Raw genomic sequence first — 103,009 nt, 5'->3', positions numbered from 1 at the left:
ATGTAATATACTTTAATTTGAAAAAAAAAAATTTGACCTCTGGACTTGTCTTCATGGTGAAAACGGACATCAAAGTTAAAGAAAAACGTACGATTTCCGTGAAAAAATTCTCGATTTTATATTTTACATTTTTTATATTATGTTGCTATAACTTTTTAAAAAATGCATGAAACAACTTTATTCTTTAATGATAAATACTTTATATATACTTCTTTCATTCGACATACTTTTTTTTAAAATCGGACCATTTCCCTTTATACAGGGGGGGTGCAAACCTTTTAAAATGCGTATAGAAAGTAGAACTTTTTCAACTTAACTTTTGAAAATGTTCCGGAAAGACTGACACTTTTATATATATCTTAAATTAAAGCTTATGTAATATACTTTAATTTGAAAAAAAAAAATTTGACCTCTGGACTTGTCTTCGTGGTGAAAACGGACATCAAAGTTAAAGAAAAACGTACGATTTCCGTGAAAAAAATCTCGATTTTATATGTTATATTATTTAATTTATATTTTATATAACTTTTGGAAAAATGTATGGATCAATATTATTATTTTTTTATAATAAATATTTATATACCCCTTTCATCTGGCACGCTTTTTTTGTAAATCGGATCATACCCCTTTAACAAGGGGGGTCAAAACTTTAAACATGCGTATTGTTACTACGATATTTTCAATTTAATTTTTGAAAGTATTCCGGAAATACTGACACTTTTAAATATATCTTAAATTAAAGCTTATGTAATATACTTTAATGTGAAAAAAAAAAATTTGACCTCTGGATTTGTCTTCATGGTAAAAATGACTACCGTATGCAAAAATATGCTATTTTTGTGTTAAAATTCTGGGTTTTGTATTTTATTTTATTTTAAAATACCTGACAAGGGGAGTACAGATTTTCATAAATATTATATAAATTAAAATTGATATAGTATAGATAGTTAAACTTATTTAAATATGTTTGTTTCTTTTAAGTCGAGAAAAATAACTTTGAAATTTGAACTAGCTTAAATAGCCAATTTTTCAACCGCCGGAAGCAACGTACGGTTGCCGAGTTGGTAAAATTTATGTTTTACACGCTTGGGGTACGAGGTTCCAACCCGCATATGGCAATGAATTTTTTGCATTTTTTCTTAATTCTTTTTAAGTTAGTATAAATTTTAACTCGTTTGATTTTTATCACATTTAGATTCAATAACTTCAATAAAGATCAAGGATCCCATCACTTTAGTCGCCCCTTGCAAGAAGAAATTTCTTATTCGTATTAAAATTATTTTACTATATTTTAAGTTTTCGCTTCGATGCAAAGCCGAGAAGATATTTTTTTGTGACTATCATTTATTTTCTCTGCTCTAACTTGACCTACTTTTTTCAACAATACGTCAAATTACTACAATTCGTATCTAGTTGAAGATATTACTCTCAAAAATTGAAAAAAAAATTCTAATTTATCAATTAAACAGTTAGTTATTACATCGTCTCCATAAAGACAATTAAAATCATTAATTTCTAATGTTTTCAAAATATTTATTAACGAATGAAGTTTGATATGATAGGTTTCAACTACAAAATTAAATCATTTTACTTTGTAATTTAATAATTTTATTACTCTGTTTGTGTGTGCTACTATTAGACTATAATATTCAAATTTTTTTCTAACGTGTTGCTATATAAATCATTTCTAAAAAAAATGATTGTTTTTTCTCCTGAATTAACAATTGATTTTTACAAATATAATCAAATTTTATAATAAACTCAATTGAGTAAATCTTTTTAACAACTTTGTTTTGATTGGTACATTTAGTTAAAGTAAATCATTAAAATTAATTAAGTTCTCAATATTTCAATTATAGAATCTTTTCAACAAACAACAAAAGTTCCTAGGAAATTATTACTATTACTTCTATTTAAGTTATCTATTACCATAAAAATGCAAAAAAATATTGAGCTTTTCTGATAAATTTACAATAAATAGTAATTATAAAACTTTCTGACTGCATATTGATCTTAACGATACAATTTTTTTAATTGTCATAAAATTTTCTATTTAATTATGTCAATGTCAAACTTACCAATTGAGCTAAAAGTTATGGTAAAATAAATTTTTTTTTTTTTTTATAAACATTTACAACAATCAACTTTAAACGATTAACAAAATTGGTTAAATATGTCATTTTCCTTATTTTTAACTTATTAATAATCAAATTAATATTAAATATTATATCAAATCAGTATTAATTTAAAACAATTTTTTTTGTTCTTAATTATTTTTTTTTATATGTAAAAACTATTTTTTAATAATATTAAAACTTAGAAGTTATAGAAAAAGTCTAATTGCACATTTTAAAACATCGCGAAAAGTTGATTTAGAATAGTATATTTTTGTTTCTGATGGAAGTTCCTTGTAGTCCAGTGTATAAAACTTATAACTTTGTTAATTGTTATAACTTTATCAAAAATGACCAAATCAGTATATTTTTTTTTATTTAGATGCATGTCTTTATCTATCATTTGGTTTTTTTTATAAATCTAACCCTTTACCTGCCCACAAGAGGGATTCAAAATATTAACTTTTTTTTTTTTAGTTAAAGTAAATCATTAAAATTAATTCAGTTCTGGATATTTCAATAGTAGAATCTTTTTAAATATCAAAAATTACTTAGAAATGATTACTATGATTTCTATTTAAGTGTTCTATTACGATAAAAATGCAAAAAATAATGAGTTTTTCTGATAAATTTACAATAAATAATAATTATAAAACTTTCTGACTGCATATTAATCTTAAAAATAACATTGTTTTAATTCTCATAAAATTTTCTATTTAATGATTCATTCTAGTCAACGAAGGAGTAATTTTGCAGAATAGCAGAAAAAATTCCCAACAAACTTTTTTTTTTTTTGTTTTAATTAGGCAATTGGTGGATTATTCCAAAAGCAACATCAACTCTTATTTCTTTAATTATATCATGATTAGTAGTTCTTTGATTTTAAAATATAATATTTGAATATATACTAATTATAATTATTAAATTTAGTATGAAATTGATATTTAATATTGTAATTTAAACGGAGAAATTATAAAAATAATAAAGAAGTTATATTTTGCTTTACTTTTACGTGTATAAAAATTTAAAGGGCTTGATACAATAATTTTCAATAAAAACTGTTTGTTACTATAAAAAAATGCACTGGACTACAAGGAACTTTCATCAGAAGCAAAAATATACTTTTCTAAATCAACTTTTCGCGTTGTTTTCAAATCTGCAAGTAGACTATTTCTATCACTTCTAATTTTTTATATTATTACTAATTATATATATAAAATAATAATTAAAAGAAAAAAAAATTTGTTTTCAAATTATTACTGATTTGATTTTTAATATGTTAAAAATAATCAGTCCAAATTTTCAATTTTAACCTATTTTTTTGGTTCTTTAAAGTTGATGAAAAATTTTTGATAAAGATTTATGAAAGTTTATAGTAAAATAAATTGAATATATTACCATAACTTTTAGCTCAATTACAAGTTTAAAATTGACATCTAGGCCAGTCAACAAAGGAAAAATTGCGGAAAAAATTTTGTTTTTTTAAAAGTTGAATTAAAATATGTATAATGACATACTAATAGTCCTCAAGATTGGAATTGAGCTTTTTTTTTAAATCCTCGCAAAAGTTCAAAAATATGAGCTTTCTTAATTTTCTCAAAAAAAAATATTTAACTTACAAAAAAAAGTTTCGCACAAAAGTTGTTTAAAAGACAATTATAAATAAAAATATAATCTTATATTTTTTCATTTAAACAAATATTTTTCGAGTTACATTACATTTAATATGAGTAATAAAATTTATATTCCATTTTTTTCATTTTACGGTTACTTTTTATCATGTTATACTTACATTAGACACAATGTTATAAATGCATATGTGTGTATGTGTGAGTTTATTTATTTATTGTATCATTAAAGTGTAGTGTATATTGAGATACAACCGATAGAGTAGGTAATTGATTTGACGCTATATTATTTAAACCCAACTAAACGCTAAATTGTACATTCCGAAATAACAATCATATTATGTCAATTGCCACCGGAATATCTGGTAATATTTTTCTTTTTCTTTGCCTTAATCCCAACTACTTGGGGTCGGGCACCCTTATCCTAAGATTCCACTTGACACGATCTCCCACATCTTCTACGCTCACATCAGCTGTCCTCAAATCGCATTCAATAGCATCCCTCCATCTCTTTTTTGGTCTTCCTCTATCTCTTCTTCCTTCAACATTCATTTCTATAACTGTTCTTACAGCTTTCGATTCTTCTTTCCTCATACCATGACTAAACAATCTAAGTCTATTTTCTGTCATCTTATCCACGATTGACGCAACACCTATACTTCCTCTTATATGCTCGTTCCTTATCCTATCTTCTCTAGTCACTCCACTCATCCAACTAAGCATTCTCATCTCTGCTACACTTATTCTCTGCTCTACTTTCTTATCAACCGCCCAACACTATTAACCATACATCATAGCTGGCCTCACAATTTCATACTAAATTTAAAAACTATAATTAGTATTTATTCATATATTATATTTTAAAATCAAAGAACTACTAATCAGGATATAATTAAAGAAATAAGAGTTCATGTTGCTTTTAAAATATTTCACCAATTTCTCTAAAGGAAACACTATCTACAGATTTGCATCGAAGCGTTTCTTATGATAGTGATTTTAATCACTGTCAGATATCATCTATACTTGTCCCCTCTATGCCTCGTCCACACTGTGCCTCGACCCCACTGTGCTACCGTTTTTTAAAATATAAAGCGTAATAGATAACTTAAATAAAAGTAATAGTAATAATTTCCTAGTAAATTTTGGTATTTGAAAAGATTCTACAATTGAAATATTCAGAACTCAATTAATTTTAATGATTTACTTTAACTAAATGAACCATTCAAAACAAAGTTGTTAAAAAGATTTACTCAATTGAGCGTATAATATAATTTTATTATAANAATCAAAACAAAGTTGTTAAAAAGATTTACTCAATTGAGCGTATAATATAATTTTATTATAATTGTAAAAATCCATTATTAATTCAGGAGAAACTAACAATCATTTTTTTTAGACATGATTTATACTTAAATAAAAACCATAGTAATCATTATTTCTAATTAACTTTTGGCGGTAAAAAAGATTTTACAATGGAAATATTCAGAATTTAATTAATTTTAATGATTATATATCTAAAAAAGTTGTTAATAAGATTTACACAATTGAGTTTATTATAAAATTTGATTATAATTGTAAAAATCCATCGTTAAATTCAGGTGAAACTAAAAATCATTTTTTTTTTAAATTTATGATTTATATAGCAACATGTTAAAAAAAAATTTGTAATATTATAGTCTAGTAGTAGCACACACAAATAGAGAAAAAAATTTTTAAATTACAAAGTAAAATGATTTATTATTGTAGTTGAAACCTATCATATCAAACTTCAGTCGTTAATAAATATTTTGAAAACATTAGAAATTAATGATTTTAATTGTCTTTATGGAGAACATGTAATAACTAACTGTTTAATTGATAAATTAGAATTTTTTTTTTCAATTTTTGAGGGTAATATCTTCAACTAGATACAAATTGTAGTCATTTGACGTATAGTTGAAAAAAGTAGTTCAAGTTAGAGCAGAGAAAATAAATGACAGTCACAAAAAAACATCTTCTCGGCTTTGCATCGAAGCTAAAACTTAAAATATAGTAAAATAATTTTAATACGAATAAGAAATTTCTTCTTGCATGGGGCGACTAGAGTGATGGGATCCTTGATTTTTATTGAAGTTATTGAATCTAAATGAGATAAAAATCAAACGAGTTAAAAATTTATACTAACTTAAATAGAATTAAGAAAAAATGCAAAAAATTCATTGCCAAACGCGGGTTGGAACATCGTACCCCAAGCGTGTAAAACATAAGTGTTACCAACTCGGCAACCGTATGTCGCAACCTTCTGTTAAAAAATTGGCTATTTAAGCTAGTTCAAATTTCAAAGTTATTGTTCTCGACTTAAAAGAAACAAACAAATTTAAATAAGTTTAACTCTCTATGCTATATCAATTTTAATTTATATAATATTTATGAAAATCTGTACACCCCTTGTCAGGTATTTTAAAATAAAATAAAATACAAAACCCAGAATTTTAACACAAAAATAGCAACTTTTTGAATACGGTAGTCATTTTTACCATGAAGACAAATCCAGAGGTCAATTTTTTTTTTTTCAAATTAAAGTATATTACATTAGCTTTAATTTAAGATATATATAAAATTATCAGTCTTTCCGGAACATTTTCAAAAGTTAATTTTTTGTAAAAAAGTTACCATTTTGAAACCCTTCCTTTGGGCTGTTAAAGGGTCAAATATTCATAAAAATATATAAAATTATAGGTAAATATCTAAGGTATACCTAAAAAAAAAAATTATATTGATTCGGTCATTTTAAAAAAAGTTATGGCAATTTTACGTAAAAAAAAATGAAAAAAAAATCAAATCAGTAATAATTTGAAAACAATTTTTTTTTCTTTTAATTATTTTTTATATGTAATTAGTAATAATATAAAAAAATAGAACTGATAGATAAAGTCTAATTGCAGATTTGAAAACAACGCGAAAATTTGATTTAGATTAGTATATTTTTGCTTCTGATGAAAGTTCCTTGAAGTCCAGTGCATTCATTTATAGTAACAAACAGTTTTTATTGATGATTATTGTATCAAGCCCTTTAAATTTTTATACACGTAAAAGTAAAGCAAAATATAACTTCTTTATTATTTTTATAATTTTTCCGTTTAAATTACAATATTAAATTATTAAATATCAATTTCATACTAAATTTAAAAACTATAATTAGTATTTATTCATATATTATATTTTAAAATCAAAGAACTACTAATCAGGGTATAATTAAAGAAATAAGAGCTGATGTTGCTTTTGGAATAATCCACCAATCTCTTAAAATTAAACACTATCTACAGATTTGCATCAAAGCGTTTCTTATGATAGTGATTTTAATAACTGTCAGATATCATCTATAATTGTCCCATCTATGCCTCGTCCATACTGTGTCGCGACCCACTGTACTACCGTTTTTTTTTATAGTGATTTTAATCACTATCAGATATTATTATACTGGATCCAACTATGCCACATCACCACTGTACCGCGACCCCCCTGTGCTGGGTTTTTTTTTATAATATCTCCGTAAAAATCACAATATTATTGAATATCAATTTCATACTAAATTTAATTACTATAATTATTATGTATCATATATTATAATTAAAATCGGGATAAAATTAAGGGAATAAGATTTATGGTTCCTTTTGAAATAATTTACCAATCTCTTAAAATTAAACACTATCTACAGATTTGCATCAAAGCGTTTCTTATGATAGTGATTTTAATAACTGTCAGATATCATCTATAATTGTCCCATCTATGCCTCGTCCATACTGTGTCGCGACCCACTGTACTACCGTTTTTTATTTATTTATCAATCATGAAGTGTTATAAATAATGTTTATTCCTCTTGCCTTATAGTGGTGTAAACTTTATTTTTTCAAATGGTAACACACATTATTAACTTTGTTAATTTAATAGATTATGATTTAATTAACAAAATAACTAATTCTTTAACAATTTTTAAACCAATATTTTAGAAGTTATTAATATTTTTAGATACAAATAGGAGGAGGGTTGAGGCCGATAGATTTCTAGTGATAATAATAGCAGAACCCATGCCTCACCTAAAGTCGTTATTCTAAATTTTTAAAACCTGTCTCATATTTGAACCCCTGATATATAAATTTCTGTGGGTTCTTTATAACAACAATAAGTAATTTGAGGAAAAGGGTTTCATAATAATTATAATCCTCATAATTTAAAAAATTCAACTTGGAAGTATCAATCCTACACACCAGAGGATGTTTAATAAGTTGGGATTTTAATGTCTATAAGCCCTCATCGTTTTGATACGATTACATTTGCATGTGCCCATATCTTTGTCTCCCATAACATCATTGTACCGTTTAATAGACATATGTATATATAATTAACAGTGACATACAACAATACTAACAGGAGGGCGGACAGCACACATAAACACTTTTGCAATTCACGGCCAATGTGCCATAATAAAATATCCCTATCGACAGTTGACCTTTTACCATCATCGCGACCACTACTCTAGTCTGATAATTAACTTAACTTTTCTACCACGTATATAGTGTGTGTGTGTGTCGCCGTCAGCTTCCTGTTGGATTATATCATCTCTAGATGTCCAGCAGGTTGTATTATCTATTTAATATTTCAATCACTTAATAAATATTTATTTATATCGTTGTTAACCAAGAGTGTTATATATATATTGTAGTGCGATCCTTGGTAGTTTCTCAAATGGAATATAAATTAAATAGGAAACTTCAGTACCTAGAGGTAGATATAGCCTAGCCAGCTATCCCCTGTTGGCCCCTTAGAATACTGTTGACGGGCATTTAGGCTCAACCCCTAAATAGCGACGTAACAGTTTAAAAACATTTGAAACAATTACTGGGTAGTAGGCTGACACTGATGAAGTTATGATAATTTATATTCAGTCATTTGGTGGTGCATATTGAAAATTCCTAATTGAATAATTGGATTGATTATAGAATATCTAATATCATTGTTCCATTGTTTTTATATTTTTAAAATAACTACTAAAATAGTTCTCAAATTATTTTATTATTCTTTCTAGTTTCAATCCAATTCCTTTACAAATATTTCTTCAATATTTAAAAATAAATTTTTAGTAATAATAATTTACATACTATACTTTTTAAATTTAATTATTTCACTGATAATTTAAATTTAAAACTATTGTAATAATAACATAATGATTTGAGGTAATACTTAATTTAATTAATTAAATATTAATGTTTTCTTTTATACAAAAATTACATAGTTTAGACCACAACAGTGGATTTTCGTCTTTTTTCCGTGTCTTTAAACAATGAGCTCATTTTTATAAAAACGTTTTCAAAATTAAAATTACTTGTTTTACCTAACACATTTAAGTATATTCCAATAACGATCAACAATCCAGCCCATACATACCTAAAATAGGTTAATATAAGTGTATGAATTAATAAAAATAATAATGGTAATCGATACTCACTGAATAGTAAATGGTTTTGAAAATAACATAAAGGACACAACAATTGTTACTGCTTTGCGACAAGTAGTTACAGTTACAGCAACTAGTGCCCCACATGTTCTGATAAGTGCAAGAACAGCTTGAACACCAAAAAATCCAGATAGAGAGAAAAAGAATATGTATATGTATATCACAGGATTCTACTGAAAACAAATATATATATTGGAAGATAATTTTAATATATGTATATAATTTTATGCTATTTTAGTAACTTAAAATAAATTAATTTATTAGATTATTATAAAAATAATTTAGGCATAAAAAGTATAAATATTATATTAATGTCAGAATTTAAATTTAGGGCTTTTTTGAAACAATATAACATCTTAAATAATAATAGTTTCTTTTTGATAAAGTAAAAAATATTAATAAACACTATAAGATCCTTAAAAATTGATTTTATAATAGTAACTTTTTAGTTACTATTATAGTTACTTCATTTTAAAAGAAAGGAACTATATTGCTACAAATTTAGTTCTAATAAATTTTAATCACAATGATGACTCATGCTTGTTTCTTTCCCACATAAGACTGGCACTAGTAGGTTCAAATAAATTATTAAAAATGTGTAAGACTCCTAATTTTTTTACCCTTTTAATAATTTTATTAATAAGCAGGTTTAATATTTTAGAGTTATTTTTTTAATGACAACATAAACTATGTAGCTATTTAATACTTGGAACATATTAATAACCTCAATGCAAAATTTTGTTCCTTCATTAAGTTCTCCACTTAAAATCAATATTAGAAATAAATATAGAAATCCTATAAAATATGAATACAATACAATTTCTGCATTAGTAGCATTATGTTTTTTCATCATTTTTTCTTGAAAGTTTCCAATAAGTGCATCACAAAACAATGCCAAACTTATTAAAATGACACCTACAAAATTATATAAGAATTATAAAAAATTTTTTTTTGCAAACAAAGTTAAAATACTGTAAAAATATTACAATGTACCTAAAAAGTTGAAATGAGGAGAAATTTTATTGTCTGCTAAAGTAAAAAGAATTAAGCCAATACACATGCTTAAAGCTGCTACAGTGTCAATAATTTTATACACTTTTTTCTGAATTAGTACACCACCAATCATTACTGGTATTAATTTACAACATTTAAATATAACTTGAGTAGGATAATTCAAGTAACCAAGTGAAGCATTAGAAAATCCCATTGAACCTAATAATATTACACCTAATAAAAGGTATAATTTAATAGGTATTCTAAAAAATAAAAATAGAATATTACTTTAGCACATATTTTAAACTTATTGTATAAAAACAATCATCATCAATAAGCAGAATTCAAAAAATTTAAATATTCAAGTATAATAATTAGTATTATTCTGAGTTTAAATTTTAATACAAATATAAACTCAAATATAAACATAAAGGAAACAAATGTATACAATGATTTTCAACTATTTAAATACTTTGTAAAAATGGTTAACTTTTTTTTTTGAATACATCAAATATTTTTTATTAAGTTAATTTTATAGTTTGACACTTTGGAGTTTTAGTAAAAGAAAAAAAAACCTTTTTTAAACTAAACCATGTTGTTACTCAAATGGCATGAATTTGATTATACAAGAAAAAATAATACATTTTTGGATAAAAGCTTACATTAACATAATTATGGAAATCAAAATATATTGTTGTTTTTGGCATAAAAAACTTTCAATGTATAAAAAATGGTAGACAAAGTTTTTTAATTTTAAAAAAATATTCTATTTAATGATTTACATTTCAATTTTATACATAGAAGATTTTTCATTTTATGCAACAATGTGTTATTTTGAACAATGGCCATAAGATAAAAATGAATTTAAGTTATAAATATAGTTATAGAATTAGTAAAGCTTATATTATTATATAAAACCAAATTTGTTTTTAATAAAAAAATTTTAGTTGGTATATTTTACAATTATTATTAGTTAAAACTAATAATAGTTCAATATTAAATTTGTTTACCTTCTTTGAATTTTATTAAATTTACTTTCTATGTATCCGAAAATAGAATAATTTAAAAATTGAACAAGAGTTAAATACCATCCAAATGGTTTGAACCCTTTAACTGCAAATATTGATTCCTGAAAATATATAAAACAAATTGTTTTGTTATATATACTTAAAAATATAAATCAAAGTTACTTACTTGTAGATATCCATATGGTATGAAGAAAATAAATACTACAAACGAACAAATTAAAAATTGCCATAATTCAGATAAATGGCCTATATTAACCCATAGCAATTTCCTTGGGGGTTCTTCTTTTTTTAGAGAAAAATAAGAATTATCTTGATAATTTGATTCATTTATGAAAATTTTAGTTTCCATTCAAACTACAAATTTTGTTTACTTTTTAAATATTTTGAAATTGGTGCTACTCAACAAAAAGTATTTATTCAAGTTTAATTTTAACAAATCAATTAAAGTGAAACTAAATTTACTTTTATTTTATATTAAAAAATAAATAATAATTTTAGATTATGACATGTTATAGTTTTTAATAATAAATTAATTGACTAAAAAATGTAGATAAAAGATGATGTCAGAAAAATTGAAAAACATTTAGACGTTAGGGAGAAAATTATAATGATAATAATATGATAAGTGTATGATATACAGAATGGATTTGGATACTGATAAAAATATACATAGCAAGCAGTGTTGCCAGACCAAAAAAAACTTAATTCCCTCTTAAACTTGTAAAATTTCCCGGTTTTTAAAAAAAATTCCCTCCTTAAATTTTTTATTTCAAATAAATGTAAATTCAATTTTCTTTTATTTCTTGTATATTGACTATTGTAAGTTGACCATTATAATATGAAATCCTTAAATAATATTGGTTTTATCAATTGTTATTCCCATAATTAATAATATTTAAAAACAAAATATGTTATAGAATTCATAAACATATCGTTTCAAAATACATTTTTCAAATAAATCGCTACTTTTTGCATATTATACCATTGTAGCCTCTTTGAATGTAAATATTCAAAATAATAAAAATTTAAAAATAGTTAGATTGAAGACCACAGTCCTCACTCCTCTTAATTATATAAAATAAGGAATATTATTGTTTTTATTTACCTGGCAAGCAGAACAACGAGCTTTGAAAATATTTTTAGGAATACATTCCAACCATCCCTTAAATTTAGAGCAATTAAGCCAATTATTATTAAAACATTTTGGTCCTTTAATTTTTTTTTTGGTGGAGTACTATTAAATACATCATTTTCTTCAAAATTATCCATGGTTAAAATAATGGAAAATGTTAAGTATAAAACATCTATGAAAATAATAATAACTTATAACTTAAAAATTAAAACTAGTTGTGACTTAAGAATAAAACATTAATAAGTTTTTTTTTGCTGATAGACAATAGAGATCATATCAGGTACTGCAACATTGATAGGTAAAATCGATTTATTCCTAATGTTCATAATTGTTTCAACGGTTGTAGATAGGATCCAAGGACCGATTGTGATATTCTTAGATAGTATTATCAATAGGATTTGTTAACATAAAAATTAATTTATCTATGCAAAAATAAAAATTGATCATTTTTTTGTGAAAAATAACATGTATACTTTTAAATAATTTTTTTTATAAAAGTAAAAATATCGATTAATAACTGAAGTTCCTAAGTTTCCTTTTTTAGTACAATTTTAAAATTTCTTCCCTTTTTCCCTCCAATTGATTACGGTCCCATATTTTCCCTCTAAACGGGAAATTTTCCTCTATCTGGCAACACTGATAGCAAGAGCGTACAGAAATGCACCGTCGATTATTATGTGGCGCGATTGTTCGATTTGATAATCACACGTTAACTTTGATAATTAATCAGTGTTATTTATTATCAATAATTTTTAACCTTGTTGATTAAAATTAAGTTGCATTAAGTTTTTTATTATGAATGATAAAGATGCTAAAATTAATTAAATTCTAGTTATAATTATTTTTTGCTACTTTCTTTTATAATATATTTTTATACAAAAATTAATTCTGAGCTTGATTGTAATGCTGTAGTTCCAACATCTATGTTTTAATCATTTTTTAATATGTTAGATTCATATGTATCAAGTTCAATATTAAATAACATTATGAAGTGTTTGTTGATGTTAATTCAATTATTTGTCTGTTGTTTACAATTACATATATGTGATTACATTTAACGGATTTTATTTGATAATCTGGATATGTACATTAGTAAAAATATGTATATATAACACTCAAGAATTTTTTTATATTTTACTATGTATCTTTGATGTTTTCACTTTTAATATTTTATTCATTAGTATTATAATGATTTATGTTTAGATTTAGAGATGTATTTGAGAAGTAAATTTACTCTTAGTATGTTTTACAATTCTTTCAATTTTTTTGTCTCTTGTAAAGTATTTTAAGATTATGATAATTATATCTAAACTTTCTACCTTACAATCATTTAAGTAGTGATATTTAATTGTTTTATGTCAAACCCAGAATATATAGAGTACAAGTTTGACAGAAGAGAACACAAAGTAAGTGAAATGAGGAGATCAGTGACAATAGATGAGAATGTGATAAGAGAGATGAAAAGTTTTAAGTATTTAGAATCGTTTGTGCAAATTTGTGATTTCAACGAAAATATAAGATAAAGAATTAAGTGTGGATGGGTGAAGTAGAAAAAAGCATATGATTTTTTATGATGTAAGAGAATTACTTTGAGACTGAAAAGTAAGTTCTAATAGACTGTAATGAGATTAACTACAATGAAAGTTTCAGGGTATTGTACGGTTGATAAGAAAGTAGAGCAGAGCATGAGTGTATCAGATACGAGAATGCTTAGATGGATGTAGTGATTAGAGAAGGAATAAGGAACGAACATATAAGAGGGAGTATAGATGTAGCGTCAATTGTAGATAAGATAAGAGAAAATATACTTAGATGGTTTAGTCATGTTCTGAGATGAGAAGAATCGGAAGTTGTAAGAACAGTTATGGAAATGAATGTTGAATGAAGAAGAGGTAGAGGAAAATAAAAAAATAGATGAAGGAATGTTATTGAACGTGATATAAGGACTGCCGATGTGAGTGTAGATGATGTGGACGATTGTGTCAAGTGGAAGTTTAGCATAAGGGTGGCCAACACTAAGAAGTTGAGATTAAGGCGAAGAAAATGAATTCCTATAGATTTTCTATAAAAATAATATACTTTGCTATAATCCTTTGCTTAACTTAATTGCCATTTACATGACTAAAAAAATCCCCAAACTTTATTGTGTCTGGTTTTGTGTGTTTGTGAACGCATTATAGTAAAATTAATACTTTCTCAGCTTCGCATCAAAGCCAAAAATAAAGCTCATTAAATAGTATTCAGAAAATATTTTATTTTAAACACAAAAACTTTCTAAAAGCATAAAAAATTACATTTTTAAAGATAAAGAAAAATCATATTTTTAATCTAAAATAATTATTTAGTTTTATAAAACATTCTATGTGGAAACTGACATATGTAAAAATTGTGATCATTACAAACATTTAATACGATTATTTTTGTTACTTAATTAAAAATATTGAAATTATTTATGTTTAGTAAAAATTTACCATATTTTAACTATTAACTAGTTAATATTTAACTATATTAATTAGGACAGCCATTTTTAATAGCATAATTAACTATATTAGTATAACCATTTCTAGTAGCTTCAAAAATAGTACCGTTACTCCATGGACAATTATTTTCATGAGCATATTCTAAGCATACTAATTGATTATTTGCAGCTGCAAGTTTTGTTGTGCCTTCGTCCCACTTACTATAATTTTCATGAACATATTTTAAGCAGTTTAAATTGCCATGTGCGACAGCTCCACTCTTAGTTCCTTCATCCCATTTACACCTATTTTTATTTGCAAACATCAAACAGTTTAAAAAATTACTCGCAGCTGCTTCTCTTGTTATGCCTTCGTCCCACGGACACCCATTCATACTAGCATAAAATAGGCAGTTTAAATGTCCATTTGCTGCAGCTCCTCTCATGGTACCTTCAACCCAACCACATCCATGTTTATGGGCATATTTCAAACAATCTAACTTACCATGCAAAGCTGCTACAGCTATTGTATTCTCATCCCAAACACATCCATTTTCGTGAACGTATTTCAAACAATCGATACAACCACTTGCTGCAGCAGCTCTAGTTGTACCCTCATCCCAAACACATCCATTTTCGTGGACGTATTTCAAACAATCGATAGAGCCACTTGCTGCAGCAGCTCTAGTTGTACCCTCATTCCAATCACATCCATTTTCGTGGACGTATTTCAAACAATCGATACAACCACTTGCTGCAGCATCTCGAATTGATCCTACACCAAACATACATCCATTTTTGTGAATATATTTTATAATATCTAGATTACCCTTAACAATAGCAATTCTCATGATATTTTGATTCCATTTACAACCATTTTCACACACATATTTTAAGCATTCTAAATTACCACTAGAAGCAGCTGCTTCTGTTGTTTTTTCATCCCATGGACATTTATTTTCATGTGCATATTTTAAAATATTTAAATCACCTCTTTTGGCAGCCGCAGTAGTTGTACGTTTATCCCATCTACAGCCATTCTTATAAGCATATTGTAAGCATTCTAAATTACCACTAAAAGCAGCTGCTTCTGTTGTTTTTTCATCCCATGGACATTTGTTTTCATGTGCATATTTTAAAATATTTAAATGACCATTTATGGCAGACATAATAGTTGTTTTTTCATCCCACGGACATCCATTTTCATGTGCATATTTTAAAATATTTAAATGATTATTATAAGCAGCTATATGTGTTATGCTTTTATCCCACGGACATGCAATTTCATGTAAATATTTAAAAGTTTCTAGATTACCATTTTTTGCAGCCATACAAGTTAAAGTTCTATTGCACGGATATCCACTTTCAAGGACATATTTTATAATTTCTAGATCACTTTTATAAGATATCATATTAATTGTGTGTTCATTGAATTTGTATCCATTTTTGTGAACATATTTTAATATTTCTAGATTACTAATCATAATAGACATTTCTGCAATATCTAATACATTCCATTTACAGCCATTTTCATAAGCATATTTTAAGCATTCTAAATTACCTTTAAGAGCAGCTACAACTGTTGTATTTTCATCCCACGGACATTCATTTTCATGTGCATATTTTAAAATATTCAAATCACCTCTTTTAGCAGCCGCAATAGGTGTACGTTCATCCCATTTACAACCATTTTCATGAGCATACTTTAAGCATTCTAAATTACCACTAGAAGCAGCTGCTTCTGTTGTGCTTTCATTCCACGGACATCCAATATGATGAGCATATTTTAAACATTCTAAATATCCAAGATTAGCAAAAAATTTTGTTGTGGTTTCATCCAATTTATATCCATTTTCATCAGCATTTTTTAACAATTCCAAGTATTCATTTTCTTCAAATTTTCTCTCCGTACTTTCTATAAATTGGTATATTTGTTTGTCTTCCGAATTTGTATGTTGAATGGCTAAATTAACACAATTATTAATTAATTCTGCATTATTGAAACTTTATCTAAGTAACCTCAAAAAATAACTAATTAAGAGAGATTATTTGAAAATTTTTGCTTCTTTTAAAATCAGAAAAATAACTAAAAATTTTGAACTAGCTTAAATAGCCATTTTTATCTACTAACATAAAAACGTTTGCCGTGTCGGTAACACTTGTGTACTCCAAGGAATGCTTGGAGTATGACGTCAGGACCCTCTATGACAATGCATTTTTTTCTTAATTATTTTTAGTAAGAAAAAAATTTTAACTTATTTGTTTTTTATCGTATTTAGAATAAATAACTTCAGTACAAGGTTCCAACGCCCGTATATTAAGGAATTTTTACTACCTGCTACCTGTATTTACAATCCCTTGTGTATTATACCTATATATTAACTCAAAAATTTGAAACTTTAAATGTTTATATCTAATAAGCTAATAAAGTTATATTAAAAATTCAAATGCCATTTACTATTAAATTAAAAACTCAAACATTTTATTAAATTAAAAATATGTGTTACCATTTAAAAAAACAAAGTTGACCCCCTTCCAAGGCATAAGGGATGAACTTAAAAAGTATTACATAGTTAAAAATTCAGGAATAATGTGTAACTAAAGATAATGAAAAAAAAAAATGTTTAAATTATTATTATTCTGCAAGTAATTGAGTGGGTTATGATAAAAAAATCACCCTGTATATAAAAAATTCGCATCAAAGCTAAAAAATTGGCTATTAAAGCTAACTCAAATTTAAAAATTACTTTTTGGAATTTAAAAAAGTAAAAAAAATTTAATAAGTTTAATTTTTTATATCTTATGAACTTTATTCAATGTCAATTAAATTATATAATATTCACGAAAGTCAATATATTTTCCTAATAAGATATTTTAAAATAAAATAAAATACAAAACCTAGAATTTTAATAGAAAAATAGCATATCTTTAAATACGGTAGCCATTTGCGTATAGAAGATAGGTCGTCGGGAAAAATTTTTTTTTTCATTTTCTAGTGAGAGCTGAGAAAAAGTAGTGACAGACACACACAAAAAAAAAAACGCATCATAGTAAAATTAATACCTTCTCAGCTTCGCATCGAAGCTAATAGACAAACGAAAATAAAATGATAGTAAACTTTAAAGAACTTTAAAAAAGAATTTACCTTCGTTAAATGCCAAACACGATATTACAAATAAAAAAGATATTTGCCATTTCTACAATTAAATAAAATAATCTTTTAGATTTTAATCAAGCTTAATGCACGTAAATCAAGAATACTCATGTAAAGTGTACATACCTTCATTTTTGAAGTGTTAAATTTTTATAATTAATGACAATTTGTCGATTACTTTGTTATATAAATATAAAATCACTGACATAATAAATATTATTTTTATATTTTTAAATTTAATAAGAACATTTTAAGTAAATATTAAAGTTTACCTTTCAAAAAATTGTATTTTTAGTTAACCTGTTACATTATTAAATATACAAAAGTCGAAAACAATAGTTAAATCGGCATTGGCAGGAACACTAATTTTATTTAATAAAAAAAGGAAAATTATTTATACTATTTATAAAAATTATTTCTTTTCTATTTTATCATGTTAAAAATTAAATTAAACTATGCTTTAGTGATGTATTAATAATAAAACTATTTTTTTAAATTACCCTATATTATTCATAACATAAGCATACATAATAAGTTGTCGGAGAAAATAAAGATTTTTCAACGGTAACCGTTGCGTCTTTACCCACGCGTCAAATTCGACCTTACTGCCCTCTGCCGGCATAACGGGTCAAATGGGCTTGTTCTTGCCGCATATCAACTTGTGTTGCTCCAACGCTTGATGACCTCTAAGAATATGCTTTTTAGGCTGATCATCAAAGCTGGTGAAGCAACGTTTGCAAGTGTATATGCGACCTAGGTGTTTGGTTTTTTGGCTGCGCACAAGCCTTGAAAAATCGGAAATGTACGCGTAATGTGATTTTTCAGAGTCACCGATGTACAACAGGTCAAAATTATTCTGTTGCTCTAGGTCGGCAACTCTTAGAGGATACACCAACCACTTCATCTTAACGTCGTCTCGTTCCAAGCCGTACACGTTGATAGACACGTTAGGGTTTCGTCGCTCAAATATTTTAATTTGGGACATGGGTGTGGGGAACGACAACCCCGTAAAATCATACCTGTGTTCCTCATTAAAATATTTTTGATTAACACGTGTATTATTATTAACCCCAACGTGCCTTGCCAAAATGGACAACTTGAAACAAGACTGATCGATATTCTGTGGATTGATGATTGCTTTTCTATTATTAATTTCAGGCGAAATCGGAATATATGATGAGTCGGCGAGGGGCGTATACTTGTATACGCTGAGCATAAGACCGTCGATATGCGATAGAGAAAAGCCACTACCCCTCCCCGAGTACGCGTCTTCCTCGGCAAACATAACCTCAAAATCTTCATCGACCGCACACCCGATATCCGTATCGGATAGCAACGCCCTAGCCCGTGTCTTGAAGGCACGGTCTTCGGACGGTGCTTCTGATCGAGGTATATGGTATGAGGCCTCCAATTTGAGATTATACTTGATCGGACGGTTACCTACAATTTCAGCGAGTCTGGCCACCAGCCAGGTTTAACGGCGCGCAGAAAATCTCGATAGCTCGCCAAATTTTCCACGTTCTTCCGGTAAAACCAAACGGCTCCCCGCTCTAATGCGGAATCGATCTCGGTGAAATCACGGATATCCGTCAATTGCATACGTAACCTTTTCGACCTAACCGCGCTATTGTTGGCCCTACTACGCTTAGCCGCCTGACATGATGAAACAGATGTCACGGAAGTAGCTTTAATCAAAAATGAAATAAATTATTTATTTATTGGAAAAAAATAAATAAATAAATAAAGATAGTAGGGGTGGTAAAATTAAAGAGATATTAAAATGTTTATAATTCTAAAAAATCTACATACCTGGTACAGAAGACGTTTGCTTGTTCATGATTTTTTATTTGCGCGTGTAAAATATTAAAATAATAAATTTATAATTTTCAAATAATCAACTGTGCGTTAACGTCAATTAAACTCGTATGTGACAGGATACAGAGCGTTTAACCGGTTATATAGTAAAAAAATTAAATGCGTAGGCGTGAAAAAAGACAACGTTGCCATTTTTCTCATAAAATGCATACGACAGTGACCATTAATATATGGTAACATCTTTGGAAATATGCTGACCTAAGCGTCTGGTAACCAACGATAAAATACTATGTAAAAAATAAATGCAAACGACAATGATCATTACTGTACGGTGACCTCTTTGATGTTTGAAATATGCTGACGTAGCGTCGGTAGGCAATGATAAAAATACTTAGAAAAAGATAACTTTGATAAAAAGCAGACATCAATTATAAAATATAGACGGTAATGTGGGTTATAATATGGCGGTACCTTTGATGTTTGAAATATGCTTAGCTATGCGTCTAGTAGCCTATGATAAATTTTTTAGAAATTATTTATTATTTACAATCTATAGACGTGCGGCAAGTTTGTTTACGTCGGGTTTCATTCGCACCCCTCCCATTAGGTTAGTTTAAGTTAAGTTTCATTACCCCTTCGCTCATTAGGACTTGTTGAGGAGATCCTCCTACCCCCGACATATGTTAGTTTTCATTGGGTTTCAACCATTATGCGCACCTCATACCAAATTCGGTTTACCCACTTAGGTGTTATCACCGAAGTATTGTTACCAACGATTGTATGTAGGACGTTCTCAACGGTGACAATTACTTAATTGTAACCACCGATAACGACCAGAAGCGTATTTATGTATTTACCGCTTATAGGCCTGTAGAAAATTGCCGCCCTTAATTATGATAAAATAAAATTTAATTAGGTAGGTATGCAAAACAAATTGAATTTATATTTTAAATACAAAATCATAATTATTAAAATTGGAAAAAAAGGAATAACAAAATATTGGTATCGGAATATTTTAAATTTATTACATAATAAATTGCTGATTTCCTATTAGACGATCGGTTTACGTCGACATTTGGTTCTTGCAAATGTGTCTATTAAATCTTCACAATTCAATTCGCTTAGCATTTCATTCTCTATCGAAAATAATGCTAAATTATTCAACTTGTCATCAGTTTGGGTGGACCTTAAATAGTTTTTTACGCGTTTGAGGCATGAAAACGATCTCTCGGTAGTACAATTGGACACTGGTACACTCACAAAAATCCTTAATGCTGTGTCAATATTTGGAAATATTTCAATGTGTAAACTTTTTTCTCTTAAATACTGGCACAGTGTGATAGGAGTTAAATTATTTACGTCAATATCGATATCACTATTCAATAAATAAGATTGTAAATGTAAGCATTCTGACGAAAAAGTATTGTCTAAATCATTCGGGTACATTTTTTGCAATTTCTCAGCAAACTTAACTATTTCCAAAGAATTTAAAGATGTAATTTTTAGTAGTACTTCAAATATATCACAAAACGCTTTGAAGGCCTGTTGTCTTTTCTTAAGTTCATTTGTCATCTTATCAATAATTACGTAAAATGTTTCAACTCGAAATTTATCCCTACCAATTAACTCGGTTGGTTGCTCAGTTTTTTCATCGAAGTGTAATTTTTTTTTTTTTTGTCGAGATATACCAAAATTGTACTCGGTAGTCTTTGATATTTTTTTTGCTCTAGTTTCATATTCATCAAAATTATCTCGGGTTTTTTGAACTAGATTAATTAGTGATGTATAAATCTGAGAAACTTTATCATTTCCAATTTCAACACATTGTAATTGTTTATTAGATGCATTAAATCGTTCTAATATATGATTCCAAAAAATCATCATAAATGATGTTTCTAACTTTTGCATTTGATTATAAAGACCATTTGACTCATTTCGCGTAACACATTTTTCAAAAGTGTCATCCTTGATAGTGATCAATGCGTTAATAATTTCATCCCACGAATTATATAATGCTCGACATGCGTCTGCGCGAGCCGACCACCTGGTGTTTGATAAACTCTTAATTGTATTAGCATTACGTTTCATATTTAATTGCAAAATTGACCATCTCTGCGTTGATGCGGAAAAAAAATTATATAATTGTTGTATAAATCCAAAAAAAATTGATGCTTGTGGACAACTTTCTGCAGAAGATATGCCAACCAAATTTAACGAGTGAGCGCTACACGGTACGTAATAAACTAGTGGATTAATTTCTTTGATTCGAGCCTGAACTCCACTGTATTGACCTGACATATTACTAGCATTATCGTAGCTTTGCCCTCGACAGTCAGAAATGTCAATATCATGAGATTTTAAAGTATTAATAATGACATTAGTTAAATCTAAAGCTTTATGTCCTGGATTTGAAACAAAACATAAGAATCGTTCTACAGGAAGACCAGTTGCGAGGACATATCTCACCATAAATGATAATTTGTCGACGTGCGAAATATCTGGCGTCGAATCAATACTTATGGAAAAATATTTTGATATTTTTAATTCTCTAACAATATTATATTTTAATTTTTTCATCATTAACAAAATAAATTCGTCACATATAACGTGAGATAAATATGACGTAGAGCCACTGCCTTTACTTCCAAAACGAACTATATGATCGGCTAAAAACGGATCAAATTTTGCGATTAATTCGAGTGACATTAAGTAATTACCGTTGTGTACAGAACCAAAACACGAATCATGTCCTCGAAAAGGAAGACCACGAGAAGCTAACGATTTAATAGTTTCGACTACCCTTTTCAACACATTTCTCCAATATTCGATTTCTGTGTCTAATTGTTTAATCAATGAATTATCAATGCGCCCCAAGACATTACCTCTATGTTTTAAATTCATAATAGCATCTCGGTGCTCTTTACTATTTTCATGGTAGCTGAAACGGACAGTAGCATTTTTCCAATCATTGAACCCTTCAGTAACAAGTTGAGTTTCTAAAGATGTTTGAAATATCCGACAAGGCCCACAAAAAACTACTCCTAAACTTGGAGAATAAACTAACCATGAACGAACAATTGTTTCTCCATTAATTAATCGTCTATTAAACATAATTTTGGTCAAATATCTTGTTTTATCAGAATATATCCGTTTCGAGTTAATAAAGTCATTTGTCATATTTTGATTAAAACCATTTTTTGCAATATAGTCACGAAATTCGTCGTTAATAACCCATTTAGCTGGGTCTATCTCCAAAATGGTTTCATTTACTATCATATTAGTCAACTCATTTGACTCACAACTACCTTCTGGTTCAACATTATCCACTTCAATAGATTCACTAATTATTGTTGTTTCACTGTCACTAACCTGAAAATCTGTTTTCTTCATATTAATATCCATAATGTTACTACTATTACTACTACAAACACCAGAAGTAGAAGCTGGATTTTTAAAAAAATCAGTCAATTTTTGTGTTTTATTTAAAACATTTTGCAGTTTTTCACTTTTTAATTTGGCAATTTTTTTGTATTGGTCACCACTTAACCGTTTTCTATTCGAACTCATGCTCACAAAATAAAAAGAATATTTTCGAAAAAAACGACGACACAGCTGCAGCGGTACGCACTCAGCACTTTGCAGCACGGTCAGAACGCACAGGCGACAGTACGATAGACCACAGACTGAAATCACTTCTCATTTCTCAAGTAATAAGATAAAAGATCGGTCAAGAAATTTTTCGTAGAACCACTGCACTGAATGTTGATATTATTAGATTGTTAATATGTACTGTAGATAACTCACTGACCATTTTTTTGACGGCGACGGCGTGAATATTTCCGGTAGACAGCGATAAGAAACTTTAAAAATAAATAAATTCGAAATTTATTTGGAACCAATGTCATTGTTTTCAATACTTTAAGATACTTTTGTTGGCTGAATAAAAATAAGTTTCACCGAGTTAATATGCATGGCCATCATTATTGAAAAAAAAAATCCCATGAAAAATTTGCCGCTGTAGGCACATGCCTATAGTGCCTGCATATAAATACGCCACTGTTTGTAATAATGCAATTGTAAGAGTGGTAAAACAAATTGTTGTCTGATAATACGGGAGCCATCTCAATGGTAGATTTCGACCATAAGAATGACCACACACCGCATAAACAAACAATATATATAACAATTATTATTATATGCATTTGTGCTAGAATATTTTGATGGTTAGTCGTATTGAATAATGATGTAGATTTAAGGTATATTAAAATAAATTAAAATACAATACAAAGAATTTTAANAGGTATATTAAAATAAATTAAAATACAATACAAAGAATTTTAACACAATAATAGCATATTTTTGAATATGAAAAACCATTTTCACTATATCTCGAAAAATTTTTTTTCATAATTAAGTATATTACATAAGCTTTAATTTAAGATTAAATAAAAGTATTCCTATTTCCGGAACACTTTCAAAAATTAAGTTCTACCTTCTATATGCATTTTTAAGTCTTCAACCCTCCCTGTATTAAGAGAAATGGTCCAATTAAAATGAAAGGATGTCGAATGAAAGAGATGTATAAATATTATTCATCATAAAAAAAGTTTATTGATTTATACATTTTATCTTCGATTCGAAGCGGAGAAGGTATTAATTTTACTATGATGTGTTTTTTTTTTTTTTTTTTTTTCTGTCGGACGTTCCGAAGTCGAAAAATTCGTGATTGCGTTTAACAGCCCGAGTGACGCAGGGTATAAGGGACAACATCACCTCTGGCAACAGAGGTGTTCTTATTAAGCATACGGTTAACGCCCCAAGGGGCGTTATTATTTTAAGTTTTGTGTGAGTGTTTAGCACATCGGTGCACAGTATCGNTTTTTCACTTTTTTTTCTTAAAACTTCCATAACTTTTAGAAAAATTAACAAATCTACATAATTTTTTTTTTATACTAAAACTTTAGATATTTTCCTTTCATTTGATATCATTTTTTTGAAAATCTAACTCTTATTCTGCTCACTGGGCGGATTTAAAGTAGTAACATTTTTACAAAAAATAACTTTTCCAACTTAATTTTTGAAAATGTTCCGGAAATACTGCGTCCTTTAAACATATATCAAATTAAAGCTTATTTTATGTACTATAAAATGAAAAAAAAAAATTTGTCCCGACACTTTATCTTCTATGTGCAAATGGCTGTCGAAATTATAAAAAAAATGTAATATTTGCGATAAAAATCACCTTTTATAACGATGTTTTTTGTACTTAAAACTGCCATAACTTTTTCAAATATTAACTAATCAAAATAATATTTCTTTATATTGAAACCTTAGGTAATTTTCTTTCATTTGATATCATTTTTTTTTGAAAATCTAACACTTATTCTGCTCACAGGGGGGATTTAAAATAGCAACTTTTTTACAAAAACTAACTTTTTCAACTTAATTTTTGAAAATGTTCCGGAAATACTGCGTCCTTTAAACATATATCAAATTAAAGCTTATTTTATGTACTATAAAATGAAAAAAAAAAATTTGTCCCGACGACCTATCTTCTATGCGCAAATGGCTACCGTATTCAAAAATATGCAATTTTAACAAATTTTTTTTTTTAATTAAACACTATCTACAGATTTGCATCGAAGCGTTTTTTATGATAGTGATTTTAATCACTGTCAGATATCATCTATACTAGACCCAACTATGCCACGACCCCACTGTGCCGCCACCCCACTATGCTGGGTTTTTTTAAACTATATTTATTTTTCACTTTTTAGTTTCATGTTATGATAGTAGTTACTATCAATATCATGGTTGTAACGGGTAACGGGAAATCAGGGTTCGATTCCGGGAAGGGAGTCTGAGAAACGGCTCTCACATCCAAGGAAAGCAGCAGACGCGTAAATTACCCACTCCCGGAACATGGAGGTAGTGACGGAAAATGACGATACTGGATTCATCCTTTGTAATCGGAAAGAATGAGTTCTATATTTTTAAATAAGAATAAAGTGTGTTAATATATATTTTTAATAGTAATTAGAATATATATATATACATGTAAAGCGACTTAAGTACGTAAACGTATCATGCATTAGGTATAGCCGTGTTTTGTGGGCGGGCGGGTCGGACTAACGTTATACTTGAGGTATAAACGGCGGTAGGAATATATACGTAAGCCGTATGCACGCGGATGGTATTGGTCAGGCAAAATAAATTTTGTTTATATATATATATAATATTGATGACAAGCACGCATGTACGGGTACGATAACCAAAAATAAATTTATACAGGAATAGTGTTGCCGGCGTGTAATGAACGAGGCGTGGAGTGGGGTGAATACGTTATGACAGTCTAGTCTCAAGACCATAGACGACGGAATATGCGATACATACATACATACATACAGGTGAAACTAATATAAGCGTGTTAATAAATATAGTTTAAAAAACTAAAAAAACACGCTTTTAAAGCACGTCGAACTAAAAAGTTAAAAATAATTTTTAAAATAAGTTTAAAATAATTATGAACAAAAAATACTAGTATTATTGTGATAAAAGCGTCGGNTTCTTTAAACACATGTCAAATTAAAGCTTATGTTACATACCATAAATTAAAAAAAAAAATCTTGATCATGTAACTTTTGGAATTATCCACCAATTTTTTAAAAATAAACACAAATTTTGAACTTGTAAGGTTCATAGAATAGGATACCTACTAAGGAGGAGTGAAGGGAGCCCCCCACAAGCTTTTCATGGGAAACAAATTATGGAAAATGATACAAGTACCCAAAATTTTTGGCCCCTCCAATAAACATTTTCTGGATACATGCCTGATAATAAAATACAGATATTATGAATAATTACTAATTTATTGAACGAATATGTGTTAAAACTTTTTATTGTAGACTTAATAACCCTGTATATGGGTGTATATGTATTAATTTAATACTGCCATGTAAATATGAGATATATATGGATGTATTAAATGAGTTTTTTAATGACACAAATGTGTATATGTAAGCGTAAAACTTTATAAATTTTAGATATTAATTGTTTGTGAATATGTTAGTACCTAGAATATTATATTTTGTACATACTGTTTGAGATAATGTCTCAGTCAAAGATGATTGGAAATTGCATCTACTATGGTTTTTTAAATTTTTTATTTATACAGAACCAAATTATTTGAAATTAAATTATTTCATACATATTAAAAAAAATTACTTTTATTTTCGATAATACAGTGATAAATTATAATATATAATATACTTTACAGCTGACCGTGATGCTCGATAACATTTTTTTTCAGATCCACTGTAAAGAAGTTTCTCTACAAAAAAATTATATAAGTGGGAAGCGGTTAGGGAGCATGTATGAACATTTTTTAAACTTGAGTTTATTACACACATGTTATTTTTGTAAATTAATTTACAAAGCTATATAATACACATTTATTAAATAATTAGATAAAGAAATAAGCAACTACATATTATCGGCTACGTAGCGAAATTTCATTTTGATAAATTTTAAAAGTGTAAATAAAAAAGATTCCTATTTAGTATTTTTTGATGTAGAAACACTGTTTCATAATTGACTTTTAACATGAAAACTTTATGATATTCATAAAAATATCATAATTGCTATACAAATAATAAACACAATGAAAGATTATATTTATTTTCGCTCCTCCAAAAAACAAAAATTTGTTTTAAGTATTGTCATGTAGTCTATTATAAATTAATTACGGCTAAACAAATAAGACAATTACTTTGTAGAAACGGTGACAAATAACGATCAAATAAATAAAATAAATTACATAAGAATTTATTAGGTTATTCTACTTATTTATATATTATTAAAAATCAAAACAAAATAATATAATTATTAGAGCTGGATTGATATCAATCAGATTAAAACGATGCACAATTTTTTAATTTTAATGACAAGATCGGACGTCTTGTAAAATAGATCTCTAACTGACTCTCTAACAGTATAAATAAATTAAAGCAAAAATATAATTGAAATTCCATTCGAGATAAATGATGCTAATATGTTTACATTTACACCGAATGTCTTCAAATTTCAAAGATCTAATGACTTCATTTTAGGTACACTCTTTATTGTATGCCAGAAACCAAATTTTAAAAAAGCATCCATTACTGATATTTTTATGTTATGGAGATCTTTTTTGATATCCGCGGATATTTCCACAATAGGTTTTTTTTTTTCAACTTGCGTGTTGTACCATTCAATTACATTCGATGGATTTTGCTGTATTGGTCTACAGTTATTATTCATGAAATCTCGAACATTATTATATAATTCATCGAGTTTTTCGTCTATAAAATTGTCATTCTTGTTATTTGATGAAGCTAAATAATGTACTATGATAACGAATGCATCAATGTTATTTTCAAGTTCCATTTCAGTGTAATTTGAAAAAGAAGAAAATGCAGCCGGCCAATCTTCAATGAAATTTGTGAAAGAAGCAAATTCCATTATAAGTTGTTTTTTACAATTTCTTTTTTCTTCTGTATATTTTTTTTTACATTCTCCCCATAATATTCTTACAAAATCTGCATATCTTTCTAATTTCTTTGAGAGATTACAGCTCAATAACAAAAAAAACTGTCTGGCTTTATCGTTCTTATTCTCAGATGTAACAAAATCATTTGTTCCAAATCTATCAAACAATTGGTCCATGGTAATTTCTCCATTATTTCCGTCATAAATATGTAAACCGTCTCTAAATTCATTCCAATGTGAGTATTTTAAAAAGATATCTAATTCACAAACTTTATAATTAAAATTTGACATTAATATACACTTTTTAGTATGTAGGAAATCAAATTTCAACAAAAAATCTATAACATTTATTTTTATTTGATCAAGATAAGAATTGACTTTCAAAATTATTTCGTCGTTAGGCTTATCATCAAATTGCTTGTTATACTGTTCGATTATCACCGAAGGAGTTGGCTGTTTTGGTCTACAGTTACCATTCATAAAATCTCGAACATTATTATCTAATTCATTAAGTTTTTCATCTATATCAATGTCACTATGGTTGTTTGATGAAACTAAATAATATACTATGCTTACATAAGAATTAATGTTATTTTTAAGTTCCATATCAGTGTAATTTGAAAAAGAAGAAAATGCAGCCGGCCAATCTGCAATGAAATTTGTAAAAGCAGTAAATTCTCTCATTATATAATGCTTACATGCTTCTTTTCGGTCGAGATATTTTTTACATTCTGTCCATATTATTTTTACATAGTCTGTATATTCTCCTAATATCTTAAAAATATTGCAGCTTAGCAACAAATAAAACTGTCTGGCTTTATCATTCTTATTCTCAGATGTAACAAAATCTTTTGTTCCAAAACCATCAAACAATTGGTCCATGGTGATTTCTCCATGAATTTCATCAATAATATGCAAACTATTTTTTAAATTTGTCCAATACGGGTTTTTTAAAAAACCGTTTAATTTAGAAACTTTATCTTTGGAGTTTACCAAGTCAAAATTGAGAATAATGCAAATCAAACCAAATGAAAATAAATATTTCGTATACATTTTGAAATATAAAATATATTCACTGTGAAATAAAAATTACGTTGATTTTATTTTCAGTTAATAATGATTCAATTTATACAAAATATGTTATTTATATAAAAAATCGTTGACAGAAATTATTTTTAAATTATACTTTTCAGTTAATGTATTTTAAAATGTGATGTTTTATTACTTATAATTTAAATATGTTTTAATTTTTTATAGAATAATTTCATTATATTACTGTGATTCTATTATTATTTAACATTTTGTGCTTAATAATAAAAAAATTTCTTTAGAAAATTAGTGTCAAAAATATTCTTAAAATAAAATTTTAATTTAATATAATGAAGTATTTTAGAGTTCTTCAAATTATCGTAGACAGACAACGATGCTTCGTCGATCAGAATGTGTGGAATGTAAGGTTACTATACCAAGTACTTGATATAATATATTTTTTTATAAAAGCTTCATCCTAGTGAAGCTTTTATGCTTTTTATTCATTATGTGTATAATATTATTTGTAATAATGCAATTGTAAGAGTGGTAAAACAAATTGTTGTCAGATTATACGGGAGCCATCTTAATGGTAAATTTCGACCATACGAATCACCAATATTAACAAACAATATATATAATAATTATTATTATGTGTATTTGACTAGAATGTTTTAATAGTTAGTCGTATTGAATAATGATGTAGATTTAAATAATTAAAAATAAAAATTTTCACGAAATTAATGTATACATTAAACAGATAAACTGATTTACATTTGTAAGTTATTTAAAATTTATATTGAAAATAAAGGACTATAAGACTAAAGCTTTAAAACTATAGTTCCAAAAGAAATACAACTCGTAACAATTTCCATTTAAATAAAATAAAATGACATTATCAATTAATTTCAGAAAAAATATTTTAATTTTGTTTTAGTAACAATTTAAATAATCGTTAAATTAATAAAAAATTATTCGTTAATACACTTGCCGCTATATCATTAAAAAAATAAATAATGAAAGTTTCATCTCTAACGTATATACATATTACCCAAAGTATAACTAAAAATAAATATAAGAAGACATGTGTTTCTATTGGCAAATGGAGGCTAATATATACAATTGTTTATTTGACTTTTATGAATACCTATCATTTTATTTAAATAGTTACCATGATTTAAAAAACGTAAGATATATTTCTAAGTTAAATTGTATCATTAAAAATATAACATTTAGTTGNAAACGTAAGATATATTTCTAAGTTAAATTGTATCATTAAAAATATAACATTTTGTTGCATACAATTTTAGTGATACAAATATTAAATGAAATCCAATAAACATTTTAAATGCTACGATTCCCAGATCAAGGTTGTTACAGTATATTAAATAAATTTTNCTACGATTCCCAGATCAAGGTTGTTATAGTATATTAAATAAATTTAAAACAGTATTATAAAATTTTGAAATTTACATTGGTCTTATGGGTAATTTTAATGTTTTTAACTGTTCACTTATCTTTTAAACAGGTTTTTTTTTTTACAAATCTGTTTAATATTGTTATGTTTTTATTTCAAAAGACTTTTTTCATTAAAATACTTCTTACTGAATTAATGTTTTATAGTTGTCACAATTTTATTCAAAACAATAAAACAAAAAACCAGTACAGGAGGGTCGCGGCATAGTTGGATCAAGTATAATGATATCTGACAGTGATTAGTCACTAGACAAGTTGAAAAATTTAATTTTTTGTGAAAATATTGTCATTTTGAATCCCCCCCTGTCCCCCTGGGAACGAGGGAAAATGTTTTAATTTTTGAGGGTAATGTCTTCGACTAGATACGATTTATGATCTTTTGACGTATCATTGAAAGAAATCGGTTGGGTGAGAGCTGAGAAAAAGTGGTAACAGACACACAAAAAAAAAAACATATTATAGTAAAACCAATACCTTCTCAGCTCGTTGAATTCATTTTTTGATAAAATTGGCAATTTAAGCTGATTTAAATGTTAACATTAATTTTTTCGACCTATAAGAGAAAAATAATTGAGATTAAATTAACTTAATATTCTATATTAATTAGATTTATACAATATTCATAAAAATCTAAAAGGGATTTAAAATCCCTTTTAATGTATATTAAAATAAATTAAATACAATACCAAGATTTTTAACACAAAAATAGCATATTTTTGAATATGACAAACCATTTTCACTAAATCTCGAATTTCTTTTTTCATAATAACATATTTTTCATTAGCTTTAATTAGAATTAAATAAAAGTGTCAATTTTTAAGGAAAATTTTCAAAAATTAAGGTGAAACATTTTTGTTTTTATGCATAAGTTGCTATTTTGAATCCCCCGTGAACAGTTAAAGAATCAGATTTTCAAAAAATTTATATCAAATAAAGGAAAAAATCTAAGGTTTAAATATAAATAAGAATTTTTTTCATTTATTCATTTTTCAATAAAATATGGCATTTTTTAGGGAAAAAAAATGTATTACAGACAATATTGTACACGTGTGATCTCATTAAAACCAAATAGTCATTGATGAATTGAATCAAACAATAAATGTTTATCTGAGAGTGTCAAGTTATAATGGAAAATAGATTTCTTTAGTAACTATTATAAATAAAATTAGACATCGTCTATTAATATTGAATTCCTTAATTTAAATTATTTTTCAGTGCATATCGATAACATATCAAAAAAATGTAATTATTAGGTTTTTTTTTATGCTTAAGTTATTACTAAGATATATTTTTGTAAATTTTTTTTATACTTATAACACGTTTTCCTTAAAATTCTGTATAGTACACATTTATCAAATAATTACATTTTTTACAATTTTTTTTTCTGCATTATATTTTTTTTTAAATTCTCCCCATAATTGTCTTACAAACTCTGTATAATCTTTTAATTTCTTCGAAAAATTGCATCTCAGCAACAAATAAAATTGTCTTGTTTTATCATTCTTATTCTCAGATGTAACAAAATCTTTTGTTCCAAATCCATCAAACAATTGGTCCATGGTAATTTCTCCATTACTTCCGTCATAAATATGCAAACCGTCTCAACACACTTTGGTATGCAGGAAATCAAATTTCAACAAAAAATCTATAACATTAATTTTTATTTGATCAAGATTAGATTTGACTTTCAAAATCGTATCGATGATAGGCAAATTTCCAACTTGCCTGTTGTACCTCTAAATTCATTCCAATATGAGTTTTTTAAAAATATTTCTAATTCACAAACTTTATAATTAAAATTTGACTTTAATATACACTTTTTAGTATGTAGGAAATCAAATTTCAACAAAAAAGACATAACTAATATTTTTATTTGGTCAAGTTAAGGTTTGACTTTCCAAACTATTTCAACGTAAGATCTATTTCCAAATTGTCTGTTGTAGTGTTTGGTTATCATTGAAAGTGTTAGCTGTTTTGGTCTACAGTTACCATTCATGAAATCTCGAACAGTATTTTCTAATTCATCGAGTTTTTCATTTAAATCTTTNAATCTCGAACAGTATTTTCTAATTCATCGAGTTTTTCATTTAAATCTTTGTCACTATGTTTTTTTGATGAAGCTAAATAATATATTATGTCTACGTATGAATTAACGTTATTATTAAGTTCCATTTCAGTGTAATTTGAAAAAGAAGAAAATGCAGCCGGCCAATCTGCAACAGAGTAGATGAAAGCAGTAGATTCTCTTATTATAAAATGTTTGCAACCTTTTTTTCAGTCGGGATGTATTTTGCAATCAGATTTTCAGATGTAACAAAATCACTTTTAGTAATTCCTTTAATCAATTGGTCCAAGGTGATTTCTCCATGTCTTCTATCAATAATATGTAAATTTTGCCTTAATTTTAGCCAAATAGAGTTTTTTAAAAATAAGTTTAACTTAGAAACTTTATCTATGGAGTTTATAAAGTCAAAATTGAGAACAATGCAAATCAAACCAAATGAAAATAGATAATTATNGAAATTTTATCTATGGAGTTTACAAAGTCAAAATTGAGAACAATGCAAATCAAACCGAATGAAAATAGATAATTATTATACATTTTTAAGTATTAAATTTTATCGATGTGAAATACAAGTGACATTAATAATATTTTCATTTACGATTGCTTAAATATATACAAATTATGTTATTTACATAAACAATGTGGACAGAAATTATTTTTAAATTATACTTTAAATTAAATAAATTTAAATGTAATATTTTATTAATTATAACTTAAATATAGCTTTAATTTTTTTTTTAGAATAATCTCATTAATTTACTACGGTTTTTTATGATTAAATAATGAAAAAATGATAATCTATATAATAAATATTTTACACAAATTATTGTAGAAATATTTATTTAATCTTTTGTTGAACAGTATTCACATTTTTACTTTTAATTAATGTTCATACATAATCAGTCTTCATAGTATCTCTTCATTGTGGCGATATTCTAATTGATATTATGTTAAAATTATAGTATTGATGAATTCTCAGCGGTTCAAACAACAAAAGCACTAGTCCATCCAACCAAACCTCAAGCAAATTTTTCGCGAGATTCACTTAACGCATTAATACCTGTGTATATTTTTCCGTCACAATTGAAAAGTGAAATTTTAACAAAGTTTAAATTTGATTAATCGTAATTCCATTTAATTATAATAACTATCTGTTAACACAATTTTCCTTTATAATAGTTTTATTGGTTTCAAAAATTATCCTTAGCTTCTTATAGTATTTCTGAATTCGCTTATGTTATGGGCAAAAGTCTTGGATGTATGGCTATACAAAGTGGAAAAATTATATATCTCATGAAATGTAAACCAGTACAAGTTGAATTAGCAAAAAAAGAAACTTGCTCTCATGAATTACCTGTAATATTTCACAATGAATCATACTTTATGTACCAAAATCTCATATTTTATAAAAATTGTGTACTGAAATAACATGCAATAATCTTTACCTTCAGCTTATTTTTTAGATGGAGATTGGTTTGGACTAACTCCTCACTTAATCGAAATTAAGAGTCCACAAAATTTAAAACCAGAAATCAAAATCACTTGGACATATAAATCACCTGAACATCTTAAGTCTGATGGCATATATAATAGGGATACTATGCAAGCATTACAAAGACATTTAATGTTCACTCAGAAAATAAATGCAATTCAAAATAACATAATTCGTCTAGCTTAAGAATATGAAATTTGTGGACAACAATTAAAACTACACCACTTAATAGATCGAAACATATTAAGTACTGAGATAGAAAATAAATTATATCAAATGTGGGGGTGGTTCACTTACTTTGGTTCATTTACGTCAGGTTTATTATAAATTGTTTTTGTATTTAAAATAATATCAATAATCATTAATGCATGTATAAACATATCATTATTATATAATACATTTGGTTGGAGTGCAAGATTAATGGCAGGTATGTTTAATAATATTACTCATTATTTTATATATAAACATCATCAACAAAATTAATAATCAAAATTAGATTTAACAAAAATTAATTTATCTGATAAAAATGATACACCAGTAAAAGTTAAATCTTTTATTTATCCAGATTTACAACTAACCACTCATTAAAAATTTCAAATGACGAAGTCAATATTCCTATATATCAATACAAATATCCATGGTATTTCAATAAACCAATAATAACTCAGTATGACTCAGAAAAAATGTATGATTCCAACAAATTTTATATAAGGTGCCATGGAAGTACAATGTATATATTTCCAAAAAAAAATTAAAAATTGAAAGTATATCAACAAAAAGAAAAAAATTATAGTTAAAGAAATTATAAAAAAACAAAATAAATAATATAATTATTATATAACCCTATCATATTATATATAATAAATTAAAAATATTATTAATTATTATGAAATATAATATAGCTGTAATTATAACATAAGTTAAAAAAAATTATTATTCTCAATAAATGTAATGAATATGTAAAATTAAAATGTACTCATTTTTCAATGAAAGACATTTCTTTTTTCTTTTCAAAGAATAAATTTAATTGAAAAGAAATTAGTTTGGGAAAAATTTAATTAAGCTATTCACCTACATTACCATCTGATTCACTATCAACATTAAAAATTCCACCTATACCAAAAATAAATTTACAAGCCAATAGAAAATATGTTACAATACTATTGAAATTACGTATGAAATTATCATTTAAAAAAATAAAATACCATGAACTGTACAAATGCAAAGAGATTAACCAAATGGCAACAGAAAAAATGTGGAAGAAATTAGCACAACTACAAACAGAACAATTACCTATGGGCATAGATCTTCTGATGTATGAATCTAACTGTATGTATTATTTTGCAATCAAAGCCATTGATGAAAATGGAATAAGTTCGCCTTATGAACAAGCTCAAATTTATATAACAGATTAAAAAAAATTTTTTTTTTTATTATTATTTCAATTTTTCTATCACAAACATAACTTTTCTATACATTATTATTATATTATATTGTACACTTAACTTAATATCATAAATATATTTTTGATTTTTATAAATTATTGTATTAGGTTAAATATTAAATAACTTTATGTAATCTAAAATTGTATGTTGTGAGGTCACAACATCTAAAAAAATAGGGTAGGTGTTATAATAATAGTATTAACGTGACAGTATTATTGTTTATTAACAAAAAATATTGTAAACTTTTATCACAATTAAACAATATGTCAATAAAAATATTTGGAAACACTAATGATGTTGATCCGATAAGTAAATTTTAAAAAAGTATAAAAAACGTGTTAATGTGGTAAAAAGACAATTGCAGATAGAATCTCTCAGAGTCACTTTGTTCATCAACATCATCAGTGTGATGAGACACACTCTTAAAAAAAAAAAAATACGTTTTATTTAAAGGAAATCTATTCAAATGTAAGCAAAAATGCTGAACATAAAATTTTAATATAAAGAATAAAGTTTAAATAAGTACTTTTGGTAAAACTGGATCTATAACGAGCAGATTTTGTTTGAGCTGTTATTTTACGGTTAGCGATTGCTCTGGAATTCTGGTAAATTAAAATTTATACATAATTATATATGTGGTGATATTTCTTTCCTTTGGGATTGTATTAGTAAAAAAAAACCCTCGGAACACTGACCCCGATATCAAAATAACTCAGAAAAAAAATAAGGAATTAAACTTAAGAGCATAAGAGTCTCACTTATTTTAATATCTATATTCAAACCACACACTCATATCTTATATATTATTTTATATTTAATTTTTTTCTATTCTTTTAATAATTCCACTCTTTTTTAATTACAACAATTGATAAGGATAAATCGCTAATGAATCTTACCACCATTGGACCATCTGATTTCTCAGCTACTTTACTCATAATTTTATACCAAATATACGGAACTTTCTCTTTATAGTCAAAATTTCTTCATCTACATTTCTAATTCCAACAAGTTTCTTTGTTTAATTCGAGCTCATCGTCTCGAAGATTTTTCCGTTTTTTGAGAATTTATTCCGATACAATAATTTAAAATCTATCCCCCGCTATAAACAAGCCATTGGTTACTCATATTCGCCAACTCAACCGATAAAATACTAATATGTGTATTAAGATGATCATAATGAACTTATAGCTTGATTGAAACTTTTATACGCTGTGAAATTAGTCGGAAATACAAATGTAAAAAACGGCTATAGCAAGAGAGGTCTGTGTCATAATATCCTTAATGCTTTGCATTACGCATCTTACATTTATTAATGAAAAATTTATAATCTATATTTTATATTACTTGTAAACAAACAAAAAACTTACTGTCATAACATGTACACTGTTCAACACAATTTCTTATTATTTATATATATGTCAATTTATCAATTGTTAAATATACTATCTCAATATAATAATCATGTAATGTATAATTAAATACAATAAACTAAAAAGATCACTAAAAGCGCTGACAACAATATCCTTGGATTGGGGGTACTATCATTTACTATTAAAAGCACTGAAATCCTTTCAGACAAGAGAGAGAGTGACAAGAGTTCGCTTTCGCCGAATTCAAATAAGAAAACAATTGGTAGACACAAGCCTGTGTTGTTGTCGGCTATTTTTTTATGCGTCTTGATTATATACATTCGAAAAGAATTTGTTTTAATTATCTATTTTTGTGACGAAGTACGAATCCAACACTCATAAGTGTATATATACATATCGAATCATCTCTCACAGCAATTGGCTAGAAAAAAAGAAGTCAGTAAATTTATGTTATCCCAATTATTTAGAGTTAATAAGTTTGAGTAAAGGATGACAAAGCAATAGATCATTTTTTAAATTAATATCTTAAAGTGTTAATTTTGACTGGTTGGTTAAAATATTATACATAATCACGTTATGAGGTATTCGTGAACTGGCTCCGCTGTCTCGTTACCTCTTAGATAGGATATTAGAAACTAATTAGTCAAAAGTTTATTACCCCTAAATTAGAGGTACTGGGTTATTATTTTTATATCTACTTGTCTTTGTCTTTGAATCATACGACTCCGATAGAACCACAACATCAGGTTCTCACCATATACAAACCCAACCCCAAAATTTCTTTATTTTTATTTTATTATTTTTGTTATTTGAATTATAACATCTGTAAATGTGCTATAATATTATGATTAAAGTATCTGAAAAAATTCCATCGACATATGTTTTATCCTTTAATTTTTAACTCTCGTATTTGTAATAATAAACACATGAACTTCAAGTTAAAAATTTTAACGGAGATAACATAATTAATCCCCAATGCACTAAAATCTTTAATAGGCCATTGAACACGTGATACAAACATTAATAATAAATTATTATGCTTAATCAAATAACAAGTAAAATAATAAGTTATTTTTTATTCATTTAAAGTATCAGGACTTTACTTGTTCTAAATTCGTGAATACATATATTTTTGTTATTACCGTTGTAATATTTGATATTTTCTATTAATTCTTCGTCAAATAAATGTTGTAAATACACAGAATTTAGTCATTATTTAAAATATTTTTATTGTTGATTTTAGGTTGGTGTATTTTTTTATATTATTATATTACATATACTTCTTGGAAGAAAAGGCAAACTCTAATTTTAGATTTACTTGAATTTATGTTATAATTAAATTTGTGATAGATGATACTTTGATACTTTGTTTAAGTTTGCTGTTTTCTTTCATAGTTACTATTTTTAAAAACAGTTAAATTTAAATCTCATTATAGTAACCTAACATGACAAATTTATGTTTCACATAACATGATTATTTTTTATATTTTTTGTTACTTTTGTTTTATATTATTTTCTAATCTATATATTTATAAGCAAAAGTGCTTTTTAATCTTGTCTACTTGTATACTTTGGGTTTCAAAAAAAAAATTGTTGTTATCAATGTAATGATGACTTTGTTTAATTACATTAAATAGACAGATAGAACAAATAAAACAAATATTACTAAATTATACAGTTTATATATTTCAAGTAAAATTTTCTATGTTTTAGAGTATAGTACAAAGGCTGCATTCTAATATGTAATTATTAAAATAATCTAAAAGAAATATCTAATAATTACGTTAGAATAATGAATATTCTAATGTAATAATTAGATAGTTTTATAAACTAAATTTGGTCAACGGTGGACATACGTAATCAATGCTCATAACAGAAAGATGTAACAATTCTATTTAACTTGAATATGAGCATAGACTGAACGCGAATATTTAAAATAATACAAATGTTTATATCAATAGTTAAAATAATATTTCATCTGACCCTGTCATTGATTAACTAACTGTATCGATGCACAAACATCTAAAATTGATGTTTTTTTGAATTTTAATAAATTATGTATGTAACTTGTAGTTTTACCTCAATTATTATAATTTCAATATAAAAAGTTTTTAATTCAAAATTTGTTGTTTGTGTATATTGTATGAATCATCAATTTATAAATCGATTTAATGGTTTATTTAATAAATCATAAGTATATGTATTATATGAATTATATGTATTTATAAATTTTGTTTGAGACACTTTGAAGAGCCCCAAATTTGTGCAATTTTGTCGTGGAATTATTTAGGAACGTAAAAATATTATTTTTATTAGGGTCGAGATTAACCCCCTTAATTAACCAAAACTATAATCTCGGTAGCCACACATTACTAAGCTCTAGAATTAATAAAATTAATAAAGTTTCAATTAATAAAAATTTATGCTGGACAATGGTATGTTTGGAATAATTTAACAAAATTGTTTAAATGCATATAATGTGTGATCTAATCATAATAGACAAAAATAACTTTTCTATGTATAATATTTATTAATCGAGGTAAAACTTTTAATCAATAATTTTTATCATTTTATTTTTTTATAATATAAAAATACAATGAATTATAGAAGCTTAAACAAAATAATTCTAACAAGAATTGCATTTTTTCGAAGATTCAGCAAAAGCTTTTTCAAACAAAGGGGAACTTTTTTCTTCATCTTTTAGACCAAATGCACCCTAGTATTTAAAAACAAATTAAAAATTAATTAAATTCAAAGTAGATAAAATCAAAAAATATGTTCTACTTTACCTGATATTTGGAACGTTTTTTTATTAGCTTGGCTAGAGCTTGAAAAGCGTCTTCTACGTTTACATCCATTTTGCAAGATACTTCAAAGAATGGCATGTCGTAGCATTCCGCTATCTTAAAAAAAATAATGAAATTTATTACTGGACCTATACGTAAATACTAGATAAAGTAGTATAATTTAATTTACGCTTACTTTTTCTCCGTCTTGTTTGTCCACAGCTCTTAAAACATCGTTATCACATTTGTTACCCACTAAGACTTTGATCACGTCCGGCGAAGCGTTCTAGATACACAGTAGAAGTAGTAAGTGTAAATTAAATTTGTCATCGTTAAATGATTTATGAAATCACCTCTTGTATATTTTTTAGCCAATAAGTCAAATGATCGAATGAATCTAGGTTTGTAACATCATAAACTAGCAGTATACCCATTGCACCCCTGTAATAAGCTGTAGTCAGTGTACGAAATCGTTCCTGACCAGCCGTATCCCTGTAAAAAAAATATATATATTTAATTCGTTGTTACAGTTCTAGATACAAATACTTCAAGCATTCGAAATAGTTGACGTATATCAGTAAAAATGTTTAAATAATAGTTATTTTTATGCCTTATTATGCATCAACTACTCATTAATGTGTTAATCTATTGATTCATCATATGCTTTTTGAGTTTTAGATTAAATAATTTCAGCTTTTAAAAAATGTATACGTGTAAAATAAATAAAAATTAGCTTACAATTTTCTAATACTACTAAAGTAATCTAAATCCTATTAAAAAAATATTTCGAAATAATAATCATTCGAATTAGATTTGTTTTTATATAATTATTTACTTTAATTAATTTCAGATAATAATGAATTTAATAACATTTATTACAGTATAATTAATGTGTGTACTTTTGTTATGTTAAGATGTATGCTTATATGTTATAATTAAACCAGAACTTATGATTATTTACACTAAATACTATACTTACCATATTTGTAATTTAACTGGCTTATCGTCCAGCTGAATAATCTTTTGTTTGTAATCTACACCTGAAATTGCATGTATTATCGAATTAACTTAATTTATAAATAAAATAAAATACGTAAATTTATTGCTCATAATTACTAATCCATATAAAATATCAATAAAAAATTAAATGATAAATAAAATTTCATTATGCTGATATATATTTGATAAAATAATTATTTAGCATAAATAATAAAATTATTTTTTAATCAAAATCTTCATTAAATAGATATAGTCTATACTGATATACTCCGTCCGCGTTTCATACCTACTTGATAAGTACTAATCCTAAAATTATCATAGATACATCAATTTTTTTTTAATAAAAGGGCTAAAAAAATAAATCCATTGAAATTAAAAAATAATAATAAATAAAAATTTATTTTTTCTAATTAGTAATAAGTAATAAACAATATACATTGAACGTAGTCTAAGAAGGAAATTAATATTTTTTGAAAAATTTCTATGAATTATAATTGGTTAAAAGTCATACTAGTGATGCCAGTAATATCTTTGACTCCCTATATATAGATATATTTATTTTATTTTAGTTAAAATGAGAGTATTAAAAATTGGTAACTAAAAAAAGTACAAATACATTTAAAAAAAATGTATAATTATCATTATAACCATTACATAATTGATCAAATTTTCCAAAAAAATATTTAAAAATAGGATTATTAAAAATGATTTTTCTTATTAAATAATTGTTATTTTTTAGATTAATATTTATCCAAGTTAATCAAATTTTATTATCTGATTATTTCGTTATTGATTTTTATACTCCAATAATTATTCNTTTTTTAGATTAATATTTATCCAAGTTAATTAAATTTTATTATCTGATTATTTCGTTATTGATTTTCATACTCCAATAATTATTCATAATTATCACACCAAATAATTATCCTGTTTTTAATTTATCTTAAGTAAATACAGTATTTCTTTTTATTATTTTATCATTTTAGCTAATTGTTGTTATAATAATTAACAAAGTTCTGTTGATGATAGAATACATATGAGTAAAGAGATTTACAATTATGATTATGAAACATAATTATTTTATTATATGTTGTGAAATATTATTTCTGTATGATAATTGTTCATGTTTACTAAAAATAAAGAATTTTATGCCTAAGATAATAAAAAATGCCTCCTCTTGACCTATATTTTTACAATATATATATTTATAAAAAGACAAATTCAGTTTTCGATACATTTGAATCCTAAAAACACATAATATTTACTAATAAATATAATCACTAATAGACAAAGTGTAATAATTTATAGAAAAAATATAAATAATAAAGTGTAAGTGTTCTATATAATATGTAATTAATAGTACTGCTCCTTAAAAGCCTCTAACAATTTCAACGCTCCAAACACATACCCCCTAAGTCTCTTTCNTGTTATTTTTTAGATTAATATTTATCCAAGTTAATCAAATTTTATTATCTGATTATTTCGTTATTGATTTTTATACTCCAATAATTATTCATAATTATCACACCGAATAATTATCCTGTTTTTAATTTATCTTAAGTAAATACAGTATTTCTTTTTATTATTTTATCATTTTAGCTAATTGTTGTTATAATAAATAACAAATTCCTGTTGATGATAGAATACATAAGAGTAAAGAGATTTACAATTATGATTATGATACATAATTATTTTATTATATGTTGTGAAATATTATTTCTGTGTGATAATTGTTCATGTTTACTAAAAATAAAGAATTTTATGTTTAAGATAATAAAAATGCCTCCTCTTGACCCATATTTTCACAATATATATATTTATAAAAAGACTAATTCAGTTTTCGATACATTTGAATCCTAAAAACACATAATATTTACTAATAAATATAATCACTAATAGACAAAATGTAATAATTTATAGAAAACATATAAATAATAAAGTGTAAGTGTGATAAAGTGTGTTATATGATATGTAATTAACAGTACTGCTCCATAAAAGCCTCTAACAATTTCAACGCTCCAAACACATACCCCTAAGTCTCTTTCTAAAATTATATTTGTACACGTAGAACATTAAAAAATACACATCAAAAGTTCAAAAATAAAGTTCAGGAGTTCATTGTTNCTAAGTCTCTTTCTAAAATTATATCTGTACACGTAGAACATTTAAAAATACACATCAAAAGTTCAAAAATAAAATTCAGGAGTGCATAGTTTACCAAAATTGCGTAAAAAGCCAATACGTTAGATTCATGAAAAACATTTTTACAAATATATCTAATTAAAGAGATTAAACAAGTTTAATGAAACAATAAAATATATTTTGGCNAGAATACATAAGAGTAAAGAGATTTACAATTATGATTATGATACATAATTATTTTATTATATGTTGTGAAATATTATTTCTGTGTGATAATTGTTCATGTTTACTAAAAATAAAGAATTTTATGTTTAAGATAATAAAAATGCCTCCTCTTGACCCATATTTTCACAATATATATATTTATAAAAAGACTAATTCAGTTTTCGATACATTTGAATCCTAAAAACACATAATATTTACTAATAAATATAATCACTAATAGACAAAATGTAATAATTTATAGAAAACATATAAATAATAAAGTGTAAGTGTGATAAAGTGTGTTATATGATATGTAATTAACAGTACTGCTCCATAAAAGCCTCTAACAATTTCAACGCTCCAAACACATACCCCTAAGTCTCTTTCTAAAATTATATTTGTACACGTAGAACATTAAAAAATACACATCAAAAGTTCAAAAATAAAGTTCAGGAGTTCATTGTTTACCAAAATTACGTAAAAAGCCAATATGTTAGATTCATGAAAAACATTTTTACAAATATATCTAATTAAAGAGATTAAACAAGTTTATTGAAACATTGAAATATATTTTGGCTTTTAAAATTCTTGAAATTATTTAACTCTCTATGTTTTCCTAAATAAACTAATGGTATTTTAAACTTCATATTAGGTATTAGAAAAAAAAATGTAATAATTTATTTAATATTTATAGTCTTAATAGTAGGATTTTAAAATTACATTAAATATATTTTTGTAAAAAAAATGTCATAAAATATATAATTTAAAAAGAAATATTAGTTTTTTAATGTTAATATTAACTAATTGATATATAAAGTTAAAATATATGAAGTTAATATATACTAAAATTCTTGTATCTTCATAAGTACTTATTCTTAAGTTATTATCAAGCCATTATTGATTTTTATAAGAAAAAGCCTAAAAATGCTTTTTAGAAATTTTGAAGAAAAAAAATTAATTTTTTTTTTATTACAGTAAAATAATATTATATGCTTTTACCTAGTCCAGAACTGTAAAAAATAAAAAGTACATCAAAATATTCCCTAGATCAAAAGTAATTAAAGATGTTAGAATATGACAAGACATTTTTATAGTACAATGGTGAATACATGGGAAAAGGTTAGGGGAATATATCTTCCATTGGCATAAATTTCTTGACATTTTTGTACGATTTTTATTATATAAATTTTATAATTTGAAAACTTTATATAAGATAAATTATTAGACGTAATAATATGAAGAAATTATTAACTCTATAAATTCGGGAGAATAAATTTTAAGTTTTGGTTACTATTAATACGTAGGCAAATTCAACAGAATACTATTCTATAGTAAATTTAATATTTGAAATAATTTTATTACAAAATTATAAGTTCAGTAAAATTACTATAATTTTTTTTTCCTCTCACAAAAACTCAACCATATACTTATATGTATATATATATACATATATGAAGATATACCATATATGTAAATAAGTCTAATAACTTGACTGTTTCTTTCGAAAAACGCACTACAATAACAGCACATAAAAAAAAAATAGCCAAAATATTACATCTATTTATTTATGGCCGTGTACAGAAATAGGAAAATTAATATTTTTTTAAATTTTCAATAACTATTTTACAAGACATGAAATTTTCAATTTTGAAAATTTTTACTTGAAATAGTTCAAATTTAAATCCTTAATTATTTGCAAAATAGTAGCATACTATTTTATATATACTTATCCAATCTACTACATATAAGTAAATTCTGATAAAACTTAAACCCAAACAAAAATATCCACCTGATTCGAAAATAAAAAAATAGTCGATGCAAGAATTAGAGAGTTAAAAACAAGTATTACCTAAATCATTAGTATTCGAGCCATGATCAAAAGTATGTACATATATTTTCCACATGGTACCCTTTGTAAATCATACCCTACGCATACAAAACTTTAGTAGTTACAAAATTCTATATTTTACGTCACGCTCGATAAAATTTCAAAGTTATTGTAATCTTTAAAACATGAATATTGAAAAAAAAACCCAGCACAGTGGTGACGTGGGATAGTTGGATCAAGTATGATATCTGACAGTGATTAAAATCACTATCAAAAAATAACGCTTCGATGCAAATCTTTAGTTAGTGTTTAATTTTAAAAAATGGGTGTATTATTCCAAAAGCTACATGATATAATAGTTCCTTAATACTATCCTGATTAAGATATAGTATGTTAAATAAAAAGGGATTATAAAAAAATATTATTTCTTATAAAAAATTGTATTGATCCATATATTTGTNAATACTACTTCTCATGAAAAAATTGTATTGATCCATACATTTTTTAAAAAGTTATAGCACTTTAAAGTAAAAAATGTAAATTATAAAATCGAAAATTTTCACACAAAAATTGCATTCGGTAGCCGTTTTCACCATGAAGACAAGTCCAGAGGTCAAATATTTTTTTTTTCAAATTAAAGTACATTACATTAGCTTTAATTTAAGATATATATAAAAGTGTCAGACCTTCCGGAACATTTTCAAAAGTTAAGTTGAAAAAGTTAATTTTTTGTGAAAAAGTTGTCATTTTAAATCCCCCCCTGTGGGCAGAAAAAAGGTCAAATTTACAAAAAAATATATACCAAATGATAGATAAAGATATCAAGCATTTATATAAAAAACAATTATATTGATATGTTCATTTTTGAAAAAGTTACGGCAGTTTTTAGTAAAAAAAATTGAAAAAATTTCGAAAATTAGCGATTTTTAAATTTGTAATTTTTTTGGAGGTTTCCCCCATTTACGGGGAACGAGGGAAATTTTTTCAATTTTGAAGGGTAATGTCTTCGACTAGATACGATTTGTGATCTTTTGACGTATCGTTGAAAGAAATCCGTTCGGTGAGAGCTGAGAATAAGTGTTAACAGACACAAAAAAAAAAAAACACATCATAGTAAAACCAATACCTTCTCAGCTTCGCATCGAAGCTAAAAAAAATTCATAAGCTAATTTATGACGAGACTTTTGTATTGATTTTTAATAGAATAACAAAATAATGACAAAATGACTAATAATTTAGCCCAAGTGATTATCTCCTCGCCTTTTGAAATCCTTTAATCTTCATCATTGTTATCGGGATAAGCTATATCATTTATCGAAACAAACTAAGGTAAAACAAATAAAACTTTAACTGTATGTAGGTCAAACGTAACAGCTAATAAAAGTATTTTACAAAAAATAAACCCAAGGTTGTTAATTGATTGCCATTGTTAAGTCTTAATGAAACCGTTCATTTCCAGGAAAACTGTAAAATTGATTACTTCCTGTAAACATTAACGGTTTTTATAATATATATGTTTTTAATATTAAATCCAATAAATATGAAAAAATGTTAATATTAGAAATTTCCTTAAACTTTTGTTTTAATAACAAATTGTATGTTATATCATGTATTAAAAATTTAAGAAATATTTTATTATAATAAAATATTTAAGTGTCAATTTTGTCGTGTTTCAAAAACCTATAAAAATAAGTGAATATACCAAAGGTATATCAACTAGAATATTTATAATGAAACAAATTTTTTCAAAACAAACATGATTTTAACATCAGTCAAAAAAGAATTATTGAAACGAATGGCACAAAAATAAAATAGTTGAAACAGTGTGTGAACACAGCTGATCGTTTTCAAGAATTATCGACCACCAGTTGTATGTGATGTACAATAGTTTTTTTGCAAGTAATATTCGCAAAAGTCTCTTAGGATAAACTTATTGGATAAAAGTTTATATTTATTAGCTTGTGCACCTACATTGTTCTTAAAAGGGACCTTTTAAAGCTTAATTAGTTTTGAGTAGTTAAGCAAAAAGAAAAGTATTTCTCATATTGTTCACCAATGTTTCGTACCTCAAGTTAGTGCGGATAATTTAATGAATATACAAACTTCACAAGGGAAAATGAATATATACTTATTTTTATTCGTCATGGGAAGATGATAATCTAATTATCGATCGTATAATAAGTTTAAAAATTCAACTGATATTTATTGAACGTTCATTATTGCACACAAACTAAAGATAATCTAATCAATAAACATAAACGTTCGAATATCAATGCATGAATAAAAATTAAAAGCCAATACTGATTACAAGTTACGGGTGTATAAGTACGAGCAATATAATCTGATATATACAAACCTATAGTGGAAATGTATGTGTCGTAATAAGTCTCATCGCAAAATCTGTGCATCAAACACGTTTTACCGACGTTCGAGTCGCCCAACACGAGCACTTTGAACGATTCGCCGGCGTTCATATCGTCGCGGCATCGCCCTGTGAGGACAACTAACGTTATTGGGGAATTGTGTGTTGACCGTCACGACGTGGTCGCACTAACACCATCGATCCCTTCCGTGTAATCGTGGCGATATATCGATGTTGTGTGAAATGTACTTGCTCTCGCCCTCCGACCCTGCACCTCCCCCTTCAAAATGTATGACTCACAGGCACCGTCTGTTTTTTTTTAATATACGCCGAGGCACATGGAAGGCGTTCACACAGTGCAGTATCGATTGAGGTACTGCCATTTTCAACCCTCTCGTGCTTGTAATAGCGCAAGTATCGCCACTTCTACATGAAATTATTTTTATGTTCTTTTTCCGTCGTATGAACTGCATGGAAACTTCAGAGTTAAGTTTAATTTTTACGGGCATCGTTGTTTAACAGAGTAGAAACGTAACAATAACAATGTACTTGTAAAATACAGAAAATAGGTCATATTTTTGACGATATTCTAAAGCTTGTACACAAAAAAACCGGTGTAGTTATTAAAGACTTGCAAAAATCTATCAATACACTTATTAATGGCGCTTCCTCATTTTATGTATAATGCATAGTATTCAAACATCGTTTTTATAAATTGATAAATTATTTTATCCATCTTCCGTTAAGACATTTATTTTTAACTTATTCATTCGAATCCTTTGATTGTTTATTGTTCTAAGCTATTGAATAAACAAATCCATAAAAATATGACATAATTAATTATTTCATGGAGCGTATAATCAAACAAAAACCTACTTAATAAATTTATAGTAGATGTCATCAAGGTCGAGGAAGTGACGGTGACAATAATTGCTATGTAATAACTTCACTGGAGTACCACAATAGGAATTTCCAATACATCATATTGGACAATAATTCTAAGTACTCGGGACCGAATTGATACTCCAAGCTACATTTATATTTACCATTGTAGTTCGACATTAATTAAGAATATCATGAAAAGCTATATGGGATTTATTTTTATTCCATTCAGCATCCGCATATCATTAATATTTCTATGGTGAATGTCTTATGTTAAAGTGTAGGCATACTTAAACAATTATATCATTGTTATCGTGTATATTGCCAATATTCGATCTATAATTTTGTATGAGTATCGTGTAACAGACGAATATGTTCATGAGCTAATAATTAATTGTAAGTTTTAGCACATAAACACCTCCTAGGTCTAAAACATATACGCGTTCATTATTAGCTTAAAACATCGTGCTGTGAAATTGCCACGACAATTACGCATGTCAAAAAAATTAAAAATCACAGTAGTCTAAAACTATAATTTATTTAAGCACTATGTTTTATTAGTTTCAGAACGGTTAAATAATGTGTGCTTAGCGAATCATTTATATTTTCTGAAATCTAAAAGACATTATGTCTTTAATGATAAATATTTAATCTTATACTGAATAATATTTTTAATAACAACAGTCAAAGTTATCATAACTATGTAACCTTTATTTTTTTATAGTAGATATTATTAAATTGTTATTTGAAATCTATAATACATATATATATTGCTACAAAAAATTTTTATAAGATGATAAATAAAAAATCTCAGGATTTAGAAAACTAGAATCGAAAATAAATTCAAAATAAAATAATTAAATATTCATTTTTTTTTTTTTTGAATCATTGTCTTAAATTCAAGATTTCGAGTTAAAGATGAAGCAGTATCACTTAGGTATATCATATATTTTAAAAGTTTACATTTAATACAGATTTAATTTTAAATTCTATAGATTCCTATGTAGAATTTTAATAAGTTTTAAGTGTATTAAGTTTAGAAAAACAAATTTATGGTAAAACAAATATTTATCAACAGACATAAATTATCAACGAACCTTTATTTTAATAAATACATGAAGTAATTTCTTATATTTTTTTAAAATTAGAATAGACAATCAAACGATAAAAAATACTCAAGTCATGTAACTTCTTAAATACATACATAAATTCTAGTTTAATTGTATGAAGGGTGAATGACACACTAAGGTCATCAACATTTAGGATAATTAAATTTTTTATAGTGTTGCACCCGTAAATCAAAATTTAAATGTCATCGTTTTACGTACAACCTATTCAAGTACTCCTAACTTTCGTGACTCTTTTTAGAGTTGACAACAAAAACGATGAGCATTTAAAACAAAAAAATGTATTTATCTTATTACAAAAATTATATATTTTCTAAATCTACTAATAAGGAAAATGTTAAATAAATTATTTTCTGAATAAACTTTTTTCTTAATTTCTATAAAAAAAATTCAGACCTCTTGTTAACTCTAAGATTGAAATTAAATTTTAACAGCAATTGAAAAGTAGGGAAGGATAGGATAAGTTAGAATACCCTTGAGTTTTAAATTTCTTTAAGAAAGTATTCACTATAAACTTGAAATTTGGTAGTAATATTGCTTAATGTATTTCTTATAAATGTAATCTATGTATAACCATTCGAAAAAAAACTCGTTAATTACTATTGTTTATTTTAAGAATTATTAATAAATAAAAAAAAAGTTGAAATCTTACCCACGCCGGGGGCAGAAATATTGTTTTTTATTGACATACTTTAGCTTAATATAGATATTTCGTAAAAAATATATTATCGATCTTATAAATTTTAAATGTATTATATAATTTTTAATTAGTCTAGCGAGTAATAAAAAAATTAGAGAGTAAAAATATTGAAAAAAAAACACTACTTGACGATCGCCTGAGGTATGCTCCCTGGATAACAAGTAGATTTATTTTTTACAGTAACTTCACAAGTTTAACTAACTATAAGAAAAATGTTTTTAAAAAGGAGTTTCGTATACAAATAATGACATAAAACAACTTTCCCCATTCCATTTTTATTAAAAAAATTACCCTATTTTTTCCTAATTTAAATACCTCCAAAATAATTTGAAAAACTTAAAATTTTAAATACTTTTTATTCATTATGTTTTTCTATAGCTATTGCTATAAAAAAATATACTTATTTAAACTCAAGTTAAAATGATAAGAATATTATATATATATTTCAAAATAATATTACATTATTCTTGCAAAAATTTTAAAATGCCATTTAAAACAAATAAATTGTTCGATTAAATTTTTTTGAAAAATGTGTCAATATATTTAAATATATTTGGTTAATATATTTAAAAATATATCCATACATATTTCGAAAAACATTACTATAATTTTTTAAGTCCAAGAGATTTATTGACCTGCTGTTTCCTACTACATTATTCTAAAAGTATAATAATTTTAATTTCAAAAAAAAATATATTTTGCTGTAAAATATCAGCTTAATACTTTGATTTAATAAATTTCAATAGTCATTTAAATAAAAATAATATTTAAAATTTTTAATTATTTTTTAAATGTCCAATTCCATTGTTTTTTTCAAAACAGTAAATATCTCAAACACTAGACGCCATTGAAAAAATCTGAAAACAGGATTGAAATTAACGCAACATAATAGTTTAAAGTCATATATAGTTTCATTTATGTTACAAATTACATGTCAATTAATATAATTAGTCAATAAAAATAAATATGCTAAATATTTCTATCAAATGAATATAAAACTATTAATAAAAAAAAATATATGTACAATTGACAAAAATAAAAAAGTTATATACATTAATAATAATATGCTACTAAATAAATTTACAGATATAAATCATTTTTCCCTAAAAAGTTTTCATAACGTATACTAACACACATTATATGTTATACTACATTTTATTTTACGTAGATTAGCATACTTAAAAAGATAGTTATTGAAAAAAAAATGCTTTTATTTAATTGATATGTGCTCAATTTTTATTCAGATAACAACATGGTACCAAGGATAGAAGGGACTACCTAATAAGATAAAAAAATGTCTGATATTAAAATTAAATCCTTTAATACCTCCACCATATGTTTAAGCTGTTTGTTTTATTTAAGTTTACTTTCGTGAAGAACTAGTTATAAATGTACTTGAAAATTGGTGTACTCATCAAAATTGTTATCTTACTTTTTTATTTTTACAAAATATATCATACTTCACTAAACTAATCTTATATATTATTTATATAACTCCATAAACATTTCTTTCCAGAAATACGCACGCTTTTCAAAATTGTCCCAACATTAAATGTTTATTTTTTTGAAAATAATTATTTATTATGATTATAATTTTCATGAAAAATTATTATCATCTTACAATTAATAATTCGAAATTGAAACGCTCTTATGACTTAAAAAGGTCAAATTCAAGCAACATTAAGCACCGTTAATTTTTATAAAACATCATTTTAATACTATCCAAGATTTAACTTTATATAAGGATAATTCACCAACCAACGTATACTGATTATTTTATTTTTTTAATAGTTTCGTTGATTCATCTCTGAAAGATAAATTTATTTTGACTTAAAGTAAATTATTCTTTAATTAAATTAACTATTAGTCAAATTTTTGTAAGACTTTTAAAAAATCAAAACATTGTTTTTGAAACTTTTATAGGATTTTNAATATTTGACTCAAATTACCCTCTTGGTAATTATTTAGGTGGAACCTTTTGCTTTTAGTTAAAATAAAAACATTATTATTATTTTTTAATTGTATTCTTAGTATTTGAAATACTTTTGTAAAGTAATTGAGTATTACTCAAATACTTTTGTATGAAAAGTATTCAAATAGTATTTTAAATACATTTTTTTTTAAATATTTGAATATTATTTAAAATACTTTTTAAAAGTATTTTTTACAACTATGCTTACTGTGATATTTCGCCTTATTATATTATAACTGGTGGATAAATAAGACTAAAATTGAAGCCAACTTAAGCTCGGCTATAATATATCATTAATTAGTTGCCATGCTTTTAAAAAGATATATTTGTTTATTGTGAAGAGAACGCAACTAGCAATTTAATTGTCGTTTAGTTAATTTATAAATGTTAGGGTTTTATTTTATTGAAATAACGAGCTAAATAAGACCGGACAATTAGCTTACAAATATTATTCGCGGAGAAACTCAAAATACTGTAAATGAAGAAGTACAGTCGTAATTGCTAGAAATACAAAACTTACCGAGTACAATAAATAAACTTCAAAATAGTAGTTTTTAGTAGACTATGGATACGAAGAATTTAAAATGATTTTTTTATAGTTCCTTTTCATTATAAAACTAGTAAATGAACTTACTATATGTCTCTAGACTTAAGACTTTGATGAAATATACATTTTTTGTAATGTAAAAGACAGAGCATGGGATAATCTTAAGCGAAGTAACATTTAATTGGGATATAATATCTTTAAATATTTTATCTACCGTATACTATTCATAGTTTTAGTATGGTACAAATATACCCATATAAATTATTTATTGTTCAACAATTCGAAAAAGAGAAGAAACCAAGTAATGACGTATATTTAATAACTTATGATCGAACGAATATTTTGCGATACTTTATTTTTGTTTAACCATTTTTACAGTTTTGACAGTTTTTTAAAACTATCAAATAACTATTCGAATTCTTTTTTTACAACCAATTGAAAAAACAAATTGTTTTTTAGCATAAAATATTCCAATAGACTACCAAATGGTTTTAAAAAATATTCGACTCGTTCTACCTAAAATTTTCATTAAGTACACTTGATTATAATAAAAAGATAATTAACGAATACTTAAAATAAATTATACATTAAATGTTAAATTGTATAAATTTTTGTACACTTAAAAATAGTAAAAATTAGTGATGGGAATTTTCAAATATTTTAAACTATCAAATAACTATTCGAATTGTGTTTATACAACCGAATATTCGCATAGTTACTATTCAATATTTCCTATCACTAATATATATATATATATACTCCAGTAATATCTGCACCCACAGTAGTTAGATACCAACTCTGTGTATTATAATGTTTGTAATTCAACAAGTTTTTATGGACTAATAACATTTTGTAAGAAAAGAACTAATTATGGCTATTTTAACATTTTGATGAATTAGATTATAAAATATTTTAATATGTGAGAATGATAATGAGTATACCATTTGTTCCACATAATGATATAATAGAAATATTTGATTACTTACTGGATATTATTCACGAATATGTTATAGATTTTGCAATAAATACACGAGGTAGGCGAAGAAGAAGTACTGCTCTACAGTAAATATTCTCAATTAATTCTTGGAATGTTTATGAATCTGTCATTGCTAATTTATTAATAGCCAATAATATTGAATATTATTCATATAAAGTATCAATTCGTGACATCGTGTGTATTTATGTAAATTCCTCAAACATATTAAAAAAACAAAAATTTAAATTTACTTCTCATTACACAAACACCAGTCAATCATTGAAGAGTTCGGTATCTCATTAAATAGCTATGCAATAACATATGAGCAAATAAAAAAAATGGTTTTAAATAATTACATTTAAAAGAAAAAATTCATTTAGATGTTTATCTAAGAAGGANGAGTGGCCGTTATAGACATAGTTTTCAATACTATTACTTTTTTTTTATTGTCATCATAGCCAACCAACTCCGTGTCACATAAATATACCTACTAACCAACTGTACTAGGATTCAGGACAGATGTATTGTACATTACATATAACTTATATTTATTGAAAATCTAAAATATAACTTTACTTTGTCGTTGATATAAAACAATAGTCTAACTTAATTATTTTACTTTTATTTTATTTTATAATTTCACGGGCAGAAGCCCTTTTTACAAATAATACAAGTACATAAATTAGGTTATTGTAACATAGAAAGATATATACTAAAAATATGCAAATTAATTATTAAACGTAAAGATAAAAAAACAAAATAAAAAATGAAAATGAATTTAATTATAAAACATAAAGAAAAATACAAAAATTAAAATGAAAAGTTAGGATCAACATTGGCATTAGTCATTAGACGCCTAAGTGGCTCATTTTTTGCATAATTAGTTAGGCAGTGAGGGACAACAAATGGAGCATTATTTCTTGTTGCGCGCTGAGGTACTCTGAAACATATGAGAGACAACAAGCTCGGCGAATCAATATTACCATTCAATAAACCAATTAGGAAATTAATTCCAGCATTGCGCCTACGCTCAGCTAATGAGGATAGGCCAAGCAAATACGAGACAGGGGCATAATCGTGGTTTGGACAGACTATGTTGAGCGAGTAGCTGACAAAGCGTAGGAACTCGCTCAAGCTGTAGCGAGCCCAAGGCAGTAAAAGGATCCCACACCACACTACCATATTCTAGAATAGGTCTGACTATAGAACAGAATAGCACTTTAAGTGAAAGTCCTTGCTTGAAATCTTTGGCCAAACGCATAATAAAACCTAACGCTTTAAAAGCTTTACAGCAAACATAATCAATATGAAGCATAGGATCAAGATTATAACTAAACTTAAAGCCTAGATCTGTAATAGAGTTTAACTCACGCGAGATATTTACTGCAATAATACTATAGTGAAACACAATAGGATGTTTTGTTCTATGATACGTAAAGACCTTGCATTTGGTTAAATTAAGTGACAATCCCATTGAATTTGACCATTTAGAAAATCTATTAAGCTGATTTTATTATTATTATTAGCTGATAAATCAAGAATTTATGTAACTAAAAGAATTTAAAAATAATTTTTCGATTAATTTATTTATTTTGTGATTAATCGAGTGGTTTATGAGAAACCGATTACCTCGTATAAGAGAATATGTTTCGGTTTACCACTGATAATGGTAATATACTAAATAAAATTTAACATAAGCTGAGATGCAGATTAAATATTAAGATACAATGTATCTAGATAATTGAAAAAACAGTACAGTTCTATGTTTTTATTCTTCAAAACATGTATGCAGGTTTGATCGTAATATAAAATATCTCCACGACGTGATTAAAAAGCAATGTGTTTTAACAACGCTGATCAACATTTCAGAAATTTAACTATCGAAAATTTAACAAATGAGTTGAATGGTTGTTATGACTGGATATAAGATTATCAAATATAACAATAATTTATTAAAATGATCGTGTTAAACACAATGACGTGTCTCCCACCCTTACGCACTTCAAACGTGCGCGTGTAGATACATAATGTAAGGCAGGTTTTTGCTATTTCGTTATCTTTACATGGTTCAATTCATTAGAGTCTCGTCTTAGATAACTGTTCGTAATTGGACACAATCCACGACATAACACACGAGGTAATAGAAAAGTACATAGCTAGACAACAAAACTTTTATCACAGAATTCGGTTTTTTACTTGTATTTTTTTTATTTTTATATTATATTTCTATTTATTTTTTTAACTTTTCGTATTCGGAAGTGTGTTAAGTTTTATTTATCTATGCAGAAACTCGTATTGAAATCGCATCAAGCACCATTAACGTGATGGGTAACAAACAGATTATATTTAATAAAAATAACTAATTTAATTTGATTTTAGAATTATATTTTTTGATAGTAGCAAAATTTCAAAATAATTTATTTTTTTAAATAAATTTAAAATTTACTAGAAATTTTATTAAGCATAATAGTAATATAATAATTAAAATTTATCTGCATTGTTTCTGAATGAGCTTCTCATAAAAAATATTAAATTAAATAATACATTAATTCAGCTATAAATAATCATAATAAAATACATTTTTACAAGAATACTATCTGGATCAAACGTCCCAAGGTACTATGATTTGAGGGTTATCGAATCAATTTAACATACGAAGAACTTATACATCAATCGATAAAAAAATGTAATTTAATGATCCATAAAATGTTGACACACATGCCAGTTTTTATTCAACATGTTCAACTAAAATCTACCAAAAATAATCATTTTTTACATGCAATAATTTTATTTTAATATATATTTTCAATTTAGCGATAGAGCAAAAAACTCATCTGAAATTTAATTTAAAATGTTATTCTTGGATATTAAATACTTTAATCATACGTTTAGCAAAGGATTTTTTTGAAATTTAATTATTAATATATTTATTTAAATTCAAGAATTTAGAAAAATCCATTTTTTATTTTATTTTATTCGCAAAGGTGGTTACACAAATTAAATTAAAATTGGGTGACAAATAATTATTGATTAATATAGATACTTGAAAATAAAGATATCTGAATAATGTTGACTAAATAGTTTTTTTATTTCCTATGAAAGCTGATAAAAAGAGATTTAGGTGAAATATTACTATCTATTATGACCTATATTTTCAATATATTATCATCGATATTTTTTATCGTTAAATACATCTTTGAATCATATTCATTAACATAAACGTTCAGTGTTGGCGTAAGAGCAGCGCGTGTGGGATACATGCCCCCGAAAAATTTCTGACTTCTGCAAAAGAATAGAAAATATATCTTCAGCATAAAATCATTTTTACGAAAAGGGTCTATCCCATTTCAACCCCCTCAATTCTGTCACAGACGATCCAAAATTAAGATTTGTCACGGATCCTGTAAAAATCATTATCCTATTTACTTGTTAGCTATATAAATAGGTTGTAATGCAAAACTTAACAAGACATAATTATTGAATTCTAATATTTAGACTTCAACAATAATATAAGTAATAATTATTATTATTTATATTATTGTTTATAAGACAATAAAATAATAGATATTGACACTCAAAGAAATAATTTCCTATCTTATCTAAATAAATAAAGTAATGAATTTATTACTGTGTAACATTATAAAAAAAATATTCACAACAGAAATTATTTTAAATAATGGGATACAGAACGCAGAGATAGAACTTATTCTACTCTTTGTAGAAAGCTAGTACATAATTTGATATCACAAAAAATTATCAAATGTCATTTCTCTTGAGTATTATAATAATTATAATACTCAAAAAAAAAATAATTATTATATAGTCAATTTTTATATTATTTTTGTCCGTTACTAAATATAATTTTTGAAGTATGATTTTGTATTTAATATTACATTAATGAACAATTCATATAAGTTCGTATACAAGTTAAAAAGGCGCCTCTTTACTAAATCCACAAAAATTTTATTTTATTTTACAAATTAGCTTATTGACAACAGTTTCAATACACATTTAGAAATTATTTCATTTATAATCAATAGTTTCCATGACTCATTCATTAAAACTTTTTATCAAATAACATAAGTTTGATTAAATGATTACAGTTTAAGTGTATGGATATGTACGTATAATTACATAAAATTGATATACATAAGTTATTTAAAAATATAAACACTTATATAAATTTACTAATGGTTAAAAAATACTAATTAATCCATCCAAAAAATGTATTCGACACTTATAACGCAAATAGAAGTGGTGCGTTCTTTTTATAATTTGTCTAATGTTGTTCAATAATTTACAAGGTTATGATGAATAAAAATTACATAAATATATGGAATGGCCTGACTTTTCACATATTATTCGCTCATTTGACGAAATAGTCAAAAAAGCGATGAAATTTAAATTATAATAAAGATAATTTTTTGGGGGAAATACCACAGCTTCTATATAAAGTGAACTATTTATTTTTACCCACTCATTAATCGAAAATTAATTACTAATTACAATTTAGCATCATCCTATATAACTTAAATGAATGATAATTCATTTTTTTAATGACAACATACATATTTAATTAACCTCTAAAATAGAAAATTATGAGTCGACAACAACTTTGTTAGAACTTTAAAAGTTATGACAGATGACAGAAATTTTAGACAGATTCGGCCGCATTCATCATTACTCCCACGTATAAAAATGTTATGAATTAATCACATTCGATGTATTGGTCTAAAAGTTGTTATTGATCCGTCACTTTCTATTAATTAGATCATTTTCTATTTTATAGGTTAATTAAAATATATATGTTCCCAGTTAAAAAAATTTAATCGACGTCCTTATAAATTAAAAGAAGTGAAATTAAAAAGTAATCAATAGTTTATTAATCAAAAAATTTAACTATTTAAAAAAAAAACAAATTTTTTGGTTAATTAAACCTGTAAATAGTATTCTTTTCCATATTGAAATTAAAATCTATATGAATATTCAAATCTAGTAGATATTTGATAATTGTTATAATATAGTAAATAAAAAACCTAATAAATAAATGAAATAGATATTGTTAAATATTCTGTGTACCTCTAATATTTGGTTCAGAATACTAAATAACATCAACTAAAAATATATTTTATTTGTGTGTCGAAAAATAATATTCGATTTTCCAAATTTACTGATTCGGCATATCACTAATTAATGTCGTAATTCATGGACAATTTGTGATATATTGTTTACAATTTATTCGAGTGCCAACGATCCGATTTAATGAACTCCTACTCAGAGATAGAGGTAATGGGGGTAGATGCCCTAAATCGTCAAAAAGTATGAATACATTTTAATAATAAGATGAATTTGGTTAAACATTTTTTCTATCGATTGATATCGGAAGTTGATTTACACGGTCTAGAAGGTCTAAACCTTTCTTAGACATTGATAATTTTACATTATATAATATGTAGGATATATATATGTATGTACAGTACACATTTTATGTCTAAAATTAAAATAGATATCGCGTGAATGTAATTGTTATTACTTTTATACGATAATCAATAAATAAAATTATTTTATTACTATTCAATAAAACGTATGTTATAACATAAATACATTACTTAATTAAATAACCAAATTGTTTAATTATTTGTTATATGTATTTTGTTTATAGGTTTGGACTTTTTAGAAAATGGTTCAATTTTTGAGCATGCTATTACATGCGCAGGTATGTATAATACAATAATAATTAAAAACAATGATATTAATGAAAAATGACTTGTATTCATATTTCTTTTCTTTAATAGAATTCGGTAAATTTCACTATTATTTGCTGGTACTTAGTGGTTTAATTTATGCAAATTGCGCTATATCTATCACAATCATCTCATTTGTTTTACCATCGGCACAATGCGATTTCGATTTGAGTTCTTCAGATAAAGGCCTTTTAAATGCCGTTCCCCTTTTAGGTATAATAAATAATCACAATGAATTATTAATTATAAATGAAATAAAATTCTATTTATTATTATTTTGTTAGGCATGTTCTTAGGATCTTATTTTTGGGGATGTTTAGCTGAAATGCATGGAAGAAAAAATGCGTTGATTGGAGCGTTACTCTTAGATGGTATTTTTAGTTTAATATCCAGTTTTCTAACGTTCTTTTGGCCTTTTTTGTTTTGTCGTTTCTTTAGTGGTTTTGGGTAAGTCAATTTACAGTTGATTTCAAATTTCTGATTAAATAAAATTCTCGACTTAAGACTATCGCAAAGTTTTATTTGAATGGAAAACAGTTATTTTTTATCAATCAATCAATTTTGTGATTTTAATATTTTTTTGCTTTCTAGGGTTGCTGGTTACTTGGGAATATTGTTTTCATACTTGGGAGAATTTCAACCAAAAATTTATAGGGAAAAAGTATTGTCATGGTTGGAGACATTTTGGACTTTGGGCGCTATTGCATTACCATGTATTAGATTTAACTTCTTACTTTTAGTTTTTATTTGAGTTACGTNATTTAAATTCTTACTTTTAGTTTTTATTTTAGTTACATTAAAGATTATTTTATTTTTCAGTGATCGCTTGGGGTATCATACCACTAACAATAGAATATAGATATGATATTTTTAAGTATTCCTCATGGAACGTTTTTTTAACATTATGTTCTTTACCCAGCATCTTTTTGGCATTGTGGTTAACTCAATTTCCAGAAAGTCCAAAGTTCTTACTAGAGTGTGGTGAATATGAAGAAGCACTAAAGTGTCTTAAACAGATATATATGGAAAATACGGGTGAACCCGGTGACTCTTATCCAGTATGAAATAATAATTATTATATGTATAATAAGTAACAATAGTTATACAAACACAAGTCAAAATTGAAGGGGGATAATCCCTCTTCCAGTTTAAATATCGCCCTTCCAAAATCTGTGGAACGTATTAAGCAATTACAAGAAATAATATTTATTGATATAAACAAATATATTTTATTATGGGAAAAAAAAGTATTATTTTTTAAATCAACAAAAATTATTCAAACCAATTCAAAATTTATCTTAAGATAATCAATTATATCTAAAAATTATTTGTTATGTGTCAGGTACGAAGTCTCATCGAGAACGAAGTACGTTGCAGTATAGTCAGTATACAGTCAAAACGATCACTAAGAAGTATGAAAACTGTCAAGACCCCAAAAGACTTAAGAAACTTACTAAAAGAGATTTGGTACCAAACTAAGGAAATGTTTAAGCCACCACATTTAAAAAACACTGTCCTTACTTGTTTAATACAATTAGGATTATCGTCTACGTAAGTATTAATACATCATATTATTCATTAGTGTAATTCAAATTTGTAATTTTATCATGATCTTAATAGTTAACATTACCGCAGATACTACACAATGATGTTATGGTTTCCGGAGTTGTTTAATAGATTTGAACATTTTGAACATGAACAACCTGGCAAAGACACATCAGTTTGTCAAGTATCATCGGTATACATTAAAACCAATGGGAACCTCAACTTAAATGACTCGTGTGGATCAAGTATTGGCCATTCTGTGTATTTGCATACTTTATGGATCGGTATAGCTTGTATCCCTACATCTCTTTGGATGCCTTTGTGTGTACATAGATTAGGCGCTAAATTTTTTTTAGGTATGCATAACTAAATGTAACTAAAAATTACATGATTATTATAAATAAAATCTCTGTTTCGTATCGAAGTAAAATACAAATTTTAAATGAATTTATTTATTTTTATTATTATTATTTTTTAATTAGAAAACAAACACAATAAAAATAATAAGTAAAAAAAACAAAATTAACCATACTGAAATTTAATTAATAAAAATATTATTGATTAATGAATGAATTAAAACTTTTAAAATTGTACATAATATTTGTAGCTATAGACGCACATAGGAAGTGCTAGGTAGTGTTTAACACTTATTAAGATAGTTTAGATCTTAACATTAGTAATGTTAAGATTTTTGTATTATTTTACATAGGAGGGAGCAGGGTGAGGACGAGAAATGTATAATAATATAAATAGTCATATCTGCGACTCTCCCCATCACACTGGAAAGAGGCGTTAAAATATACAATATAGAATACATGTTAACTTCCAAATTACTAGTTTAAAATTTATTACCGAAAAATAATTTATAGTACTCCTAATTTTCGATTGAACGTGTGCCCATCTCTGTGTCTCGTATCCAAAAATCAACAAATCAATAAATTATGATTTTGGAATTATTTATATGTATAATACTAAGATTTATCTGTTATTTACCAAAAATGGTATACATTTATATTTTTTATTAAATTAAACACACATAAATAATTATATGTAATTTTATAAATATATATATTATATTAATTTATAAAATTTAATTATTAAAATATATGTTTATAAGGTATATTCAAAAATTGCTTTATAATATTTATATAATAAAAAGAAATTTATATAAAATTTAGGGTGTTTTTTTTCACGAAGTTTTTTCGCCCCCAATTAAAAATATCATTGGAAATAACAAAAAAAAATCCCTGAAAATTTGAGCTTTTAATTTTAATATTATGTACTTTCCCAGAGTAGGTAAAGAATTCCCATTTAAAATACATGTAAACTTAGATTTTTATTTGTTAAACTACTATAATTCAACGGCATTTTGTGCTATGCACATCGCTCAAAGTCAACATTTTCTCAGGGTTAGACACTATAAAAGTGACCAATACAATGTAACCACAACTCATACTGACGGGTCACTGAATCTGATATTTGCAGCACTATTTCATAAATTATTAGATTTATCAAATAAATATATGATAACAAAGTTGTAAGAAATTTAATTTCCTATAAAAAGGTCCTTAATATACAAGATAGCTAAATTTAATACTTCTCAAGATATTGTATTTCAATTTTTTGTGTATTATTGCATTCAATTATAAAACTTAAGTTTTGTTGCGGTCACATTTGCATTAGAGCGCAAAAAAAATAGTATTGAAATAAAGCACCGAAATAAAAATAAATATTTTTTGTAAAATATTATTTATGTATTGTAAGTAATGTTAATTAAATAAGTACTCATCTTATACTTTCATTTCAGTAATAAGTCTTTTTGTATCCGGTGTTGTAATAGCTGCATTGAACTTCGTCAGAAATTCTTTACAAAATCTTATATTATCATGTTTATTTGAAGCATTTACAAGCTTGGGTATCAGTGTACTTATGTGCATTATGGTGGAACTATTCCCAACTAACATGAGGTTAGTATAACGCTAAATAAAAACCTAAATCAATTATAAATATTTGTTGCATAAAAAAGTTAACCGATTTTGCCTGATGTGTTTCGATTTTAAATAATTTATTAATTTTGATCCATATCTTAAATACGGCATTAATCTTAAAATAATCAAGTGATGACAAGTATCAATTCAATTTAAATTAATTAAAATTTCGTTGAGATTTCAAATAATTAAGTCATTAAAATAATTTTTTATTTTATAGAATCATGGCAGCAGCTGCATCTGCTACGTTTGGTCGTTTAGGGTCATTGTTGGCTAATATACTATTTGGATTGCTCATCGATTCACACTGCATATTAATTATTATTATTTTCAGTTCGTTTTTGATAAGTAAGAATAATATTAATTATGAATATTTAATGGTTTGCAAACATAACGTTTTTTATTATTATCTAATTTTTTGTAATATAAAAAAAAGTATTTAACAACACAAATCATAATATTAAGCTAGGTTAAATTATCATTTTAATAATAATGTCCAGGCGCAGACTAGCAGCGTAAGTAATTATCCGCTTTTGCTCTTAGTGTATGCTTAGTAATGTTCTTGATAAATAAACAAGTAAATAAAAAGCTTATTGAAAAATATTGGACGTTGTTAATATAATAAGGGAAAAAATTAGACGTTTCTTTATAATATATTCATCATATTACCTAATTATCTCATTATTGATGTTTAATAATTTTGTGAACACTGTATTTCTTACAAAAATCATGAGACATTAATTGTTATTACTTAATAACTATAAGTAGTTAATATAATTAATAATGACTAACAATTTTTTATTTCAGTAAGTGGTATGTTATCATTGGCTCTTCCCAACACCAAACATAAAGATTTAGATTAAATATTTCAGTTAAAACCTGTAAATTAAGTATTGTCTATTCTTCTAAATAAGCTATATATTATTACATTACAAAATTTGGAGTACCACTATGTATTAATTTGGATAGTAAATTATTTAAATATTTTCATAGTTTATTAATAATAAATTATAAACTTAACAATGTGATAAAAAAAACTTTATGAATCAATGTATTATTGTTTAAGTTTTGAACTTGAGCAAATTGTGACAATTTTTTATATTGTAAATAAAACTGGCAACAGCCATTAAATATCGTTATTGAAGCTATTGTATACTATTATATTAAATTTTAGAATTTTTTCTCCTAGTATCTAACATTCACAATTGTTTTCTTCATATTTAAGTTTTTTAATCACTATATAAAACATTTAAAGTAAAACAAAATTTGTACAACTATTATTTTCCACTTTATTTATAACCTATAAAAGACTAGTAAAAAATAAAAATTGATTAACTTCATTTTTAATTAAAACTAAATATTTAAAGGAATTAATATGTTATACATCAATGAAATTTGATTACTGAATTAAATATATCCATAATAAAAATTAACATTTGTTTTATTTAAATAATAGACATTTTTAATAAAATTTTATCATCAAATAATCATTATTAATACATATACAATAATAACAAAAAGACATTTTTAATTCTCATTCTTAAAGATTAAAATAAATATACAAAACCAAATAAAATACTATAAATATATTATATTTAGTTTAATTTATTAGTTATAAATAACTAAAATTAAAAAAACTTATAATTAAAAATTATATTCAAAGCCCAATGTCATAGTCCATAAAATTGGGGAACTATTGGTAACCATAATAATTGAGTCTCCATTATTAGTATTGCTGCTACTAATTAATCCTCCCATTTCCATTTTACCATCTATAAATTGTGAAAACAAATATTTTCTTAAGTTTATAGATAAAATAATAAACCATAATATTTTAAAAATTTTAAGCTTAAAAGTTTATTTTGATAATATTTTATTAAATTATTATCATTGTAACCAACATACACTTTCAACAGTACCTATACCATCCAATTTAGAAATTGTCTTAGGATTGTACTTATATTGTTTATAATACAGTATTATTAACATTTCAAGTATATGTGTATACTTATTAGGTATAAAAATGATAAGAATGGCAATAAGTCCCAAATAAATTTTTATTGAATCGGTTGACGTTGCTACATTATTTTTTTATTTAAAGATTATTTTTTATAAAAATGTTTTGAACACTTTGTTAATTTTTATAAACTATAATAAATATCAAGTTTGTTATTGAACATATTTTTTTTAATGAAAATACTTTATAGAGAATTTATAATTAATTTTATACAATTAGAAAAGGAATTTTAAAAAAATAAATTTGACAGGTTGATTACCAATTCTGAAATACAAATGTTTGTGTTTATATAACTTTTAAATAAAGATGAAAGGGTTTTTAACATAGTAGTAGTGCTATTTTTGGGTTACTTTAAAAGTAGAGTCTGGCTCTACACTGTTCCTTATTCAAGCTAATTTTTTAAACAAAAATAACTATAAAATTTATATTCTAAAACTAGATATCAACCTGTCAATTTTTTTTTTTTTAGTTCATTAAACATCTCGTATAAAAATAATTATAGGTTTACATTTCTTTATCCAAAAATAAAAGATAACACAATTGGAAAAAAAAAATTTGTTTAATATATAAAAAATTAAATATTTATCTTTTAATCCTTCAAAATAAGTAGTTGCACTACTTCTATGATATCTAATTTGAAAGAGAACCTTTTCATTCTCTGGTGAATATTTAATTATATAAATCACACCTAAAACTACCTTAATAGATAGTTTTTTTTTTTTATAATTTACTTTATCATGGTTCTTAAAAATAAACATGACTTTATTAAGTACATTTTAATAAAAATTAATATATAACAAAAAAAATTGAAGTTAGTATTTTAAAAAAGTCTTACTATATAAATACTAATATATTAATTAAAGAGTATCTAAATTATTGTTATTATTACTTATATTCCATTTTAGTCCATTAGTAGTGCAATGATTACACGCTGATCCTAAGGGGAAGATACCAATGTAATTTTTCTCTGGAAACATTCTAAGTGTTGGAGGAATGTGTATTCTATGATTTCCTTTTAATAATAACCAAGTCAATGTATTTCTTCCCAACAAGAATACATCAATATTTGAAAACTGATCTTTCAGTTTATATAAAGTGTTTATATTTGACAAAAAGTGATCGATTCTTATGTCCATATTAACCATTACAATTACAGTGTTAATATTTGTATTATTATCTAAAAATAATCAATGATTTACTATAGTATTAAATATTCTTTCATTCACTAATTCAAAATTTATTATTACCAGTTGTATATTTTTTAATTTCTTTGAGTGCTTTTGTAAAATCAGTTTCATTTTGATTAGGAGTATGAATTGTTTTAGAACCTAATTTCACAAATTTATCCAAAACATTTGGAATAATAGAATCAAAATCACCAGTGATTAAATCAGGAATTTTATATTCTAAATGATTATCTATAGCAAATTGATGCCATCTATTTGTACCACCGTCAACAGTAACTCGTAGCTTACCTATATATTGATAAAAAGTAAGTATAGTTTACAGAACAGAATACATGAAATTAACTTACATTTATTCCAAAGATGTTGAACTATAGATGGAGGATTAGTAATTTTTGTATTCAATACAACTACAGCTGCATTATCTAAACAAATTGATTCTAAATTAGTCTGCCAAGTATACAATTTTAATTCATCTCGCATTCCTACATTCCAAATTTTCTAAAATCCATTAAACAAAAAATCAAAATATATATATATATTTTATTTTTTTCACTTTTTGGCATCCTACCTGACTCAAATTAAATTTGGTCAAATAATTTAACCAAAGTCCGTTTAACATTTAGATGTTTACGAATAACTTTACTTTCAAATATGATCGTAATAAAAATTCAAAATAGACAATTTTGACAAAACGGTTTCAACTGAAGTAATCATGTAAACATTTTTATTCATTTGAAATTTTCTTAATAATGAAAACAAAAATAATTTTAATAGAAATAAGTTTAACCATTATGAGCATAATTCCTTTGACCTTTTACGTTAGCCAATATTAAAAAATTTTAAATAGCGGTAAATGTGGAAAATATGATATTGACCATGTGACTGAAAATATTTAATCATAATGATTACAATCAAAAATAAGATAATAATTGTAAACTTATGTTATATAAATATATAAACCTATGATAGTCTTCATATAATTAATTAGTTTAAAAAAATTACATTTAACCACAACATTATTATTTTGTGATGTTTCACAAAATAATGATAATAATGACAAAATAAAATATTGATAAGACATATCACAACAATTAAAGATTGACCCAATTCCAATTTGTACGATTGGGTTAAAGAATGATTTAATCTAGGTGGATTTATCTACCTTGTGTATAGTTTTTTAAATGCTGATAAATAACAATAGATTTTTTTTTATTGTTATTATTTATTAAATTAATTGGTGAATTAACTTATTAAGTATGACTAAACACATCTGACTGAAGAGAGATTCACACTCTACATATACTCATGAAAACTATAATTTTTTAGTTACCATAGTAATCTAGTTGTTTTAACTGTCCTTTGAAAAATTTAGTGTTTTTCTACGGTTAGTGATAATTTTGCTGCATTGGGCATAAAAATAAAACAATGTTTTAAATTATCTACAGTTGAAATATACATTTTTTTTATATGACTAATATTAGGTAATTACTTAATATTTACTAAATAATGTTAAATTAGTTCATTTTATTTAATTTAATTGACAAGAATATTTTGATTAAATTTTATTATACACATTATGTATAATAAGTATCATTATATTTATAGATTAATGAGGCTCTTCATTGTATTTTAACATATTTCATTTTTTTCCTGTTAGTTATTAACATTTACAATATATAATGTATGTATTAAATATTTAAAGTTGTATTTAAAATCTGTAAGATATGAATCAAGTGTTACAAAATATATATTTTATTAATATAAATAATATAAGTTTAGTAATTGCATATGTAATAATTTTATCATAATAATGATAATCCTTTGTGTCTATTAGTCTGGTTATTGAATCGTATATGTATCGTGAAAATCTGTCCGGGTCGGGGTAAACTTCCATCCGTAAGATACCTGTAGAGACGAGCTTCTGAAATGCAAATCATTATTCTACAAAAGCCCGGATCTACAGGGTAGATCACGGATGCGTTTCACTGATGTAGTGAAGTTGACCACTTGAAAAATTGAGTGTTTTGTGATCGCTGAAAAATAATAAACGAAAACCTCAACAAATTATCGATATTTTATAAATAACAACAAAAACAATTGCTGCATAAGCATTCATACTATAGCGTATAATTAAAAATGTACAAAATTAAAAAGGGAGAGTATAATGAACGTTCCGGCGGTATTGACCTTGGAGTGGGGTTGCAGACAATCACATCTATCCAGAAAGGGAGCTGCTGGGAGGTTAACAGCGGCTGCGGATCCGGTGGTTTATTGATCCCGTTGGTTGTCACGGCTTCTGTATAACATTAGTACAAGAGCGGCGAAGGGTATACAAGCTAACGGACAGGAAGATATAAGATAAGGAGTAGTAAAATTTAGAAATTTATTTTATATGCGAAAATTATCAATTTGATAAAAAATATCAATTAAAATAACCAAGGAACTGTACTAAAACGACTAAATATGCCCCCGAATCTCACATGTGAACGTAGTAAAATGAACTCATAACTCTTGCTGTCTTGACCTACGAGAACAACTACTTTTTTTGTGTACAGCTTGCAATCTGAATCCATGTACTTGCAATTCAAGATAGTAAAAATAATCTATCAACTTATTTTTAATTATTATTATATTTCAATTTGCATTGTCACTTACTTTTCCGAGTAGACATGTAGGAAGAGATCCAATAGAGTTTGAAAATTTATATATTCATATATTATGTTCAATGAATTATGTACAGATTAGTAGCCAATGTTAGCATCAGAGTAACGGAAGGTTCGGGAGACTCGGCACGTCTGCCACTGGGATGCTGTGGGTAAACGTTTTACCCGCTTGGGGGATGATGAAAATAGGGCGCGGCTCACTACTACCTCTACCTTTTCCTCTGGTTTTCCACTTGTACATCTCAACCGTCTACGACGGGCGCAATCTAATCTATAAAATACAAAAGTCCCTGGAAATCGTTGCAAATACGTTATACTTTTTCTCTTTCAACTTTCATGTAGTCTACCATGTTTTAGACTTCCACTGATCAATTTTTCATTCAAATTAGATCTGTACATATCTAAAAGAAAAATTCATTCGCTTACATTATTATATAAAATAATACAGCCTTTCTGGGAAAACGAAAAAATTATAAATTCAAATTTCATAAAATATAATACATTTAATATATGATTACAATATAATTCAGTATATTTTTTAAATAACTCAAATTAAAAATACTTGGTTTGAATAATAGTGATTTAATATACTAATTCGATTTATAATGAACAAAATTACACTTTATATGAGGTATACTCAAAATAATTACCATGAAATTAATTTTAAATTTTTCATTGTTTGTAAAAAATAAAAGTTACTAATGAAATCAACTATAGCACTTCAAACGTTGATTAAATTAAAGATAGTATCCCTTATAACAAAAAAAATTAAATGGTATCGCTAAAATCTCTCATTTGTCCTGCTAAACCAACTTTTTAAAAAACAAATCACTTAAAAAAGAACCAATAAAATTGTTTAGTATTAACATTATCCACTAAAAAATCCTGGGTATGACACTGCTCATGAAAAATGTTTATGAATTAAGCCCAATGATATCTAGTGCCGACGGTATGTTATACATCTGGTATTTTTATTATGTATTGTTATGTAATTTACAATTTATTATCAAAAAATTTGTAACAGTACAAAAATCACTTACATAAGAGTTAATGAATAGTATAAAAATCAAAAAATATATCAAATAGAACTAATAAAATGAATAAATCTTAAGTACCTATAATTCTCCATTTTTATTGAGATATTTACTGCTTGGTCTTAACAATATTTTAATGGGAAATTTTTTTTTAATTTAATCATTTGAGAACTAAAAATATTATTTTTTTAAAAGCTTTAAAAATGATTTCATTTTATTTTTACATTTGCCTGTATTATAATGAATATTAATCAAAATATAGAAATCATGTTTTATATAAAATTGTTCATTAGTTAAATTATCAAAAGGGTTTATAGATGAAAAATGTAATTTGTAAGTTTTCAACAATTAAATTTTATAAAAATTTTTGTTGTTCATCGTATTATTATTTAGATATTGATATACAAAAATTCATTTACTTCTAAATGTCATAATTTTTCTTTGCTAGGAAAAAGCTTAAAAGCAATTAAACCCAAAACATGTTATCACTAAAGAATATAATACAAAAATCAAATCATAATGCCCCGGGCTATTTTATCTTAGTTCACTGCTGTTTTTCGCAGATTCATTTTTGTAATCTTATCTTACTATTTTTAATTTTTAAAATTAACTTATTTTATAAATCATTACAGTACTCCCAAATTCATTGAAAATTATTCATATTTTCTGAACTTTTGTTCATTATCAATTAAATACATTGTTTAAACATTCATATTTTTACGATTTTAACTATCACTGATATTTTATCCTCTCACTTCGATAATAAAATAAATAATTATAAATATATTTAAAATATACACAATTTTGAGGTACTAACGGCTATTATAATAAGTTATAATTATTATTTATAGATCTAATTATTTAAGAAAAGAGATTCAACACGAGTGTTATCACTGGAAGTATCTCAAAGATATGGTATGTTAATTTATGATTTATAGATTATAGTCTATAACGCCTATAAACAAAGGGATGTTTCAGTTTTTTGTATCGGGGCCAATTTTTCTTCAAAAACATTGTGAGTAAAAGTGACAAAAATTTATTGAATGTACTATATTACAAAAAGTAGTTCCAAAGGGAACCATGGCGCCTATTATTAATGAACCTTGATAATTGGCTGCAAATCGTTAGAGTAATAACACATTCGATGAAACATAATTTTGATTAAACTATATTAAATAAATGTTGCCATTCCACTGTGTTTTAAATATAGATCTTTATTACACGTAACTAATTACTTGAGTTTAAATTAAAATTACTCTACTTTATTATCCACAACAAGCCCGACAGAAGTCAGGCCATAAAAGAAAAATTAAATTTCTAGACTCCTTTGAGTGCTCCCCACCACGGAAATCTTTAGTAAAAGGCGAAAGATTTATTCGTATTGAGAGGGAGCCGGAGTTATCTAATTTTCAATGTCTGAAGCATTAAATGAAATTGCTCAATCGGTTAAATATTGTAGAACGGTCAACTGTGCATATCAGAAAGCATTAGAGGCCTAAAGTTTGAATACCCGAAATTTTATTAAAAATCAAAACATTTCAATTGTTAAATTAAATATTTTGTTTACTAAAATTTGTGACTGACATTTTTATATTTGTTACTATATTAAAACTGTAAATAATAAAGATCTTCAGCAATGTATCGTCAGCGCTATCTATCCAAATATACTAGAGTCATTCAGCTCATTGGCAATATGATGAACTGGTTTTTTAGAAAAGTACTTTACACGTGCTGTTCAATTAAAATTATTTACACTTATGCCAACCACAACGCCAGTCATTCGTTCTTCAAAATTTGGAAGTTATTTTCTCCGTAACATTGTACATTTAACATTATGTACACAATACCTCAACCATATTCTTATGATAATAACATATTATGAACAATATTTTTCCTTGATAAGTATTATCGTATAAAATTATTACTAAATTGTATAATTTTCAAAGTTTTCATATTTGTTACTATATTAAAACTGTATTAGATAGAGGTCTTGATAAAAGTATATTCTGTGCTATCTATCATAGGATAGTAGTGTCATATCTAATTTGTATAGTTTAATATACTAATCCAGTTATCTATTACTTATATGTTTAACTACAAATTATATTAAGAGGTTTAAATCCTGAGATTAATTAATCGCCCTGCCAGCCAGGCGAATAAGTAGCCCTTTTGTCTTGCAAATAAAATTATCTTTTATTTACTTTTCAATCTACAAATGTCGATAGAATCTTATAAAAAACACTAAAAATATTTTATGTTCTTTATCTTTATGTAAAAATTATTTTTTTTTATACATATTGTCATTTATATCTCCTTAATTGGAAATTTGAGTTTTATAAATATTCTGTGATTGTTTTAAAATTTAAGTATTATTATAATGGTATTAAATTGAAAAAAATGAATGTTGACTCAATATCCTAAAGTTAAATTATAATTTCTTTTAATATTATAGAAGTACAACAATAATATATTTTATTAAAAATAAATTAGAAGTTCTGATTGTAGAATTTAATGTATAATTTAAGAATGTCCCACTACATGTACACTTTAAATACATAAATACCTGTTCTTTATAAAAGCAAAATATACAATATACATTTTATGTAATATAAAAAACAATATAATAATTTTTCAAATAGAATGATAAAATATTTACAAATATATCACTAAAATACTTATATTTCATTTTATACTAATTTAGTTAACCTGAAAGTATTTCTGATAGATATTAAGTATAGTTGATAAAACTATCAAAAGAGTATTACCAAAAAAATTAATTGAATATATGATTTAGAATTCCTTAAAATCAATAATTTTTATTTCATTAATTTTTATAATAGTAATAAAATGTATACTTAAAAATTTAAGCACAACATAAATTACAATTTTGAAACATTTATAATATTTAATAATGTATTTTTTTTTACCCTAAGAAATAATTTATACAACACATAATTTTATAAATTTTTGAGGGCTGTCTCCTTTAACCCCACTAAATGAGACTTTTACTTGAACATATTAAATAAAACCTTATACATGACTCAGTTAATTCAAGATGGTAATAACATAAATATGGGAATCTAAATTAAGAACTGTACAATGTTAAAAGGCTTCAGTTCAACATTTTATTTTTACTTGATTATCTTCTACAAAAATTTATTTACAATTTAAATTTATATGAAAAATTTTGTAAAATATTTTTTTATGTTACATAAAATAATTAGTGAATTGATTTAATTGTATATGATTTGAAATACAAAAAGTTGTTGTTGAAATGTTTATGAACTTATTTATAAGGTTTGTTTTATTTTATAAAAACTAACTTTAAACAACTTTAATTAAAAATTAATAGTATCCAATTTTCATAATATTATATTTATACAAATTACTACAAAAACATAAGACATTTAATACTAAATTATACATAAATAATTGTATTATTCTTTATTATATTCAAATGTATTATTTTTTTTTATAATTATATATTTTTATTTGGTAATATTTTGTCTTAATTTTGAAAATTTCTTAGTGTGTGTGTTTAACACCATTTTTGAGATTAACACATTTAAATCTATTTTCCAACTGTTTAACACATAACTTTGTTTTATAATTTGATGTTTTGTATCAAATAAGAACTGAAATATTAAACGATCTCAGTATATTTGAAAAGTATTTAATATATTTAAAAAAAAATTACTCAACACTAAAATATAAATTATTAACTTATTATGTTATACTTTGAATATTTTTTTAAATAATCATTATGAACTCCTAATAATATATAAATATGCAACATTTATTTATCATTACATTCTTGTTTTTGTGCCTTTTTCAATTTTATTTTAAACTTCTTATGAATTGTTACCTAAAAAAAACAAATATAATATCAATAATGACAACTGTATTTTCGAGCAATATTTCAATAACATAAATATTAATTCAGAATGTATTCCTAAGATACTTAACAGAACAATGAGCAGACCAATGCAATCTTAACAAATTGAGTATTAAAATATTTAATTTTATTTACGAATATGATAGAGGAGAATACAAAGTAGGTGAAATGAAGAGTTCAGTGACAATAGGCGAGAACGTGATAGGAGAGGAAAGAGTAAGTATTTAGGATCAGTTGTGCAAAGGAGCAGGGATATTGACGAGGATTAAGTGCGGATGGTTAAAGTGGAGAGAAACGTCTGGTGTGTTATGCGATAAAAGAATTTGAATAAGACTAAAAGGTAAATTCAATAAAACTGCAGTTTGATTCAGAGTGTTGGGTAATTGACAAGAAAGTAGAGCAGAGAATGAATGTAGCAGAGGTGAAAATGTTTAGATGGATGAATGGAATGACTAGAGAAGATAGGATAAGAAACGAACATATAAGAGGGAGTAGAGGTGTAACATCAAGGGTGGTAAACCCCAAGTAGTTGAAATTAAGGCAAGGAAAAAGAAGAAGAAGAATATTATTTACATGTTATATCAATATAAAATTATTGACTATTTTTCTAAAGTAAAGTAGTCTATGTTGTTTCAAACAAAATTGACTGTATTGTGAAACTAAATTATATGTAATAAACCAAGAAAATAAAATAATTATTTCAGGAATAAGTTATTTATATTAATTATCAATATTTTTTTAGTATTGCACACAATCACTGGACAAATAAAAAAAAGCGATAAAAAAGCTAGAATTGGACATGCCATGATTAATTGTTAACTATTTTCAAAGATTCTATTTACATACTTGGATATGAATAAATTAACAACTAAAAATTTCACCTTTATTATCAGATTATAAACAGATAATTAACTTTAGAAAATCTTCTTATATAACAGAGCAGAGAGGAAATTTAATGTATTAAATAAGAAAAATAAAATCTTTTCCATATCAGCATTCGAAATACTTTCACAATTTGACCTTACAATATTTATACTTTACATGATTATAGCGATAGAAGCCCAACATGAGTCAGGCCATAACAGAAAAATTGAATTTCTAGACTCCTTTGAGTGCTCCCCACCACGGAAATCTTTAGTAAAAGGCGAAAGATTTATTCGTATTGAGAGGGAGCCGGAGTTATCTAATTTTCAATGTCTGAAGCATTAAATGAAATTGCTCAATCGGTTAAATATTGTAGAACGGTCAACTGTGCATATCAGAAAGCATTAGAGGCCTAAAGTTTGAATACCCGAAATTTTATTAAAAATCAAAACATTTCAATTGTTAAATTAAATATTTTGTTTACTAAAATTTGTGACTGACATTTTTATATTTGTTACTATATTAAAACTGTAAATAATAAAGATCTTCAGCAATGTATCGTCAGCGCTATCTATCCAAATATACTAGAGTCATTCAGCTCATTGGCAATATGATGAACTGGTTTTTTAGAAAAGTACTTTACACGTGCTGTTCAATTAAAATTATTTACACTTATGCCAACCACAACGCCAGTCATTCGTTCTTCAAAATTTGGAAGTTATTTTCTCCGTAACATTGTACATTTAATATTATGTACTCAATACCTCAACCATATTCTTATGTTTACATAACATATTATCAACAATATTTTTCATTGATAAGTAATAATTATTATCGTATAAAATTATTATTAAATTGTGCAATTTTCAAAATAAATAGCCTAATCAAGCCCCGTTATCATTTATAATTGAAAATAATTGGTTATTTTATTTAATTGATTTTTTATTAAAAAACTTACAAGGAGATAGATAAGAGATGGTTTGTAAATTCTATCATCTCCAATTATGACTATTTTTATTTGTTATCATATTATATTAAAATTACAAAACGAATGAATATTTATATGTCTTCCCTTAGTTATTTGAACCTCTACTTCTGTTGCCTTAAATTATACATGCATCTAATGATATAAACTTAATATTTCTTTTAGTATTCCTTATCAATCAATATTTTCTCACTTATGTATTAAGTAGGAATTCATTTACATTAATTTTTGTTGGTTCAGAACTTATTAAAGTCATTAAGCATTAGAGTTATAATGTAAGTAGACAAGAGGTATACTACTTTGTTGGAATAATATTAGCTGCTGATATCTATTGGCCTAATCGATGAATTAGGTTTTGTCTGATCATCTTTAATCTATATAAAAAATAAAATCTAGATTAATTGAATTAAAAATATTGACATATGATATATAAATATATATCAATTACATGATGTGCATAATTGACAATAATAATATTTCAAAGAAAAATATGTCTAAAAGATAAGGTTAAACAATTATTTCTCAAAAGTCAGAAGTTTATAATTTAAGATTTATTAATAGAACTAATATTTAATGACATAAAAACACAGAATTAATATAAAAATATTGATATTTCCTTTATTTAACTCTAAAAAAGTTTTTGTTAATAATGTCAATTTGTAAATTATAACTTATTGGCATTTTTATCATGGTAGGATTTAATCATTTTTAAATCTATTAAAATTCTTGTAAATTTATCCTGGAAATGTGCTATAACCCATTTTATAGTGATTATTGTATCATTTTATTTATTTAATTTAGGTATTGTCATTTCTATACCTGGGTATTAAGAAGGTGCAGTTCAGAAATAACAAATAATGAAAATAAAAATATCAACGTCAAACTTTTGTATTGTAATTTAGATTCAAAAATGATTATTGACCAGTTATTTTCTTTATTAGATCATTGTCTATTTAATTAACTTGTTAATTTTGTATGCTACCATTTGATAAATAAAGTTGACAACCTTATTATGTTTAAGGAATGAACATAAATATACTTTATGATTAATAAATTAAAAAAAAATATATTTTAATTAAATAAAAAAAAAGTCTTATTAATTTTTGAATAATTAAGTTATAAAATGAATTATATCATATATTAACAAATACCATTATTTATTCTTCAAACATAAATTTTAATACTTAAGTCTGTAGCTCTCCAATACACTTTAAATAACTTTATAATTTAATTCAAGAAACATACCAATACAACATTATATTACAATTTACATTGGTGCTCTGGCAACATAATATAGCAAAATGAAGAACCAAATTATTAATTTAATAATTTAATTTCAGGTTTTTTTATTTTGTATTATATCAAATTAGAAAAATTAATTAATAGTAATATCACAAATTGAACTATTCGTTTTTATAACACTTAAATAAATGATAACATTGATTTTCTTGGAAGAAAGGAATATAAATAAATATAAATTATTGCTCAAAATCAAATTAAGTTACAAAAACTAAATTTGAATTTTTAATAAATTAATTTCTTTTAATAAAAACTGTTCATTAAATTATGACAGCTTGTGTAAGTAATTTTAATCTCTACTCGACTCTATGATTAGCCCTAGTATCAGAAGGATTAAGAGAAAATAAACTGTGTGGTAATAAAAAGGAGATGATCAAAAATAATTTTTAAATTAAAAGTAGAGGCTTCAGAGACAGATCAAAAAATCTCGGCTTACTTTGATTTGTCTTCCCATTGACAATTACTCAGTTTTATTTCAAGATTGAATGTACTCACTTAACTAATATTTGAAAGCTAATAAATTTTTTCTTCTTCTTCAATTAAGTTTTAATATTTTTATAAATAATCTAAAAGAAAACAATTCTCTAATATTAATTGATGTTTTGAGTATTTAGAAACAATATATTGTAATCCATTTGTCAAAATTAATATTAATAAACCGATTGGTGAATATTAACAATATCAATCAGTATATTAGTTATATATTTTTATCTTACATTAAGTTACTGTATTTAGTAAAACTATTCCAAAATTATTAATGTTTAAGAGTTTTTTAATTAATGTTATTTATTTAATTTTCTATCACCTATAAAGTTATTGTTCACCAATAGATATTTTATTATCTAAAAAGTTTTATGTGGATCGATTTTGGATTTGATGCAGAGTTGAGAGGTATTAATTTTATTATGGTGCCTTTATTTATTTACTTTTTTATGTTTAAAACCACTTTTTCTCAAAAATACTTAATGCTTCAAACATATATTAAATTAAAACTTGTATTACATAATATAAATTATAAAATAATAATTTGTCTCTATACTTCATCTTGTAAGTGCCAATTTGCTACCATAGTAACAAAACATGCTATTTCTGTGTTGAAATTTTTTTATTTTGTATCTTATTTTTCTAATAAATTATCATAACTTTTTAAAAAATTGACAGGTAAATATATTTTTTTGTAAATATATCTGACACTATTTTTAAATTAAAATTCTGTACAAAGAGGAGATTACAGTGATGAAATTTCATCAGGCATTATAAAAATAGTTATACTTACTTAAGTAAATTATTCTTCTTTTAATTTTTCCAAAGATTATGAATCAAAATCAAAATAAATAGTAAATATAAATTATAATAATACTTACTATGTAAATATTAAAGAATAAAACGCAACGTCGGGGCCATAGCAATAGTTGAATTTTATATTTATCAGTTCATTACCGTTATCAATTACTGCTGCTAACTGCATGTCAAAAAATCGTGATAACAGTTACGAACATCAATATCTTACGTCCAGNAACAGTTAAGAACATCAATATCTTACGCCCAGTTTAAATAACGATGGTTTAGTATGATATATTTATTTTTTACTCTTTTAATTGATAACAGAATATTTGTTTATTGACCCATGTCAATAAACATATCCAACCATGATAATACAATGTTTTTGAAATTGAAGTGATGTATAAAAAATTGGTGCATTATTTTTGCAGGCCAATTGGGACTGTTTTTAAAGTAAAGGTGCAACCGCACACCCTGACCCCCCAAATGACACCCCTGACCTGCCTACAGGAAGGATTCAAAATAGAAAATTTTGCACGAATGATAACTTTTGAAAATATTCTAGAAACACTGCACTCTTTAAACATATGTTAAATTTAAGTTTTTGTTAGTATGTAACACCATGCATATCCAGTGAGTCACCAAGTAGTCGATTCTTCTTTTAAATATTTTTACTCTACATTTTTATTATTGATGAAAGCTTAGGAGGTATTAACTGTGCTGCATATTTATTTATTTACATTTTTTCATAAAAAGTTATCTTTTTCAACTTAATTTATGAAAATTTTCTAGAAATACTCGGAATTCCAAACATATATTCAATTGAAGCTTATGCTACATTCTATAAGTTAAAATAAAATATTGTCGTGATGTCCAGTCTTCTATAATTTTATAACTAAAATTATAATTAACAACGAGGTTCAGAATAATCGAATTTTATTTCTTTTCTTTTAATAAGCCCAACTTCCAATTTTTATACAGAATTGTCATAGAGTTACAAAGTATGCAACTAAATAATAAATTTCTTCGTAAAAATTACAATACTAAATTTTTAATATGTTTATAGTAAGTTATAAAACTTATAATCAGGATATAGTTAAGGAAATATGAGTTTGTGTTGCTATAAGAATAATCCAATAATTCTTGTTAAAAGTTAAATACTATCTACGGATTTGCATAAAAGCATTTTTATGCTAGTGATTTTAATTACTGTCAGATATTATCTATACTTATTTCTATTATACCACGTTCCCATTGTGCTGGTTTTTTTAAATTTGATATTATTCGGCATTTTAACTCGAATATTCGATTTTATTCGATGCAAAAAATTTTTTATCGGTTCAGAATATTTAACAATTACTATTACATTTAATTATTAAATTTTAATAACTATTAATTATCGACTAGATTTGAATAAGACTTTCATGTTATAAAGATAATATTTTTGATTTTGTTATCAGTTTCTTTCAGTTCATAGTATTTTTAAATTTATTATTCATGAAATATTTTTTATGTTTATCCCTTATACTTATATGGGCGTCAACATTATTTTTTCATTTGATAATATACATTATTAACTATATTTATATTAGATAATTATGTAATTAAGAAAAGAGCAGGTTAATAACAATTTTTGGATGTGTATTCCTTAAGATATTAACATGCTTTTCAAATTTCACATTATTTTACTTTGTTATATATTTGTAAGTGTTTTTATCTGATTTATACAAAATAAATTGTATAAACCAGTGTGCAACCAGAAAATAATATCAAAAGGGGGAGTACCGCTTTTTTTATTCATCAAAATTTTTTTTTCTGAATTGCTATTTAAGAAAACTTGGATAAGAAGAGGCCTTATCTAGAAAATAATTTTAATGGGTTTATAAGAACAATAGGATAATTACTTATAAGTTACAAACATTTTAGTACATACCTTCTCTATTATGTGGGTATATAATAAACTATTAAAATAATTTAATAATATAAATTAATTATTTTATAAAATTTTAAAACATTAATGACACAAAAAAATAAATAAATAAAAGTTGCTAGCTTTGTCATTTTTTTTCAATATCACATAACTGTAATAAAAATTAGTTTTATATGATAAATATTGATTATATTTTTCTATTGTATCTAATATTTAAGTTATATTTAATTTATTAAATAATAATAAAAATTATAGTTAAAAAAAAACGAACATTTAATTCCTAAAAATAGTTATATATAACACTAGAGAGCGACACAAAGCCACAAAAACTCAACACTATATCAATAACGTCTCAAATGATGTTGTGTTGAAAGACATACTGATGATTTCAAACTTGTCAATATTATTGACGACAAGTTTGTTAAAACTATATTATAATTGTCTAGTAAATAAATACACTGGTTACGAGGTAACCGGTATAACAATATGATTTCTTCCAAAATTATTTTTACGTAGCCCATTTGTAAACGGGCTGTGTCAATAAATTAGTTTGTATTATTATTATTATTATTATTATTATTAATATTATTATTACTTAACCTAAACTTAAATACGCCCCTTCATCTTATAATATTAGACAGAGCGGGGTATGATCAGACGTGGCCTAATCTATATTAAAATTTGTTAGAAAGTCTTTCATTATTAGAATTTAAAGAATTTTTTATTTTTGAGTTATTTTGCAAAATTTAATATAATTTTCAATTCAAATTTCATTTTAAAATTATATGTTTACAAAAAAAATCACAAATGTCTAATGTTTAAAAACATTTCAGTTTAATTAAAATTTTAATATTGTTTTGTGAAACTTTTATTTACTCTAAATAAATTGAATATTAGCGCCATCTTACGGCATTTTCTTGGTAAATAATTTTCTATTAATAACGAAATTAGGATTGAATGAGGTTTTAAATGGAACACTTAATTCATGGTATTTGGATTTTTTATGTCTGGCGGCGTTGTGACTACTTCTGTTAAGAATTATTAATATTTAAAATATACAGAATGATTCATTTATCATAAATCACTTAATTAATCGAAAAATAAAAATGAAATTGAGAATTTTTTTACATGTTTTTCTCAACTTATCAATCATGAAGTATTTTTAATGTTTATCCCTAATATCTTATAAGGGTGTCAACTTTGTTTTTCTAAATGAAAACATACAATTAACTAGCTTATTTAATGTATAATGATCTAATTAAGCAAATGATCGGCCGAAAACAAATTTTGAACCAGTATTTCTGAAGTTTTTGTTACTTTTATACTTTTATAAGTGTGAAGAAGAGTGCGAATTAAAATTGACTAGTGATAAAAAAACAACATCTACGTTTCACCTCTGCTCTATATTTTAAAACGGTAACTGTATACGAAAAGTTATTATCGAACTATTTTAACCATTTACTCAGAACCAATAAACTGTGTATTAATAAAAGTAGTCTCATGAATTTCTGCTACAATTCTCAAATATTTGTTTTTTTACATTAATATTTTTTTTACTCTTTGCTAAGTAACTAAAAAAATGAATTACCCTCTCATTTGTTTTTAATTTTATAATGGATTTCTTTACAAATCGAAATTGACATGTTTGAATTTGTAAACAACTCGGGCTTGAATTGTCACGGTCAATCGAGAGAGATCCTCATCAATCATTACTTGAATGGAGACAGAAAATATTGCATTGAAGTGACTCAATTCATAACATCTGCGATGCGTTTTTGGCAAATTCTTATAATTTCGAATAAGAAGTATTGGTACTTATTGATTCACGTTTAAAAACAACAACAAATATCTCTTAAATATACACATAATTGTGTTAATCAGTGTAATGTAAGACAAAAACATAAAATTTCAATGATTAATAATACAATCTCGTTGCCTGCACTACAGATTAGCGGTACAAAAATATTAATTATAAATGTTTTTCAATAAATTAAGCTACTCTTAAAAGATTTTTTAAAGAAATATAAAAGTATTCAATAACTTCTTAATCAAGTTGCATCATAATTTCCACTATTAGTTATATTAATTCTTTATTGACAACTTATGGCAAATACTTAAGCAGTTTTTTAATAATTCAGTTGGCGATTTATTTGATATATAAAATCTCCTATAGACAGATAGATAGCGTTAGTCAATAAGTTTAATAAATAAATAATCCATAATATTTAGTAAAACCATTAAATTATTAATGATAAACCGATTATTTTAAGTTGTCTTAAGTTGCATTAATCTTATTATGCACCTAAATATTATTTTTATACAAAATTTTTAATGAGGATAAATTATCTCTAAAATAGATAATAATTAAATCATATTATGGTTTTGTTTTATTTTTAACTAAAATATTTTGGCATATTGATAAATTTAAATAACACTAACAAAAATAATAAACTGTTAGGCACATACAATACAAATAACAATAAATGTATTTTCGTTTAAATTTTATTTAATGTGGTCTGTTATACAAAACGGCGTTTCCTTTTAATTGATCTTATTTTATTTTATTTTTTATCAGTTATTTATACAACTTTCATTTAATTTCCATCATTAAATAAGTTACTTAAATTAACTGTTTACCCATTTCGTTATTTATGTCTTAACTTATAATAAGTTTACTCTAGCTTTGTGATGTTCAATTAATTAAATGTACTATGTTTATATGGTGTTTTTATAAATATTAAATAAATAAAATGTATAAATAAATTTATTTTTAACTTGCCTTTTAAACTTATGTACATTAGAGAGGACGAGAAAACGTGTACAGCTCTCAGGGGATGGAATCGATGGACGACGTGTTCTACACCTGAGAAGTAAAATTAATTGTTACTTATAACTGGGAGTGCGTTTCTCTTGTTTGTACTTAGTGCTCATTCTGTCCGATAGTATCTGCGACGTCTAATCAATCGTTAAAGTTTAACCTGATACGGCTAATTTTAACTTCGGTCATCATCATTTTTTATTATTTTGCTAAGGTGTGTATACAATATCTACTAATCAGATAATTGCAAACGTGTCGTGGATATAATAATGGAAAAGTAGAATTATCGTTGTACATGTCAAATACGCTGGTAGTGGAACAGTGAAGTAACGGGGTAAGATAAACGTAAGCAAGACATAATAACGTCGCTGAAAGAACGCAATAATGGACGTTTGCCAGCATTGGCGTTCCCTCTCCTCACCGGCCAGGCCGAAGTGCGACGTGGATGCTGTTCGCTGCCAGCACTATGCGATGGGTCGAAGAGAAGACATTTTGTTTCGACGCGACAGCCGTCACTCAAACGTCAAACTGTATACGACTATAGAGTAGTGTGCGATACGTTCTTATATATATATATATACACACACACACGTTCTATAAGTATAACATGTGAAATCTCATCGGCGTAGGCGATTCCAAAGGGAACCCGATGTGCGAATAGATATTTAATAAAACTTTCTTTGCGAACTGTCGTCACTGCAAGTATCCTACTGCTGCCCGTTTGCGCACTATGACGGATATGATAGGACGACCCAAAAACGGGGGAGAGCACTTTAGATCCCCTCACCCGTTCGCTATAACCACCATAAAAACGCATGCGGAATGTGTCGAATCTCGAAGTATACAGCTGGCACATAATAATAACCGGAATCGAAAAACGAACCGAGTTCAGTGTACAAACTTGAGTAGCGTTTGCACATATTTTTTTTTCTAAACGACATCGGTATTCCTTTTCAATTTTTAAAGAAAATTAATAACAACAATAAATTGGATTATTTATACGAAATTAAATACGTTTGTTTGTACAGCATAACATTACACATATTGAACAATTACATCATTGATTTGATTATACTATTTTATTATAATTTATAATTTTATTTATGTCCGAGTGCATATAATATTTGCCGGGCCCTTGTTTTAGAAAGGAAGGAGTTAAAGGGCATAGATTCTCTTGTAAAAATTATTACAGATACATATTTTATTTCGTTTTGAGGGCATAATAAACATTTTTCTTATGGATATCCCTCCCCCAAACAAAACCTTAAATACGCAAATGCAATGTGCAAAACCCCACAAAGCGCTGGGGCATATGCCCCCATTGTCACGCCCTTGCACCAGCACTGTTTTTTCCCATATAAAATTAAATTATATGTTAAAAATATATTTTATTATTCTACTGATTTCTGATAAAAAAAAATCATTAAAAAAGCAGGAACGGTTCTATAAATTGTTTTCAAATTGAATAGTAGGTGGATTCTAATTTATTTTTTACCCTGCAAAATAAAAACCAGTAAAATAACTGGTACTTATCTTATTATATTATGAATATATGAACTAATATATTCTTAAGAATATATCTGCGACGCTTATATTTATTCAGAAATTTTATAGAAAATCTAAATTGAAATATTTTTATAGAGCTTTTTAAATTGGGTGTGGCGGAATTGAACGTTTTATATTTAAGAAAATAAAAGCTTTTAGCTTTTTGGCTTGATTCTAAAGTAAAGTGGCCTAAGAATAGGAAAAATGTTTATTTTCCACAATGTCATTACATATAGCTTTTAACATTTAATTAGCTGATGTTAAACGTCACGATTATTTGTCTCGCAGTAGTAACTACTGCGAAAACGTATTACCTAAATGACGTTGAAAAGATAATTGAATTAGCTTAAAACACGTCAGTTAACACTTAATAGTATTCAGATCTCAGTTCGTTCGTCATTACGGTCAAATTTAGTCGGAGTAATGAATTTGAAAGGATGCCCGGCTGAACATGATTAAGTAATTATTGAACATGCGTTCAGGTAGTTGGTATTATGACTATTTGGTAATGTTATAAAAAATTCAATTAGATGACAAGTGTCTTTATATTAACGAAACCGTAATAATTTTTTTTTGAAACAGTTGATTAGGATTCCTATTCAATAGATATCCGAGTACGCATTTCTCATTTCTGTGCAAGTATTGAAATGTAAAACTCAACTGTCTAGTTGTGCGCACTGTTGAAATTGATTTGTTACATAAACGCCCTTATAACAACGCTTCAATATTATTCAAAATTTGTATTTAATATCAACCGTCGATGGTTAATTAGTACATGTAATCTTATGTCTACTGTACTATAATTTTATTTTGAAAAGGATGAGCTGGGAGAAAACGCAGCTCTACTTGAAACACACCAAATATAATATTGTTACGGTCGAACAATTTAATAATGTCGGTGTATAACTAATTCGGGTAGGTCTTGTTTATCGTAAAGAAATTGAATGTCAACATTAACAATTAAATTGATATCCATATGAATATTTTATATATTTTAGTGTAAAAATTTAAAAAATGGCATTGATAATAATAATTATGAGCAAACTATTAATGTCGCATTATCATCAAATTATGAGATAATATTTCATTATAAATGACCACTACATTTATGTGTATAAGAAAAAACATCACGAAATAATATAAACGGTTTGCAAATAAACAATAAAAAAACAACTGATGGCATAAAATGAACGTGTATGGAGTAGATTAAAATGCATATCAGACTGTTGTTTCTAATGTTACGTTATCACAGGTATATTATCGAACTGTACGCTTGATAACAAGACGATAATGAATTTTTGTGAGCATGCACCGCGTCCTCAAACCGAAGTTCAAGATGTCTTATAAGCGAGAGACAGTGCGTGCCATCGTATTTCCCCTTTCGGCGTGTGGACAGAGGAAATAAGCGGCTTGAGATATCGCGGCCGCTCGCCGTTCGGAAGTCGTCGCCCAACGAGGTTTGTCGCAGTACATTGTGCGTTAAGACACTACTAATGCGCGGCGCTCGAGAATCAACGCAGATATAATCGTGGAACAAGCCCGGCGCTAATTAAAGCTCGACGACAACCGCGATGTCGCGGTGGCTTAGATCGAGCGTTGTCAGCGGTCGTGCACTATACCGAGGGGAGGCATAATCCGAGTACTGTCTAAAACGGAACCTACTCTAGTTGAGCGGTATTTTGGGGTGAGGTTAATGGGAGACGTCATGGACGCGGAAGGGCAGGATATTAATTTAAACGGAGCGTGTAATGATCGTACGCGGTTATATACAATATAGATCAGGAAAGTTACCGACATAAATGGAGAGAGGGGTGCAATGCGAGAGCGAACTCTCAATCGCCATCGCGTACAATAGATCTGCCAACAGCTTTGCTATTAAGTCCAAAAACCATATCGTATGTATAATGTGCAACTGTATCATAAAATATTTAGGGGAATGCATAACGGGACGCGTTGATCACTTACGGAAAACGACGAGCGCGAGAAATCCAAACTTATTTCCCATTCTACACGAGACTTAATGACACCAAATAAACGTGTAAAAATACACGCTAGTACTGCTTAAGTTTAAAAGTATTTTTTTTACAGTTTATTAGTAATTTGACTCTTATCGGTTTATTATTTTTTTTTTGACCGTCTTTAAAGTGTAAAATTTCTTCAACACTTATCAAACGTCTATATTCTTCATTACAAATTGATCGAGTACCGGTAGTCTACTTCATTACAGAAATATTACGAATAAAATGATTTTCAATTAAATGCATTAATTACTAAGTCTTCGTTTTTAACTTTACTTGAAAATGTCTACCCCTTCCTGTTTTTACATTTTTAATATTTATGTGATAGGTTTTCTTTTGGTCGACAGCGACTGTAGCGCATTAATCAAACTNGGTTTTCTTTTGGTCGACGGCGACTGTAGCGCATTAATCAAACTGAAAGGGCAACAAAATAGACAGACAAAGTTTACTATTAAAATGTCAAAGGGAGTCGTTGGTGGTCACACGGAGTACTGAGGAGAAAACAAGGGTTTGTACTCATAATGTCGTTAAAGGTACCGGGAAACAATTTTTCAAATCTTCATTGATGTTAGAATGGAATATTTAAAAAAACCCTTTTTAACAGCTTAAGTTTGTTTTTATAGTTTATTAAACTGTAACAAAAGTGATTGTAGTTCCATCAAAAATCATAATTTTTATAAAACACGAATACTGTTTGTCAACACTTTTAAAAAATTATCATATTAGAATTCTTAATTATCATAATCTTAACAATCGAAAGGTACAAGGGAAAAACAGTCTGTTTATTATGTATTGATTCGATAGCTTATAAACTAATATATCAGAGCAGCAGTATCAAGTAATGAAATACATTCGATGATAAAAAAATATTTACTTTTCTCTAATACAGAGAGATTGTTTAACTATAACTCACACAATACCTTTAAAAGTATAAAACATTACGAGTTTTTCTTTTTATAAATTAATAGTATCTTATGTTCTATAATTTTCAAAAAATAAAAATGGTCCTATTTGTTTATTCTGTTTTATCATTAAAAAAATAAAAGAATTTATAACTTAATTTTTGCTCTCCCGAAAATTTTACAAAAATCGATTATTACCACTGCAGCATCCTTCAATTATTATATATTAGTGAAAAATAGATAATAAACGCCATAATTTGATTGGCATCTTTAACAAATTGTGCACTTTACTTATGTGTAAAATTACTTAAAATAGTCATCACAACGTAATATTCTCAATACTCTTAACTTACAATCATAAAGTTTTGCAAAACGAAATTAAAAAGATAGCTATGAAAACGTTGTAGAATTAATTTCATATATTTCTATTTAAACTAATTACAGAGGATCACATCACACATACAATAAGATGGAAGAACTGATAAAATCAATGCATATATAAAACTTAGCAAGTAAAATATAATGTATAGCGTCATTAATTTATAAAAACTAACTTTATGTACAAGTAAAGATTAAAGCATTGTCTAATACAACAATTAATAATACTGGTTATCAAAACGTAACAATATTAACAACTAAAATTTAAATTGATATTTTTTTTGTAATATACTTTGTGCACCATCTTGCCGACGAAAAACGTTTTATTGGTCTTGAACAAAAATATTAACATCACGGCTATAGGCATTATGTTAAAGGTCAAATAACATTCATAAGTAATTGGGACTGTTTTAAGAGAGTAAGTAGTAAATAACAAAAAGTAATAATAATTATAATATAAAATAGGTACTATTTATAAGTCGATAAAATGAATATAAAATAAGCGCCTATTTTAATTAGAAATTTTATATTCATATTATTATTATTTTTATGTATTTTTTTTAAATTCTACAGAAATAGACTAGGCTTTAAATATAATGATTACAGCCTATGTATAATAATAATTATAATAAAAATAATAGTTATAAGTATGTACAGACTTTAGTAAACAAAAGTAAAAAAAAAAAAAAATGGCTAACTGAGATCCGCCAATAATCTCCGAGTGGAAAACATGTACTAAAGTTAAAATAGTACAAAATAAAATTTAATTATAAGCACATATTTTCCAAAAATGATTGCATGACGCTCGTACTCGGCGAGCTATTCTCCATGAAACATACGAAAACTGTCCGATGGGGCGAGCTTCGGGCGTGACTGGTTTCGTCAATGGTGTTTGACTGTTCTCGTCGGAAGCTCGTCGCATAGGTTGGCTAAGGAGAAGCGCTCGCCGGATGCAGGGCAGCTGTCAGTGGGACGGAAATGAGAGCAATCGGATAGACATCATAGGCCCGCTTCTGTGTTTTACCACGGCATCTGATCGTGCATGACGGCCTGTTCGTAAGACGGCGGCGGCGGCGGTATCTGGCACGCGTACATGTCGGGTGCGTATGAATAGTGATGCAGTGTGGTGGATGGACCCTGCGGTTGTTGTTCGATGAGTTGGATTGGCGGAGATGACGTGGAGTACGAACTGGTCGGACTGTATCGGAGCATTTTGGGCGTGAGAGAGCCGCCTGAGCCGGGCCCGGCCGGTGCGCACACCGTACTGCCGCCACTCGTCGACTCAACTTGACCTATAAACAAAACTACAATTATTGTAACATTCGGTATGCAATATTTGTTTTCATGAAACGATTATTATTAATTTATCAGAAATCCTGAGGTCGACGGCGACCGCGTCGGGATTAACGCAAAATACTACAACATACAAATGTTTGATAACGCGCTATCTGAAGTTGACAGATTTCAACGGAGTACGAGAGAAGGAATATGTGTTTTCCCTTAATGGACATTACAATTTAATACGGTGTAACATAATAATAGAATAACAAAACTAAGTGATAATCGTCGGAAACGCAGTCAGAAATTTATGGCCAGTCGATTGATAGGACCATAACAACGATTTTCGACAACAGATAGGACACCAATACTCGGGATTATATGTCGTTGCCCCCGAGTCACCTTCTGATAACATCTAGCCGTTGTAGTAAACGTGTGTTTTACATTTTATAGAAATCACGAGGCCTTACCGGAATCTCTTTTAGATTTCTTCTCTTTCATGCGCCTGTTTTGAAACCATATTTTTATTTGCCTTTCCGTGAGTCTCAGTGTCCGTGCCAAATCTATCCTCCGGGCCCTGTTTAAATATTGATTGGCCGTGAACGACTCCTCCAAATGCATTAACTGTTCGCTTGAATACGCCGTTCTCTGGCGCTTTTGCTTTTCCCTCTTCCTTGCACCCGCTTGCGGTCCCTGCGGCTGAGGTAGAGGGACAGCATTTCTTATGTCTGTAAAAATAGATGCCGTCAATTAAATTATTGTGCAACTATAGTTAATTTTATAATGATTTTTTTTTTTTTGTCATTTCAAAAGTGCGCTATCGGCAATGAATCGACATTAGTTTGCATTTTAAATAATTATAATTTAAATTTAATTATTAACGATGTTATTTATTTCTTTAGTAGCGATAACTAAATTATATTAATAACAAGTTGAGTTATATAGATAAATTGGAAACGTGAATTTAATTAAAACGTGATAGAATACGTCGACTGAATTAAGGAAAATCAAATCGTTAACAGCGCAAATTTTTTCTGAAAAGTTTTAACTGTCATTTAAAAAACTTAAAGGTCGATAAAAAAATTACTTTGTAGTTCATTGACTACAGTAATACGATTTATCGTCAATTTTAGTAAGTTTAATGAGTTTTAAAAAGACAGCAATAGTTAGCCACGCCTTCCTATATAAGAAACTTATATTAAAATCCGGTTAAAATGATACTGTTATCAAACTCAAATCGAGTATGTGTTACTAGCACATAGCGGCATGGATTAAAAGCAACAGGTAAAGTTTAAAAGAAAAAAATACATTGTAAATTATATTGTATTTAAAGTTTCTAAACGTAATAAAAATTAGTTGCGATACGCAGAAAAGAAAAATATTCACACATGTTGTCCGGCACGTCGTAAATACGACATTTGAATTGTAAACTATGTAAACAACGTAAGGTACTATACAGTAAAACCTGTTGGACTATTAACTTGGTATATAAATACTGTTTAATACAAATGGAATTCAGCTGTTGCAGTAGTGCGTTTTGTAAGGCTAAAACGATAAAGCATTTTAACATTTGTTTGGCTTCCGGCGGATCGAGATGAAATAATATCCGTTGAATTAAAATTACAAACTTAAATCGTAAAAATAAAATGTGATAATAGGACTCGTGTAACGGGGCCTACCGTTTGGACTCGGATTAAATATTGATAAATTATTATCAACGTAAACAAAAAATAAGACGCAAATCTTGGACATTTTCTAGAGAAATCATTTTCCAGGTGGTTACACATTAAGTACAAACAATTAACTATACCTGTGTAAGGCGGCAGCGGAGCGAAAGCCTGCGCATAGTACGGATCGAACGTGCTATTGCAATAGCTGCTGTAACTGGACACCACGTTGTCATAGCCGTGGAGATGAGCGTTCATGTTCTGCGGATACGGCGTGGCCGGCGGCAAGTCTGAAAGCGTACTGCTGGACACGGTGACGACGGGTGCCGTGGTCGGGACTGACGAGTTGCCTGACGTTGGTTCCAAGTCTGAAAAATATGTTAAATTTAGCACACGGCAACGCAACTATCGAGATAAGCAAACACAACACAATGATCGGCCGATAGATCCCACGTTACGATATGCAATCATCAATACGTGTCGTTATCAAACCGTAAACTATTTATTGCCAACGATTGTGTGCGCTATTGTACGCACGCAGGACGAGGTACTGGCAAACAGAAGAAAGATAAGACCGTAATAATTAAGTGTACTATTGTGGATTGTACTTACCGGGTTGACCGCGGTCCAAATCTAATAGGGTGCCGAAGTTCATGTCCATCGCTGCAATTATTGTTGTTCAGTGGGAGATTTGAGNGGGTTGACCGCGGTCCAAATCTAATAGGGTGCCGAAGTTCATGTCCATCGCTGCAATAATTGTTGTTCAGTGGGAGATTGCGCTGTTAATGTAATTTTAAACGTCTTGCTGGGTTCATTCGCCGGTAGTGTCACGATGACTACTGTGGTTGATGATATTTTGTTATGATATTGAGTCCACTCCGAGGACACGAGCCGAGCTGTAATAATTACCGGGTGGAAGGGGCCGCAGGGCATATCATACAGGTATAGCAGCAGGTGGACAAGGACCTCCCATTAATTGTTTTTACCAATATCGCCCCGAGACGTGTGATTTTTTTTTCGTTTTCGTAATGACACGGTGGGGGAAACGGGGAAACAAAAGAGCGTAGCAACTGTGACGATGTCGTACACCACCGTTAAAGTTTTCCCCTCTTTTAGATCGCCTTCCCCGCACAGTCCGTCGTCGGTCCACGATCGAGGAAACCAAGTCCGTCCGGGTATGCTCAGGTGTTTAGAGAGGGAAAGCTCGTGGATGTCATGTCATGTCTACGCGTGTTTTTCTGCCTCGGGTGTTGTTTTAGTTGACCGAAAAAATAGATATTCTCAGAAAAACCGAATCGAAGACCCGTCTGGCAGACCAAACACAATGAAATTCGGTAGCATCGTGTAATGGTAATCTAACGTCATTAACGACCGGCCTTGTCGTTCGTGTGAGGATGAGTCAAGCGCAGGTCAGTGTTGTGTACATGGAGTTATTAAATAACCAGTAATATAGGCATATTTTCAGGGGAAAATGATATTTCTGTCCGAGAGAGAAACAACACGTAATACGACTTATGTGGAAAGAACCGATATCAAAAACCGCTGCGATACCAACGTCATTGCAACGATGATGGCTAATGTCACCCTGGAAGTGTGTATCTTTAGTTCGAGTCAAGGTTACTGCAGTATGTAATACTGTACATCATTCGTCAACAATTTCATATATATCTCTCCAGTCAGAAGCTCTGGTAAGGCGTACAAAGTTTAGACACAAATAAGACGAAGGACGCGGTGTTATAAGGTTCACCAATTTTACACTATTCTAAGAAATTTCTATAAATAATTTTAATGGTTATTTGAAGCACGGGTCCTATTTAAAGTTTTTTAAACGTATGATATACACCTTACTAAGACAAAATTAATAAAGTCTAAATATAAAAACTTATACTTTAAAATATTTTTTCCAACTACTTTAATTAGGGTGAAAATGATGACAAATATTCTTATCAGTCTCAATGTCAATATTTTCTTAACTATTTAGTAAAAAAAATTATTTGAATACTGAAGAAATTTTATTTTTTGTATATTTATATGTAATTGAATATATGTAGAGTTAAATAGAATTTTTAACTCTTTTGTTATTTATTTTTATTTAAAATATTGTGTTTTAAGATACATTTAATATAATCAGCCTCTTTCTCTGATTTATTTAGTAATAAATTAAACAAATTAACAGAAAAAAATAGAAATATGTGATTAGTAAAAATATTTGGAAAACATTTTCACATTACAAATAAAATAATTTTGATTTCAAAATCAAAATCTGTTTTCGCAAAATGTATCAAAATTTTGCTAACATTAAGCTTGAAATACATTTTATTAGATAAAAATGTCTATAAAGTCTATTAAACGCTAATTATATACTTTTATTTTAATAATCATGTTATAATTATATTTTTATGATTCCATAATGTAATTGTTTTGTTTCATTAATATTTTAAAAAGTGTTAACTGCTAATTATATTTCCTACTCCTTTGTGTACAAAAATAATTATCTTAATAATGGAAAATTGAAGGATGCCTAAAAGAATAACAATTATCTTTCATTTCGGTGATTGAAAATAATCTCATCAAAAACAATGTTTTTGGTCAAATACAATTATTTTTATCATTTTATGTGTCAATATTATTCTGGAAGTTTATATTAGGTTCAACTGTTACTGTTTGAATCTGTACTTAATTAATTAAGGATAATCGTACATTCCAAACACAGTTATTGAGTGGTACATTGAATCTGTAAATATTGTTACTTTTATTATTACTAATTTCATTATATACAAACACATTGTTGTGTCGCCAATGTTAGACTTTAAACTATTTTTCAACGAAGCCCTTGTAGTGATTTTTTTTTAGAAAAATCGTTGGCCTTATCATTTTTAACTGAAATAACAGTAATTAATTTATCCTATTGCATTCTAGGAAATCGCTGTTAATTAAGTAACAAACAATTATTAAGTGATACTTAATCAAACTGTAAAAGTCCATTGATTATTTTTCGGTTATTTTAATTAACTGAATTTTATCTAAAAAACAATATTGTAGTAACGTATGACTTATATAAGTACACTACCGATCAAAAGTTTAGATTCCCAACTTGAGTTGAATTCATCAAAATTGAGTAGTTTATTCAAACAATCTAAAATATGAATTAATTGAAAAAAACCTTAGTTATTTTATAATTATAATTTTAGATGAACTTAAACTTTTGACCTGCGCTAGGGGACTGGGGCAAATCATAATTGCGGTGCTCTTGTGCCAGTATGGAAAAGGTTGTGGTGGAATAGATTTTACTAGTAAAAAAGATTACATGATGAAGATTCAATTTATATTAATTTGAAGGGGGTAATAAAATATTTTTCTGTATATCCCTACCCCAAAATATATCCCTTATTACGTGACTGCTATGTGTATGACAACAACAAACGCAGTGTACGTGTCTCGCCCTTTCGCTGCTACTGTTGACCGGCTTGTATATATTTCTCTAACGTCTTATTTTTCACAGGCTACCTAAATACTCACAAGAATTGATGAATTTGATAAGTTACTTAAATGTTGGTTATCAATTTATTAATTAAATGCTTTATTTGTTAATATTACTTGCCATTATAACAAAAAACAGAAAAACAGTAGATAGTATTAAAGAATAATAAATTTGGGAATAAATCGAACTCAATTTTTTTTTTTTTTTTACTACCGAGGTTAAAGGTATAAAGGTCCTTTATCATTTTATGAAACTCAGTAAATTATGGTTAAACAATAAAGTTTAAATAATGATTGGTGTAATAAATAATCGTTACTGTTATTAGTTTTATGAATATTTACTAATTTAGTTAATTGAAATACATTTTTTGAAAAGTTAATTTTCCTTTAAAGTAATAATTAACTATAAATTTAAAAAATATAAAGAACAAAACAAAATGTTTTTAAGAATTTTATATTATGTTTCCAGGAAGTAAATATCAAACAATGTGTAATCAAATACATTATAAATGGGAATTTTTTAACATTGTCCATTAAATTTTGCATGTGTTATACTTAGATATATAAAGTAGTACTGTTTGTGATTTATGTTTTATATTTTAAGTATCCGACTACTCATAATAAAAATTAAATATCTGCACTTAATAGATAATTATGTAAATTAATTAGTTTTTTTAAAGGAAGAATACCTTAAAATTTACCTATCAGAGGCACAACTAATTAAAGAAATGAACAAGGTAATAATCGCTTAAAGTTTTTTCAGTCACCCAAAAAAATGAATGTTAAAAGTCTGTCAGTCGATAAGATGAACATAGTCGACCCTTTAAAAAGTAACTTTTCTATTCCTTTATAACTTACTTGAAATTTCAATTAAACTTTAAAAATAATTTAAAACTCTTTCAACTCTTATTATTTTAAATAAAATCGAGTAGATAATTTTAAAGAGCCGTAAGTAGTACTAGACGTTTTATTTTATAGGATATTTGATAACAATTAGCATTTTTAAAATAATAGTGGTTAATAAATAAACATATTCCACATTACCACTTTAAAATGTGATAATATTAATCCTTTAGTGATGTAGGTAATTTTGAGTAAATTAGTATTGTAATTGCTATAGTATTAGCATTAAGTAGGTATTATACGAGCTCGTAGTTGACATTAGCATCAGTCCGTATGAAACCATTCGTTCGTTTTCTTTATATTTTCTCTCTATAAAAATTTTCATATTTTTGAACAATACGGTGGTCGGCTAATACGGTCAGGAAATCCTTTGGGCGCACAATACCCGAAAACACCTCCTCTTCTGCTGTCGAATAAGGATTTGGCCCGTGTAACCTCAACCGAGTCGACAATTGATGATGTTTGCCGGTTTTTTCTATGCAACGCCGACGGTACTTCTATCCGTTTAACGTTCAGCCTAAAATCCTTTTTTTCAAAGGCTTGTCCGTTGTACGCGCGTCCGAGTATGTATTAACAATAACTGAATTGAATAATAACGTCGACGTCGCCATTCACATTGTTGTGAGTTGTTTATATAAACGCCGTTGGTCAAACTAAGCTGGAAAAGCCAGTTTCGAAATCCCTCGGGAATCTAGGGAAATCCCACTCTCGTGCAGCATAGCACTGCTGTCATTATTAAAACAGACCGGTACAGTCAATGGAAAAATAAAAATTTATAAACATTTTTGTGGTTTTCAACAAATTGTTCGCGGGTAACCGATAAATTTCCGAATTCGGATAACATTACTTTAAGTATTATATTCATTATTGAAATATCTTTTGAAAATATGTGTAATTTTTAAATGCATTTTCAAAAACTTGGATATCTTTTAAGGCATAACTAGCACGGGGGTAAATTCATAGTTGTCTTCTTTAATTGTTATTTTTAGTTAATTTATAGATACACGTGTTTCGTATATGTAGATACTATTTAAATGTAATCGAATAGAATTCGACCCCTATAATTCTCAAGTACATCACTAGCTAAAAATTAATATTTAATAGTTCTGTAAAAAAAATATATTCCATAATGAATATCCGAATATTTTATAATATGAAGTATTTTGCCACAAATAACTTTTTTTAAATATATTTATTTATTGTATTCAAACAATAACCGTTCAATTATAAATTTCAAACGGGCCACAGAAATTAAATAAAATTTTAATTTTTATGAAATTTTCATTTTTATTTACAAATAAAAATGTTGTCTGTAAGGTTTGATCTGCTTAATTTAATAGATAAAATGTTGAGCTTGTTTTTGGTTAGAGATAAAACGAACTTTGATCCTACATGGTCAATTTAACTTTGATATACATTTATTTATTCATTATATTATTATATAACATTCGTTTGTTTACTCTCTGAGTAATATTATGATTGTTAATTATGATTTCTTAAAAAAAAAAAATGAAATAAAAGACTGCGAGTTTATTTTTAACTTTTATCTGAATAACGTTTTTATATTTTAGATTAAAATATCATATTTAATTACTTTAATTTAAAATGGAGTTTTTTTGACTATTATTATTGGACATTGTTCAAATTATTTTTAATAATTGTTTTTTATGTATTAAAATCAAATATGATCATATTTCGTGTATGTCATAAATTATAAATATAATACATATAATAATTATAACAGTTTCTGTACTTATGTTATTTACGTACAATGCTTATTATGATCTTAATTAAATGTTGAATACAAATTTGATGTACTGCGATTGTCACTTTTTCTCTCAATTTGTGATATTATGAGAAAAAAAAATTCAATTTCATATTAAATTTTTTTTTTTTTTAAATCGTATAAATGAAAAATATTTAAAAGTTCACTTGCCTTTGATAAGATTAAAATGACTTTGATTTTAACAAATAATAATAATAATATTAGTAGCTAATACTTAATGAGAACAAAAATTAATTAGTTTATCATTAGCGCGGAAAATATATACTTTTAATAATTTGTTTTCGTGTTTTCAAACTAGTTTTTTATTTTGTACATTTTCTTACATGTTATAGTGAAATTAAAATTTTTTTTCAAATTATCTTGCAATGCATAAATAGATGTATAAGCTAAATAGAAAATTTTATCTAATCGAGATGTATAATTTAAATGTTTTCTTCGTATCAAGTGTAAATTCTCGGACCAGAGTTAAACAACACCCCTCCTCGAGCTATTGATTCTAATTGAGTTCTGTTGAAACTAGAACAACATAGTCATTCGGTAAAACGATTGCCTAATAAACTGACGGTGTCGGTTTTAATTTGAAAATTGTAAAATCTGACTTCTAAGCTTTACTCATAGAATATATTTGGATATTTAATGAAATGCACGTCACATTTATATCGAGAAAACTATTTTTCCCATAGTCACATGTACAACCGGTAACGGAATGCTCCAGTCGCGCTAATTAACGACCAGTAGAATAATGTGATTTCCGCGAAATTTCGCCAAGTAATAAATGCCCAAACGTGTTTTATGTACACGACTACATACCTTTTAACTATTCTCTACTTTTGAAAGGCTCGCACAACGCTAACGTAATGACCACGTGATTAGCGTCTAATATTCTAAATGGGGTTCTGGTGACCCGTTCAAAACGCACACAATGTAATATTGTAATATTTGCCGGTCGCTCAGGCTAATGATCGGCACACAATCGGTCATTCCTAATTATTGTCGTTTGTTATCCCTATCCTATATATCTATAGACAAATGTACTTATCCGACCCATAGACACCAGTGTAACGTGCGGCAAGTATTGTGTGCGAAATCTAAACAATGAATTTAATCGTAAACCGCGGATTATAGCAATCTAGTACACATCCCCCGTAAATGTTTTCCAAATAGCGATTGTTTTCCAAGTAGCAATAGTAATATGGGTTACCATTAATGACCGCGTCCGAATTATGCTGGTCTAGTCCCCTACAAAGGCAGTAAACAATAGCGAAATAAAATTATTTGATGGGAAATCTCGTACGGTTTTCGTAAACATCTTACGACAGTTCACATCGACAGCACAACTGTACATAACTAATATACAGAGTGACTCTGTACAAGTGACCCATATAAGTGACTATTGATTTCTACCTAAAACCGATTCTCTAATATCCATATGAGATATCGATGACATATTACTCAATGATTTAGGCTACCCAATGCTTATTTCGTGCAGAGTACGTACGGTTTAGAAAAAAATATCTCCGTTACTAGACACACTTGTGGCTTCATTTGGCTGCTGTGTGTTGTTTACTAATAGCCATTAGGTATGAACTCTGAAATAGCTAAATAAACTATGAATAATGATAAATAACCTTCTTGAAATACTTTGACGTTACTATAATAACAACCGAAAACGCATGTGAATCAGGTTGATTTTTAAAAATAAAACGGTGTAGCAGCGATTAAAAGTTATCACGTTCCTTGTTATCAATTTGTACAAACCAACGTGAAAGACATTAGACTCTGTGTCTGTCTGAAATCGAAAAAGTTTTGAGTTCAAATATAACCTATGGTTTATTACCATTACGTCGACTGCTCCGCCAATCGTACAAACTTTGATTACTTAGGAGGGGAATTATAAACACTAATTGTAAAAAATACGTTCCAAAATCTTAATGTTGTCCTCCACAAATAGTAATTAATGTGTTCTTGTTTTCAATACTACGTGTTGGATATAAAGTTCAATCTTACAAAATTTTTACCCGTAAAAAATTATTTTTTAAATTGTACTATATCAAGACCTCTGGGATTTAATATCGTGTACATTTGAATAGAATAATAGTTAACAATTATTTTTTTGTATTTATTGATTATGATCAATTTTTAATGTAGCAACTAGGAGACATTATGCATTGAATATCTATTATAAAGTATAACATAATAGCAATTATGACATTATAGTTAAGTGTTACAATTACTATTGAGAAAAAATACTAATTAAATTACCATCAAATATCTAGCAATCAATTAGCTTTTTTAATTGTTCAATTATATTTGACTTCTTGGGAAAAACTGAATTGAATTTCAAAACAAGAAAATCCGGATATTTCATAAACTTTTTCAACTAAAAAACGCAAATTATATAATACATATTATTTTCAATGGTTTATAAATGCTGTTATGAGATACAAATTAGTCATCAAAGTATTGAGAATGAAATTGATTGAAAATCATTCATTGATAGTGGCTAGAAAAATAGTCATCGATCCCGGAATTTCCGACAGAATTGATTGATGCATTCATCTATTTTCTAGTTAGAATTGTCTGTATTAGTTATTAAGACCACTGTATTCAAAGGAGTTGACAAATGCTTTGATATTGTAGATGATTTAGATATAACTAATATTTTTACAGCTAAATCAATACAATTTAATAGTCATAAGATGATGAAATCTGTGAACAATAGAAATATTAAATATGTTTATGAAAATTATCTTATATTTATAGTAAAGTCCAATTAAAAATTGAATTATCGGTAATGCGTATAAGTTTATATACCATTTGTTTTTCTTTATGTGGAGTTTGAGAATAAAATTGCCCCGAGCATGCTAAGGGAACAGAAAACGCGCGCACGATATTTATTTCCAAATACATGTATAGATTCATGATAACGTAATGTTTAGAAATCAAATACGTGGAAATCGGGTATTTTTCAAGTAGCAGTATTGATTATGTAATAGTTACACATATTTTTGCTTGACAATGACGGTCGCGGGTATGTTGTTTTGAGGTGAGAAAAATAATGATATCACACTGTTTAAAAACAAGCGGAGCACTTCATTTTGCGGGTTAATGCGATGGTGGATATAGTTTTCATTATTGAGTAATTAAAAATGCCCAACAAACTCCGCAGTCTGTGGAAAATAGATAAACGTTATTAACAAATAGAAAACATTAAACATCATTAGTGTACATCTGCGTAGAACTTAACTGACTAAATCCAGTCGCACAATAAGTTTCTTAGCGGAGTGCAGTGATATCTGACATTTCTACTGAACACAAACGTTTTATCAGTTTGAAAATAGTCTGACCGTCATATCGCCCGTCGTTAGTGACTTAATTGCGCCGCATAATGTTTTGGTAGTGTAGTTTTGAATAAGTGTCGCTGAATAATGTTAATTATAAACAGCATAACGACACATATAGCCGCACTGTTCTTTATTGAGAACTATACTGAATACTGTTGGGGCAATGGCTGCCGTGAACAAGAGTAATTTCGGACTGAAAACTTTACATTTAAATTGTTGATTTCTCGGATCCAACTCTATTAAACAAATCAAATTGTGCATTGTAATCTATCTTAATGTGAAAATATCTGTCGTGAGTAGACGTTCCGGGTTTGTACGCGCGCAGTATTACAGTGTTAGTACAGAATGAAACGGATCGTGTAAAAACGCGGAAACGGAAAGCATTTGCCAGCCACAAACTTACTAAAGAACGGAGTTATCTTTTGATAAAACGGAATTTCCGATAGCGTTACAGAAATGAGATAAGGACTATGACGTTAAGGCTTAATATTTAAGGATGATATCGCTGCGGCAAGTGGAGTGACGCATTTAAAGTTAACGAACAGATATAGTTAATATTTTTAAAGGATACGAATGGATTTGAAAAAAAAAGGTGCTTAAAGAAAGTTTACTCGAATTCATAGAGATATCGTCACTATGACTACTTTCAATGCAATACCAACAAAATTAAAATGATTAAAATTACATTTTTTTTTAATTAAAATTTGACTATGATTATGATCGAGCTACAACAAAAGTTGTTGGAAATAGAAGTTCCATAGAACGTTACAATAATACAAATTTTTATCTATAGATAAGAGCAACATCATCGTTAATAATATTTCTCTCTTCTTTTCAAATTTGTAATAATCTCTTTGTATATTCGCTAAACAGTCGATTTTCAATGACTACTAAGTAACGATTACAAATTATTAAGCTATTTGCTGCACAAGTCAGCACGGCGAGTATCCAAGTTTTACGTATTCCTAAAAACTTCCAATAACAGAAAAAATCCAACCCTAATTTACAACACTCTGAAATTTTCAGTATGAATGCCAAAAATAAATAACAAAATATTTTTTTTGTCTCAGTAGGTCTGCTACACATATAAAGCGCAACCAAAAATACAAAACCATTCCGTTTACCCTTAATGTTTGTCACGTATGTGTCCACGTGTGACCTATAGTAGTGTTTTAAAGAGAATGAGAGAGGTATATGCATATGAAGGAAAAACGTGAACTCGAAACGCCACCTGTTTTTTTTTTTTTTTTTACTGGAAAAATCTATGACAGAGAAAAGAGGGTAAAAGAGGAAACTGAACTTTTTCTCTCAGTTCGCATAATATTAGCCGGGGAAAAACGTCAGAAAACGATAAAAAAATGTTAATGCACTCGTTTTGAAAGGTCCCTGTACACCTTAGCACGCAAGAGCATAAAACAATAAAAAAACACCAAGGTATAAACCCGAGTTTTTCTACTATTTTTGAGTTTACCCATCGCGACATAGACAGCACATGGTTGTTCGTCGACATCCGAAAGGAACAAGTGCGAAAACGTGGATGGAATGTCCAAAACGATCAAAAGAGCAAAGGGGAAGGTTTAAAGTTTATCAATTGTTTTTTATTCTTACTCATGCACGAGACGCCCTTCTGCGTAGAATGTGACTGGTGTGTTAATCTCTATAAATTTGATTTTTTGGTTTCTTTTTTATACATTACAGTTCGATTAATAGACACATCATTTCACGTATCGTAGATTTTATNCACTGGGAAATACTTCATATATTAAAATCGACTTGAAACAAGTCCATCGATCATATACATGTGGAAATATATACACGGTTTATGTGTACGAATATTTAAAAAGCTGACGAAAAGTATAGAGCGATGTCGAATACAAGCAAAGGGTGTAGGAAAAGTCTTCCGGCGAGTAACCATTCGTCACGGAGCGTCAAATTGTCATTCGGCAAGATAAACCCACTGAGATACGCAAGTGAGTGACAATGAAAAATGAAATATTATAATTTTCTACTGTTGAGGCAACCTCGTGAATAAAGCTTTTGGCTCGACGGCGGTCTGTACAAGAAACAAAAGGGAAAAAGTGAAAAGAAATAATAATAAAAAATACGCCGGAACAACCGCATAGCAAAATATTTACATATTACCATAAGGGCTAAACGAAACCGGTGTGACTCGAAGGCAATGAGGGGGTGTACAAAACGGAGAGAAATTCAAATGAGAAAAGGAAATGCGGGATTGAGAGTCTCGTCGGTACGTCTGCAGAGAAGAGGAGCACGTCATCGAACTTGTTACACCGCGGGGAGGAGGATGCCGATAAAGAGATTTTCTAAAGCGCTAGCGACGGCTGTTTGAAAAAAAGTCTGAACAGTGAAAAATGGTGTCCTGTCATTTTTTTTGTCTTGCCACTGCGAAGCTTTTCGTTAGGTCATGGCAATATAGAAACAATAAAAGTTACGTTTAATTAAAAATATGCTACTTTTCATTATGAAAAATATCTAACTTGGATTATTTATTTTCTGTAGTGTAAATATTTTACAATTTTTTTATCGAGTTGAAAATTTTTATTCGTTTACTATTGATACTTAAGATGTAACTGATTAGGTGAAGTACAAGGCTCTCAGATTGTATTTGAAAATAGAATGGATTATTATTCAAAACCTTCGTTTATTAAATTCGCTGCAATATAAATATAATATTAATTCAAATTAAAATACTT

General features: G+C 26.7%; 7 protein-coding genes, 2 long non-coding RNA genes and 2 other non-coding genes across 13 annotated transcripts; 1 reads left to right on the top strand and 10 right to left on the bottom strand.

Moving 5' to 3' along the window:
- Positions 1–8,774: 8,774 nt before the first annotated feature.
- LOC126904307 (adenosine 3'-phospho 5'-phosphosulfate transporter 2) lies at positions 8,775–11,810 on the bottom strand. Its single transcript, XM_050683275.1, has 6 exons — positions 11,424–11,810; positions 11,240–11,358; positions 10,230–10,492; positions 9,961–10,151; positions 9,228–9,406; positions 8,775–9,166 (listed from the first exon to the last, which is right to left on the bottom strand). Exons 1-6 carry the CDS (start codon positions 11,604–11,606, stop codon positions 9,016–9,018), a joined length of 1,086 nt encoding a protein of 361 aa, XP_050539232.1. The 5' UTR covers positions 11,607–11,810; the 3' UTR covers positions 8,775–9,015.
- Positions 11,811–14,725: 2,915 nt separating this feature from the next.
- LOC126904303 (uncharacterized) lies at positions 14,726–18,209 on the bottom strand. Its single transcript, XM_050683268.1, has 3 exons — positions 18,128–18,209; positions 17,993–18,044; positions 14,726–16,810 (listed from the first exon to the last, which is right to left on the bottom strand). Exons 1-3 carry the CDS (start codon positions 18,131–18,133, stop codon positions 14,898–14,900), a joined length of 1,971 nt encoding a protein of 656 aa, XP_050539225.1. The 5' UTR covers positions 18,134–18,209; the 3' UTR covers positions 14,726–14,897.
- Positions 18,210–20,866: 2,657 nt separating this feature from the next.
- On the bottom strand, positions 20,867–23,218 carry LOC126904943 (zinc finger MYM-type protein 1-like). The gene is made up of 3 exons (XM_050684347.1): positions 22,401–23,218; positions 22,061–22,331; positions 20,867–21,928 (listed from the first exon to the last, which is right to left on the bottom strand). The coding sequence occupies exons 1-3, from the start codon at positions 23,216–23,218 to the stop codon at positions 20,867–20,869; spliced, it is 2,151 nt and encodes a 716-aa protein (XP_050540304.1).
- A 15,665-nt stretch (positions 23,219–38,883) lies between these two features.
- LOC126904308 (ras-related protein Rab-13-like) lies at positions 38,884–47,698 on the bottom strand. Its single transcript, XM_050683276.1, has 6 exons — positions 47,535–47,698; positions 40,985–41,045; positions 40,359–40,497; positions 40,202–40,291; positions 40,009–40,122; positions 38,884–39,935 (listed from the first exon to the last, which is right to left on the bottom strand). The coding sequence occupies exons 1-6, from the start codon at positions 47,650–47,652 to the stop codon at positions 39,846–39,848; spliced, it is 612 nt and encodes a 203-aa protein (XP_050539233.1). The 5' UTR covers positions 47,653–47,698; the 3' UTR covers positions 38,884–39,845.
- An 8,117-nt stretch (positions 47,699–55,815) lies between these two features.
- Positions 55,816–64,151, top strand: LOC126904415 (synaptic vesicle glycoprotein 2C-like). Its single transcript, XM_050683439.1, has 11 exons — positions 55,816–56,072; positions 59,407–59,460; positions 59,540–59,701; positions 59,773–59,935; positions 60,080–60,201; positions 60,308–60,546; positions 60,831–61,039; positions 61,124–61,389; positions 62,841–63,000; positions 63,242–63,369; positions 63,829–64,151. Exons 1-11 carry the CDS (start codon positions 56,069–56,071, stop codon positions 63,882–63,884), a joined length of 1,563 nt encoding a protein of 520 aa, XP_050539396.1. The 5' UTR covers positions 55,816–56,068; the 3' UTR covers positions 63,885–64,151.
- Positions 64,152–64,543: 392 nt separating this feature from the next.
- Positions 64,544–67,185, bottom strand: LOC126904416 (thiamin pyrophosphokinase 1). Its single transcript, XM_050683440.1, has 5 exons — positions 66,794–67,185; positions 66,573–66,723; positions 66,286–66,513; positions 65,928–66,215; positions 64,544–64,793 (listed from the first exon to the last, which is right to left on the bottom strand). The coding sequence occupies exons 1-5, from the start codon at positions 66,842–66,844 to the stop codon at positions 64,666–64,668; spliced, it is 846 nt and encodes a 281-aa protein (XP_050539397.1). The 5' UTR covers positions 66,845–67,185; the 3' UTR covers positions 64,544–64,665.
- Positions 67,186–67,913: 728 nt separating this feature from the next.
- On the bottom strand, positions 67,914–69,274 carry LOC126904499 (uncharacterized). Its single transcript, XR_007703764.1, has 2 exons — positions 68,881–69,274; positions 67,914–68,258 (listed from the first exon to the last, which is right to left on the bottom strand). It is a non-coding gene; the product is annotated as an uncharacterized LOC126904499 (long non-coding RNA).
- Positions 69,275–71,199: 1,925 nt separating this feature from the next.
- LOC126906440 (U5 spliceosomal RNA) lies at positions 71,200–71,323 on the bottom strand. Its single transcript, XR_007704256.1, has one exon. It is a non-coding gene; the product is annotated as a U5 spliceosomal RNA (small nuclear RNA).
- A 2,003-nt stretch (positions 71,324–73,326) lies between these two features.
- Positions 73,327–78,475, bottom strand: LOC126904115 (uncharacterized). 3 transcript variants are annotated; one of them, XR_007703659.1, is made up of 4 exons: positions 78,242–78,475; positions 75,860–76,040; positions 73,660–73,787; positions 73,334–73,557 (listed from the first exon to the last, which is right to left on the bottom strand). It is a non-coding gene; the product is annotated as an uncharacterized LOC126904115 (long non-coding RNA). The 3 variants fall into 3 exon arrangements; XR_007703658.1 differs by having other exon boundaries at positions 73,327–73,787; positions 75,640–76,040; XR_007703657.1 differs by having other exon boundaries at positions 73,335–73,787.
- Positions 74,877–74,999, bottom strand: LOC126906441 (U5 spliceosomal RNA). Its single transcript, XR_007704257.1, has one exon. It is a non-coding gene; the product is annotated as a U5 spliceosomal RNA (small nuclear RNA).
- Positions 78,476–87,860: 9,385 nt separating the features above from the next.
- Positions 87,861–91,474, bottom strand: LOC126904113 (homeobox protein Hox-A3-like). The gene is made up of 4 exons (XM_050682837.1): positions 91,395–91,474; positions 90,926–91,150; positions 89,586–89,843; positions 87,861–89,129 (listed from the first exon to the last, which is right to left on the bottom strand). Exons 1-4 carry the CDS (start codon positions 91,441–91,443, stop codon positions 88,858–88,860), a joined length of 804 nt encoding a protein of 267 aa, XP_050538794.1. The 5' UTR covers positions 91,444–91,474; the 3' UTR covers positions 87,861–88,857.
- Between the last annotated feature and the right edge of the window lie 11,535 nt (positions 91,475–103,009).

Source organism: Daktulosphaira vitifoliae, unplaced genomic scaffold (assembly GCF_025091365.1).
Source record: "Daktulosphaira vitifoliae isolate Bord-2020 unplaced genomic scaffold, ASM2509136v1 Scaffold_4, whole genome shotgun sequence".
In the NCBI taxonomy this organism is placed as follows: Eukaryota; Metazoa; Arthropoda; class Insecta; order Hemiptera; family Phylloxeridae; genus Daktulosphaira; species Daktulosphaira vitifoliae.
Note: the sequence above shows the minus strand (reverse complement) of the source record. Positions and strands in the feature narration are given on the sequence as shown.

Excerpts from the sequence above, each read along its gene's own strand:
- LOC126904415 (XM_050683439.1), top strand. Across the intron at positions 59,461-59,539 it reads GCATGCTATTACATGCGCAG|AATTCGGTAAATTTCACTAT; the intron begins GTATGTATAATA and ends TTTCTTTAATAG. Across the intron at positions 63,001-63,241 it reads CTATTCCCAACTAACATGAG|AATCATGGCAGCAGCTGCAT; the intron begins GTTAGTATAACG and ends TTTATTTTATAG.
- LOC126904943 (XM_050684347.1), bottom strand. The coding sequence starts at position 23,218 with ATGGATATTAATATGAAGAAAACAGATTTTCAGGTTAGTGACAGTGAA. Across the intron at positions 22,332-22,400 it reads ATATGTGACGAATTTATTTT|TATTGATTCGACGCCAGATA; the intron begins GTTAATGATGAA and ends TTTTTCCATAAG. Across the intron at positions 21,929-22,060 it reads TCAAAGAAATTAATCCACTA|AGATGGTCAATTTTGCAATT; the intron begins GTTTATTACGTA and ends GCATCAACGCAG.
- LOC126904307 (XM_050683275.1), bottom strand. The coding sequence starts at position 11,606 with ATGGAAACTAAAATTTTCATAAATGAATCAAATTATCAAGATAATTCT. Across the intron at positions 11,359-11,423 it reads TACCATATGGATATCTACAA|GAATCAATATTTGCAGTTAA; the intron begins GTAAGTAACTTT and ends ATATATTTTCAG. Across the intron at positions 9,407-9,960 it reads GAACAAAATTTTGCATTGAG|AATCCTGTGATATACATATA; the intron begins GTTATTAATATG and ends TGTTTTCAGTAG.
- LOC126904303 (XM_050683268.1), bottom strand. Across the intron at positions 16,811-17,992 it reads GTGTTTGGCATTTAACGAAG|CCATTCAACATACAAATTCG; the intron begins GTAAATTCTTTT and ends GTGTTAATTTAG.
- LOC126904416 (XM_050683440.1), bottom strand. The coding sequence starts at position 66,844 with ATGTTAAACGGACTTTGGTTAAATTATTTGACCAAATTTAATTTGAGT. Across the intron at positions 66,216-66,285 it reads AATTAAAAAATATACAACTG|ATAATAATACAAATATTAAC; the intron begins GTAATAATAAAT and ends GATTATTTTTAG. Across the intron at positions 64,794-65,927 it reads TGGACTAAAATGGAATATAA|ATGGTAAAATGGAAATGGGA; the intron begins GTAATAATAACA and ends CACAATTTATAG.
- LOC126904113 (XM_050682837.1), bottom strand. The coding sequence starts at position 91,443 with ATGGACATGAACTTCGGCACCCTATTAGATTTGGACCGCGGTCAACCC. Across the intron at positions 89,844-90,925 it reads TCCGCTGCCGCCTTACACAG|ACATAAGAAATGCTGTCCCT; the intron begins GTATAGTTAATT and ends CTATTTTTACAG. Across the intron at positions 89,130-89,585 it reads GAAATCTAAAAGAGATTCCG|GTCAAGTTGAGTCGACGAGT; the intron begins GTAAGGCCTCGT and ends TTTTGTTTATAG.
- LOC126904308 (XM_050683276.1), bottom strand. The coding sequence starts at position 47,652 with ATGAACGCCGGCGAATCGTTCAAAGTGCTCGTGTTGGGCGACTCGAAC. Across the intron at positions 40,498-40,984 it reads CCAGTTAAATTACAAATATG|GGATACGGCTGGTCAGGAAC; the intron begins GTAAGTATAGTA and ends TTTTTTTTACAG. Across the intron at positions 39,936-40,008 it reads AAAAACGTTCCAAATATCAG|GGTGCATTTGGTCTAAAAGA; the intron begins GTAAAGTAGAAC and ends TTTAAATACTAG.